General features: G+C 36.0%; 6 protein-coding genes across 10 annotated transcripts in view; 1 reads left to right on the forward strand and 5 right to left on the reverse strand.

The window, feature by feature from the left end:
* Window positions 1–25,023, reverse strand: part of LOC136028764 (islet cell autoantigen 1-like) — a 50,494-nt gene extending 25,471 nt beyond the window's left edge. Inside the window, exons 1-4 of one of the 4 annotated variants that reach the window (XM_065706665.1) lie at window positions 24,984–25,023; window positions 15,887–16,171; window positions 12,183–12,362; window positions 5,563–6,939 (exon numbers count right to left, since the gene is read on the reverse strand). In XM_065706665.1, coding sequence (XP_065562737.1) covers window positions 6,125–6,939; window positions 12,183–12,362; window positions 15,887–16,160 — 1,269 coding nt within the window. In that variant the 5' untranslated portion in view covers window positions 16,161–16,171; window positions 24,984–25,023 and the 3' untranslated portion in view covers window positions 5,563–6,124. Of the gene's footprint in view, window positions 1–5,562; window positions 6,940–12,182; window positions 12,363–15,886; window positions 16,179–24,889 lie in introns of those variants that run through there. The other 3 variants (XM_065706661.1, XM_065706662.1, XM_065706663.1) reach the window with 3 other exon arrangements.
* Window positions 25,024–46,111: 21,088 nt separating this feature from the next.
* On the reverse strand, window positions 46,112–69,327 carry LOC136028765 (fos-related antigen 2-like). The gene is made up of 4 exons (XM_065706666.1): window positions 68,893–69,327; window positions 64,341–64,531; window positions 61,238–61,345; window positions 46,112–50,720 (listed from the first exon to the last, which is right to left on the reverse strand). The coding sequence occupies exons 1-4, from the start codon at window positions 69,116–69,118 to the stop codon at window positions 50,322–50,324; spliced, it is 924 nt and encodes a 307-aa protein (XP_065562738.1). The 5' UTR covers window positions 69,119–69,327; the 3' UTR covers window positions 46,112–50,321.
* Window positions 69,328–77,614: 8,287 nt separating this feature from the next.
* Window positions 77,615–102,851, reverse strand: LOC136028766 (uncharacterized). Its single transcript, XM_065706667.1, has 4 exons — window positions 102,736–102,851; window positions 95,505–95,634; window positions 85,142–85,219; window positions 77,615–77,883 (listed from the first exon to the last, which is right to left on the reverse strand). The coding sequence occupies exons 2-4, from the start codon at window positions 95,632–95,634 to the stop codon at window positions 77,684–77,686; spliced, it is 408 nt and encodes a 135-aa protein (XP_065562739.1). The 5' UTR covers window positions 102,736–102,851; the 3' UTR covers window positions 77,615–77,683.
* A 5,901-nt stretch (window positions 102,852–108,752) lies between these two features.
* LOC136028666 (uncharacterized) lies at window positions 108,753–109,451 on the forward strand. Its single transcript, XM_065706493.1, has one exon. The coding sequence runs from the start codon at window positions 108,753–108,755 to the stop codon at window positions 109,449–109,451; it is 699 nt and encodes a 232-aa protein (XP_065562565.1).
* Window positions 109,452–125,738: 16,287 nt separating this feature from the next.
* Window positions 125,739–139,712, reverse strand: LOC136028594 (alanine and glycine-rich protein-like). Of its 2 annotated transcripts, XM_065706425.1 has the most exons (4): window positions 139,621–139,712; window positions 138,644–138,800; window positions 127,334–127,393; window positions 125,739–126,048 (listed from the first exon to the last, which is right to left on the reverse strand). In XM_065706425.1, the coding sequence occupies exons 2-4, from the start codon at window positions 138,798–138,800 to the stop codon at window positions 125,810–125,812; spliced, it is 456 nt and encodes a 151-aa protein (XP_065562497.1). In that variant the 5' UTR covers window positions 139,621–139,712; the 3' UTR covers window positions 125,739–125,809. The 2 variants fall into 2 exon arrangements, with proteins under 2 accessions (XP_065562497.1, XP_065562498.1); XM_065706426.1 differs by lacking the exon at window positions 127,334–127,393.
* Window positions 139,713–143,989: 4,277 nt separating this feature from the next.
* LOC136028595 (alanine and glycine-rich protein-like) overlaps window positions 143,990–144,179 on the reverse strand; it is a 20,020-nt gene continuing 19,830 nt past the window's right edge. Inside the window, exon 4 of the mRNA XM_065706427.1 lies at window positions 143,990–144,179. This exon is cut by the window's right edge and continues 186 nt beyond it. Within this exon, the coding sequence (XP_065562499.1) occupies window positions 144,106–144,179 (74 nt within the window). The 3' untranslated portion in view covers window positions 143,990–144,105.

Consider the following 144,179-nt stretch of genomic DNA (forward strand, 5'->3'; position numbering starts at 1 on the left):
CTCAGGGTTGAAAAAACAACAACTACAAAATAATATCGAAAGAAGGGACTAAATTGACTTTGCAGACAATTGAACTTAATCCTTTTCAATCGTAGATATCGTGACGGATGAAAACTTGGAACAATATCTTATATAACCTAGTTGGTATTATAAACTATCCGTAGCTTTTCAGGATTAAAATACCATAGATGACACTAATTATTACGAAACTACCTCATTGTTTTGCGTTATCGTTTGTACCGGTTGCGTAAACACTTAATTCTGTCAGATTTAAAGAGATCGAATACAATGTGCACCAATTTGCACAAATTTCTAGCCCGAAGTTAACAATTTCTTACTTACAAGTCCCTCTCCCGTAATAGACATCAAGTTCACCGGAAACAAATAAATGGGTACACCAACTAGAAAAAGTTGCAAACCCCTCATCGCTGTATGATTGTAACCCAACAGCCAATTATTACTTACAAGTCCCCTACATGTCTTACCTGGAACCAAATTGGTTTAACCATCAAATACACCAGAAACAAATAATAGGTACACCAACTAGCAAAAGTGGCAAACCCCTCATTGCCGAAGATGATTATGAGCTAACAGCCGTTTCTCGCCCAAAGTGAACCGATTCTTACTTGTAAGTCCCTCTCCCGTGATAGGCATCAAGTTCACCGGAAACAAATAAATGGGTATACCAACTAGCATAATTGCAAACCCCTCATCACTGAAGCTGACTGTAGCCTAACAGCAGATTATTACTTACAAGTCCCCTACGTGTCTTACCACTGGAATCAAATTGGCTTTACCATCAAATACACTGGAAACAAATAATAGAAACACCAACTAGCAAAAGTTACTAATCCCTCATTGCCGAAGGTGATTATTACCTATCAGCCGACTGTTGCTTACAAGTCCTCTATATGTCTCACAATTTGTATCGGCCTGGATTTATTTTCAGTGTGTACCCTACTACTGAAGCTGTCAACCCCTTGAAACTTTCAAACTGTTATACCTCATGAAGGAATTTTTGTACCAAAAAATGGATGTCATATACTTTGATCAGCTCATCCAGAGCTATCGACTGCCGTCAAAAAAAAATTCCATCTGTCTTAGTTCAAAAGTTGATTTTTTTTTTGCAGTAGGCCAACTTTCTAACGTCACCACTTAGAAAGGAGCAAAGGATAAGCTCCAATTTCTTTAGCAATGAGAGAACTTTTAAAGTTTATTAGGCACATCTGATACCATTTCTCTACCGCAATCCCAAGTCCGAAAAACCAAATGATAAACTCAGCTGAAATCACGAGAAGAAATCATGAAATCATGAAATCACGGGTAGAAACAATAGATGGCAGCACTTTCGGACCCGTGGGAATATGCCACATTTTTGCTTCTGTAAATTTTTGTATTTATCACTCAAAGAAGATACTGGCTGTGGGGCCGGGTAACTGCCGCATATATTTAACACTTTAGATTTTAGTCCATCTTCAATTTGAAGTGGTGCCTGCCTGCTAGAACGGAGCTTTCCACTCGAAAGCAGAAACATGGTTTGATGAAACGAAAGCTTCGCTGCACAACTTCAGATACTCCTCTTTGACATAGGCTATATAACTCCACTTCACTTCGCACAACATGGGCTCTGGCTCGTGGACAAGCAAAAACCATCCTTTTTGGCCCCAGGCAAGAGTTCTGCGGAGCTTTCAAAATGTAATGTCATATTCATTAATCCGGCCTGAGGTCCACACTTTCCGTAAAAAACGCGCAGGTTAGACCCTTACCAGTTTCCAGGAATAAGCTGAGATCTGCGGCATACGCAAAAAAAAGAAAACGGGACAAAACCGAAGTGTTGCTCTCGCAACACAATTAGACTGTTGTTCATTTTACTTAAAAGTTTTTCCGATTAAGCTAAAACTAAGTATCTTTGGATTTATTTGAACGAAATTCTACTGTTTAATATATCTTTAAACTGGTACATGTTTTCGAGGGCTTACGCAAAGACCTCCGGCCTCAAATAATATCTAAAAAAGCTGTTTTTTGCATTCCACACTTTAGACAAAACAAAACTCAACCATGCAAATTATTGAGTCACCATATCCTGAAAAGCACCTCGCCGTTCAAATACAATTAAGTACCGATTTCTGGTCTTTTAGAACGAATAATCTAAGGCGGTGGAACTCCCTCCTAAACGTGACTTGAAAATTTCCCTCTCTTGTGTTATTTTAATAAGATTCTAATCAAGAGATTTTTGAACTCAGTCTTAAAAGTGATTTTTCTTTTTCCTTTTCAGAACAGTTTACTTAATTTGGTCGAGGACACAGCTAGGAAATTCTGACGACGAGAGGGGATCTTAAAATGAGCATTGGTGAAGGTGACAAAATAAAGTACTCCAAACATAAGAGGCAAAAATATCTGCATTTGAAAATGAAAATTAAAAAATTAAATAGGGGAATGGTCCCACCAAAATTGGGTCAAAAAAATTTTTTTTTACGAACCTGCAGTTTACATGAGACCATGGAACACCACTGCACGAAAAATCAGAGAAAATTTTGGTTCGCCAAAAAAGTATTATTTACAAAATTAAAGCTTTAAACAAATTTTTCCAAGGCAGTGACCGTTTCTCAGTGTCTGGATCTGAAGTACTGTCTCGTTCCAAAGTGTCTAGGTCTGTTTTTGGGCAAGAAAATTATTAAGTGTCAATTTTCCGAAATGATTAATATTAAATGGCCTATGCAGAATCACATAATGATTAGGAGTCAATTGTGATTCAGTATATCTATATAAGCGAAGTTAGAGATAGGGACAGGGAGAAGGTACACAATTTTTCTCATTCTCGTAGCTCTGAATTTTGTTGTTCGAAAATTTTAAGTATTTGGAATCACCATAAAAAAAAAGCAATTCTTTCGACTTATTAATTGATTAACTGAGAAAAAAAATGATTAAACAGCTTTTGTACTTTAAAGCTTACTGTTCTCTAGCCCTAAAAATTCGTTTTGCTTCTGAAAAATAAGATCCCGGGGAGAGAACGGGAAGTAACTTCCCGTTTCTGATCAGCTCGTTTCTGAAACGGGGAGGTACCTAGCAATTTTAGGACAACTGAGCTGTTTTTGTGAAATGTTCATGGGGACGGTTCAGTTTTTTGAGGCAAAACTAGGTCTCCCTGACTGAATGGTATACATTTGAATCGTAGAAAACGTTTATTTTTATAATTTTGTGACAAAAAATTAGACATTAGAGAAAATCACACCATCAGATTTAAGCATGAAGGAGAAACCTAGTGTACAGGTTTCAAACTCCTCTCTACAAAAATGGGGAATTTTGCATTTTTTTAAAGATCAAGGATGCGTGTTTATTTGTTGTGGTTTTAGCCATTGATAACAGACTAAGTGTTGAATTTCAGATTTCTGCCCTAAAAATACACAAATCAAAAATTAGGGTTTCGTCTCTTCTTCAAGAAATATGAGCCAATTTCATGAGCCAAGTCAGCTAAGGCCTCAAAAGAACCGCAAGTGGGAAGCTCAAATCATAATTGTTCCATATTTCTAAATCGATTGACTAGCTTGGAATTTTCAATCGATTGGCCCTTCATGTCGCAAACTCGTACTTTGGGGCCACAAAATGGCAAAAAATATCACTTTCGCGTGTCCTCTCGAGGGTGAATGTAGGTGCGACCCCTCACCATAAATTAAGGACTCACGCAAAACTCTCTTCCCAAACCTAACCGATTTATAGGAAATACCGAAAGTGGATTTAGAAAATATAGCTCACTTCTACTGACCTGCAATTTCTACTGTCACGTTGGGGACTCTTGTCTTCGTGTAATTACTGTCCACTCCCTTAACTTCCAATAGTATGAAACCAACAGGAACGTAACTTACTATGGGGCGGGAGCAACTGCCTTCCCAGAACTCATTTTGCCCATCCAACCTAAATTTGGTTTCTCCAAGAATCTTGTCAAAACTAAGATAAGCCTACATAATTCAAGCGTCCGGAGAAACGGTCAGTTTTTTTAGTGTATCTTTACCTTTTTTGTTACTATATGTCTCATTTTTCTATTTTCACTTGATTTGGAAAAATTGACTCCAACTTCGCCAATTTTTTTTATATACAAACTTGTATTAAAGTGCCTTTTTTAGTGTTGATTGCTACTGGAACTATTTACTGACGTGAATAAGTCTCAGATGTAGGAGTGTAGCTCCAGCATTTTTATTGGGGGGAGGGGACGGGCACACGGGTCCATACCGGCATAGTCAAGGGGCATTGGCTATATGATAATTTTTCCCCCAAATTATTAGGAGAAACTACCCCTCCCAAACGACTCCCCTGCTCAAATGATACCCCTATTTTCCATGCAGAATGTCTTGCTCTCCAAAAAACTCTGGACTTTTTGTGCTGGCACTTGTACATTTATGGTCTAGGGCAATATCCAGCCCAAATAAGAGCAAGGGTACCAGGTCACACCTTAAATGAAAAAAAAAATATCACAGATATTCAAACATTCTAAACTAAGTAGTAAGAAAATACTGATATAAAGATTTAATGAAACAAAGATATAGTAGATACATCCACACAAGTCTGACTAATAATTTTATAATACAATAAAATAATATTCAGATCAGAAGTAGAATGACTAGCAAAATAAATCACAAATTAGAAAATCAGAAAATAAAAATAATAAAATTGGAATTCTATAATCGAATGTACTAGAACACCACAAAAAGGCTTGTTGACTTGGTCAACCAATTGGCAAAATTGAAAATTTGAGTGACAAAAAAACGGTGCTTTTATAATTAATAAAACTCAAACCAAACAATGTATTCTTATTTTTCTGACATGTGGCATCAATGCAAACAAGTGACTAGAAAACCGTTCCAAAGTAAACTAAAACAAGAGAATATATATATATATATATATATAACAGGAGAAAATGCAGATCAAATGTGGAATGACTAGCAAAATAAATCATACATTGAAAAAACAAAAGATAAACTATAAAAATGGAATTTTATAATAGTATGCAATAGAAGACCATAGATGGGCTTGTTGGCTTGGTCAACCAATAAACAAAATTGAGAATTCGAGCGACAAAGCATATGGTTTTAATTTTTACTATACTTCAAACTAAACATTTGTTGTTTTTTGTTTAATGTAGCACCATTACAAGCAAAACTGACTAGAAAGCCGAACAAAAACAAAACGAACACAGGAATATATATAAAAATAAATAAATAGTGGAATGATGAAATCACAATATGTTGGTGTACTAGAACAAATAAGAAAAGTCATTTTGTATTATATTAGTACTCTAAAGGCTATTTGCAATTTAATAATCCCTTCACCAGTATTAACTGACAAATCACTATCGCCTTGTCAATACATGCGAGGCAAAATGATAATTTCAGTAATAACATTCAAATCCAGATACGCAAACATAAAGGAATTTTAGTTTCCCCAAATCCGACATTAATCATTTTGTCCATCTATGAAAAATAAACAATTCTTCTTTGTCAATTTCATCGCATCAATGACTAAGGCAAAACACCAACACGACTGCAGTAGTTTAAAAGGTGGTAGCTGGCATTATTCAACAAAATGGTATATACCCCCACCCCCCGGGAAACAAAATATTTCGATCGATTGGTGTGATCCGCGTTTCTCTACCTACTTTGGAATTTGAGACTATAAGCAGTCTAAAAAATACGTTACATCTATTCTATCAAAAGATCTTATTTTTCCTTTTTTAAAACGCATAAATAATTGGAATTTTGAGTTTAAGATATCAAAATTGTATTTATTTCATCTTGAATGTTACATAGTCATCGTCCAAACAATTCCATCAACAACAACTGAAAAAATCAAAATGGATTATGCATTTCATTCTAATATAAAATTTAAGAGAAAGGACGGTTTTTCACATTGCTGCATTTTTATAAATAGTTACAATTTCTATTATTTGACAGCAAAATTCTATATCTCTTATCCTGAACACCTTGTTGCACAAACAATTATTCGTCAACAACAAATTAAAACCCCAAAATAAATTTTTCCGCTTTTTCATTTGCCTGTAAAAATTACAAAATGCAAGATTATGCTTTTTCAATCACCACAGTCAGAGGAGGCAATAGCACATAATACTCATTCAACAGTCACCAAGACCATTTGTACGCTTTGCAAGTGGATCTAACTCGGAAAACAGGTCAAACCATTTTACATGACTCTTGGTCTCTGTCTTCTGTGTTGGATTAATTTCTTGCTTTTTAACGCTTGAAGAGCCATAAACTTCAGGAGCACTTTTCAAATCTAACATTTGGGACAAATCATTTGCTAGGCCATCTATCACTAATGGAGAGTAGATGTCAGCGAAATCAAAATCAGCCTCTACGAGATTTTTGTTTACGCTTTGTCCAATTTGACTTAGACCTAAATCAAGTAAATCAGTTGTTTCCGGTTCAACAGCCTTAAAACCATCAAGAGCATCATTTAGTTCAGCTAAGAGCTGACTGGTATCAATAAGGTCACCATCACCTTCATCAATAGATCTGGTACTTTCATCACTAGGTTTTTGGTCGCTGTAATCGAAGTCAAAAAGCAATTTATCATTTGATGATCCTTCAACCCGTTCTTCATTGAGACTCTCAAGGGTGCCTAACTCTTTTAAAACCGAAAACCGGAACTTAACCGGTTCTTTAAGTCTTTCCGCTGCTGTTTCTAAGCATTGGCTAGAACTTGTCAAAAATTCTATGAACATTTTCTGATAGTTGGCAATACTGTGAGAAAAAAGGTTACTTCGAGCAGCAGCGAGAAGATCAATTTTCTGTATGGCAATAAGCTTCATTCCGTCATAGGTTTTTTTAGAATCTTTTACTTGTCCTTGAACTTTTCTAAACTTCATCATTTGACGGGTGGCATCAGGATCCAAAGTTTGGGAGACATTCGCCATCCACATTAAAGAGCCTAGAAGTAAAATTTGCTATGAGTTTCCAGCCATACCAAAAATAAATATATGAATACAAATTTTTCTTTGGCCCCTGATGGACAGAATCAGGATCCAAAGATTGAGAAACATTCGCCATCCACATTAAAGAGCCTAGAAGTAAAATTTGCTACGAGCTTCATCCATACCAAGAGTAAATATATGAATAAGAATATATTTTTCTGCCCCTTACGGGTGGCACCAGGATCCGAGTTTCGAAAGACGTTCGCCATTTGCATTAAAGCGGCTTTCTTCTGACAAAATATAGTATCTACAAAAAAGTCGAATTGCAGTTAAAAATGGATTCCGACCAATTAGACCACGAGGAATGAAAAGGTGCAAACGAAATAATTCTCCGATGCTTAATTTCGTTTATTTTACCTAGTATCTACACATGACCTCAGCTTTATTGTCGTGTCATTCCTAGTACGTACATACTAGAAATCGAAATTTTCACAAAAACCTAGTATTTGACAAATTACGCTTTACCAGCAAAAAACCATCAGCAGCTGCAGCGCTATAGCATCAGCATCATCACTTCATTGTTTATGCATAAATTGCAAAAATGCATACAACACTATCGATGGTATCTCATGGTAAAGCGAAAGCAAAAGAACAGCTTGAGTTGGAACATAAAAGGTGAGACTATTTTATCCGTTTCATTACCAGGTGTGACCATAAGTACGGTGCAGGCTGGGTAGGCCTATATTGGTATGTTTCTCTAGACATCAGCCATAGAATCTGTAGAGAAACAGATACAACTTGAATACACAATGTTATTCGACGTATTTGCCTTTTATTTATTTTTTTTTTTTTTTTATTAATTTCAGTACTTAAACCTTGTCTAAACATACTTTCCAGATAATCAAAAAGATACCAAGATTCGGATCTTCAAAATACTATCTGTCATCTTTTTTTGTTTGACAGCTTATGAGAAAAAATCAGTTTCAACTTCCCTCTTTGCTTTCAACACAAAAAAATGGATAAACCTATACATTAACTGAATATATACCCCACCTCCCTATTGTGTAAATCTATACCCAGAGCTGCATCCCGAAACCAAATACAACATTCATTTGTGTCGCAAATGAACTTTACCCTCACCCCCCTAATGTACAAATATATACCCTTGTTTGAATATATTTAGAGCTGGAGGTAAAGTTCGTAACGACACAAATGAACGTTATATTTGGTATCAGGATGCAATTCTGGATATATATTTGCACATTAGGGAGGCGGGGGTATAATCCGTGAATGTATAGATTTATCCATTTTTGTGTGTGTTGAAAGTAAAGAGCGAAGTTGAAACTTAAAACCAACCAAAAGTATAACCCCTCAACCCATTCCATATAACTATATGTAAAATTGACTAGTGTTATGCTAAAAGAATAAAAGGATTTTTGGCCATGATGATTTCAGAGGTATACTTTTTATTTCAATCTGACACACTTTTGAGGGGTTACAGACACTTTAAAAAATCCACTAAATTTGTTTTCGTCATAAAAATTTATATTTGAGGTTAACCTGAGAAACAATTACTATTCCTGAATTGTTATAGAAAAAGGACTTTTTAGCACTAATTACTATTTTTAGAATCTTTAATTTTTGATTGCTATGGGCCAAGGTTTGCTCTTTACTAGGCTGCAGCGATTGGTTATATTGCATAGCATAGAGTGTATCAGGTAACCTAATGTTTAACGAATCACAATTTCATTTTCTGTTGCAGACCGTTACCTTACGAACAAGTCCAATCTCCCTGTACATTATCATCTGCTATGCATTCCAATTTGGTCGATAACAAAAACGAAATTCCAGTGATACTGGGCACCGATAATGATGGCGACTATACTGAAAGTTTACATTTGATGCAACTTCATGTTTTGGATGAGGTAGATGTGGAGATATTTGATGAGATTGTTGCTCTACTAAACAGTGTGCAAGCGATTGCACCAGCTGCTCCTGACCTACCACACGAACTCCTTAATCTGTCCTTCACCGAATGTTCAAAACATGATAGGCAAGGAAACTGCACATGGACAATTTAGCATAAAGTCACATCCTGGACGAGAAAGAGCCAAAGGTGGAGAAGAAACGATAACACGAGACAAGTTGAAACACCCGTTAAACGATTTAACTTCTTGTGAACCATTATGTAAGAAGCAAAGCAAAGGACTTACAAAAGAAAATCGATTTGCAATCTGAAACAGCCTTTGGGAAGAACCTTGAGTCGAGGCTCAAGTGGCTTACAGTATGTGTAAAATCGACTCCCATCAAACACCGAACATGACAAAAACAACCGCGCTGCAAAGACTTCACAGAAACCTCACATTTAACAATGACTTCACCAAGTCATTGCCACCAAGACTTCACATTTAACAAAATGAATCGAGGCTTTATTTTCTTCCAAAGGCTGTGGCATACCTCTAAACAAAAATTCCAGTATACAAGAAAACATTTCAAAACACCCTTGGCTTAAGAGCTGATGCACTTATTACCGAATTGTGTAAGAAAATAAAAAACGGAATTGTCGGTCAGAATCTCTGTGAAAACGGTGGAAAAAAAAGCACCTTGGCACAAGATATCATTAGAAATCAAATAAAAGATTATTTCACATATCAACAGCTTCAAGCCATGTACCCCACACTACCGAAGAAAAAATTTACCAAATGTAAATGCTTACCTTCTTCGTTGAGTATCCAGTTCATGTTCGATGATTTCTTACAAAAACACACTGACGTTCATATCTCAGTTGAAGTATGCAGGTGAATTCTGAAAAACCATGAATATTTCTTTGAAAATACCAGTATCTGATACTTGTCCGACATGTGAGCGATATTAAAAAAAAACCAATGATATTGAGGTGGATGATGAAGAGTTACCTGATCAGGAACTCGACAGTTCTTGGAAATATGAATGGTAGCTGCACATATATATGGCTAGGAAAGCTACCCACAAGTATCAGGAAGAAACAAGCGAAAACTGGAGTCCCTATACAAGAGTTTAAGCAGTGGACCTCCAGAAGGTGATCTTGCTTCCAGAATTGCCCGAAAATAAAGAGTCCATTTTTATTAGTCGTTTGGTAGTTTTCAACGAGACATTTGTAAAGGTACATCCGAAACTCCAGGATCTTTTGGGTTAGGAAACTCTTTCTGTGTTCTGTGACATGGGGTACTAAGAGGCAGGGGGGCTGAGAACATTGTTGACTCTCTATTCAGTAATCACTGCAACAAGTGAAAGAGAAGTTAGAGAATTCATACTCTGGATGGATAATTGTTCAGGTCAGAATAAGAACTGGGTATTATACACAGCCCTTGTACAAATAGTCCACCAAGATTTCGAGCCAGAGTACATCATTCTCAGGTACCTTACAAAAAGACACACTCATCATCCCGCTGACGGAATTCACGGCAACATTGAGGTAAAGATGAAAAAATGGGAAAAATACATGATTTTGCTGCTTTTTGACACGTGTCAGTGGGTCATTGAAAGGAGTAACTGCTATCACAATGGACAGTTCCTTCCGAAATTGGACCTCTAAAAACCGAGCTAGCACAAAGAAGGTCAAGCTGCCTTACTTGAAAGACATTGTTGAAGCTGAGTTCCGTCAAGGATCCCGACATCCGTTTTATCGCACAAGCTTTGAGAACAATAAAGTTGAGATTTCTGGCTTTCTTCAAAAGCCATTCAACAACAGGAAAAATACCTGAGTCAGATTCAACACCAAGAGGCATTTTCGAAAAAAAGGACATCATCGTAGAGAAATTATGCCCAATGATACTTAGCAATTTTTGCCAATTTTGGAAAAACCTTCTGGTCACATCTGTTCCAATAGACGAAGACGAATAGACTAATAGACAATAGATGCAGATAGCCCATATGAAGAAAAATAGAAGTCCAAATATGCATATTCGTCTAAACTTGGTATGTTAGCAGGCGCTAGAGTACTGCTAACATTTTTTTTTTAATGAAAACAAGCTTAGATGTAGGTTTTATCAGTTAAATTTCATGTTGACCTTGCTAGGAAAACACTAACAAAACCTAGTATCTACATTTTCATATATTTAAAAAATACGACGGATTTTTTTTGGTATCAGAAGCAGCTTTGAAAACTTAAAAAAAGTTAAAAATTTAGTTAGAAATAAAACTTAAAGTTAAAAACTTAAAACTTGAAAATTTTAAAACTAAAAACTTAAAAACTTAAAAAAAGTTAAAAACTTTTGCGTTTTTCTCAGAAATTATTCAGATGTAAGTACAAGGTATAAAAGCCTATAAGAAACTTTTCTATTTGCTTACAGCTATATAAAAGATATAATATACTCTTATTGCTTAATTTAATACTTCGCGTGAGAGAAAACAAGAGTGAAAGATGAAAAAATAAAGGGGGGTGGAGACATAAAGACAGAAAGAACGAGAGAGAGAAACCAGTAACAAAAATTTTAAATAGAGAAGATCTAGTGTATCTAACGGAAAATTTATTTTGTCAACTAACTTAGGTAAATATAATAAGATATAAAGGGCGCCAATAACTTGCTCAATGTAAGTCTAAAGAAAAAAAAGAAGAGAAAAACGAAACAATGGGTCAAGAAAGGGACAAGGAAAGAAGGGGAGAAGCCAGGTATGAAAAAAATATTCATACTGAGGAAATATAGCACATCTTTTGAATTTTATAGGCTAATGTAGATAAATAAAAATTAGATACACAAGGCGCTATTGAAATACTCACTGTAGGTCAAACAAAGAAAAGAATGAATCATTATGCAAAGAGAAAGAGAGAGAAAAGGATAGAGAGAGGAAGAGAGGCCAGGTACGACAAATATAAAAATAGAAAAAAAATCAGCATTTTTATTAAATTCCTTCTTCCAGCTGACATAGGTAAATAAAACAAGATATAGATGCGGCTATCAAAACGCTCAACAATTTTTTGGGAATTCTTTGGGATTCAATAGTTCTTAAAAACCCAACGTTTAGATTTCTGATAACGAAAATAAAAGTGTTTTCATCATTTTAGGGAAGTGCATAATAGGTCGTTCCTGATTACGGTGCTCAAATTACTGTCATCTCATTAAAATTTTTCAAAATCCTTCAGATGTTATTATTCATGCATATTTCTTTAGAAACAGATTAGTAAAAATATGATTAAACAACAACTTACAAGCCTCCCCCCCCAAAAAAAAAGGAAACTTTGGAAAAATCCCATTAAAATATATCCAGACAATTACTTTACCTTTATAATCGTCTCTCTTTTTTTCACATATTGCAACTGTTTTTGCAGAATCAGCTATGGCTCGTTTCCTAAATGTGACTACTTCCTGATGAAGCCTCATAATGGGATGCCTCAAGGCAGCTCTTTGCTGGGCAACCTGTGCCATAGCTTTGGCAGCAGTGCCCATGACTTTCCCAGCACCTGAAAAGGGCGATAAACGTCAGGACTCACCAAGGCTGCCTTATTCAGACCTAGGCCCTATTACCGAAAGGTAAAAGCTACATTCGTTCGGCTACAAGCTAGTTTTTGAAACACCCGAGTCCCTTGGTAATAAACTATTAATATTGGTAATAAACTCCTCGGTACTTCCCTTGGTAATAAACAATGAATATCGGTAATAAACTCCTTAGTAATAAACTATTAATATTGGTAATAAACTCATAGGTAATTTCCTTGGTAATAAACTATTATACACAGTAAATTTAAGGGAATAAACTATTATTCCATGTGTCTGCACGTTAACAAATGTATTAAAGACGTTTAAAAGAAAAACTCTAGTAAGAACTGTTTTCCTTCTTATTTTTCAGCTACATATGCGAAAAATTCGTTACAGATATTTTTATTTACTTCAGCCAAAAAATAATGACTAAATTATATAAAAAAAAATTAATAACCACATAAAAGACATAGGTCCTTTGGGTGGCTGCACCCTCTAACCTTCTTTTTACCTAAAATTAACAAAAACCAAAAAATAATGTGCTATTTTTTAGAACAAAAAAATACAAATAATTAAAATGAAAATTTAGTCAAAAACAGGGAAAGTTTCCCCGTCACACCCTTACCATTAGCAGCGTTTGTCAAATATCTTTGAAATAGCGAGCCACAATGAAGGTGAATCCCTGATTTTATTCACCTTCAATTTTTGAAAAAGACTCCACAAATGCTATTCATGTTAGTTTATGTTCAATGATAAAGCAAGTAAAACCGTCAACAAATTTGTGGGCTCACTAATGGTGATTGGCCACAAAAAGTTACTCAGGTATTCTAAATATACATGCGGATGTGCCAAAGAAACACTCCCAGTTTTTTTAATTTAAAATTAAATCAAGGAAAAAATTTTTTCTAACATGACATTATTTTTTTTGGTTTGTATTTCTTAAGCCTTATAGTCATATAAAGAAGAGAAAGAAATAATGATTATATACGAACCTCATCATTCATTAGGAAGTACCATCGTTCTCTTTTCATATGGACCTTGAATGGTCCATATTGTAATATGAACCACCACAACCTCATCATTCATTAGAAAGTACCATCGTTCTCTTTTTATATGGACCTTTGATGAACTCCAATATTCTGGCATCCCTTGGCCCCTCCTGTGCAAAAATCATGTAATTTGTCATATAATATCTCGATAACTTGACTTTTCACATTAGCGTTTTACATGGAAGTAAACAGGCAGTAAGACAAGTTAAATGGTGGGGTAACATTTTCCTTTCTGGCCATCTCTGGAACCGCATGTAGATTATTTTTTTCAGACAGCAGAGACATCAATGTTTGTCAAGCGCACAGCCTCTCAGAATTTTTTTTTGAATGAAACTATTCTTGTCAAAGTGTGTTGAGAAACAACGTGGAGAGTCAAATCCTCTGAAATTGCACGTTGGGCAATCCCATGAGCTAAAGGAAGATATTGGCCACACATCTTGGAGCCATTTTTTAGGTAACACACCTTGTTGAATGGTCCAAGAAGCTATAAAAAACATATGAGGCTGTCTGTCAATTACCAAATTATAGCCGAATATTGAAAACCACTGGATCCACCATCATAACTAATAATACTACTAAGGTAAGTGAAGCTATCCACATAATCAATCTTCTTGATACCCAGCATAGACTCTTCACCTTCATTGAATCCTAGTCTAAGCAACATGTCCTTCCTAATAATAACTCTAAACCCTATTCTTGCACCCTAAACTCCCAGAAGTTACTCATTTTACTAACATTTTTTATCTAGGACCACCAAGTCATCTGCATAATTAAAGTGTAGGAGAATTTTACCTTTACATTGGATTCCATGACTTCCCACAGCATTTGCCGTGTTCCTTAGGACAAATTCATCAAAGTAACCCGTATAAATGAGGCTAGGATACAACCCTGCTAACTCCTGATTGAGCATAAAACCAGCTATTAACCTCACTTCCTACCTTATTTGCAGCAATAAGCAATAGCACAAATCTTCAAGAAAGACATAAAAACGGTATTAGTAAACTGATGAAGGATTATCAGCATGGCCCACACAACAAGATCTTCAAAAATGGGGATGATTTTCTGATAACAGAGTGAAAACACAATTATTCTGACATATTTGCCCCCCCCCCCCCGTCAATTGCAAATTAAAACAGCATAAGGCAATGTGCCACCTATCACTAACTAAAAAAGTGATCTTGAGGTTTGGATTGCTTGACAGACATACTACTAAAACTCAGAAAATATGTACCATTAAAGTATCTTATAAATTAGGAAGTTCCATATAAACAATATTGCCCTCTAATATTAATTTCCCCAGATTGTATGTCATTAGTGAGCGGGCCAACTTTTCAGTGGCACTACCTTATGAGTATGCTACAAAGGACTAAAAAATACTGCTGATAACTTGGCATTTCGCTAATAAATGCTAAGAAAATCATAGAGATCTGGTGGTAGGTAGCACACTCATAATGTAGTGCTACTGAAAAAATGACATGCTCATAACAGGTCCATGAACCACGAATCATAAACCAACCAAAACCATGGTTCCAGCAACACCAGTAAAGAGCCAGCCACAGCCCACAGTTACCAAAAACTTTAAAACATGTTTTAAAAAAACTGCCAAGTAAGACCATTTTTCATTTAAAAACAATTCAGGAATAACAAGCATTACATAGGTTCATCTTAATAATATAAGTTCATGGCAAAAACACTTTTTTTCAAATTTTGAATAAGAGCTTGAAACACCTCAAAATGTCAGTGGATCGAAATGATAAATTTACCATTGAAATGACCATGGTTGAAGAACCTTGAGCTGGAGGTTTTGGGCCCCCCAACTTGAAAGACTAGGAATGTCTTTTTTTGCATGGGTAGCAGTAACCTGTCCCCTTTTGTTTGTTTGTTTTTTTACCAACAGTAGCAGGCAATCGAAAGAGTGTAGAGTACTTGTATGATATAGCCCCTACTGCTCAAGTTGTTCATTCACTGATGCATTATAGAACCATGAGACAAGACAAAGAGAAGTGACAGAATAGATGGAAAATATAAAGCCAAAATTTGTTTCTAGAGTATTTTATTTTTATCTTACTTGGGTATATTCAATAAGGATTGAGCATCAGAGAAATAAATCAGAAGAGTTTAATCAGGATTGAGCATCAGAGAAATATATCAGGGACTATATCATACAAGAACTGAGTGTAGAAATTTTTATTCAATGGCTCATTTAAAAGTTACTGCTCTACGTGTCTTTTATAAACTCTTCTTGATAGCACTATAATAAGACACAATTTTTGATAAAACAGCCATTATTTAAACCAAATTTTTTTTCATTTGCGTTAAAAAAAATCAATGATACAATACACCTGGAAGGTAGTGTCACTGAAAGGTAGCATGCTGATAGAGGGTGCATTATCAACCCAAATTGAACCCAGAGCCACTTTTAAGGTACAGACATGGTTTCACAGAATGTGTAATCATACCTGTTTTGTCAGCTTTGCCAACATCCCTCAGAAAATTTGCAAGTGCTGCTTCTTCTGATGCTAAAAGGCAGAGTCTCTCTTTGTAAATCTTCATTATTATTTCAGTTTGTGTGGTTGTCTCATCAATTGAAGAAAACAATTCAAGTCTTGACTCTAGTTCTAGGTCACTTGGAGCCACTAAGGTTTCTTCAGATTTTTTAATCTTCCTTGTGACAATAGATTTAGTTGTCCAAAGAGTTTGCTCAAGCTTGTTGATGGCTTCCTCAACTTCCATCTTCTAGGGACCTACAAGCTTATATAAAGATTATCATAGTCTAAAGAAAGTTTTCAAAATTTTAAAAAATAAAAATATGAACAAAGAACAATTAGATTTACACCAGACTGAAAATACGCAAAATGGACTGTTCTGATCATGATAGCTATCTTGAAATCTTAATTTGACACCCTGTAGGGATGTAGAAGGCAATGGCAGAATTTGAGAGTGATCAAAAGAACCCTTCTCATCCAATTTGTATGACAAGACATTTGGAAAAATATAATGACAGAAAATATAGAATCGAATTTATTGATAAAATTCCAAGGGCCGTGGTCATTAAAACAGATACAAAAACAAAATTCTTCCATATCAAGATAAATTAGTACTTAACTAACAAGGAACTTCATCCCTGATACTTTAAGAACCTTTCTCTAATCTAGTATTCATTAGTAGTGTACTGTATACTACCTGTAAATGTCAAATGACATTGTTAGATTCATTGGCTGCAGTTTGTGCTTTAGTCTCACCAACTAATTCCCTGTATTTCTAGAAAACCCCCCTAGTCTTATCTGGGCAAAACAGGATGTCAGCATATAGCTGAAACAACTCTGGAAAGTTCTATTATCAACTCAAAGCTCAAAACAGTGAAAATCACTGGGGGATGTCTGTTAGTAATGTAGTTACTAACTTAGTAATGCTAGTTACTATGTTAAAAGGAGTTACTATGTTAGTAATGGTAGCACTAGTAGGAAGGCCCCTTGCTTTGGTCTGTGGTTCTAAATTCATACCATAATCACACTTGAGATGGTTCATGATGGAGATAATGACATCAACTATATCCAGGGTACTTAGTACAACAACACTAAATTTTCTCCTGTCAGAATTTTTTTTTTTTGATTATGCAAATAATATTGCTCTCAGCCAAAGTAATTGTGCTAGTTTCTGCTTGCACCTAATTCTTCCTTTATATTTAAATTAAAAAACAGGTTTTTTTCAACTGAGAGTAGGGAGGGGCAACTTTAAAACTTAAAATGAACGGAAATTATTATCTATATGAAAGAGGTAGCCCCCATCTTAATGCCTCACTCTTTACATTAAAGTTTGACTTTTTGTTCCAATTATTTGAGGACTCTTGAAACACAAGGACCACTTAATTAGAACAATACGCTTTTTTAAGTTCTACAAAAACTTTAGCATGAAGACCAAGGTATTGAGGAGGGGTCAACCTCCCTCATTTATGTAATAATTTCTATTCTTTTCAAGTTTCAATGTTGCTCCTTACTTTCAGCTGAAAAAACTTGCTTTTTAAAAATTTAATTTCTGATCGTTTTTTTTTAAATAATCTGACCATTTCATGAAAAATTCCTCATGAAAATATTCTCCCACCATCCCCCCCCCAAAAAAAAATAATTGTCTGTATACTTTTGCCAATAATCATTACTATATGTGAACAATAAGCAAGTTTCATAGCTTGCAGCCTTTCCCCTGGGAACTGTGGGTGGGGGAGGGGGGTAGTTCATTATCAAAGACATAGTTGCTAGATCCTTTAACTATGCTGAACAAAATAGCTATCTCAAAAATTTGGTCAGGAGACTTTTGGAGGAAAGGGGGCATGGGGAATAAGGCTAGCTGCCATCAAATAGTCACTTAAAAAGAGACTAGAACTTCTGATTTCTAATCAAATGAACCCTCTCCTGATCTTCTAGGATCACTGGTTTGACAAAATCACAGTAGCCTAAGGGAAAACAAACAAAAAGTAAAATAAAATAAACACACATCTACGTTCTTTCTTCTAGCAAAAAATACAAATTTTCACAATTTTGTACATATGAGCTTGAAACCTCTACAGTAGGGTTTTCTGATATGCCAAATCTGATGGTGCGATTTCCATTAAGATCACTTGATGTTTTGGGGTTGTTTCCCCCTTTTTCAAAAATCTGGCAAATTTTATCAGGCTTGCAACTTTTGATGGGTAACATTAAACTTGATAAATTTCATATACTCTGAATAAGCATCAAAATTTTATTCTTTGACATAGCCTATCTATTAAACTATCTATTGAACAAGACTATTTCTTACAGCTTTGGTTACTATTAAACTGCATGGCTCCTTACTTACAGTTTGTTACCACAAACTCTTTAATATTTGGCATGACACTATTAATCATACTATCAAGTTTTATCCCATTGTTATCCACTTGTAAAAACCATCTCAAATAATATTTTGGTAAATATTTCAAACAATTAAAAGCAAAGGCTGAGTTGAAATTTAAAAAACAAATTCCAACAAAGATCACATTACAGGTCCTGAGTTTTGTCTAAAGTTTTAATGTTGTAAAACAAAGTTTTCCAAAATTGTAGTTGGCCAATCCCAGAAAATCTATTCCTAACTATCAGTCATTCTGAACTATCTAAACCTATACACACTGTCTCCGAGATTAGGAAACATACATTCTAATAGGTGTAGGAAAGATACACTCAATACATTTGCCAAAGATTTGGGACCATCCTGGTACTTGGGGCTCTGTCCTATAATTCTTATTCATTGGAACTCTCTCCAAAAGTAAATATTCTAGAATTCTGAAAAAAGTTCTGAAATTCTAAAATGTTTACTTATTGTATCCCTAAAAGTGCATCAATTTACTTTACTGTCCCCCTCCTGATATGTAAATATACACCCAGATTATATACATTAAAGAAAATCCATAGACAAACCCTTTTCTTTCTGGTGCTTTCAAATGTTACTTACTATAATCAGGATACATATTTGCATATTAGGGGGTGGGGTCAAAATAAAGCAGAGTCAAGCGATTTTAGGAATGGTATAAATAAGTGTTTTTCTAAGTTGTTGTCAGGACTTTATAGTTTTCCCTTAAGGAGAGGGTGACTAAATAAGAACTTGTCCTAAATAAGAGCCCAGTACTCAGACAGTACCTAGTCTGGGCCAAATATCTTGATCATAATGTACCTTTCAAGACATGAACATCAATTTTTCAGGTTAGGATTGTCTAATTAGGACTAAGCTAGTTGGGTTCAGCTTACTACAATCTTGGAAAATTTTTACTTCCAACTTTGAAATTAAGACAGAAGTCACCCTTACAGCCTACCCTATTTAATCCTAGAAAGGTAAGATTCCTAAAAAGTTACTTAGATGGTAAGCTTTGGTAAAACTTACTACTTGAAGAAATGCTGACTTCTAAAATTCATCATTTTGGTATATTTTAAAAGTGAGAATTATCAAAATCAAATCTTTAAAGAATGTTCTAAACAGCAGAAAAAATTGGTGTCATTTTTTGGAGTCATATGGGGTGCATAACATCACATGGTGTTCACCATGAAAGTGTATTTTGTAGTGTTTACAGAAATTGGTAGTCATTTCAGAAAACATATACTGGGCAAAGACTACAGGTTGTTCTTATCCTTCCACAGATTAAATGTCATGAACTGTATTGTGTCAGTCACCTCTGTTGTTTGACTGATATTGAGTCAAATCAAGAACTGCTAAGTTGAGTTCTCTAATCAAGTTGCCATATATGGCTGAGCTGACTCTTTGAACAGAACATTCATGAAAGCCTTTTGTAAAATTGGTTTTCCACCACATTTAGAGATATTGAAGGAGTAGATGACATAAGTGTTGATCAGCCCATAAAACATACACATGGGCAAGCTGATGGCCTTCCCAGCAGCTGACAATGAACTACATAGTTGTTCAAATGTATCATCACTGCCTTTGGTGTTATTACAGTATCTATTGATCTCAAGACTTCTAGACTGGATTTGTGATACTTGTATCCTCATGGCAAGTTGACCATTTTTGATGGCTTATCAAGATAAGACACTAGAGTCAGCTCCTGATCAAAACAGAACATTGAGGTTCCTGTAATTCTTCCTTTGGTCACAAGCAAATCTTCCAGAATTTTCCTTGTTTTTTGTACTGTCTCAATTGTTGTTAGTTGATATGGTTTTTTAGCAGTTCTGTGTCAAATTGAATCAATGTAAACCTATAGTCAAGCATGGCATTTCCATCCCCAGAAAGGGGAACAAACAGGTTAAATCAGAAAATACCCAAATTTGGCATTTTTATATGCAATATCTTACAAAATTTATTATGAATATTGTAAACAATGTTTGAAAACTAATTTTGAAACATAGTACAAAGAAACTTAGCAATAACCAAGTTCAGATCAAAAAGTCTCTTTTCCTAAAACAGATGAAAAAGTTACATAGATGGTAACTATTGTAACTAGAGGGTCCTGAAATTTGCCTACATGAGAGGTCAATACCTATTGAAATTTTGACAAACAACATTTTACCTTAATTTTCAGTTATCAGTTTCTTATTCTTTGAATTTAGTTCTGGAAATGTAATTCCTATTATTTGAGTAGAATTGTAAACCGTATCAATGTTTTTCTTTTCAAAATTTAGGAAATTTTTTTTTTTATCTCTAAAACCTTGTAAATTGTGATTGAGCAAAGCGCTGAAGCTGAAAACTATTTTGTTGTGCTTCATTTCAGCAGAACATCTATTTTTGCAAGGTTTCACTTTAATAACACACAGATTTTTAAAGGTCATCAAAGGCAAGGACCCTTTAGAGGGAGAAGGAGTGGTGTAACATATGGACCAGCAACCCCCCTCCCCCTTACAGAACTCAAAACCAAATCCCTCATTTATTCACTGTAAAAAGTTTAAATAAGAATCTCTTATACATCTAAAGATTTTAAAGTGTAAATTCATCATCTCATAGGATTTGTGCTTTTTGGCACAAGTTTTATGGCAAGCAAAAAATGATACTTTTTACCTTTGGTACAAATCTTACAGCAAGCAAAAAATGATACTTTTTAGACTACCAAAATTGGATTCAAACTTTTGATTAAAGTCAATTAGAAACCAGATTTCTATTTCTGGTCTGGTCAACAAACTAGAGGTGAAAACCCTCGTTGTAATAAATCTTTTGCAAGGAGGTTAGGCCATATGTTGTATAATCAAAAGAAGAGTTGTATTGCAACATTTCTGAGGTCAGTCTACCCAGTGCTTAATTTAGAAATCCGGGTTGATTCTGGATATATAAGGTGAACCAAAAGTTAGGAGTGTATTTAGTCCTAATGCAATCTTTATTCTGTACTCAGTCTTTGATGCACATATACTGATATCTCTCATTGAAGTCATTTTACCTGACGTTGTATATGAAGTAAGAAAATAAAATTATTGTCAATAATTGTGTTTGTCTTTGAGTCAAGGTACCAGGTACAGTTCCTATTGTCTACTGGATCGTTCCCAAGGGAATCTGCTCATCTTGGTAGACCTAAACATCATGATAATGATTTCATCTCCATGGTTATAGAGACTTGTCAATAGAACCCTCCTAATCTATATCCCTTAACTATAAAGCTCCCATGCCACAATCCAACTTAACTTTATAAGAAACTCCCCCGTAAATAACTTTATAAGAAACCCCCCCCCATAACAAGTAGAGGTAAATGTTTAGTTTCATCACAAGCTGTCTAAAGTATGTATTCCTGCATATAGCAGGGTTCTGGTGATTTTATACTGTTTTTTTTTTTGTCATTACTAGAGAAGTACATCCATTTCTGGTTGACTCTCCTCCTCTATGGGACAAACTAAAAATGTGGAAAGGGGGCTAGCTTACAGGTAACATTACCTATAAAGCAAAGTGTATTAGTACATGAGCCCTGCAGACAGCAGGCCAAGGTCTTTATTTTATACTTAACCGACAAAGACTGATAAAACTAAAAAAAAGAGACAAAAAAAAAACTCAAACAAGGTTTATTAAATAAATAGCCTATAGAATACAGACCTTAACGTACTGCCTGCAGGGCTCATGGCCTCATATGCTTTGCTCTATAGGTAATGTTACCTGTAAGCAAGCCCACTTTAAGCATTTTTAGTTTGCCCCATAGAGGAGGAGGAGGGTCAACCAGAAATGGATGTACTCCAAGAATTAGCATTTGTAAGTACTATAGTATGGAAACTATGCTGCTTTGCAGCATAGTTTCTGTAGAGTTGTCCATTTAAAGTGATCATACATTGATTTTTCTTACTGATTTTTATATTTATTTTGTAGGTGCTTGGGTCATGATATAAGCTTACTTACTAACATGATTGATGTTTGCCTGCTTGCCGCTTACCTTCTTGATGCATAATAGAAAACTCCACATGGTGTCAGAAGTCTGAGGAATACAACATGGAATTTGGAGCTTGCCCATCAATAAATTGGGATGCAACAAACTTAAAAGTTGCCTGGTCACATTTCAAACAGCATGCAGAACTTATGTTTACAGGACCTCTAAGTGAAAAAACAAGTGCAATGAAATGCTCATACTTGCTGATGTGGGCTGGTGAAAAGGGCAGAGACATTTTCAATACATGGACATTAACTGCCAATGAAACAAACAATGTTGAAACATATCTAAGGAAGTTTAGTGAACATGTTGAACCACTTGCAAACTCTATATTTGCAAGATATCAGTTCCACAAATGTAACCAGAGAGACGGTGAATCCATAGAGCAGTACCTCACTGAGTTGCACATCACAGCAAAAGAATGCGCACTCAGAACAACCAGTGATGAAATGATCAGAGATTGACTAGTTTTTGGAGTTAAGCAAGACAAGATTCGGGAATGACTACTTAGTGAAGGAGCAGGACTAACTCTAGCTCATGCAATAGCTACATACAGAGCTGCAAAGGTGACCACATGTGCATAATGTTATGAAACACATCCCAATCAAAGACCAAATGGTGCAAAGCATTGCAGACAGTACCAAACATGACCCAAAAATGTAAGTTCTAGCCAACACCATCAAAAAAGGATGGCCAGAGCACAAAAAACAGTGCCCATCTGAAATTCAGGAGTACTGGAATCACAGAAACAAACTGGCAACATACCAAGGAATCCTCTTAAAGGGTGATCAAATCATAATACTGGGATGTATACACCAAGAAATCATGACCCATCTTCACACAGCCCACTTAGGCATTGTCAAAATGAAACAATGTGTGCACTCATGCGTTTTCTGGCAAAACATCACTGCTGACATCACCAAGTATATCTCCAGATGTGAAATATGTCAATGATCCAGCAATTACCAGCCAAAGGAACCTCTCATCAATTCTGAAATTTCTGAGTACCCATGGGAACATGTGGGTACCAATTTACTGTTCTGGGAAGGAAGAAATTACTTGGTAACCACTGACTACTATAGTAGATACATCAAACTTGACAAGCTAGACAGTACAAGCTTGGGAGCCATCATAACTAAGCTGAAAAGCCAATTTGCACAACACAGGATCCCACAAGTACTTACCTCTGACAATGGTCTGCAGTTCACAGCAGATGAATTCAAAAAATTTGCAGAACAGTGGAGAATCACACACCGCATGTCCAGCCCCAGATACCCTCAGAGCTGAGTGAGGACTCCTGTCCTCACTTTTCCATGTGTTCCCAATCTGTCTGTGTAACAGGTTTTGCGTTATTTTGATGGTGCAGTGCTATTTAGGCAGTGCCCAAAGAGGAATACAAGGCAGCAAGAAGCCAAGAAGGAGGCTTACAACAGAGGTACATGCATGATCAAACCTTTTACACCAGGCCAGCAAGTATGGCTCAATAAAACTGGGCAGGCAAATGAAAGATTGATTAAGGCCACAGTAACCAGTATATATGACAAATCAAGCAACCACTCAGTGATTGTAAAGACAGAAGAAGGAGCTGTATATAGATGCAACAGGAAGTTTATATGTGCCAGACCCACTATCAACAAGTGCATCTACCTGCAAAACAATGTGATGCCATTAATGAACATGGAGGTGCCCATGGAACCTGAACCATTGTGCAAATCCCCCTAAATCACAAGCCCATCAAGCAATATCAGTCAGAGGTTTAGCCTGCCTGAAGAATCCTTTCAGACACCAAGAGCAAACCAACAACCAAACCCTAAGGAACCACAAAGCACACCTCCTGGTTCCAAAGCTGCAACTACAGCACAACCAAATCTGAAGACAACAAGGTCAGGAAGGGTTATAAAGGAGCCAGCTAAATTAAACCTTCAGCCATGAAACCCTGTTGGATCACTTGAAGAAGAACAAATCCAAAAGAAGGAAGATGTAGAGTTCTCAATTTAAAGTGATCAGACATTGATTTTTCTTACTGATTTTTATATTTATTTTGTAGGTGCTTGGGTCATAATATAAGCTTACTCACTTATGTTTGCCTGCTTGCCACTTACCTGCTTGATGCATAATAGAAAACTCCACAGTTTCCAGTTTAGATAGTTTGTGGTGAAACTAAACATTTACTGGAGTGGAGTTAGGTACCTCAAAATACCTTCCATGGACATACTTTAGCCTGTAGACCCATCTTTGAAAGTTCCATTTTCCTAATCTGACCCCATTCCAAGGTAGCAAAAGGTAGAATTTTACCACAGACTATACTGTAGATACATTCAACCTGACCTGAGATATGTGCTATGAAATACAGTAATTCTGTTTGCTGTGCCTAAGGCTAAGATATTGGGGTGGGCTAACATTTGTTTAAGTTTAAATACTAAAGAAAAAATCCTAGATTGCAAGCAACTAATCATAACTAGCTTCATTCCAACTATCATCCAATCATATCTACCTTGTATCAAGATGAGAAGTCTAACCTTCTGTCTATAGCCTACTCATGAAAGATAAACCTAGGCTACACTTATACAAAGTATGCTATGCATTTTAATTGAATCCAATAACTTACTAAATAAATTCTATTATTTTATTTGAGAAGGTCTACGTTTGAGAATGTTGTTATTATACAGTTAAAATGTATTTTACAAAATCATTTTGCTCACTCTACTCAAGCATCAAATCAAAAAACTAATGCATTTGTAGTAGCGCCATCTATCATAAAATTAGAAACATTCTAGATGGCAATATTTCCTCACTTTGAGCCTATCTCCTGTCTTAAAATTAATGCAAATCTGCAAACACACATTTTCTTTAACCATCCCGTCTCTATTCCCCCTTTCCCTGCAATTTCATTTGAAAAATTATAACTCATTGAAATACTAAAGTATTTTGTATTTTTTTCTGCCAAATTTCTAGGCTAAAGACGGAACACCAGTCTCTATTTACTAAATACATGGCATTTTTCAGTTCTGCTGGAATTGCAAAAACGATGATTTATCTTCAAAATGCGTCTACGTTTAGCATTTCCCAGAAAAATGGCCAGAAATCTTGGAAACCTTGATTATGAAGCTGTATCAAAACAAGATGGCTATGTCAAACCCCATTCATGCGTCTATGGATTGGCTTAAATGCAAATAACAAGAAACTGAATTTAATCCGTTCTATTACAAGGAATTGCAAAAATGGAGACTTATCTTCGGAATGTGTCTACATTTAGCATTTTCTGGAAAAAATGGCCAGAAATCTTGGAAACCTTGCTTATGAAGCTGTATCAAAACAAGATAGTTATATCAAACCTCATGCATGCGTTTATGGATCGGTTTAAAATGTAAATAACAAGAAACTGAATTTTATCAACTTCTATTACAAGGAATTCGATCCCTTTTTGGTGTTCCATAAGAAATCTCGGTGATAACACAAGGAAAGAGGACAACGAATGAATAAGCCTGATAACCTGGTAAATGCATCTTCAAAGACATTAAGCAGAGCATTGTAAAAAAGAGAAAGAAACATAGGCCCTAACTAAAAAGTTAGCGTCTAGCAGTATTTAAATAGTTAAAGATATGGAACCCTCAACCTGACTTTTTTTTTAAGTGTAAATGATGGTTTTGTTGTAGATAAAAAAAATTAGTACTTGTAAGGCCAAAGAACAGTAGCATAAAAAAATAAATTTACAATTTGATAAGTAAAAAAACACAAGCCAACTTTAAATTTCGTATTGAAAAAGGGTGAGGGCAATTGATCTCCAGCTGTTAAAAAATAGTTTATACCAGGATCTTCTATTATGTTTGTCATTTGACAGGCCATTTGCTAAATTTAAACATAAAAGCACTATATGGACCTTTTCCCTCTGATTCAGCCTAAGGCTTCACTGATAAACTCATTTATTTGAATCAAAAGGTAAATGGCGATAAATAGCTTGGAAAAGAATGCCCTAAAAAATAACCTTAGAATATCAGGGTAAAAGGAGACTTACGAAAACATCTTAGGCAGAGCTGTGGAGTTGATAAATTAAAATGAAGTTCAAACTTTACCTCAGTACAAAACACTATAGATTCAAAAAAAATAAACTAAATAAAAAAAATTAAAAAATAACAAGCAAGGCTTTTAATTAAGGTGGTGAAAAATATATTTCATCAAATTCTCAAATGTTCTGGCTTTGCGCCCGAAAGCCTTTTTCAATGGTAAAATAATAAAAATAAACAGTTCAAACCATAAAAAATTCAAGATAGTAAGGTAAAGAAATGAAAACACGACATGCTGAAAAGGATAAAAAAAGGAAGAAAACGAAAAAACCAGCACTTAAAAAATAATAGGTATCTTTTTTTTATTTTTTTTAAAGCTTTAATAGGGTGACAAAACACAACACAGATCGATCAGATTAAACAGCGTGTAGATCTAAGATGTTGAATATTGTCTTTTGTTATGAAAGTCAATAATAAAGCTGAGCTCCTGCCTCTTATCCTTTCTGAATTTTTTTGCAGTTAAGTTTTCTAAGAGCTTTCCTGAAAGCATTTTAGAATTCATTAAACATAGTCTTCTGGTAATTGCAATTCTTATTTAGTGATTATCGTTTAAAAATTTGCACTATAGATCTTTTAGGAAATATAACCCCGGAATAATTAGAACTGAGGTGTATTTTCAGTAGAAATTTAGCTTAGAATCCATCATATATTTTAGTTTTTCATGAACAATTTATAGTGTTTTACTAGCAAAGACCAAATATAAATATAACCCCCGTTAATTATTGGTTTCTGCGGCCACCCTTGGTGGGTAAAATTTTGTTTCCAGTCCCCGTTCATTCCAAGTAATAAGTTTCGACTAGGCCTTTGTTGCTCACCAAATGCTTTTAGCGAATGAACATTTAAATGATCTTAGGAAAATAGGGGGTTAAACTTCCCTAAAAAGTGGTATGATATTTAACATAAATTATACGATATGATTAAAGATGTGGAAGTGCCCTAAAGCCAATGTTGTGGCGTTTTTATGGGGTGGTAAGATTGAAAACTAATTACGAATATTCTAATTTGCCTAGAGGAATCAGAGGTTTATGTGTTCTCGAATTTCAAAATAAAAGTCAAAATACGTTTCCCCAAATGACAATTAAATTTTCAAACAGATCACAGAAAAACTTTGAAATGGCCAGAAATTGGATGTTCCCCCTACTAAACGATCGTGTTCCACCAAATCTAGAGATAGATGGCCCAACTTCCTTGAAAGATTCGGTTCTGATACTGAAACAATTTCAAGAGAAGCTGCTTCTCACACAGATAGTGGAGAAACGAAAAAGCTGATAACCAGGATCACGGCTCACGACGAGGACGATGGTAGATATCACGTGGAAGAAGAAGAGCCTTTTGTAAATTTTGAAAGCACTTCAATAAACCCGCGTTTTACCGATAGAGGGAGAAGCTAGGGAGCAAATGTATGCTCCCTGTGTTCCAATAGAGTACCACGTTTCTTGAGAAATGAAGATAAAAAGGGTGTTCTGCCAGTTTGGAAGTTGTAGATTTGGACCATGAGTTCCTCAAGCGTAAAGAAACTAAAGGAAGCCGTTAGTTAGTTTTTAATTAAAGTGTAAGCTATGGTATGAAGGTTTAAAGTGACGAAGAAAAGAAGAAGCTGATAAATTTGATATAAACTTGGAGTTGGAATTCAAAAGGAAATTACTTATGTTATGGTATTCGGAACATGTGTCATTATGTGTGAAAAAGAAGAAAAAGAAAAAAAATGGTTTATTTAGGAGGTTTTAACAGTTTAGTTGAAAGGATGATTAAATTATTGAAAATGAGTGACAAGCGGAGAAATTTTTCTTCTGATTTTTAATTGTATTTGTAAATGCATGTGTGAAAAAGAAATTCAGAAAGAGAGTTGAAGAGAGATTTGGAATTTTGGTTTGGAAAAAGATAGGCTAGGATGAGTCTATGTGTGACTGAGACCAACTTAGCCAGTCAAGTAAAGATAAAATAATTTAAGGTGTCAAACCAGCTATAAGAGGTATTATGAAGATAACTGAATTAAATATTTAAATGGAAATGAAAACCCTCGCTTGATTATTAAGTGTATGTTTTTCTAAAATGATGTTGACAAGTCTTTTCATTTCGGTGAACTTAGATAACTTGGAAATAATTTGAAGGAATAGAAACTAGATCTACATTGCATGGGTAAAGTGAGGTGTTGCGGCAACCTTTGGTCGGCTTCGCCGAGTAAAGTTTTGCGAGAGCAACACTTTGGTTTTGTTTCCTCGCTTCGATTAAACGCGAAAGTTGTTAATCTGTAAGGATCTTAAAATAAATACTAGGTTCACCGAATCACAAAAGTTGCAAACCACTCATCGATGAAGACGATTGTGGTCTCACAATCGATTATTACTTACAAATCAATCAACATGTCTTACCATTGGAACCAAATTGGCCTTACCATCAAATACATCGGAACTAAATAATAGGTACACCAACTAGCAAACGTTCCAAACCTCTCATTGCTGAAGTTGATTTTGAGATAGCAGCCGACTGTTGCTTAAAACTCCCCTATATGTCTCACAATTGGTATCGGCCTATTTTTGGTTTCAGTCTGTACCTTACTATTGAAGTTGTCAACCCCTTCAAACTTTCAAACTGATATATCTTATGAAGGAGTTTTTTTTACCAAAATTGATGACATATTCTTTGATCAGCTCATCAAGAGCTATCGATTGCCGTCTAAAAAAAAAAACTATCTGTCTTAGTTCAAAAGTTGACTTTTTTGCCATAGGCCAAGTTTCTAACCTCATGAAGGAATTTTTGGACCAAAAAATGAATGTCATATGCTTTGATCAGCTCATCAAGAGCCATCGATTGCCGTCGAAAAAAATTCTATCTGTCTTAGTTGAAAAGTTGATTTTTTTTTTGCAGTAGGCCAACTTTCTAACGTCACCACTTAGAAAGGAGCAAAGGATAAACTCTAATTTCTTGGCAATGAGAACTTTTAAAATTTAAGAGGCGCATTTGATACCATTTCTCTACCGCAAAGTGCAAAAAGCCGAATGAAAAATTCAGCTGAAATCACGAACAGAAATGGGTAGAAACAATAATAGGCAGTTCTTTCGATCCCCACTTTTTTGTTTCTGTAAATTTTTTCTATTTATCACTCAAAGAAGATATATTGGCTGTGGGGCCGGGTAACTGCCGCATATATTTAACACTTATAGATTTTAGTCCATCTTCAGTTTGAAAGTGGTACCTGCTTGCTTGCCTGCTAGAACGGAGCTTTCCACTCGAAAGCAGAAACATGGTTTGATGAAACGAAAGCTTGATTGCATAACTTCAGATAGTTCTCTCTGACATAGGCTATAAAACTCCACTTCACTTCACACACTATAGGCCCTGGCTCAAAGACAAACAAAAACCATCCTTTTTGGGCCCAGGCAAGAGTTATACGAAGCTTTCCAAAATGCAAAGTCTTATTCGTCAATCCGGTCTAAGGACCAAAGTGTTGCTCCCGCAACACAATTAAGGTAAAAAAAGAGGTTTTGGAATTATCGGAAAGAATTTTTGTTGAGTTTATAGTGGTTTTGGTTCCACCGTGGAAAAGGTGCCTCATAGAGAACAAACACCCTGAATAACGGCTGGACAGATATTTGATATTGTAATTTGTTGCAAAATCCCCGAAAACTAACCTTTTTAGTTTTCAGCTGTCCAATTTTTAGATTCATTGATAAGGTAAATTTTTTGCTTTGATTATTTTGAAGTGTAAAGTAATACAAAAATATAGTTATTAGCTTCAAAATTTAACGATGTTATTACTAAAACAAGCCGTTAGGTACATCTTGTAAAAGCTTAAAGAAAAAGTCTCTATCACTTCGTTTTTTTTTAAACAAGGATGGTCACAAATGTGTATGTGTTGTCATTTTTTATGGAACTTGGTATTAAACGAGTGACACATAGCAATAGCAAATTCTGTCGGTCTGTCTGTCTGTCTGTCGTTCTGTCTGTCCCGGTTTTGGTACTTCAGGCACTTCCAGGCAAGCCAGGATGATGAAACATGGCAGGCGTATCAGGGACCGGACCAGATTAACTTAGAAAGAGTCGTTTTCCCGATTTGACCATCTTTGGGGGGGGGATTGGGGGTCGGTTAATTCGGAAAAACAGAAAAAATGAAGTATTTTTAACTTACGAACAGGTGACAGGATCGTAATGAAATTTGATGTTTGGAAGGATATCATGTCTTAGAGCTCTTATTTTAAATCCCGACCATATCCGGTGACAATGGGGAAGTTGGAGGGGGGGGACCTAAAATCTTGGAAAACACTTAGAGTGGAGGGATCGGGATGAAACTTGGTGGGAAAAATAAGCAAAAGTCCTAGATTCGTCATTGACACAATCAGAATGACCTACTCTCTTTGAAGGAGTTAGGGGGGGTTAATTCTGAAAAAATAGACAAAAATGAGGTATTTTTAACTTACGAAGGAGTGATCGGATATTAATGAAATTTGATGTTTGCAAGGATATCATGTCTTAGAGCTCTTATTTTAAATTCCGACCAGATCCGGTAAAATTGGGGGGAGTTGGAGCGGGGGAACATAAAATCTTGGAAAACGCTTAGAGTGGAGGGATCGGGATGAAACTTGGTGGGAAAAATAAGCAGAAGTCCTAGATGCGTCATTGAGATCGTCGTCATTGACTAGATAAGTCCTAGATACGTCATTGACATAACCGGAACGATCTGCTCTGTTTAGGGGAGTTAGGAGGGGGGGTAATTCTGAAAAATTAGAAAAAAATGGAAGGATATCGTGTCTTAGAGCTCTTATTTTAAATCCCGACTGGATCTGGTGAAATTGGGGGGAGTTGGAGGGGGAACCTAAAATCTTGGAAAACGCTTAGAGTGGAGGGATTCGGATGAAACTTGGTAAGAAAAATAAGCAGAAGTCCTAGATACGTCATTGACATAACTGGAACAATCTGCTCTGTTTGGGGGAGTCCGGGGGGGGGGTTAACTCTGAAAATTAGAAAAGAATGAGGTATTTTTAACTTACGAAGGAGTGATTGGATCTTAATGAAATTAGAAGTTTTGAAGGATATTGTGTCTCAGAGCTCTCATTTCAAATCCCGACTGGATCCTGTGACATTGAGGTAAATTGAGGGGGGGCCTAAAAATCCTGGAAAACACTTAGAGTGGAGGGATTAGGATGAAACTTTGGGGAAAACATAATCACAAGTCCCAGATACATGATTGACATAACCGGGATGGATCCGCTCTCTTTGGGGGAGTGGGGGGAGGGTTAAAACTTGGTGAGAAAAATAAGCAAAAGTCATAGATACGTGAAGGAAATAATTGGAATGGATCTCTTTGGGGGAGCTGGGGGGAGGGGGTTAATTCTGAACAAATTTGAAAAATGAGGTATTTTTAACTTACGAAAGAGTGATCGGATTTTAATAAAATTTGAAATTTGGAAGGATATCGTGTCTCAGAGCTCTTATTTTAAATTCTGACTGGATCCGGTGACATTGGGGGAATTGAGGGGGGAACCTAAAATCTTGGAAAACGCTTAGAGTGGAGGGATCGAGATGACACTTGATGGGTAAAATATGTACAAGTCCAAGATACATGATTGACAATACTGGGATGGATCCGCTCTCTTTTGGGGAGTGGGGGGGGAGGGTTAATTCTGAAGAATTAGAAAAATGAGGTATTTTTAACTTACGAAGAAGTGATCGGATCTTAACGAAATTTGATCTTTGGAAGAATATCATACTTCAGAGCTCTTATAATAAATTTCAACCTTATCCGGTGAAGGGAATGTTGGGGGGGGGGAACCTAAACTCTTGGAAAATGCTTAGAGTTGAGGGATCGGGATGAAACTTTTTGGGAAAAATAAGCACAAGTCCTAGATACGGGATTGACGTAACCGGGACGGATCCGCTCTCTTTGGGGGAGTTGGGGGGAGGGGGAGGTTATATCTAAAATATTTGAAAAAATGAGGTATTTTTAACTTGCGAAAGAGTGGTCGTATCTTAATGAAATTTCATATTTAGAAGGACCTCGAAACTCAGATCTCTTTTTTTATCCCGACAGGGTCTAATGTCATTAGGGGGGGGGGCGAACATATTGGAAAATGCTTAGAGCGGAGAGATCAGGATGAAACTTGGTGGAAAGAATAAGCACAAATCCAAGATAGGTGACTGACATCACCGGACTGGATCCGCTCTCTTTGGTTGAGTTTGGGGGGGGAGAAGTAATTCGGAAAAATTAGAAAAAATGAGGTATTTGTAACTTACGGACGGATGATCAGATCTTAATGAAATTTGATATCTAGAAGGATCTTGTGCTTTAAAACTCTCATTTTATATCCCGACCACATCCGGTGACATTAAAGGGAGTTGGAGGGGGATCCGGAATTCTTGGAAAATGTGAAATCGAGGTATCTAACGAATGGGGGATTGGATCGCAATGAAACTTGATACATAGAAGAATCTTAAGTCTCAGATGCTCCATTTTCAATTCGAATCGGATCCGGGGACATAGAGAGTTGGATGTGGGAAACAGAAATCTTGGAAACTGGAAATCTTGGGAAACGCTTAGAGTGGAGATATCGGGATGAAACTTGATGGGAAGAATAAGCACAAGTTATAGATACGAGATTGACATAACTGGTACGGATCCGTTCTCTTTGGGGGAGCTGGGGGTTGTTAATTTGGAAAACTTAGAAAAATTGAGGTATTTTTAACTTAAGAACGGGTGACCGGATCTTAATGGAATTAGATATTTAGAAGGAACTCATGTCTCAGAGCTCTTATTTCAAATCCCGACCACATCTGTTGGGGGGAGCTGGAGGGGGAACCCGAAATCTTGGAAAATGCTTATAAATGTCGTAGATACGTGACTGACGTAACAGGACTGGATCCACCCTCTATGGGGGAGTTAGGGGGTGGGGTTCAGTCCTTTGGCAAGTTTGGTGCTTCTGGACGTGCTGGGACGATGAAAATTGATAGGCGTGTCAGGGAGCTGTACAAATTGGCTTGATAAGGTCGTTTTCCCCAATTCGAACATCTGGGGGGGGGGCCAAAGGGAGAAGAAAAATTAGAAAAATTGAGGTATTTTTAACTCGCGAGTGGGTGATCGGATCTTAATGAATTTTGATATTTAGAAGGACCTCGTGACTCAGAGCTCTTATTTTAAATTCTGACCGGCATTAAGCCTCTGATTTTCCTTTTAAAGCAATCTATTGATTCTTAGAATTTTGCTAGAACTCCTACCATATCAGCTCTTAGCTCTTGGCTCTTCCGACCTCGTTACATGTGCCACGCGAGCTCTTAGCTCTTGTTTTCAGGGCTAATCGCATCGAGCCAATGTCGTAGATTATTGGCCGAATATATCCAAATTAATGCATTTTTGCCCAAGGAACATGTGTCTTGACCCGAACAGGGCCAAAATGTTATCCAGCAAAAATCCTGTGAACTACTTAAACGGTTTTTGTATAGCCTCTTAGTCAGCCGTAGCGGCAGGCAGTATAACATTCGTCCCCAAACATATATTCCATCAACAAAAATTAAGTTTTTATTATAGACTGTCTCCCCTACAGATGTAACGGCTATCACAGCTTAGATACCAATATATATTGGTATCTAAACTGTGACGGCTCTAGAGTGTCCCATGGTTACACACCATCAGTTAGGGCATTGGCCAATGTTTTTTTTTTACGGGGAGGGGTAAAAAGGCCAGAAAAGTGGTTGAAGGCTATATTTTCAAATTTTCTATGAAAGGTGCTTCAATGAATTAAATAAATATTCATATGATTACGGACTGAAATACAGGATGAAGCTTGCAATATGGGTACTAAGGGGGCTCCATTCCTTCTGCGGAGACATTGGTTTACTTAAAAAAAATATACGCTATTGCTTAAAGCAAATCATCTAAATAAAGTATTTTCCTTGAAGCATTGTTATCCAAAGACCATTTGACGTAAAGAGTGGGCTTGGATAACAATGGATATGGCTGTTAAAAAAAAGAACAGAATTTGGATGAAAAAAAACAATTTTTTTTTTCAAATGAAAGTAGAAAGTGTAAAATAAAGTGAATCGCTGTTAGGAGTGATAAAAGTAAGTAAATTATGACTTTTAAGATTACTTATATCATTCTTAAGACCACATCATTTTGATTCTCTCTCTATAATGCAAATATACCGCCTAAAATATTTACTCCCATGCATTTTTTCAAACGCCGCTCTTTTTTTCAACATAACGCCCATAAATTAAAGCAACTTAATCCCCGAGTAAATAGTGGTATAGGTGTAACAGAAAAGATCCACAAGTTAAAACAAATAGAAATTGTTCTGTATGTCATGGAGGCTACCCCACCATAAGCCCCCACTCTTTATGCTAGTTTCTAACTTTTTCCTCAAATGCTTTAAGAGCGACTGCTCAAAGACAAGAGCAAATGGAAACAGATAAAAAGTATGTTTCGCTGCCTCAACACTAGAAGGCGTAATTGATGTTGATTGGTTTAAAAAATAAAACTGCCAATTCAAATGTTTAAAGAAGTGGATTGGTAAATAAAAAATGGCCTATTACCCTTTAATGCACTCATAAATGCTTCCAGTAAAGCACAATGCGGTTTGAAGACGGAAAATCCCGTATATATAGAATAATTATTCTATAATTATATATAGAATAATACATATATAGAATAATTTCTATTTGTTTGAAGCTTTAATTACACTTTTCACTTCAATTTGAAAAATGTGTTTTTTTATTTAGTATTAGCAAAATTCACTTACTACGTTTGAGATAAAAAAAAAGAATTATTATTTTTCCTTAATGCTCTTAAATCTTAAAATATATCAAATAAATATAAACAACTGAATATGTTTGATAATTAGAAAACTGATAGCGGTTTTTTTTTATTACAATCACAAACAATAATTACTTAATGATTGCAAAATGTTGTAAAAGAAGATTAGTGTTTCAAGACAATCCCGCAATGTAAGTCCAACTGTCTTAACTCTTATCTACTCCACGTGTACTTCCTGAAGGTTGTTGCAACGAGAAATTCCCTGTGTCCTAGTGAACTCTGACTTATCTGTACTCATGAAACGAGACTATCAAATAGACTGTGAGAACAAACTTGTATTTTATAGATAGTGTGAAATACAACAAGAGCAAATACTTAAAATTTGATTTTCCCTCGAGGAGGAAGGGAGGTGTTCATAGGTGCTCATTGCCTTTAAGATGAGTACTTAAGAGGGGATATAGCAGCATTTACAATTGAGTCTTTAATCCACGTGTATGGTAGTGTGTGGGCAACATGAAAGGAGTGAATACCTTCTGTGAAATTTCTACGTGAGATGTTAAGGCCTAGTAGAAGTCCAAGCATTTTACTCCCTAGTCCATTCTTTTTCAGGGGCGGCAACTTGGTCAAAGACAAAGTTATCAGTTTTCTCCGTCGCTTCAACTAGATAAATATGAGAAGGCTGAACTTAAGGGGTTTATACCTCAAAATTATTAATAGGTGCAGGTTGTTTTTAACAATTTTTCTTGTAATTATTTATACAATATAATTTTTTTGATATATATTTATAAGCCGGCAGTTTTGTATGCACGCTACTTATTCTCCAGACTCTGTTTAAACCGGCTACAACTAACTAATACTTCACTGATTCGCTCAAGAACAATCCGAGTGGTTATTCCCTTGGTCTAATTTATGCATTCTCACGTGCTCCGACTACAGCTGCATCTAGTCTTTTGAGGAGAATTTTTGACTTCAAAACACAAATATGTAAAGTATTTGAAGGGAATGCAGCCAGCAAATATATATTATAGAAATAAGTTTCTGATTGTTGAATAGAATATTTTTTGCTCTATTTTTTTATACCCCACAGCAACAGTGTCAAATGCAGCAATCTAGTATGCAAACCCGAAACAGGTTTTATAATTATTTTGGAATCATAAAAAAAAATTATCGGCTTTAAGATTTGATTAGATCAAACCATTTGCCAGATTTTTTTTATATCTGTTAAAATAAAAACCACCGTAATCACTAAATCAGGAACGTCAGGCAAACTTCAAATGCTTAACATGGGAGGTATAGCAAGATTCCTGGAGAGCCCGTCCTGCATTAAAGATGGGCACATTCCTAGGTTCTTATATGCTCTACTATGAACACCTAGAAGGGGGATTTAGTAGTTTAAAAAACAAAAAAATTCTCCAGTGTCATTGTTGGTACATAAGGCGTCGAACCGACATTTAGCTGCTGGGTGCATTTTACAGGGACAAGCAATAAGTCTGTTGCAGCCAGTGAAACTCAACCCTCTAATTCTCACTTATGGCAGTTATTGAGCAACAACACAAGAGCAAATACTTTTTTTGGATGTCTCCTACAAAGAAATGGGCGGAAAATGCTCCTAACTTTTCATAGCCTTTGCTATAAAAAATTGAGCGGGGAAGTTACACCTATTTTCTTACCTTATACTTTTTCATTTCTTTGGAGAAAGACACGTCCCGCAATTTCTAAAGATCAGAACTCAGTTTGCACTTTACTAAAAACAATTTCTATTTCGAACAACAAGTACTTATTCCTCATAACATCAAGAAAAAAAGACTCACCATAAAAACCAAAATCAAACAGTTCGTGGAAACGAACTGTAGTAAGGAGCGACCTGGCTCAATAGTAACCGAAACTCTAAAACACGGAATTTTGATATCAATAGACGCAGCAAAAGAATAGGATTTTTATGCTGGTATCAGATATATAAGATTCATCAAGTTTGGTCTTACCCTTTAAAAATTACGAGCCTGAGAAAATTTGCCTTGTTTTCGAAAAAAGGGGGAAACACCCCTAAAAGTTATAGAATATTAGTGAAAATCACACCATTAGATTCAACGTATCAGAGAACTCTATTGTAGAGGTTTCAAGCTCCTATCTGCAAAACTGTGGAATTTTTTATTTTTTGCCAGAAGAAAGATCACGGATGCAGGTTTATTTTATTTTATTTGTTTATTTTTTTTTCCCAGGGATGACCGTATCGACCCAGTAGCCCTAGAATTTCGCGAGAGAGCTCATTTTAACGGAAATCAGGAGTTCTAGTGCCCTTTACGAGTTAACAAAAAGTGGGAAGGCAGCGAGACCCCCTCCCACGCTCCTTTTTTCCTAAGGTTGCCGGATCAAAATTTTGAGATAGCCATTTTGTTCAGCATAGTCGAAAAATCTAATAACTATGTCTTTAAGGACGACTTAATCCCTCAAAGTCCACGGGGGATGGGTTTTAAGTTATGAACTTTGCCCATTGTTTACACATAGTATTGGTTATTGGGAAGTATACAGACGTTTTCAGGGGGATTTTCCTGGTGATGATGGGGGAAGATTTTAGGGGAGGGGTATATGGAAGGATCTTTCCATGAAGGAATTTATCATGGGGGAAGAGAATTTCCATGAAGGGGGCGCTGAATTTTCCAGTATTAATTGGAAAAACAATGAGAAATTAAATCTAAAAAAAAACAGGTTATTTCAACGGAATTTAAGGAGCAACATTAAAACTTAAAACAAGCAGAAATTATTACGTATATGAGGGGCTCGTTCCCTCCTCTATACCTCGCTCTTTGCGCTAAAGTATTTTTTTTTTGTAATTTCAAAAGAACTATTTATTTTAATTAAACGGCTTTTGTGATTCAGGGATCATTCTTAAACAATTGGAACAAAATTCGACTTCAGTGTAAAGAACCAGGCATTGAAGAGACGGCGGACCCCCTCATATACGCAGTAAATATATACGAATACAGAAGTTCGTTACGTAAGTTAATTTGTAAGCTATGTATATTTGTTACTAGTAAAAACATTCATGAATAAAACTAAAAGTTATAGTAGCCTTTTTAAGTAAGCAAAAAATTGGAGGGCAACTAGGCCCCCTCCGCTGCCCCTTTTTCTCTCAAAATCGTCTGATCAAAACTTTGAGAAAGCTATTTAGCCAAAAAGTATAATTAATATGCAAATTTTGTTTCAATTATTCATGTACGGTGAGCCAAAATAAAAACCTGCATTAATTGAAAAACTTTCAGAAATCAAATAAAAACGACAAGATTTTTTTTAACTGAAAGCAAGGAGCCACACTAAAACTTAAAACGAACGGAAATTATTCCGTATATAAAAGGGGCTGTCCCCTCCTCAACGCTCCGCTCTTTACGTTAAAGTTTGCCTCATTCTCACAACTCAACTTTTTAAAACAATAAAAAACTTTAGCGTAAAGAGCGGGGAGTTGAGAAGGGGACAGTCCCTTTCACATACAGAATAATTTCTGTTCGTTTTAAGTTTTAATGTGGTTCCTTACTTTCAGTTAAAAAAAACTTGTTTTTTTTCATTTAATTACTGAAAAGAACAAATGAATTTTAATTGACAATTTATTATGTATTTGGTATTTATTCCTGAAAGTCGAAACAGTTTCGATTTACTAATGATGTAAATGTTTAAAATGTATTTTGTTTTCAGTTAAGTGCAAATTACATCCTGTTCTTTGGTGTGCACGGGGGGCATTAGGCCTACTCCTCCTTGTGGCAGATTTTTCCCATTTTAGGCTGATTTTGTTATTCACTGTGGTTTCTGATGCTGGTTTTGGATTTTATTTATTCATTAATTGTGACTTGTGGTCGCTTGAAATATCACTGAATGTATTATAATGTACGAATGTATTGAACGTACTACTTAATACTTTAATATGTCAGTACTGAACTAGTTTTCAAGGTTACAACATATAAACTAACCGGATTATCTTTTTATATTGTTCATGATCTGAGCTAGCTACTGCTTTGAATTAAATGTGCTGTTACGAAGTAACTTGCAATTACTGAAATAAGTTTTGCAAATTGGGACTGAAATTTTTTTGAGGATTATTTATTGTGGAATTGGCAAATTGTGGGCCCTCTTTAGGAAAGTGTACTGCCAAGTGATACGCAGGAAAGTCTTTTAGGCCGACTTTACACAGATTGGATTGGAATCACCTTGGATGCAATAGGGAGGCTCGGCACTCACTTAAAGATACATTTTTTTTGGGTAAATTTATAGCAAACAGTATTACTGGCTTTCGTATAAAGTGAATATACCACTCAATGCCTGTTTTTATGCTCTTTACAAATATAATAATCGCTTCTACCGGAAATTCAGATTTAAGCACTTTTTGACCTCTTAAAAATGACCTAAATATGGCGTATAAAAAAGGCTAAAAAAATTAGTCTTGAACCTTAAATACCTTATAACATTGATCTCAAACTTACTGTTTCATTATAAATCAATTATTTTTTAATGTTATATAATCCACAAGCACTGATTTTCCAATATTAATTTGGATAAATTAATTTTTCCAATGTTATGATGTTTTCTTCTTCAAAGAGCCAAAAACAAAACATGCATTGATTCAAAAACGTTCAGAAATTAAATAAAAAAAAAAAAGTTTTTTTAACGGGAAGTAAGGAGCGACAAAAACTTAAAACGAACAGAAATTACTTCGTATATGAGAGGGCTGCTTCCTCATCAACACCCGGCTCTTTACGCTAAAGTTTGACTTTTTCTCTTAATTCTACTTTTTAAAACAGTAAAAAACTTTAGAGTAAAGAGCGGGGCGTTGATGAGGAAGCGGCCCTTTCATATACGAAGTAATTTCTGTTCGTTTTAAGTTTTAATGTCGCTCCTTACTTCCCGTTAAAAAACTTGTTTTTTTATTTGATTTCTGAACGTTTTTGAATCAATGCATGTTTTGATTTTGGCTCTCCGCAGAGGAATAATTAAAACGAAATTTGCATATTTTTTTTTGGCTAAATGGCTTTCTCATAGTTTTGATCGAATGATTTTGAGAAAAAAAGAGCGGAGGAGGAAGCCTAGTTGCCCTCCGATTATTTGGTTACTTAAAAAGGCAACTAGAACTTCTAATTTTTTACGAATCTTTTTATTAGTAAAAGATATACTTAACTTATAAATTAGCTTACGTAAAGAACTTTTGTATTCTCATGTTTTTATTACATATATAAGGGGGTTCGCTCCCTCGTCAGTACCTCGCTCTTTACATTAAAGCTTAAATTTTGTCCCAATTCCCCTGAATCACAAAAGCCGTAGAATAAGTAGTTGAAATTACTAAAAATACTTTAGCGTAAAGAGTGAAGTATTAGGAGGAGGTGAGCCCCTCATATGGGTAATAATTTCTGTTTGTTTTAAGTTTTAATGCTGCTTCTTACTTCCCGCTGAAAAAAAACTTTTCATATTTATTTTTTCATTGTTTTTTTTAATAATGCTAGTAAATCCTGCGCTCCCTTCATGGAAATTTTCTTCCCCCATGACAAATTCCTCGATGGAAAGTTCCCTCAGCATATCACCCTCTTCTCAACCCCTCCCCCACCCTAAAAATCCTCCTGAAAACCCCTGTACACTTTCAATAACCATTACTGTATGTAAGCACTGGTCAAAGTTTGTAACTTGTTGTCCCTCCCACGGGGACTGTGGGGGAGTAAGTCGTCCCCAAAGACATAGTTATAAGGTTTTTCGACTACGCTGAATAAAATGGCTATCTCAGAATTTTGATCCGTTGACTTTGGGAAAATAAATTAGCGTGGGAGGGGGCCTAGGTGCCCTCCAATTTCTTAGGTCACTTAAAAAGGGCACTAGAACTTTTCATTTCCGTTAGAATGAGCCCTCTCGCAACATTCTAGGACAACTGGGTCGATACGATCACCCCTGGGAAAAAAACGCATCAGTGATCTGCCTTCTGGCAAAAAATATAAAATTCCACATTTTTGTAGATAGGAGATTGAAACTTCTACGGTAGGGTTCTCTGATACGCTGAATCTGATGGTGTGATTTTCGTTAAGATTCTTTGACTTTTAGGGGGTGTTTCCCCCTATTTTCTAAAGTAGCACAATTTTCTCAGGCTATTGGTATCAAAATTCTATTTTTTACAGTTTTGGTTACTATTGAGCCGGGTCGCTCCTTATTACAGTTCGTTACCACGAACTGTTTGAAACCAAGTTAGATTTAAACAGTTGAGAAACAGTGCTTATGTTCAATATTCGCAGTTAAACCCAGAGGAAGCCGATTTACTGAGTTTATGTGCCTGGAATTGCAACCTAACCACGTCTTATGAGGATGTGTTTCAATTCCTCTCTGAATCTCAAGGTAAAGTTAGTTTTATTGGTATGTGTGAAAGTTTTTTGAGACAGGAACACTCTGTCTCATTGTATTCTTTTCCAGATTATAATTTGGAGATTAAAAACCGGACATCACTTTATAGAGGGGGAATAGCGTGTTTGATTTCTAAGTCGTTGACTTACCAAGTAAGAAATGATACTGATGTTTGGATAGAGGGTAAATTTGAAAGTTTTAGTCTGGATTTAGATATGGGGAGTAGTAAATTTTTGATTAGTGTTTTGTATAGACCACCAAGCGCTAGCTGGGAAGAATCTGAACGTGGGTTTGATCAACTTGCGCGTGCGGTGTCTCGGACAGGTTCGGATTTTATTTGTATGGGTGATTCCAACTTTAATCTGCTTACATTGAATGGAGCGAATTTTGATTTTTTTTTTTAATTTGATGGTTGCTCAGGATCTTTTCCCCATAGTAAATATTCTAACACGTGTTACGAGTCATTCAGCCACTCTCATTGATAATATTCGTTTTGGTTCTAAGTATCTGGACCGTAGTTATACCGATGTGGTTCTATACCCTTGTTCAGACCAATTCCCAGTTGTTGGAGCGGTACCTTGTGGCCGAATAAAAAGAAATAAAATAAAAAAAAGTAAAGACTAGGTCGTTGAAAAAGGTGAATTTACAGAAGTTTGGCGAAGAGTTGAGTACCATTGATTTTAGTGAGATTATGGATATGAAAGATGACGCTTCTGGTGCATTTGATCGTATGATGGGGGTCGTACAGCCAAATTATGATAAGACTTGCCCAGTGAAATTCTTGAAACCACGTAAGCGTGAACCCAGGAAGCCCTGGATAACTATTGAAATTCTTAAAGTGTCAGATTTAAGAAATCAAGTGTATGTGGAATATTTAAATAGTAAATGTGCCAAGAAACTGGAAGAATTCAAAATAATACACAATAAAGTAAACTCGATGAGAAGAAAAGCTAAAAAAGAATCCTTTGCCAACCAATTGAGTTTAAATAAGGATAATACTAAAGGAATTTGGAAAGTTATTACTGACCTATTGGGAAAGAAGAAAGAAGCTCCACCTAATTCGCTACTGATTCAAGGAGAACTTGTTAATGATGAAATAAGTATCACGGCTAAATTCGATGAGTTTTTTTCAAGTGGTGGGCAAAATGTACAGGCGCAAGGGTTAGTGAATTTTAATAACGATTTAATGAAAGATGAATTTGTGGATGATAGAGGAATTGGAAATGAAATTTAATTTCAGCCTTGTACTGGAGATGAAATTCTGAAGGTTGTGAAAACAATCAAATCGAATTCAGCAGGGACAGATGGCATTAATCTGAAAACTTTAAAGTCAGTGATGTGGTATTTAATGCCATGTCTAGTCCATATAATCAATCTTTCCCTCCAAACCGTTATATTCCCTGATGCGCTTAAAAGGGCAAAAGTAATCCCCCTTCACAATAGTGGCTCTAAGCTAGACATTGAAAATTATAGACCCAAATCTATCCTACCCTTGTTTTCGAAAATATTTCAAAAAATTGTGCATAAAAGGCTTTATGATCACCTTATGAAAACGGGGATGTTAAATGAAAACCAGTTTGGCTTTAGAAAAGGTCATTCGACGTCGGACTCCGTGAATTCCCTTTGTGATACTGTAAATAAGCGCTTTGAACGTGGTGAAATCCCTTTGACTGTTTTTATCGATTTTAGAAAAGCATTCGATACAGTGGATTTTAATATTCTACTCAAAGGTCGACAATTCCTTGGAGTTCGTGGTAACTATTTAAAGTGGTTTCATAGTTTTCTAAGTGGTAGATCTATTCAAGTTTTCTTAAATGATGTGTTTTCTTCTCCTTTTCAGGTGAGGTGTGGTGTACCACACCTCATGTTTTAAGAAATTACGAGTGCTTAACATTGGTCAAATTCGAGATTATCAAGCTGCTGTTTTTGCGTATTGATGTTGCAATGATGTATGTCCTCCAGTTTTTACCAGTTTTTTTTCGAGTAAATGGTTCACTCCATGGGTATGAGACTAGAGAGGCAGATAATTTTATTGTTGAGTACCGAGACACCACACTTGCAGCTTTCGGAATTAGGTATTTAGCTCCAGCTATTTGGAATGATATCCCAGCGGGCATTAGGGAGGCGGAACATATTGAGTCGTTTAAAGTAGAATTAAAAAAAATTGTTGGGAGTGGGGAGTTAATTTTTTTTTTAGTATATATTATTATTGTTAGCCTTTTTTATGTATATTCTGGTATTAAGGGGTAATTGAGTGAGAGTGTTTATGTCCTTCTTTAATATTTGTTCTTTTAATTAATTAGGTTGAGAATTAGAGGATTGCAGCCGTCCAACATCAGGCTGTTTGAGCCTTCCCCCGACGGTTGTGTGTATATATACTTTTTGTAATTTAGTAGTTAATAAAGAGTTCATAAAAAAATATGACTCCAATACATTGCACCTGTGCCATTTTAACAGTCGGGATTCACTTAAACTCTTTTGAATTAGTTCTTTAATAGTAGTAGTATTAATAGCCCTGAAAATTTTAAATTAATACCCTCAGGCATTTCTGTCTTATCGGTGTTTCACCCTTTCAACATCTTGCAAGCACTTAGTGCTTTTACAGATCCCTTTACAACCAATTTTTAGTGTGCTTGACAAACCTTTAACTTAACCTGGCAGTTCCATCTTATTACCCTATTCACTGCCTGATATATTGAATTGATACCATATTGACAACTCGCGATGCACCTGAAATCTTTTACTTCACTAGTAATACTTCACTAGTAATACTTCACTTAATCTTACTTCAATAGTAATACTAGTCACAATAGTAAAAGTAGCCTTAGCAATAGCGCTAGTAGTACAAGTAGCCCTATCAGTTTTAGCTTAATACCTTAAGGCTTTACAGGGGTACTTCTAATTCGCCCTTTTTGATAAGCTGCGTGCACATATTTTGTTTTTATTTAGTTAAAAACCACCCCTCCGAAAAATCCCCAGTGATTTTCACCTTAATGCCCTTGGCCTTATTATTTCTAATGGTCGTAATAACAGTAGTAGTCGTAATATTAGTAGCAGTAGTAGTGGTAGTAGTAGTAGTAGCAGGAGCAGTGGTAGTAGTTGTAGTAGTAGTGGTAGCAGTAGCAGCGTAGTTTTAATATAAGCAGAAGTAGTAGTAGTAACAGTAGTAGTAGTAGTAGTAGTAGTAGTAGTAGTAGTAGTAGTAGTAGTAGTAGTAGTAGTAGTAGTAGTAGTAGTAGTAGTAGTAGTAGTAGTAGTAGTAGTAGTAGTATTAGAAGTAGTAGTAATAGTAGTATTATCAGCAGTAGTAGAAGTAGTATGAGTAGTAGTAGTAGTAGTAGTAGTAGTAGTAGTAGCAGGAGTAGTAGTAGTAGTAGCAGTAGTGGTAGTAGTGCTAGCAGTAGTAGTGGTAGTGTAGTAGTACTACAAGAAGTAGTTGTAATAGCAGTAGCATTAGCAGTGCACATATTTTGTTTTTATTTAGTTAAAAACCACCCCTCCAAAAAATCCCCAGTGATTTACACCTTAATGCCCTTGGCCTTATTATTTCTAATGGTCGTAATAATAGTAGTAGTCGTAATATTAGTAGCAGTAGTAGTGGTAGTAGTAGTAGTAGCAGGAGCAGTGGTAGTAGTTGTAGTAGTAGTGGTAGTAGTAGCAGCGTAGCTTTAATATAAGCAGAAGTAGTAGTAGTAACAGTAGTAGTAGTAGTAGTAGTAGTAGCAGTAGTAGTAGTAGTAGTAGTAGTAGTAGTAGTAGCAGGAGTAGTAGTAGTAGTAGTAGTAGTAGTAGTAGTAGTAGCAGGAGTAGTAGTAGTAGTAGCAATAGTGGTAGTAGTGCTAGCAGTAGTAGTGGTAGTGTAGTAGTACTACAAGAAGTAGTTGTAATAGCAGTAGCATTAGCAGTAGTAATAGTAGTGGTAGTAGCAGTAGGAGTAGCTGTAGTAACATTAGTAATTTACGGAAGAAACATATTTAAAAAAATAAAATTACGTTAAAAATTAGTTCTGATATCAAGTTTCGTAAAATTAATTTGGGTAGTTTTTGAGCTTCAAGTGGTGAAACCTTCGATTTGGTCACTCCAATTTGAATCACCGAAATCTGAAATTTGCATGAAGTTTTATTACTGAAAAACTGAAATTCAAGCGTGTCCTGCAATTTAAGGACCTGAGTTTGCAATCAAATCCAGGCAAAAAGACCAACTATTGGTTTGAAACCAAATTTGTATTCGTTAATATTCACAAATTTACGTAAGAAACAACATTCGTAATTTAAGTAAGAAACATACTTGCTAGATAAAAAACAAACTTTTACTTTGTCTAAAGCTAAGCATCCACAGAACACAAAAAGCTTTCCGCTGAGCGTCATTGTCCTATTTTCCTTGATAATAGTTTGCATTAAAAAACTCATTAGTTTCTCTGTCTTTGGCTACGATTGCATTGTAGGCCCTTTTTTGGCAGGGAGGAAGGGGCTTTTGATTTCCACTTTGAAGCCCCCCTCGCTACAAAGTGGGGAATCGAGCACTAAATAGACTTTTTATTTTTGTCTTGATGCCACCAAGTGTCAGTATTCTGTTGGTACTTAACTTAAAAACCCGTGTTTTAAAATGACGAGGGACTGAGCCTTTTCGAACTATGCAAATTAATCTGAAAAAAGACATATTCATTACAATAAACAATTTTATTTATATAAAAGAAGACTTTGTACAAAAATATCGTCCTTTTCGACGATTCATGTCGATAAATCAAATTTATAAACTACTATCGTAAATTTGCTCCAAACAAAAAATAAATCTAAAAACCTCATAATACACGCGTTTCAATAATATAAAAATGCCCAAACTTAAAAAAGGGGGAAATTCGCCTTTTAAAAGCGTAGAAAAAAGATCATTTTTCTAGAATTAAAAGAAAAATGGAATAAAAATAAAACAGGAAGAAATACTAGGAACAGGTACATGGTAGTAGAGCGCTGCATTGCTTGATCAATAAAGAAAAAACCACACAGTCAAGTTGGGCATAGAACATAATGTATTGGCGTAGCTAGTTGAGAATTAAAATGAGAGAAGGTCACAGCAGGACTGATCGCCCCAGTAAGTGAAAAAATCAAGTTCTTTCTGAGCTTACATGGGTTCCTTTGATTACTTTGATTTTGTGCTTTTTGTGCTTTTGTGCTATATGGCACCAACCATAACTAAGAAAAAAGCATACAAAAAGTCAATTTTGTTTTACATCCTATTTTATAATTTAAGGTGAGGGCGAGATGACATATTTTCCAGAAAGGGTAAGTTTAGAGTTTCTGGCAGCTTACTGATGTGTATTTATGGCTTTGTGTACTTAACTGTTGTGCAGCAAGAAGTGAGTAGTAAGCTGTTTGTGAAGCAAGTATTTGCATAATAGGCTTGTGCAGAAATGAGTTGTAAGTAGTAGTGTACGGGAAAAGAGCGAATATCTGTTTAGACGCTAAATATTTAGAAATTATTCTATTATTACAAATAATATTGTTTAGTAAAATAATAAATATTAAAATAATAATTAAAAATAATAACAAATCAAAATAAAATAATAATATTTAGAAGAATTATATTAATTATTTGGCGCTAAATAATAAAAATAATGTGGAAATATTTAGAGCTGTATTACTCCTAGTGAGAAGTGCCTTACCAAAACGAAACTATCCGACTGTGAATTATTACATCATTTCTAAGATTTTGTTTTATCGTGTGTCATAGGATTAATTGCATCTTATTTTAAGTCAATTTTCACTTCACAATATTTTTTTATCCACTGTATATTTATAAATTAGAAAACCTCTTCAACACGAAGGGAGTGTTTCAGAAGCGTTAGTTGTGCCAGCATAGAAACCAAAAGGAACATGTAACAATAGAATATGTTGTCCGGTTGTTTTTTAGCCATTTCTTATTACTTTCGTTTTTCAATAAAAGATAATTAAATTGTTGGAACACAAAAAAAACAAAACAATGAGAAACCGAACGGGACATATAATATTAAAATTTATTTAGATAATGTTTGATCATTTTTGTAGCCATATCTACTTACTTTAGTGCGATCAGTTTCCCAATAATAGATGGTTGTATTGTCAACACAAGAAAAACCAAAGAAACGAACTGGACATATAATATGAAAATATGCTCAACTAATGTTGTTCAATTGTTTTATAGCTATCTCTTCTTACCTTTAGACTGTTTGTTTTTCAATAAAAATAATTAAATTGTAGGGACAAAGAAACCAAAAGGAACATACAGTATTAAAATATATTCAACTAATATAGTTTGATTTATTTTTTTGTATCCATTTCAACTTACTTTAGAGCTGTCTGTTTCTTAGTAAAAATGACAGAATTGTCACAATACAGTCAAAACATGGAAATTGTCACAGTATGGATAACAAAACCAAAGAAAAAATACACGGGACATATAATATGGAAATATGTTCAACTAGCTTTGTTCAATTGCTTTTGAAGCTATTTCTACTTACTTTAGTACTGTTTGCTTTTCAATACAAGATGTTGGAATTATAAAAATACGAAAAATCAAAGAGAAACCAAACAAGATATATAATTTTAAAAACGTTCAACTAGCATTATCCAATTATATTGAGGCTAAGTCTACTTAATTTTACACTATTTGTATTTTTGATAAAATATTGTTGAATTGTTTCAACAAGGAAACCAAAAACTAAATAGAATATATAACGCTAAAATATATTCAACTAGTATTGTTCAATACGGCTTTATCCCTACGGTAGCACTGTTTGTTTCCCTAAAAGGGATGGTTGAATAGCAAAAAACTTAAAAAATGAAAATATTGGAACTTCAAAGGGGAATTATTGTAACTGTATTAAGAATCTACGTTGTTCTTATAAAAAGTGTAAAAAAAGGCGTCTTAAAGTAAGGTAAAGTACTGTTTTTAGGATGCGCAAAATTTTGATATTGGTAGTTGTTAATATTTTTCAAAATTTGATATTGGTAGTTTTTAAGAGATTTCAAACTCCAAACATACCAAAGACAACCTAATTAATCATTATGTTGTGCATATTTATGCTATTTGCATTACGATATTGGATGTTATTAAGATGCGAGTGTGAGTTTTATTTATTGTTTACCATTCCTTTATGTATTTTAATTTAAATTTAGCTTAATTAATTTTCTTCCGTCGATGACGCTTCCGGATGTGAATTCGGAATATTAAATGGATTTCTTTATTATTAAAAGCTTTGTTTTTTGTTGTTTTTTTTTAAATTTCGTACCCGTTCTCATTATACAATCATTTGTTAAATTCAGTAGATAGAAAGACAATGGTATTTAAAAAATTACTTAAGTAGAATTTAAATTCTTAGTTTCATGGAATACGTAGAAACTTGCAAGTAATTAGTTTTAAATCTCTGCACCCCAGGCTATTATTCTTAAATGCTGAAGGGCAACTTTAGCTGCAGCTTAGGGTGGCAAAGGGTTACTTATCTGATCAATAGTAATTTTTTTTTCACTCTTAATTTAGTGGAAACAAGATCTGCTGGCAACTACTTTTTTGGAGGGGAAGGGGTTGGAAACGCAACTTAAAATCTCTGTACCCCAGGCTATTATTCTTAAATGCTGAAGGGCAACTTTAGTTGTAGCTCAGGGGGGCAAAGGGCTGCTTATCTGAGCAATAGTAATTTTTTCACTCGTAACTACTTTTTTTGGAGGGAAAGGGGTTAGAAACACAGCTCTTTTTTGTAAGAAGAGTAACATTCTTTATTAGTACAGAAATGTCGCCAAATTTTTGCATTTTTGATTTTCTGGGGGGGGGGATCTTTAAAAATTACTTATATGCTTCGTTAAATGTAAAAGTTTTTAAGCTGGTCTTTTCAAAATATTTGTAGCTTAACTTATGTAGCAGCATGTATCCTATCAGGCAATAATTACCGAAGATTTGGTACTATCAATGAACTCACGGAAAGAGTTCCAATCCTTTTTTTTCATGAAGTTGCGAAACTTTTTTTGAAGAATGACCCACCCAATCCTAACCTGATCCAGCCCGAACTGAAACTTGAAACACATCATAGTTTCGAAGTCTTTAGAATACCCAGATCATTAGAATGAAAGCTTGATTAAGCTGGACTTTGATGTCTGTGTAAGGATAAAGGATAATAGCTCGAGTTTTCTGTGAATGATGTTTGGGTTGTATTATTTTTGGGATGCTAACCATGTGTGGGATGACTACTGATTTGATATTTGCGAACCCCTATTTAGTCATTTTTGCATTATACTTTTTCGACTTAAAAAAAGGAGAAACAAAGTCTTGAATGAAGCTAATAGAGACTGAAAAACAAGCCACTCTATACGAAGCCTCAAAGTTTGCTCTTGATCAAGAGTTAATATGAAACTTCTTAGAATGCAAGTGATCGTACAGTGATCGATTGATATTAGCAAAATTTACCTTTTTAACAAAAAATGAATCAAAAAGGACATTTTGCACATCTATTTTTTTTTTACAATAGAGCTTCCCAAAACTGAAACTTCTCTCCAGAAACAAGTTCCTCGGTGAAATCTTAGATAGAAGTATAATCCACACCGGAATTTGAAGTAAAATATATAAAGAGGGAAAGGAAAAAATCAGAGGAAAAAGGGGAGGGGCGAACATGGGAGATCTGTTTAATGGGGTCCCATAAGCAATAGTACAATATTTGGTGAATATAGAATGCGATGTTTTTTTTAAATAACGGTAGCAAATTCCTTTAAGAATCACACCAAGGCAAAACATTCCCGAAACACAAAACTATCGAAAAACAACCAGATAACTGTGTTCCAGATCAAACTGAAGCAAAGATAGTAATCACTGGGCTTGGCAAAATAAAAACAAAATATTTCTACAATTCATGACATTCCATCATTATAGAGATTAGACATTATTTGCTGAATGTTAAAATGGCTTGATTCAAACTGAATCGCAGGTTGATCTGGGGTTCGAATGGGGGTTGGTTGTTCAGGAACAAACTGATTTGAATTGTAAAATCCTCCAAAAGATTGCTGCGAGTAATCTTGATAAACTTCGGGGTTAAAACTACACCCAAAACTTTCAGCTGGGGTTGGCGGTTGAGTGGGTGTATAAACTGGTGTAGGTGGATAGGGACTGTAATAAAACCGTTTAGACTTTGACCAAGAACATGTGGAACTATGAGTGCGCAAAACGTCCTTGAGGCGGTGTTTTTCCTCTTCCCATTGTTGAATTTCTGCTTTCAAGGTCATGTTTTGACATTCAAGAACTTCAGCTTCCTAAAAAAGAAAAACAAGCCATAAGTAAAGTACAAGACCCCGGCCGGGCCAACCAGGAAGTTGGTAGACGTGATGTTTTGCCTGTATGTTAAAAGACCTGAAGCCACAAGGAAAACTTTATCTATGCCAAACAAAGCTTTTCTAGCATCTTGCAGGATGGCTCACAGAAACTTAACAACCCTTTTAATGTCATCGAAGGTCTTATTCTACTGGCAGCAGTAGATATATAGTGAAAATCATGAATACATGTGATTGGAAGCTGCTTTTAAATGTCTGCTTAAAAAACTATTAAGAGCGCTTATGGGAGGGAAATCAGATAGGAAGATGGGAAATGTACCATTTAATTCCCAATCCAATTCTCATTCCAAATATAATAATCGCTACTGACACAGTTGTGTCTTGTTTCTCCCCCTCCCCCTTACTTATAAACCATATATATATATATATATATATATATATATATATATATATATATATATATATATATATATATATATATATATATATATATATATATATATATATATATATATATATATATATATATATATATATGTATAAGTCAAGTGATTTTTTATTAACTCGGCTTGATCTGGCATTATTAGCTGACTGCTGATGAGAATAAGAACAACAAATAATACAAGCCTACAGAATCAGTTAGCATATGCATTTATCCAAAAGCTAAATCTACCTCCGTTAGGAGGTGAGGGCTGATATACCATTACGATGGCAGTGGTTATTACATCTGGAAAGGACATTGAATGGGACTCAAAAGCTATATTGTTTTTCCTAGCTGATCCTAGGTCCTAGGCTGTTTTTCCTAGGTCCTTTAAGGGACCTAAATCCTTTTTTAAAGCTGAATTGTAAAAGCAACCTCCAAGCACAATCACCAATAATAATAAGAATTTTGTTAAAACCCTGTAAGGCAACTTGTAAGATGTTAGTAAAGCTTTGTGTGACATGGATGGGGTCTCAGAAAATGCATTTTTGTTGTTGCTTCAATTCTTGTACCCTACTGGTGAAAATCACAGTGTTTACAAGCCATGCTATTGTTATTAGCCCTTAATAGTACTTGAGCTTTATTCGAAAGCACACGCTGTTGAAAAAACTTTTATACACAATACACGTTGTTTTTTTTCTTAGCCATTGATTTATGTGACACAAAACCGAACTCCACATACTTGTCATTGCTTACGATATTTTGTTTTTTCTCAACTTCCTCTACTTTCCTCTATTCAAGGCAAACTTTACTAACAAACGATATTATATTTTTAGTATATAATATAATTTTAATCATAAACATTATATTAATTTTAAAAAACTTCTTCAGCACGGTAAGTTTTTCAAATAAAAACTGAGCAAAAATAAAGTCAAATGACCTTCCAAAAGTAAAACTACTACCACAAAATACTATCAATAAATAAATGAAACTTAAAAAACAACACCCAGAAACTACGATAAATAGCCGAGTCAAACTCTGAAAAAAAAACAACAACATACAAATGAAAAAAAAAAACAAAAAACAAAAACAAACAAATGACCATGGATTGTCAGTTTCATTGACATATACTGACATTTCATACTTAAGTTTTTTATAATTTTTCATTCATGAAAGTTAAAAAGGTGAAAACATTTCAAATGTATTTTGTTTTCAGTAAAGCACAAATTTTGTTCTGGTCTTGAGAAGGCATAGGGGTTATCAGCCCTACTCATGTTAGTTTTGCTCGTTTTGAGTTTGACTTGGCTATTTATAGTAATTTCTGTTCGTTTTGAGTTGGGCCCACTGCAATGGGCAATGGGCCCATTGGTACCCATGAGGTGATATATGAAGCAACTGTAATCAGAAATGTCTCTCCTGAACGGAATGCTGCGACTTTCTGTATTTTCCCCCTGAACGGATACGTTTGTTTTGTGTTTTACTATCATTTTTTTCAGTTCTGTTCGTTTTGAGTTGGGCCCACTGCAATGGGCAATGGGCCCATTGGTACCCATGAGGTGATATATGAAGCAACTATAATCAGAAAAGTCTCTCCTGAACGGAATGCTGCGACTTTCTGTATTTTCCCCCTGAACGGATACGTTTGTTTTGTGTTTTACTATCATTTTTTTCAGGAGTGATTGTATTTATCTAGTTGTCACTTTGAAAAAGATTTACTTTTTTACAGTTATGAAGTATAAAGACATCAAATATATTAGTTTTTGGTATTCAAATCAAATCAAAAATATATACCTCTTCATAAAAATTATATTACTTTGAAAAAAATAAAATAAGTAACATCCTGTCTACGACCCAAATATCAGTCCAGTACAAACAAACAAAAAAAGGCCTTGGATTCCTTATCGTATCGGACATAAATTTTTAGTTGCCTCACTCCCGGAAATGCCCTATCTGGATTATCAACGAGCTTCATAATCCTTTTCAATTTCTTATCTTTCGGTTTTTATTATACAGTAAACACGTGGCACTTTCTGCCTTTTGAGCTCCCAATCTTCAAGACCCATACAAGAGGAATTCAAGATAAAAATTTACACGATTTTCAGGACCCAAATATGTTACAATTCAGTTAACAACTCCGCAATCCCTCGCTCTTTACGCTAAAGTTTGACTCTTTACCAAAATTCTACCTTTTAAAACAATTAAAAACTTCAGCGTAAAGAGCGAGGCGTTGAGGAGGGGACAACACATTTCATATGCGGAGTAATTTCTGTTCGTTTTAAGTTTTAATGTCGCTCCTTACTTTCAGTTAAAAAAACTAGTTTTTTTGTTTGTTTAATCCTAAAGAAAGGACAACGGCTAAGGCTATCACTTTATCCATTATGTTGGTATTTGGTTATATACATTAATAATCTAGTGAAATAATCTATTGGTAACGGTAAGGAAAAGAGGGACTATTTGCAATTCATCCGCGAGCAGCGCTGGACTGGAATCTATTCAAGAGGGAGACGGTAGAAAACATATTAATTCACGTGTAACGGAGGAGTATAGTAAGGGCTAACCGTCAAGGTGCAAAATCAGGTGGAACTGTTGGGACAGGTGGAAGAGCTGGAGGCCAGCTGAAGTTGCACACACTGACACGTATAACGAATATTGGACAGTTACATTCAAGCCAAAATAGACAGTTTTTGAAATATTTATTTTCTGAAAATTTGAATAGTAGTTCCACATTTACCTGACTGACTTGATAAGGACCTCTTTATTTTTAAACCATAACAGGTTGCTTATATACTAAACACAAAGAAATACAGGGGCTATTTGTAAAATATCTTGTGACCCTATTTTTTTTTGTTCTTTTTACTGATTTAAAGTTTCATACACGAGAACCAATCAAGTAGAACTTAAAAAAAACTCTCTTTCTTTTTACTGACAATATTTTACAGAGGAAAGTGGTGGACAAATCAGACTTTAAACAGGCCGAATTATTTTCATCACTTTCTAGCATATGCTGAATGCTAGTTACTGCAATGTTACTGGCTTACTATAATGAGTCACGGGAGTGAACCAATGGAATTAATTTCACCATGGAATTATAGGAAAATTAATTTCTCTTTTTCTCTTTGTACCAAACATACAAAGAAGGCGAGGCCTTGGAGACCCAAATAATGTAATCTTTTCCTAAGAAAACATTACACAGACCTCGTACAAAAGGAATACTTAGAAAAAAAGAAAATAATTCGTGAGTGTTATTCCAAGAGACGACCACCCGTCCAGATCAAAAGGACCATGTGTTACTAAACGGATATTCAAAAACAATAGACACTCTAAAACCTCATAAAAGGCAAAAACATATTTTGCTTAAAATCCAGGTATTATAGAATCGCATGCAAAACTAAAATTAATGGCGGAACAATAAAATTTAAGCAGCTATAAAAACTAGGAGGGATAGGTGGGAATTCAAAAAGGACAACCATGACATTGTCCTCCCACATGTACTGTATATAGCACCTTTTTGGAATTATTTGTCGTCCGCCCAATGTACAAAAGTAAGAGTTCTGTTTTTTCGATTCGCGAAGTTCCTTCTGAGACTTCCTCCGTGGACGAAGAACTCGTATATCATCCGTAATTACGGAGTGTCCGATCCAACAGTTTGCATTAACCGAGTCGTTCCTGGAAAAGGCTAAGGGAAGGACGAACCCGTGGCTAGCTATCATGTGTCAGTAGTTTTGTTAGTGTATATAGTGTGTGTTTACTTATGGTTGTGTTCGTAGTGTGATATTCTTTTCTTTTTCCATTCGTACTCCGATGTAATTCCAGTGAATTTTCGGGTAATAAAAGTACTTACTTACTTACATACTAAATTTCGATAATCAGATGATTTACTAAAGTCCAAATCTATCTAGTTGCTCATTCCTCAATTTAAACTGCAAAATTTCTTTATCATCACCATCGTTAAACGTCATGTCCTGCAGCAGGTTCAGCCGCCCAAACAAATCCTGATTTATAATGCAAAAAAGGACTGATTCAGTTCGGGGGAGCTTCTTTCTTTTCACTCAAATTTATGCATCCTGAAGTCTTGAAGCGTGGAGTCTTCTATATTTTAAAATGCAAAAAAGGACAAAGTCAGTTCGAGGGAGCTTCTTTCTTTTTCACGCAAATATATGCATCCTGAAGTCTTGAAGCTTGGGGTCTTCTATACCCGAGTCTTTTGCTGTGTGAGTGAACCTTCTACCTCAAAAGAGAATTTTCTTTATTAAAACGAATTCAATTTCCGTGTCATTATCCAAATCTGAATATGAAATCAAAGTGGATTTACTAGGTTATTTGTATAAATTAACAGTGAAAAACCACTTTATCAAATAGTTCGTAGTAACAAGCTACAATGAGCGACACTGAGCAATAGTAACCAATAAAACGAAATTTTGATATCAATAGATATACCAAAAGTTAATGCTTATTATGCTCATTCCAAATATATAAGATTCATCCAGCTTAATGTTATCCAGAAAAGGCAACGAGCCTGAAAAAATTACCTGATTTTCAAAAAAGGGGGAAACATTCCCTAAAAGTCAAAGAATAAAAATAACACCATCAGATTAAGCGTGTCAGAGAACCCTACTGTACAAGTTTCAAACCCCTACCTGCAAAAACGTGGAATTTTGTAATTTTTTACCAGAAGAAATATTACGGATGTGAGTTTCTTTGTTTATTTGTTTTTTCCCCTAAGTTTGACCGTTTGTCCCAATTTTTCGAAGAACGACTCTTAAAACAAAAGGGCCGTTTAATTAAAATAGGAAGCTTTTTTAAAATCGCTAAGAACTTTAGCGTGAAGAGCAAGGTATTGAGGAGGGAGGAAGCTCCTTCATATACGGGAGTAATTTCGTTTTGAATTTTAATGCTGCTCCTTACTTTGAGTTGGAAACTTTTTTTTTCACTTAATTCAGTCAAGGATTAATTTTATTTCCTAAAGCATGACGTTAGAAAAAAACATCTCCAATGAAGGGGAATTGCTGGAGCAGAATTTCCCTTAAATTTCAACACCTTCATTCAGTCTGGGATTAGCTCTATCAAACAGTTCGTGGTAACGAACTGTAGTAAGGAGCGACCCGGCTCAATAGTAACCGAAATTCAAAAAAATGGAATTTTGATACCAATAGTTACATCAAAGGAATCGAATTTTAATGCTGATTTTAAATAAATAAGTTTCATCAAGATCAGTTATACCTATCAAAAGTTACGAGCCTGAGAAAATTTGCCTCATTTTAGAAAATAGGAGGAAACACCCCCTAAAAGTCTTAAGATCTTAAAGTCTCCCTAAAAGTCTAATACAATCTCAACGAAAATCAAAACATCAGATTCAGCGTATCAGAGAACCTTATTGTAGAAGTTTCAAGCTCCCATCTACAAAAATGTGGAGTTTCGCATTTTTTGCTAGAACACAGATCACGGATCCGTGTTTATTTGTTTGTTTTTTGTCTGTTTTTTTGTTGTTTTTTTCCCCAGTGGTGATCGTATCGACTGAGTGGTCCTAGAATGTCGCGAGAGGGCTCATCCTAACGGAAATTAAAGGTTCTAGTGCCTTTTTTAAGTAACCAAAAAATTGGAGGGCACCTAGACCCCTCCTACGCTCATTTGTTCCCAAAAGTCACCGGATCAAAATTCTGAGATAGCCATTTTATTCACCATAGTCGAAAAACCTAATAACTATGTCTTTAGGGACGACTTACTCTCCCACAGTCCCCGTGGGAGGGGCTGCAAGTTACAAGCTTTGAGCTGTGTTTACATATAGTAATGGTTACTGGGAAGTGTACAGACGTTTTCAGGGGGATTTTTTTGGTTTAAGGGGATAGTTGAGGGGGGGGGGTTACGTTGTAGGATATTTCCATGGAGAAACTTCTCATGGGGGTAGATAATTTCAATGGAGGGGGTGCAGGATTTTCTAGCATTATTTGAAAAAACAATGGAAAAATCAATATGAAAAGTTTTTTCTACTGAAAGTAAGGAGCAGCATTAAAACTTAAAACGAACAAAAATTATTACGCATATGAGGGGTTTACCTCCTCGTTATACCTCACTCTTTACGCTAAAGTATTTTTAGTAATTTCAACTATTTATTCTACGGCCTTTAGGATTCAGAGGTCATTCTTAAGGAATTGAGACAAAATCTAATCTTTAGTGTAAAGAGCGAGGTATCGATGAGGGTTGAACCCCCTCATATACGAAATAAAAACATACGAATATAGAAGTTCGTTACGTAAGTTAATTCGTAAGTTACGTATATTTTTTTCCAATGGAAACGTTTGTAAAAAATTAAAAGTTCTAGTTTGTTTTTTAAGTAATCAAAAACTTGGAGGGCAACTAGGCCTCCTCCCTCGCTCCTTTTTCTCAGAATCTTCCGATTAATTGCATTTAATTAATATGCACATTTCGTTTTAATTATTTATGTGCGGAGAGCCAAGATCAAAACATGCATTAATTCAAAAACGTCCAGAAATTAAATATAAAAAAACATGTTTTTTTAAATGAAAGTTAGGAGCAACATTAAAACTTAAAACGAACAGAAATTACTCCGTATATGAAAGGGGCTTTTCCTCCTCAACGCCCCACTCTTTACGCTAAAGTTTCTTACTGGTTTAAAAAAAAAGAGTTAACGAGAAAGAGTCAAACTTTAGCGGAAAGAGCGGGGAGTTGAGGAGGAAAAGCCCCTTTCATATACGGAGTAATTTCTGTCCGTTTTGAGTTTTAATGTTGCTCCTTACTTTCATTTAAAAAAAACTTGTTTTTTTTATTTAATTACGGAAAGCCTAGCTTAACAAGAAAAAAACGTGTTCGTGTTTATTGATTCAGTGCATTATCGGGTTATTCAATTTATCGACTCGATTCCCCAGTGAAGCGGAATTGTCGAGGAGAGATTTTCAACGAAAGATTGTCCTCGGGGAAGGGGGTAATTTCTGTTGAGAGGGATTTTTTGGAGGGGAAGAATCGTCCGCAGGGAAGTTTTCAAAATACTCTCTGAAGATATCTTATTTATTAACACTCAGGGAGGAATTCTCCACAAGGGAGGGGGAATTTTCCACGCATGGAGAGCTTTCCACGTGAGGGAATTTTCTGGGGGGTTTTTGCTTTTATATATAAAACCAAATCCCCTACTAGCTTCAGGTTTCTTTGAAGCAAATCTATTGATTTCCACCGAAGTCTTTCCTGGTTACCATACACCGATAATTAAATGACAACATGCTTCTCTGCAGGTTTTCTTCTGTAGTTGCCAAAAAAATAAACTGTCCTACATATGCCGCCCACAGGAGCTTTATTAGCAATTTCAACTTTTCTTAAACAAGAACGCCTTTGTTCATTCTAAATTTTAGATTTCAAAATTCAATACATCCTTAACACTCCGTTCCTGACTTTATTTTCATACCATATTTAGCGTAGGCGGCAACTAAAATTTCGATAAGTCATATACACTTTTTCTCATCTGCTTGAGCACCATGTGAAGAAGGAAGTTTACTAGATTTCAACAAATAGTCGTTAATTTTTTTCGGACTTAATAATTTGAAGGTTTTTGCGTGGGTGGTTCAACTTTGTAAATAATACGCACGACTGAATTAGCTTGCTTTGACTACCTTTGAAGCTAAGGAGTGTTTAATAACCACTTTTGAAACGTTTTGTTTGTCAATTTCCTTGTTATGGATACATTGAGCTGGAACCATAAGATACAAATCATCCACGCCCCCCCCCAAACAAAAATGCAATTTCAATGTTATTAAAACAGTCAAGTTGCAAAAAACCCTAATTGTAACCCAAGGATTGCCTGAACTTCCCGCCGAGTGTACACCTCAGAGCACCGCTAGTTCTGCCAAGCATGGCATATTTCCGACACGCTATGCCTAGTTTTCTAGCATTAGAGATTTGAAGATATAAGGGTTCAAAGTAAAATGGCGCAACTTATCCACACTCCTTTCTCTTTTGGTAAAAAATGCGTATTTTCAATGTTAGTAAAACAGCGAATTTGACTGATTAAGGATAATCAGAACGGAAGGTTTGCTCTCTATTCTGCAGTTGATGAACGTCGGAGCAGCACCAGTTCCGCCACGCGTGGCACACATTAATCCGTTCCGTGTGTCTTTTTTACTGAAATGGATATATGAATTTGAGGGTATAAAGGAATAACTCGTCCACATCCTCTTATCCCAAAAGAATTGTTTGTTTAAAAGTTAGCAAAACTTTTAAAAAACATAAAAATATATTAGCAAAAAACATAGTTATAATTAGGGGGTGACCCACTAGTTACTTCTTTTGAAAATTTTAAAAGTAATCGTTATTTTTTACGGGGGGTCCCCAATGGCCACATCTCGTAGTGCCACTTTTCCACTATTTGTGGCACTCTTCTGCTATCCCAAGGGATGTATGAGGGGACCATTACCCCGAGATTCATGTTTCCGAGATTCTGGGCAACTGATATTAGAAATATCAAATGCAAATTGTTTTTTAATTATTGTCCTCCCCTCTCTCTCCCTAAAAAATCCTGCCCGTGTGCCTTGCCCTGTCGTCTCTCTTGTTTTATTGTTACGGAAAAATTTATTTGAAGGAGCAAAGTATAACTCGAAATTTATTTGAGGGAGTAAGAAATAATTCATCCACACCCCAATCCTCCCCCAAAAAACCTCCAATTTCAAGTTAGTAAAATGTCAAGGTTGTAAATTATTTTGCACGTTGTTTTCCACGGTGTCACGTCCTGGGTATTCATAATCAATGGCAAGACGTGTAAACTAAAGAGTCAACAAACAACAAACATAAAAGAGGAGATATAACTAAGCTATCTAAGGCTCAAGTACACGAGGTAAGCTTACAAGACGACTTTATCACAAGTAGCTCGTAAAGCAACCCACAAGTAGCTCGTAAAGCAAAGTAATGGATTCGATGCATTTGTTGCGTTTGCTGATTGCAATAACACTCTCGAAAAAGCTGAATTGCCTGTGACTTCAGACACCACTCGCTGGCTTTTGATTGAGCTAACTCATAAACTAGCCATATGTATTCACCTTAACTTGTGCAAACAAAGGTCTTGACGATGTTGGATGAGCTGGTTTCAGTGTGAGTTGTAGTTGCAGCTAAAGTGATTAAAACGAGTTAATTAGACGGCAAAACGCGAAATAGAACTTGCTTAATAGAAACATGTGGGTAAAACCGAGTATATAAATACTTGAATTATCATGAATAAATACCATGATTATGGCATATCAAATAGAAAAAGTTCACAAACTGAAAAAGTTGATGAACGAAAATCCTGTGGCCTATAAAAATATTTCAAATAATTAATGCTGAACAGTTTGACGAACTACTGGGAATGGTAGGCAAAATGTTGTTAAAACAGGACATTCTTTCACTTTACATTCTTTTTTTATTTTGATTTCAGCGAAAAAAACGTCAGAAAAACTGAATCTGTGGACTCTTAGATCTTTCTTTCAAAGATCACTTGGAAAAAAAGTCTGCCGACATGTCAAGTTCGAAAGTAGGATCTATTTGTATAAGCAAATATTGCAGTGAATTAAGGAACATTACCATTAACACCAGACGACAGCGTCTGTTTTCATCACGTAAGCCAGCTTGTTAGCTTGTAAATTCCGCTCCGTGTATTTTGGGCTTTAGCGAGCTAGCACTTTTTTATTTATTCTATCAATCAGCCCATATTCTCAAGTACCCCTGAGGAAATTCTCGTCCAAAAATACGCTCCGTCGGATTGTCAGCGCTGCTTCACAAGTAAATGCCGATACCCTCCCTGGGGATCAGATCTGACTCCACTCGTGACATGAACGGTTCACAAAAACTAAATATAACTTCATTGCCCATAATTCAGTTAATAAGGTTAAATTTTAACTTAAGGTTAGATATAACATAAAATATATATTATGTAATATGAGTTGGTTCATGACAGTCATGCTAATACCCAAGGCGAAATGTTCCTTCCAACTCGTAAAAACGTAATAAAAATGAATATAAAAAATTTTTGTGATGCATTTATAAATTTTATTATATTTTATCTATATTTTATATTATATAAAATACATTAAATTTTACTTACATCGATGAGTAATTTTGTCTTCTCCTTCTTCTTTTCACGGCATTTGGTTGCTGCAACCTTGTTCCTTTCTCGGCGCTTCAGTCGTCGAGCCTCATCTTCTGGAGTCAGCTGTAATTAGATACCATTCTTCATTTTCAAATCTACTTAATGAATCATTAATGCAAAACATAGTATGCCTAATGCTTTAATTAGTCAAAACATACCATATATGCCTATTGCATTTTCTCGTTCCGTTGTGTATTTGAAATTACTGAAAGAAAGATATAGAATATTCGTAACAGGCACCTGCACAGTAACTTGTTTCAGACAGTAACTTGAGAAATATATGGGGAATTAGAGTGTGAACTTTAAAGATAATCAAATGTTGGCCTGACGGCCCTTCGGCCGCCCTAAAAATGAGTAAAAGGAATGCTCTCTTTCAGGTGGAGTGGGGGCCAGATTCGATGAGATGTTAAAATAGGAAAGTATTTCAAAGAAAATAGAAATTTAAGGAAAATTGTAAAGATTTGACAGTTTTAGGTGGGGGGGTGGCGTAGAACTGAATCCCATTTCGAGTCCCTGCTGGAATTGGCAGGTCAGAACATGAACGGATAAGGGGAAGGAATCCACCATCTAACTTGGCCACTGTCAAATGTGGAGTACACCAGATGGCAAGCGCCATGCATGATGGAGGCTTGCCACGGCTGATACCAAGCGTGCCAACCATTAGGCGGAGAGGAAAAGCTTGGTAGGAGTATGCCACATGTGGTGGAACAAGTAACGCTACGGAAGGAAGCCCGTCGTTTTAAGCATAACCTTGTGAAGAAGTAGAACAAAGATTCGTTTATTTGGCCTAAAAATACAATTTTTTGAACAGTCGAAACTTTTTCATTGTTTTAATGATAAATTCATTGTTTAATGACTAAAAGCGTAGAGGCTAATTCCTTTTTTTTTTTACTTTAAATGTAAAGGATTTAAATTCCTTGATACGAAAGGAATGCTTAGGAGCGGTCAGAAAATATTTGAAAATGAAGTAAACAGGTGTAGTGGTTAGGATAACTGGAATCATTAATTACTCATAAACTGAAATTTAGTTTCCTTGAGATTTCTTTCAAGCTAATGTCATTTCACAAATATGGCGCGGTAGATATTTCGCAAACCAAGATAATTGATTGCACGGCATATCGGATTCTCCTTGAACGCGCTGCGTTTGACAATAATGCTCCATCCCTCAGAAATTAGAAGATCTGATATTGAGATACACATAATGCATTGTAAATCCTAGCAAAAACATGACATATGAAACAAGTATGTGAAACAATTAGCAAAATACGAAATAAGATGAAAATAAACGGACACGGAAGAAAATTACCCCGTTAGAAGCACTAAAACCTACGAGGATTAATAAAACACCAAACTTATGTCAAAAACATATTTCATATAGCTTAAGACACTAAGAGAAGATATATCCAATTGCTATAATGAAGGCAAATGACCAGTTTTTTTATGCTAAAGTTTTTTAGCGCTTTAAAAAAGCTTCTTATTGCAAATCAATGGCCTTTATGTTTCAGTAGTCGTTGTCAAAGAATTAGGACAAACGGTCACAGCTTAGCCTTAAGAGCGAGGGATTGAGGAGGCTAAGACCCCCCTTGTATACGGATAATTTCTTATCTTTAAAAATTTTAATGTCGCTTATTACTTTCAATTGAAAAAATATACACATAATGAAAAAAGAAATCAAAAATACAACAGCACAAACACAGAGATAAACATACACCATATATATATATATATATATATATATATATATATATATATATATATATATATATATATATATATATATATATATATATATACATATATATATATATATATATATATATATATATATATATATATATATATATATATATATATATATATATATATATAAATTTCATTCCTGATCATCTTTCAAATCTGGCCAGAAAATACTCCTCCCCATCCGTGGAAAATTACTCCAAGAAAATCCTCCTCTCCTTGCAGAAAATTCACTACCGTAAAATTTCTATTAATTTCTCATCAACTAATACGATATGTAAACAATGGCCTATCTTAAGATTATGATCTTATATCATCGTGGGAAAAATAGGCATGGGGGGCGCAGTTGTCCTCCAGTGTCTTTGGAGGACAAATCTCCTGATCTTCTACAACCATTGGTTCGATGTGACCATCGCAGGGGGAAAAGGCCAATGAACACGCATCCGTGATCTTTCTTCTGGCGAAAAAGAAACGAAATCGACATTTTTGTACATAGGGCTCAAAGATCTACAGCAGGGTTATCTAGTTTGGAGAATTTGATGTGATTTACATTAATATCGCCTGACTTTTTGGGAGCAGTCTCCCATTTTTTGGAATATTCAGGCAAGACTTACGAGCTCGTAGCTTTAAATGGGTAAAATCAAATTCAATGAATTTCACATATTTGAAACCCACATAAACGTCCAATTATTTTGATATATTAATTTTTTATTAAATTCCATTTTTCAGAATTTTAGTTACCAGGGCTGGATAAAGGACGATCGAAGTGATTTGACCGAATCAGGCCCCAGATTTGAAAGGGCCCTACGTTACCATCAAAATTAATAAAAATTTTCCTGGGAATTTAATGCAAATAGCTTTTGACAATAATGGAAAAATCATGAATTATTCCTATAATTAAAGATATAATTATTTTAAGTTTACAACGCTGGATGAGATTTGCTAATGTATTTATTGTTTGAAAACAAGGAAAAATTTTCACCCCAAAACAAGGATAAAGGAAATAGCAGAGTGAAGCTAAATTTTAACTGGTTTTCAAATTTTGATCAAATTTCATTAAGTTACTCTTTAATTAAATTTTCCTTGTGGCAATTTCGTTATATGCTAAATTTATCTAAAAAAACAATTTGGATAAAAGAAATAGAAGGGTGAAATTAAATTTTTGATCAACGAATATCCAATGCAAATAAACAATAATGAATATACAGAAAAAATATCAAAAAATAAATTTTACATTGAGTTCCAATTCTGCACTTATTCAGAATAGACGTTGTGTCTCTTTACTGTTTACAAACCAGCACTGCGCTGGGTTAAAATTTACCTTTTCTTCAACTTTAATTTTGATGTCACATACTTCTTCCCGTGGTTCAGTCTTCATTCTATTGATAATGGTCCTCTGAAGAGATGCCTTTGCAATCAGACTGGTTGCTTGCGCCAAAGAAGGAGGAGGACACGAAGGGGACTTCATCGGAGGGCAAACCGCAGTTTCTTTGGGTGACATTGGTCCGTCACCTAGAATTGTGTGGCTTATGATCTAAGAGCCATTAAAGTCGAGGAAATATGTCTCGGAAATTAATCTTTGTCAAACGCTTCGATGCAAAGTCACCCCCACCCTACAATTATACTTCACTGTATTCTGTGTCAAGTTGTAGCACATAAGTGATCGATTAAATCTAAAAAAAGAGAAAAAAAGATGCTCGATCTTGAATGCTCAGCTGGCTGTCATAGAAGTGACACTAACCAGATTTCTTCAGACATAAGACAATCTGAAATTGTATAATGTTTAGTCGCTGTCTAATAAACGGATTCATCCCCATTCGAAACCTCATTTCTTCTTTTAGATTCTCAGCTTTTTTAAGCTATTCGAAGTTTTCACTTATAGAAATGGTCAAGATACCCTTTTCAAGCTAACTCTTTTAAAAATCTTCAGAAATTCTATGATGAAGGTTGATTTGGAAGTAAGAGAAAAATCTATATTTCTAACAGACCTTTGCAGGTCCTTTCTCTAAAGATTTGATTCAACAGAATTGTCCTCAAATACTTGCGTAGCACAAAAAAAAAAACAAAAAATAAAATAAAACAAATAAAACACGTCTTGATTGGCATAAAGATGCCAAAAAGAAAAATAAATAAAAGAAACTAAAAAAGGACCCTTTCAAATTCCAAGTCTTTTAGTAAGTGTAAAACAGTCTTTAGCTTAGAGCACTCTTATTTTACCCTACATTTCCCACTATGAACTGGTAACAGCTCGCTAGTTCAAAGGTCTTCTGTCGTCGATAACGATACTACTACTACTTCTACCACTAACAACTCACTGCAGCACCAAGCCGACCGAGGCCAACACAGCTGCGCACCCTTCTTCTCCATCCTAACCTATTCAAAGCTTCCCTCTTTGCAACCTCCCAAGAAGTTCCAATTTCCTTTAAACGCTCTCTTATGACCTCTCCCCAGCCCATTTTGGGAGACGACCTGCTGTTCTTTTGGCTCTAGATGGATGGCCAAAAAGGACTATCTTTGGCAATTTGTCGTCCTTCATCCGCAAATCGTGTCCTAGCCATCCCGAACTTCCTAGGATCGATAAATTCAAAAGGAGCCGTGGTTTTACATGCACTCGTTAAAGCGTCGAATGTAGCTAATGCAATTTGTTTTTGTTTTTTCCCTTGTTGACGCTTATTCTCTATCCCTATTAATCTTTCCGGTTTTTAATTTACTTTGCTTTTGAGGCTTTGTCTTTTGTGGCTAATAAAATGAAGGTAATAAGAATCACTTGAGGCACATTTCAATTTTCTTGGACATAATATGTACCTACATAAAAATATTGTGCTTGTGTGTATTAGGGGATAATTCTTCCCTGGATGTGATCTGAAGCCGGCACTCCCTCTTGGAAACATGAAAAGTTGCGGCTTACAATAAATTTTCTCAATTTTTACCCCGTCCCCCCTAAGAAAAATCGTTACAGTTCTCCTCCAGGGACAGGTTTGAATGTGTTTACCGTCCTATATGGTAGGCTTCTCAAATTTCAGAATCCATAGTGTAGCCAAGACTCCCGTTCGGGGGCAAAGTGGACCCATTTCACATATAAAAGGGGGAAATGATCCACAAGGCGTTTAGCTCATAAATAGAAAAGTGTCTGACTCATTGAAGGCGTGGGGGGGGCAAGTATAAGCTTACTCATGGCTACCCAATGCTTTGGGTGTTAGAATGCTTACAGCCAGAGGCGCCATTTGGGCCAAATTTTGGGGTGGACATGGGAAATTTGACAGAACTTGAGACTTTTATTATGAATCTAACCTATTTTCAAAGTTTACAATGATTAATAGCAAATAGCGTAATTACCCCAAGGGTCGTCAGGTGGTTACGCTCCTTGGCTAATAGGCGTGCAGTTAGTTCAAATCATTTGAACATAATGGATTATGTTGGACATAATGGATAATTATAGCCGGAAAAGGGCCCTTTGTGGTGGAAGCTTAGGACCCCTGGAAAATCTGGGGTGGGCATTTGCCCACCCCCGACCCCCCCCCCAAATGGCGCCTCTGCTTACAGCTAAGTAATGAAGATGGGGGAGGATCTACAGAAAATCTTTGTTCATTTTTGAAATATAGGTGGCATGTGCCAAATATGAGGATCATGGGGATAAATAAATGATCACATCTGTCCTCCAGAATGGAAACACTCCCCATCCCCTTCCCCCTCGTAATATAAAAAATATCCACAAAGGTGAAGCGATTTTTTCACATTGGGAAAATTGTGACTCTTTCCTGGAATTTTTATCCAAGAAAGGAATTGAGCTTAAATTGAAAAATGTAACAATAAACCACGGAGGTACGGGGAGGGGAATTTCGGCCAGAAATTGGAATGAAAGACTCTTGTTACCGCAAAATAGTGGCTTTAAAATCACTGTTTCGAGTTTGGACCACTTCTCCAAGAAAATTCTGCTTATTAGGTCTATATCTTTGATATACACCAGCCCAGGATATTTGGGATATGTGTATTCATTTCTGTACTCAAGAATCTGGTTGGAAGGGGTTATAATCAAAAATTTTGATCCGATGGAGGATGAAGTTTTGTATCATTCGCTTTTATTAATTTTCAAAATAGAAGACGAAAAGAAGATATAACAGTCTCAATAATTTCAAAAGAGCAAACTTAGCAATATTAATAAATTTAACATTAGCCGGCATTTTAATTATAGCTTAGAATTAAAATGCATATATAACTTATAATTAAAACGAAGATTTTAATTAGCAAACTTATAACTTTTCAGCATATTTCTTGTTAAAAACTGAGAAGACTCGTAGCTAGAAAATTTGATATTCTGTAATATTTGGGACAACCTTTTAGTCCCAAAAAGACAATGAGGGAGGAGCTCTGAGAGTAGATTCAGGAGGTGGTTTTGAGGCACCCCCCCCCAGAAGGTGGAAATTTGCACTAATAATAAGCGTTGAAGATTAAAAATATCAATCGAGGACCCCAAGTTTTGTTGGTACCCCCCTAACTCTAATTCAGTATCCAGCCCTGGGTCTTCGTTCCTCTGTTCACCCCGTGTGCAGTTATGCCTATTGCTAACCTAATATAGTTCAAAACATCCAATGGGAAGGCAGCCATGCACCCTCTCCTTTAAGCTAAACTGTAAGATCCACTCTGGATCCAATGATCCAAACCAGGTATTTTTTTCAGAATAGAAAAACTTTTCCTCTATAGCTAAACATTAAATACAGGCTACACTCGTGAAGAGAGGAGACAAAAACAAATAAATAAAAATCAGCAATTCAATTGTTTTGAGGAGGTGGAAGTTATTATGGCATGTAATAAAAACACTCTTCGTCAATAAATGTGACGCATCTCTTGAACTTTGGACACCTAGGTAAGTTGACAAACTTGCACCCCCTCTCCTTGCCCCCTGGGCATACACATGGAATTTTCCAGGAAAATGAGCTTACAGAATTGGCGGGTACTAGTGAAGTTTACATTTTCTTCTGAACTAAACCTTACATTAAAATAGTTCTTGCTTATCTAAGTTCAGGAAATTTCTATTTCTCAAATTTTCAGAATCACTTCCAGTTAAGCTCCATGCTAGTCCCCCTCTAACTCCTGGATTTAGCTTACACCTGTACGCACAAGTTTTCTGACTATGTTAGCTTGTGTTGTTTCTTTACCTATCTCTCAACCACTTTTGGTTTCTATTTTTAAGTCCCCAATAAATGCCCAAAAAAAGAAAACCTAAAAAATCAACAAATTTTCGTATGTAGCTCAAGGCTATATAAAGGGCGTGAATTGGAGGGGGGTAGTTACAATAAAAACTCTTTTTTGGGTATTTTCATTAAAAATTACAAATATTAGTACCCTCCCTCTAGATTTCGCAAATTCATTTGGCCCCTCCCCAGTTTACATCTTCGTATGTTGACATCACTGGACTCCCGGCAAAGGGGGAATAGGGGCTGAAAATCTAATCAATAAAATTTTTTTAGGTGTAATAAAGAAATAATATTTTTACTGTAGTTTCTATTCTAAAAATATAGCACTCTTGCTAGATTTTGGGAAGGAGTGGGATAAGCTTTTAAACTTTTTTGTGAGAAAAGTCTTGAGTGTTCGATTGTTTTGAAATTTCTCATTTTTGGAATTTTAGGGGAGAGGGGGAGGCAAATATTTGTTTTACCCTTCCTCCACTTATAGCTATGTATATTTCTGTCCAAATCAGTTCTATTTAATAGTCAATACACCCTTTACCATAATACATACTAAATTTCTAAAAGTTTACTTCTGCTTTAAGGACTCCTGCACCATCCCCTATTTTCAAAAATACATGGGGTACTTCTGGTTAGCCCAGCCCACCCCACAAAAGTCCCATCCAAGAAACGATTAAGGGTTCCTACCTGCCGTTGATGCGACGCCTGCCGTTACTCCCTCTAATGAACATTTTAACTCTTGCACCGGGTCGTCAGATTTAAGGGTTGTGGTTTTCCCCAGATATTTTTCAAAAGCCGGACTAGAGAGCAAATTGAGAATATCCGGTGTTCTTGGGGTGTTACACATTGATTCATTGCCATCTTGAGGCAAAGTGTAATTCACATTAAGGAACATAATGGGTCCTCCTCTCATGACGCTTCAAGACTAACTAACGCGCGGGTCCATATTCATATTTCCAACTTGACTTTGTGTTAAAAATAAATATTACATCAGCAATCTCTCTGTTCATTGGTAGTTTATGACGCGTCCCAAAAGAGCTGATTTGTTTTTAATGACAGTTGTTTTGAATAGGATGCCAGAAAAATTTAGGAGTGGTTTTAAGCACGATCTTGTCCGACCAGGTTTCCATAGGAAACTGAACAGAATTTGATTGAGGCTGAACGCTTTTATTTTTCATTTTAATGAGTCATTCAATTTTAGAGGTTGAGCTACTTTTGCAAAAGTGGCGTCCCATTCACCGACTTTTATTGGCTGAGACAAAATCGTCGTACATCAACAAAACCAATGTTGAGTTAAACTGGAGCATTAAGTTATACTAAGGGTCAGCACGCACGTAGTCCTGGACCTACTTTGGGTGGGGAATTCTAAAATTCGCGAAAATGGCAGAGAATTATCGCAAATGCGTAGAATTTGCGATTGGGGTGCTGGCGTCAAATGGAGGAGGTGCAAAAACGTACCTAAATTTTTGCCGTCATTGTATATTTCGAAAAAATCTTTCTGAGAGTTTGGAAACACTTAGTAGAAGTTTTGAGATTTCTTTGGAACATGTGCGTCTGTTGTTAATTAAATCAAGATTAAATAAAGAAACACAGAATTTTAGACTGCCAGAATAAATCGTTTTTTAAGTGTCAGATATCCTGAGGTTTTAAGAAAACCAAAGAACCCAAAAGAACATATCCACCACGGTAAAAATGAATATATTTACCTGGACGCAAAAAAAAACGAAAATTAAATGTATCTATTTCTTTTTTATCTCTCTATTTTGTGCTATCGCCCACTCGCTGTTGCAATAAAATCTTATCTTATTCTTTCTATATTAGCAAAGTTTGTTATATACAAATGGCAGAATTTCTGTATTAATTACTTTCTCTCTTCAATGGCTCTTTTTCAATTAAAATTATTATATTTGACTTGTTAATAGCTATTGAGGAGCATAGGAAGGAGAAGGGGACGCTCAGGCAAGTGGTCCCCGGAACATTGATATTTCTTTAGTCTTTGTTATAATTAATTAAAAAAAACCTTTCCGAAAAAGAAGTTTTCTAAAGAAAAGGGAAGGCCATACTTAAGGCCTTCCCTAAACTTAAGATCAGAAGAAATAGAAACCTACAATAGCTCAAACTGAAAACGACCAGAAATCAAACAGTTCGTGGTAACGAACTTTTCGTTACCACGAACTATCAAAAAGAATTTTGATATCAATAGCTACATCAAAAGAATCGCATTTTAATGCTGATTTTAAATATATAAGTTTCATCAAGTTTAGTCTTAACCATCAAAAGTTACGAGCCTGAGAAAATTTGCATTATTTAAGAAAATAGGGGGAAACACCCCCTAAAAGTCATAGAATCTTAACGAAACTGACACCATCAAATTCAGCGTATCAGAGAACCCTACTGTAGAAGTTTTAAGCTCTTATCTACAAAAATGTGGAATTTTGTATTTTTTTGCCAGAAGACAAATCACGGGTGCGTGTTTATTTGTTTTTTTTTTTTCCAGGGGTCATCGTATCGACCAAGTGGTCCTAGAATGTCGCAAGAGGGCTCATTGTAACGGATATGAAAAGTTCTAGTGCCCTTTTTAAGTGACCAAAAAAATTGGAGGGCATCTAGGCCCCCCCCACGCTCAGTTTTTCCCAAAGTCAACGGATCAAAATTTTGAGATAGCCATTTTGTTCAGCATAGTCGAAAACCATAATAACTATGTCTTTGGGTATGACTTACTCCCCCACAATCCCTGGGGGAGGGGCTGCAAGTTACAAACTTTGACCAGTGTTTACATATAGTAAGGGTTATTGGGAAGTGTACAGACGTTTTCAGGGGGATTTTATTTTGTTTGGGGGTGGCGCTGAGGGGAGCAGGGCTACGTTGGAGGATCTTTCCTTGGAGGAATCTGTCATGGGGAAAGAAAAATTCAATGAAAAGGGCGCAGGATTTTCTAGCATTACTATAAGAAAACAATGAAAAATAAACATGAAAACGTTTTTTCAAATGAAAGGAAGGAGTAGCATTGAAACTTAAAACGAACAGAGATTATTACGCATATGAGGGGTTCTAAAAATACTTTAGCATAAAGAACGAGGTATTTAGGAGGAGATAAATACCTCGCTCTTTATGCTAAAGTATTTTTTAGTAATTTCAACTATTTATTCTACGGCCTTTCTGATTCAGGGGTCATTCTTAAAGAATTGGGACAAAACTTACGATTTAGTGTAAAGAGCGAGGTATTAACGAGGGTACAACCCCCCTCGTATACATAATAAAAATATAAGATTATGAAAGTTTGTTACGTAAGTTAATTCTTAAGTTACGTATATTTTTACTAATAAAAACGTTCGTTAAAAATTAAAAGTTCTAGTTGCCTTTTTAAGCAACCGAAAAATTGGAGGGCAACTAGACCTCCTTCTCCACCCCTTATTTCTCAAAATCGTCTGATCAAAACTAAGAAAAAGCCATTTAGCCAAAAAAAGGAATTAATATACAAATTTCATTTTAATAATTTATGTGCGGAGAGCCAAAACCAAACATGCATTAATTCAAAAACATTCATAAATTAAATAAAAAAAAACTATTTTTTTTAGCTGAAAGTAAGGAGCGACATTAAAACTTAAAACGAACAGAAATTACTCCGTATATGAGATGGGTTGTCCCCTCCTCGATCCCTCGCTCTTTACGCTAAAGTTTGACTCTTTGCCACAATTCTACTTTTTAAAACAATTAAAAACTTTAGCGCAAAGAGCGAGGGATTGAGGAGGGGACAACCCATTTCATATACGGAGTAATTTCTGTTCGTTTTAAGTTTTAATGTCGCTCCTTACTTTCAGCTAAAAAAATTAGTTTTTTATATTTAATTTCTATTAAAGAATAAATGAAACCCAAAACGAAAAATTGTTAAATAAACAATCAGAGCAAAAAAACATACAACAGGTACTAAGATACGTGAATAAATAAATCCTAAAACGAGCAAATCTTAAGTTGAATATGCAAATCAAGCTTAAAACAAACACAAATATTTTGCTGTTAAAGCAGAAAAGAAGCCCAAAACGAACAAAAATTAAATAAACAATAATAGAAAATAAACATGCAAATCAATCTTGAAACGAACAAAGATTTCTTTCAAAGAAAAGCTTGGGGTTTGCCTCCTTCTCTCACTGCAAAAGTCTAAAACCGACTGCGTCATTAGCTCTTTACTGAAAACTATATGTATCTTGAACAGTCAGGAGAAGTAAAAATAAAATCAAACTGAATATTTGGTAAATAATACTATTAATTGTTGAAAGATCAATGGTTCAAGATTTTTTTTTTTTTTTTTTTTTTCGTTTTCAATGCTGCAATAACTGAAAAAGAAAACATTTGTAAAATTTTCAGTGAAACACCTATGGTGTAGTCGGCTTTAGACTTTTATAGTTAGGAGGGGAGGGACATTATCCCAGTGTTTGTAGTGAAGCTATATTTGTCTTGGAAAGAACTAATAAAATTAAACTGAATATTTGATATATAATAATATTAATTGCTGATAGCTCATCATTTCAGAATTTAGTTCCACTGTAATTTTTATGTTTATTTTCAATGTTATAATAAGCATTAAAGAAAATATTTGTGACATAATTCATTTTCTGTAATACTCCAATGTTGTAGTAGGCTTTAAACTTTCACAGTGAGAGAAGGAGGCAAAGTCCAAACTCTTGTTCGTAGAGATATTTTTTTCGTTTCAAGCTTGATTTGCACATCCAATTTAAATTTCACTTGTTTTAAGATTTATTTATTCATCTACATTAGTATCTATTTTATGTTATTTTTCTATGATTGTTTATTTAATGTCTGTTCGTTTTGGTTACATTTATGGTTCAATAGCAAAACATTTTTGTTCGTTTTAAGCTTCATTAGCATATCCAACTGAAGCTTTACTCGTTTTAAGAATTATTTCTTTATCAAACAGTTCATAAGGAGCGACCCGGCTCAGTAATAAACGAAACTCTAAAAAACGGAATTTTGATGCTAAAATGTACATCAAAAGAACCAGATTTTTATGCTGATTTTAAATATATAAGTTTCATCAAATTTAGTCTTTGTCATCAAAAGTTACGAGCCTGAAAAAATTTACCTTATTTTAGAAAATAGGGGAAAACATCCCCTAAAAGTCACAGAATCTTAGTGAAAATCACACCATCGCATTCGGCGTATCAGAGAACCCTATAGCAAAATTTTCAAACTCCTATCTATAAAAATGAGGAATTTCGTATTTTTTGCCAGAAGACAAATCACGGGTGCGTGTTTATTTGTTTTTTTGTTTTGTTTTTTTCCCCAGGGGTCATCGTATCGACCAAGTGGTCCTAGAATGTCACAAGAGGAGTCATTTTAACGGAAATGAAAAGTTCTAGTGCCCTTTTTAAGTGACCAAAAAAAAGTGGAGGGCACCTAGGCCCCCTCCCACGCTCATTTTTCTCCAAAGTCAACGGATCAAAATTTTGAGATAGCCATTTTGTTCCACATAGTCAAAAACCATAATAACTATGTCTTTGGGAATGACTTACTCCCCCACAGTCCCTGGGGGAGGGGCTGCAAGTTACAAACTTCGACCAGTGTTTACATATAATAATGGTTATTGGGAAGTGTACAGTCGTTTTCAGGGGATTTTTTTGGTTTTGGGGGTGGGGTTGAAGGAGGGGGCTATGTGGGAGGATCTTTCCTTGGAGAAATATGTCATGGGGGAACAGAAATTCAATGAAAAGGGCGCAGGATTCTCTAAAATTACTATAAAAAAACAATGAAAAAATAAACATGGAAAAGTTTTTTCAATTGAAAGAAAAGAGTAGCATTGAAACTTATAACGAACAGAGATTATTGCGCATATGAGGGGTTCTAAAAATACTTTAGCATAAAGAGCGAGGTATTTAGGAGGAGATAAATACCTCGCTCTTTATGCTATAGTATTTTTAGTAATTTCTATTTATTCTACGGCCTTTCTGATTCAGGGGTCATTCTTAAAGAATCGGGACAAAACTTACGATTTAGTGTAAAGGACGAGGTATTAAAGAGGGTACAAACCCCCTCGTATACTACTACTACTACTACTAATAACTCATTGCAGCACCAAGCCGCTTGAGGCCAACAAAGTTACGCACACTCCTCCTCCAACCTAATCTATTTAAAACCTCCCTCTTTACACCCTCCCAGGAAGTTCCCATTTCCTTTAAATCTTTATTTATGACATCCTCCCAACCCAGACAAGGCCGACCTGCTTTCCGTGTAGCCCCAGACGGTTGGCCAAAAAGGACAATCTTCGGTAATCTGTCATCCTTCATCCGTAGAACGGGGCCTAGCCATCTCAACCTTTCTTTCATTATAGCCCCAGAAAGCGGGATTGAACCACACTTTTCGTACAACCTACTGTTTGAAATACGGTCAGTCAGCCGGGTACCCAGAACAAACCGTAGGCAATTTCTCTGGAAAACATCTAGTAAATCTTCATCTGCTTTTCGGAGTGCCCATGCTTCAGAGCCATATTTGACCACTGTCATCACTGTAGCTTCCAATATTATAATCTTGGTTTGTAGGCTTATCTTTCTGTTCTTCCAAACTTTTTTTAACTGTGAAAAAAAACACCCTGAGCTTTAGCTATTCTACTTTTAACATTTTCACTCAATTCGTTAAAAAATAAAATTTATAGTTGCCTTTTTATGTAACCGAAAAATTGCATGGCAACTAGGCCTCCTTTCCCATCCCTTATTTCTCAAAATCGTCTGATCAAAACTAAGAGAAAGCCATTTAGCCAAAAAAGGAATTAATATGCAAATTTCATTTTAATAATTTATGTGTGGAGAGCCAAAATCAAACATGCATTAATTCAAAAACGTTCAGAAATTACATAAAAAAAACTAGTTTTTTTTTTAACTGAAAGTAAGGAGCGACATTAAAACTTAAAACGAACAGAAATTATTCCGTATATGAAATGGGTTGTCCCCTCCGCAATCCCTCGCTCTTTACGCTAAAGTTTGACTCTTTGCCACAATTAAAAGCTTTAGCGTAAAGAGCGAGGGATTGCGGAGGGGACAACCCATTTCATATAGGGAGTAATTTCTGTTCGTTTTAAGTTTTAATGTCGCTCCTTACTTTCAGTTAAAAAAAAAATTAGTTTTTTTATGTAATGTATTTTAGGGCCTGATGTGCGTTTGTTTGTTATAATTGTTTGTTTAATTTCTGTTAGTTTTGGGTTTCATTCATTCTTTAATAGTAATTAAACAAAAAAAAACAAGTTTTTTAACTGAAAGTAAGGAGCAACATTAAAACTTTAAACGAACAGAAATTACTCCGTATATGAAAGGGGCTGTTCCCTCCTCAGAAGAAACTAAATCCTAAACAATGCCAATATCCATCAGAATTCTATTTTGCTTGGCTTTGAGATAGAATTTTATGGTAAAGAAGATGGTATTTTGGGGTTGGGACCCGAACAAGTGAATAGGAATTTAGCAGAGGTGGTGATGAGAGTAACAAGATAAAGACCGTTCAAAGCTAAGTTGTGTTTTCAGGCAACGGATTTGAAGCGTGTTTTGAGTGGGTTCGACAAAAACGGTTTTCAGGTTCTCTGTGTTTAATCCAGCCAAACCTTAAAATTGTTTTTATCTTACGAGTTCCAGGCGTGTTGGACAAAGGTTCTTCAAAATTGCGACGTACCAGAATAGCAAGGTTGAACACTGGTTCTAAAAAGATCCAAACACGTATTGAACCCGGCACTCAAAACGATATTTGCCCGACTTGTGTCAAACCCCGTGCTGGATGTGGGTGGCCTGCAAACATAGTTCTAGATGTTTTGCTGCCTACTCGGGTCTTTTTTGATGCCAAATTATATGGCAGGTTTTTATGGTACTTGGTATTGACCAAGTGAAATATAGCCATCGCAATTTCTGTCCGTCGGTCTGTCTGTCTGTCTGTCGGTCCCGGTTTTGCTAGTTCGGGCACTTCCAGATAAGCTAGGATGATGAATGTTGGCAGGCCTATCAGGGACCAGACAATATTAATTTCTTCAATTCGACCATCTGGGGGGGGGGAGGGATGGTGAATTCGGAAAAATTCGAAAAAATGAGGTATTTTTAACTTACGAACAGATGATCATGTCTTAATTAAATTTGATGTTTAGAAAGACCTTATGTCTCGTAGCTCTTATTGTAAGCCCCAACCGGACCCAATGAAACTGGAGGGAGTTGGAGGGGAAAATCGGAAATCTTGGAAAACGCTTAGAGTGGAGGGACCGGGATGAAACTTGGTGGGAAGAATAAGCAATAGACCTAGATATGTGATTGACTTAACTGGAACAGATCCACTCTCTTTGGGGAAGATGGGGGGTATTTCGAAAAAATTAGAAAAATTGAGTCATTTTTAATTTAAGAACGGGTGATCAGATATTTAAAAGAACTTGATATTTAGAAGAACCTCGTAACTCAGAGTCATTATTTTACATCCAGACCGGATCTGGCGACATCGGGGGGTAAATTCGGAGAAATTAAAAAAATGAGGTATTTTTATCTTACGAACCGGTGATCAGATCTCGTGTTATGTATGTATTTAGAAGGATCTCGTGTCTAAGAACTCTTTTTTTCTATTCCTGACTGTAACCGGTGAAATTCGGGGGAGTTGGAGGGGGAAAATGAAAATCTTCGACAACCTTTAGAGTGGAGAGATCGGGATGAAACTTAGTAGGATGAATAAGCACACGTCTTAGATACGTGATTTGCATAACCAGATCAGATTGGCTTTCTTTAGAGGTTTTTTTTTTTGGGGGGGGGGGGTAATTCCGAAACATTAAAAAAATGAAATCATGAAAATTGAGGTACGTTTATCTAACGAATGGGTGATCGGATTTTAATCAAACTTGATATGTATAAAGATCTCATGTCTCAGATGTCATATTTTAAATTTGGATTAGATCTGGAGACATAGGGGGCTGGAGGGGGGGAAACAGAAATCTTGGAAAACGTTTAGAGTGGAGAGATCGGAATGAACCGCAATGGGAAGAACACGCACATCACCTAGATACGATTGACATAGTCGGACCGGGTCTGCTCTCTTTGGGGGACTTGGATGATTTATAGTGCATTGGTGAGTTCGAGAACAAGCACAAGTTATAGATACGTGATTGACATAAGCAGACTGGATCCGATCTCTTCGGGGAAGTTGGAGGGATTTCTAGTGCTTGGCAAGTTCGCTGCTTCTTGACTTGCTAGGACGATGAAATCGACATCTCTAGTACCGAGTCTAATTTTAGGTTCCAACGTCGTATCGAGTTCCATATGAGCTCTTGTTTAATAATGTAGTGCGCGGGCAAACCAAAGAAGATTTCTAGCAATAGTTGATATCTTAACTAGCACATAGTCTAAACTGTACTGACAGCGTTGTCTTGACATGAACACAGCGCTTGAAAATAAATACGGTTTTAGTAGCTTAAGTTCAAATTATAAAATAACTAGCTCAATTTAAAGCAATTCTAGTAATGATCTCCACCAGCGGAGTGTTTGATAATGGCGACATTGGCTCCCGAGTTGGAGATAGCAGACGCTTCTTGCGCTAATTTCGCAGCTTGTTGAGCAGCTGTAGCCGCGTCCCATGCTTCCTGAGCTGCAGCTAGCGCTTTGTGGATTTCGGTCAAAACAACTTGCTTCGCAGCTTCAGCTGCATTAGCAGCACCTACAATGAGAAAGATACTAGATTAAATACTGAGCATGGGTTATGCTTTTAAATCTAAAGCTTCTTTGCCAATTTAGATACAATTACCACTGTTGCCTTAAAAATTTAGATCTTATTTTGATTCTTTTTATCTCCCATGCAACGGTAATTTTACTAAAAACATCTTCAACATTTTCCACAATTCTAATTAGCAATGACCTAGGAATCAAACAAACTGTCCGCGAGGCAATCGAAATCAAACGAAACTTAAATAATAATACATCCCTAAATAGAGACTTGGGTGAATACACACTCAACCCTATGTACACAAAATTAATTACAGAAAATAATCTAATTCAAAATAAAACAAAAATAGGAACGAATAAAAACAAGCCCAATCCCAAAAGAACTACAAGATTAGCTGCAGACAAGGCAAATATCGCAATAAGAAATTGTTCCAATTTTTAATAATTATAGTTAGTCCAATGAATGAACTTTTTTGGCTTGTAAAATGTTAGCTTTTATCACACAGTCTTGGCCGAACTTTTCGTTAAGAAGTAATGATGCCAAGGCTATCTTAAAAAAAAGAATGGATTTTTAACCGAAAACTTTTATTGTAAGTGTTTTATTGTTTATTATTTTCTTTGCTGAAGACGGCCCTTAGATATAGGGCCGAAATATTCAAATAGGTTTTGTTGGTTCACTGTCTTGGGAAAAAAGTCCTCATGTTTCTCTCTTCTGTAGTTGTAAAGACATAGTTATTGAGCCTTTCAACTATGATGAGCAGAATGGCTATCTCAAAATTTTGATCGGAAGATTGGGAGAGAGTGTCAGGTTGTTCTCCAATTTTTTAATCACTTAAAAAGGGCACTAGAACTTTCAATTTCCGTTTGAATGAGCACTCTCATGATATTCTAGGATCACTGGGTTGATTCGATCACCCCTGGAAAAAAAAAACAAAGAAATAAATACGCATCCGTGACCTTTTCCGGCGTTTTAGGTCACTAGGTCGATACGAACACCCCTGGGAAAAACCAAATAAATACGTATCCGTGATCTTTCTTCTAGCTATAATACAAAATTTCACATTTTTGCAGATAGGAGCGTGAAACCACTACACTAGAGTTTGTAGATACGCTGAATCTGATGGTGTGATTATCATTAAGATTTTAATACTTTTAGGGGTTGTTCCCCCTTTCTTCAAAATCAGGCACATTTTCTCAGGATCGTAGCTTTTAATCAGTAAAACTAAACTTAATGAAACTTGTACATTTAAAATCAACATAATAAACCAATTTCGCATCAAAATTTCGGTTTTTAGAATTTCAGTTACTATTGACCCGGGTCGCTCTTTACTTACATTTCGTTACAATGAACTGTTTTGATTTTTAAAAACTGATGTGAATTTTCACATCAGTGTGCTTATTTGATTTTTTCCAGGGATGTTCGTATCGAACCAGTGATCTAAAAGATCGGGAGAGGGCTCATTTGATCAGAAATCAAAAGTTCTAATGCCCTTTTTAAGTAGCTAAAAATGTTGAAGAGCAGCTAGCCCCTCTCCAGTCTCACTTTTCACAAATTCTTCCGATTAACTTTTTGAGACATCCGTTTTGTTCAGCATAGTCAAAAGATCTAGTAAATAAGTCTTTAACGATGACTTAACCCCTGAACTTTGCCCATTGTTTACACAAAGTATTGGTTACTGGAAAGTATACAGATATTTTTGAAAGAGGATTTTCTTTAGGGAATGGTTATTTTCTACGAGTAGAATTTTCCATTGGGGGGGGGGGGTTACGGGGGTGATTTCTCAGAGGAAATTTTACACAGGGGGATCTTTGCTAAATTCTTAGACAAGGCTGTTTTTGATTGCCTTACTTTTTGTCTTTGTTGACTCCATTTTATATGTGGAGATGTTCTGGGGGAATTTTCTTTGAGAAGTTTTCAGCGGGGTTCGAATTCTGTTTTTTTTTTTCTTGGGGGGATTATCCATAGGAGATATTCACCATGGGGGAATTATTAACAGGAGAAATGTTCCATGGGTCACCGGGAGAAATTATCCATGGGAAAATTTTGCGCGGGAGAAACTTTCCGCTAGGGGGGGTTCTTGGGAGAAATTTTTTGTATATAGGGGGGAACAATCTCGGTTGCCCAATCGCCTTCAAAGTCCTGTGGATATGGTCAGTTTTAAGTCTTGGAAAACCTTTAATTTGGGGTCTTCAATTGCCTTCAAATGGCTCAAAGACATCCATATTCTGTTTGAGCTAGTTCAACAGTATATATTCATTCAATGAATGAATCTATCCTAGGGAATCCTAGGGAATACTAGGGAATATACTATCCTAGGGAGTACCTTAGGTATTCCCTAGGATAGATGGATTAAAGTCTCTCTATCAGCAAGCGAGATGACATCATTTCTATACAATGAAAAGGCTTATGCCAGTTTTGCCTCTCACTCAGAGTAACTATCTTCGCTTTTTCTCCAATTAGACGTGGCTCTTAACTTTTCATTCACAGTCCACGGCAAAATTACAATAACATTACTACGGCGTTGCTTATCATTGGAAAGTATCTATTGCCAATCTCTTCCACAAAAAGAGGATAAAACTCAATGTAAAAACTGAGGGATATCTCTCATAAGCATTGCTGTCAAAACATTTGCAATTGTTATCCTCAACCACTTCAGGTAGTCATCAACACGAGCACATGCTCAAAACCAGGCGGGGTTTTGACCTAGGATGGGTTGCATTGGGCAGTTTTTTACCATCCAACCGAATTTGAATACTGCCTAAAACGTAATCAGACCACTGAGACTATTTTCATTGATTTTGTAACATCTTACTGTCCGATCATTTGAAATACTATATGGGTTGTGATATGGGAAGACTGTGTCCCAGAGAAGGTGATACGACTCATCTAGAGCTACTATTGTCACGTCTAGGTCTGTGCACCACTTTCTTACTTAATCTTCTTACCGGGGTGGTGTCGAGAGGGTCGTCAGCCTTTTCCATGTAGGAAGGTCTTCAACAAGGGCCTCTGCATCAGACAGCAAAATTCCAGCCTGATTCATGAATTTTGGTGGAACTATCATTCTACCAGAATTTTGGCCTTCCTCCTGGACGTTTCCAGCCTCTACTGGTTGCTTTAAGATCGTAAATAATCCAAGCCGGAGTGTCAGTAGATAGTCGCAAAAGATGTCCAAACCAGCAAAATGTCCACTCGGCAACCAGGTGCGATAAAAGTGACTAGGAAGTCGTTTTTGTAGGTAGTTATTGCTGGCGAAGTCTGTCCATTAGATTTGCTCGATTGCCTGAAGCTATTTAGATTGAAGAGTGTCGAAACGGCACTGGACAGCTGCAGTTGCGGGCCTGGTTTCAACTCCATGGAGCAGGATCGAATAGACTGACCCTTCAGGGATCTTCATTATGATGGCTCGTTTGATCATTGGCTTCTTCCAAGCATGGTTTTGTCTACTAAGGACAGCAGAGACCTTGGCCGCGCGGACAACAACTTCAAGGTCAATGCTGCCGTCTGATGATATGATAGAACCAAGATAAGTGAAATATTCAACCACTTCGATTTGGTTTCCGATGACCCCGGTCCTGGCAGCTTTTTCCAGAAGCGTGTTTAGAGCCATGAGCAGCTGTGACTTGGAGTTGGTGACTAGTACTATATCATTATCAAAGTCACAATCAGTGACGACTCTATCCCCGTGCTTGAGTCCAAAGCTCAACTACCGGGTCGTGCAAGTCATAACATGATCTATAACACAGTTAAATATCTCAGGAGCAACTGATCAGCCTTGCCTGCCTCTTGTTCTTAGTGAAAAGAATGTGCTACCTCTACCGTTCACTTGCACACAGCTCTCAGTTTCTCGATGCATGGCCCAGATTAGGTTGATATATTTTGACGGTAGGACAGTGTTGTAAAGGATATTTCTTAGAGAAACTTAATCAACTGAGCCGATTCCAGAAGCTTTGTGGTTTTTGAATTCCTTCACAGCAGCAGCGATAAGTGTTCACTCAACCTTGAAAGGTTGGACACTGCATCTCCAAGGAGAAACCCATCCACAAATAGTGCGTTTTATATTGATTGAGCATAATAGCCTGAGAAGTCACGCAAATGTTTGTACACTGCTCCAACGTCCTTCCTCGTGGCAGCTTCTTGTAGCCCATCGGCTTTGGTGTCAACAAATGACTTGAAATTTCTATATATCAGCTTATTCCTGACATCGTTGATATGTTGATAGATCTTCATATCACCCTGCAGTCTAGCCTGCCTTCGGAGTGTAGTGACGTCCACAGCCTTCAGTGACAGCCAAGGCTTTTTGACCTGAACTTGCAATCCTGGAGTTGTTCTAGCTGCGTTGGTGACTTCAATTTTAAACGAGTCCTACATGAGTTCAATATCCAAAGGCTGGGAAAGGCTTTCAAAACGATTTTCAATGTCAAATGCATACCACTCTTTGATTGCAGGAGTATCAAGACTGTGGAGATTTAACACTGTAGTACGCTTGTCGGCCTTCTGGAATTTCAGCTTAAGACGAATTTTTGCAAATAAAGGTTGGTGATCAGTATTACCCAGGTAGGTGCCACGAAACGAACAGTAATTAAAAACCAACAACCTCCATTGCCAAGTTATGATGATATAATCCATCATTTTCTTTGTGACGCCATCGCCACTATACCAAGTATACTGGTGAATTCACGGATTTTGAAAACTGTGTTGGAGATAACAAGCTAATGAGCACTCCATAGCTTAAGCAAACAATTTCTATTGTCGTTTGCTACGTCTGCGGTAACAGCCCCCACGAAGTCTTTCCAGATACCTGTGGAATCACTGAAGGTAGCATTAAAGTCCCTGAGAAGAAGCAGTGTATTGTGGGGAGAGGCAAAAGACTTCAGTTGGGCGAGTTCTGTGTAAGACTGGTCCATAACATTGAGGTCAGCCTCATTTGTTGGCGCATAGCATACGACAAGAAAGAATCTTCCACGACGGTGATTCAGGTGAGCTGTGAGGATATGGCGTTATGTGATATAAGTGAATTTCTTGCTCTCTCATGAAGAACTGGCTCTCCTTGTGTTGCCAGTACCCGACCAAATTAGACATTAGTTGTTGCTGATGAATTTTTCACATTTTCCTGGCAAATGCGTTTCTGCAACACCAGCAATAACAGTAGAATACTGCTTGAGTTCATTAGCGAGAAGTAGGTCAGCGTCTGAAAAAAATTCAGAATCAGAACATTCCAAGTGGCAGTTTTCATACTACTCTTTTCAAGGAGGTTCAATCTTCGGATGGTTCGACCACCGTCATTACGATATCCGGGGACATGCCGGGGTCGGCATCGTAAATGGGAAGAAAATCCAAGGCTTGATTGACGCTTGTCGTTGCAAGATGGTTTTCCTTGCCGAAGCTAGTCCAGGGAACAGGGTGCAAGCCTGTCGCCCAACCGCCTAACTTCACTCTATCCAGACTTGGGACGGGCAACTGTGACCAGATGGTACACAACAAGTTTGCAGAGGCCGTTGTCCATTAATATGGATCCCATGCCCTTCCACAGTTACCCTCCTATGGAGGATCCTTCCGCGATGGTGTTCTGCTTCACTATACAATTTTACTCATTGCTGGGAGAAGGTTTGTAACTCATGGGACGTGTCCACACGCTGATGGGCCCTACCGAGTGTACATCTGAGGGTCATTTTTCCTCCTTTGCCTGTATTTGCAGCCCCTGTGTGAGGGTTCCCAACTTTCTATTATGAACCCTCACGGACTAGGCCCCTCTTGGTCTGCGCCTCCTGGTGGAGGTACCCTAAACATCTGTCGGACGTTCCCCTATTCACCAGCTGGGGTACGCGCTGAGTGGCCTGGGGAAGGCCTATTCTGAGAATATGACTCACAAGGTACTGAGTTGGTGAAAGGAACTACCTCAGTAGGTACCTGCGTACTAGTTGATGAAAAATTATCTTCCCTCTTTGACAGCGGTTTTGGGGTGAGACATAGATGTGTCCTGTCCCCCATACTGTTCAATTTCATTATTGATTGAAGAATAAAGTGTGCATTGCATTCTGCTAGAGGCATCAAAGTCAATCCTTCTCCGTTAGCGACCTTCACCATGCAGACGCTTTTCCCCTAATGGAGATCAAGGTTGACGACACAAGTCACGCTGTATAATATAGCTGGCACTGTGGATTTGGTTGGGCTGAATATCAACAAGAACAAAAACAAAATTCTGATAAATTCTAGATATCTCTCCAGAACTATCTGGAGAGATATCTCTGAGATATATCTGGAGAGAGGCTGTACTCGATTTGAAATCGTCGACCAATTCAAATATTTGGGATCTTTAATCAAAAGATCAGGCTGTAGCAGCAAAAAAGATCGGGGTAGAATATCTTCCATAGTCTTTATACAACTGAGAAAAGAACTATTGGAGGCAAAAGATGTCCAATTAAAAATAAAACTTCAGAGTTATGAGGCAATCGTTCGCTATGCACTTTTATGCTGCTGCGAGACTTGGCCCCTAAAAGCAGTGAATATCCAAGCCTCAATAAGTTCGACTAATCCTACCTAAGATGAATCCTCAATTCCACTCCCATAGATCCAGTAATACCGAATTACGAATAGGTAGCCACGAAAAACATGAAATAGCCTTGTTTGACATTGTTTTTCGGAGGCCAGAAAGTGCCCTCATCAGGGGAGAAGATGGGACAAGCAATGCCTAGACATCACTGCACCATACACTGATACACCATACACTGACCGAGCAGCGCCATTCAGATCTTCGCTATCTTAACACGTTTCAGCACCCAAATGGGAAGATAAACTAGCGAGGATTGCATGACTAAAGATTTTGGTGGCACAAGAGGGTCTAAGGTCCAAGGTAAAGTTTGAGGGTGCGATAGCCTTCTCAAATATAAGGCAACCTTTGTGTGTGCTATACAAAACAGACAGAAAAAACACGATTTTTAAATGAAAGTAAAGAATGGCATTAAAACTTAAAATGAAAAGCAATTATTCTTTACATGAGGGGGCTCACCTTTTCAACTCCTTACTTTTTAAGCAAGAATTTGACCTTTTGTACCAGTTCTGTATGAACGACTGCTCTAACACAAGTGACGTTGAATTAGAAAAAGGAGCATTTACAAAGCACTATGGAAACTTGAGCGTAAATAGCAAGGAGTCGAGGAGTAGCTTCTCCCGTTTTGTTTGATTTGAATGTCACTCTTTACTTCCATTTAGAAAAGCTTTTTTTTTCATATGATTAAACCAAAAAAATACTTACCGCTCGCAGCTGTAGCAGAATACTTGGCAGAAGAAGCTGCGCTTGCTGCGTCTTTGGCTGCATAAACCGAAGCAGCACCTTAATAAAATATAAAATTCAAAGGACATTTATTTAATTACTACTTAATTTCATAGAAAAACAGAATATTGAACTTCAAAGGAACTTAGATGTAAAGCTTACTGAGCATGAAGAATAATCGCACAGCATAAAAAAATAAATGAAAGGTTAAATTAAGACAAAGTCAGGGTCAAAAGTTTTAAGATTAGAAATAGAAACGAGAAAAAGATTCAATTTAAAAATATTCAAACAAAATCACAAGGATTAAAAAAAAAGTTCGCAGGAAACTCTAAAACCAACACCACCCTCTTGATGTTACTTACATGTCTTTTAGGTTACTTATTTCTTTCTCCCTATTTCTGTCGGTCTCTCTCTCTCTCTCTCTCTCTCTCTCTCTCTCTCTCTCTCTCCCTTTAGTTTTCTTTTTCTCTCTCCCTCTCTCTGTTTCTCGCTCCCCCGCTCTCTCCTAGTCTTTCTTTCTATACTTTGTAAATATTTTTGATGTGGATAACATGTGTTTCTGGAAACAGTGCTCGCAACCATGAGGATGTTTAATACATACGCAAAATGAAGAACTTTGACTGTGTGCTTAATAAGGCATGTAATGACTGTTATAGCCATAACTGGATAGATGTGGAAAGATAAAAGAAATCCTCCTCCTAGAAATTTGGCCCTAAAGTACTTCAGGATTCATAGATAAAAACCATTAGGGCTTTTAAGATGAATTCAAGTTATTATCAAGTTTTCTTTCGAACGTCTAGCATTTACATAAGATGAACCACACCCAGTTTTAAGTTTTTTAAACAACCTCATCCTTACTTGATCAATGCAAAGAAAGAACTGGTTAAGTTTGTACAATTAAATCCTTTTTTTCTAGACTTGTTGAGGATCCAGATATTGCTTTTTTACATTTTTTTGGGGAGAGGAAATAGGCTGGGTAATTGGGTGATGGAAAATGATAGATCTAGCATTGCTCGAATCCTATTCAGCTCGATACATTTTGTCCATTTTATCTGATGCTAAATAAGTCAGTTCCGTCCATATCTTCCATGACACTTTTAAACGCAAAACCAGCTTAATAACAGTATTTTTCCACCCTGAAATTGACTATAATAACCGCTCCCTCGTTATTATTATATCTTCAATTACTGCAGATCCAAAATTTCAATTGCTATAGTTAATGAAAAATAATTTCATCTTCTAGGTTTTGACGTTCGAATGACCGTTGTTATTAACATTTTCTGGTTTTCATAGGTTCTTGTTTCTGGTTTATCATAGGACACAATTTGGAAGCAACAGTTTTATATTTTTCTCTGTTTTTAGAGATTACTCAAAATATGATAAGCCTTTCTTTGGCCTTATTAACAAAATCTAAAAATGGCGTGATGAAAATAATAATCCTCAAACCACATTAAATCTTACTCATATTTCTCAGTTTCAGAATTAAAACATGCTTTTTTCTTAGTGAAGGTGCTTTTAAGTAGCGGAAACATCAAGAACATGATTCGTTGTGTATCTTTTGTGAACTCCCTTGCCATGCTGCGTTACCCTAAGTTTTCTTTTGGGCGTGAACTATAATATTTGTCTTTTTCAAAAACAACAACCATAATTAACGAAATGTCAGTTTTTGTCTTTTTTGCAAGTAGCGTCTGGCATTTTTTCCAATCCTTTTGTGAATGACCGAATTTCATTTTCCACTCATAGACGTGACTAGGGGAGTAATATATAAAGATAAATATAAAAAAATAAAGCAAACACACAAAACAACGAATTGACATTAATATCGCAAACATCCCATAATTCATTTCAGACTAAACTCCTACTGAGCCTCCCTAATCTTTCCTGCACATCGGTGTACTGGTAGGTATGTTACAAAAGGTACTAATGACTCTGTCATATTTCCATGGAGATAGGGGCAAGAGAAACTTTCAAAAGCAGAAAAAAACAAGAACAAATTGTACTTAATTGTATCTATATTTATCTTTTTTGTAAATATAGTATCTGATAAAAGAGTCCAAAATCGAGAAAGCAGTAGTACATGTGGTTTAACCTTCCCAGAAAACAACTGCGCTCGAATATTCCAACTGATAAACCATTCAAAGAAACAAACATACCATAAACTTTCTCAACTTTGCCAGCAAGGTCATCCACTAACAAAGTATAACGTCACAGCCAATATTTAGAAAAAGATACACACAATACTAGATGAAGGTATTACTGTCTTGTCAGCCAATTTTATATCTGGGCCAAGATCAGTTTCTACATTATTGAAAACAAGAAACCCATTTTAAATTTCATTGAAATGAAGGACAGTTTTCTCATATTAACCTTTCAGTACACAAGGTTACTCTTAAAAACGAGAAAAAGAAAGACATAAATTCAAAATGTCATCATCATAATTTCATGAAGACAAATCTAGACCATGATACAGAAAATTAATTTTAACTGCCTGCTGAATTTCTAGCACACTGCTAGTCTTAATCTTTGCTTTAAGTTTTTGGTACAAATTACGGAAAAAGAGTCATCAATTTATTAAGATCAACCAGCAGCTTGTTGGTCCATGCACTCAACAGCAGCTGGCTGCTGGAGCAACAGGTAGCAGCGGACCGAATTCGAATGCTCGACCTTCAACTAAATCCGCAACAACAACAAACTTGCCAGTCTGTTTTTACTTTATTCACAGTATCACACAAGCTGAAGATGGAGATAATAAAACCAAGGCTTTCTGTAGGCTCAGATAGTCTCTTGTTGAGCTCATTTCCAAGGGCGTGTTCATGCTGAGGACTTAGTGCACAAAACTCAGAAGAGTTGTAGTCTGTCCACTCTTTCTTTGAAGGGCCTGTTTGGTGAACATTGGACAGCTTGTCACTTCTATTGTTTTTTATAAATTTTCAAATCCGGGAGGGATTGATTTTAACATGAGCACTGTTTACCTTTACAGTGCGAGCCCGACACTGAGCTAAACATTTTGCAAATTTTGTGAAAAAGCCTTACCAAGCTTTAGTTTTCATTTCACTTTTCGTATTTTGGTTCTAATCTGCACTTTTCTTGTAAGTACAGCTGCCACTTTTGCTACTCTCAATGCATTTACAATTTCGTAAAAGTAGAAATTTAACGAGAAATGCTTGTTAGTATAGGCTAAGCCCAGTCTAGCTTGCAATAAGTGGTAAGACATTTTATTCTTAGACAATATGTCGTCAGAAACTGAATGGTGAGCAAGAAGACAATTGTTTTCTACACCTTTTTCAACGCTTTTTATTGAGTGAGCTAAGATTGCTTGAACCAGTACGGAACGTATTCAACGTAGGTGAGGGGTCAGAAACACTATTTGCATTATTGCAATTCAATCTGTTGAAACCAAAATGTCAATTAGATGTCGATGCACTTTCATGTATGTAGGTAAATGCAAGGTCGTTATTCATGACAGTGAGTTGAGGACATGAACTAAGAAGGATTTCTTTTCTAAAATTTTAATATAATTAAAATCACAATTCATATTACCTGCAACAATAATAGTGAAGACTTGTTTCTGTGATGCTGCCAAAGCAGTTGCAAGCTTACCAAAACCCATGCTAAATTTTTGCTCCGAATTTTGAACACAGTTATCAGTTGGCATGTAAGCAGGGAAAACAGCAGTCTATGAGTTGAACATGCCTAAAGAAATCAGAAGACAAATCTTGTCTAGACTTAAGTTCGCCAATAGCAGGCATAGCTACACCACGATAAAATCTTCCTAGCTCACTAAACAGTGCAGGGACACCAATGGCTTCAACCTCATCATCAAGCTGCTGCAGAGATAAACCTTCTTTCGACAGGAAATGTTTCTGTTGTTATATCACATCACAATTAGCCGTGAGCAGACACAAAAGAGGTCTTTTAATTACTACTAAACAAATTATTTCCAGGTAGAAGTTCTTTAGAACTCATATGTAGTAATACTACTGATTCTCAGGCACTTATACGCCTATTACTGGTAGTTTTTTTTTTGTCACATAAAGCACACTTCAGGACTTGTTTACAAAGACTATCCTTAGAGATTTTAAATAGACCACAGCATTAGGAGCATCTCTATAAATTAACACAGTTAGTAGCAATGTGGCCAAATGCTTGGCATCTATTGCACCAATGGGTGAAAAATTCATATGACACCAATTAGCTGCTGATAGCCAATCTTAATTTGACTACCTATTACTTTTCTTAGGTGCTTCTTGGTTTGAAACTTAATACAGAAAAATCTGGTTGACAAAATTTAAGACACATCAGTGCAGTTCTGTAAACAGCTTTAAATGTCAGCAGTTGATGGTCCAATGAAAATACACCGAATAACGCAAAAATGTGAGCAACATTTCACTTTTTTATCTCCGCCTTGGTTAGAGTTTGGTATACCTTCTGTAAATACAATTGCGTCACCTTTATCAGACATGATAACTTGCGATTATTTCTTTCAAAGCCTTAAAGTGGCAATGATTGAACAAGAACTGTCAGCTACAGACTCAGGAAAGTCTTCATGGTTGTTTGGGTTATCAAGATTTTTTGAATATTTTTTTTTCGTTCAACAGCATAAAAATACTCTGTAGGCACAATCGTATATACATAATTCTTAGGGATATATTAAATTTTATTAATTTCCCATTAATTTCTATATGATATTTGTTTAGCCTACCAGGAAGTGTCATGGTAGTTTCCCCCGGAACCACAGGAAATTGATCTGGTTCAAATATGACGAATCTAGAGTGAGACACTTTTTTCTCATTACAGATACCAAACGCTAGTAAAATATCTTGGACCTTGTTGTTAATCTTCTATCGATCATTTGGTCGCGCTGACAAAATGGGAGCCCATGAAACTATCTTAGCTTCTACAGTTTCCTCCACATTGGGAAAAATGCAAGCAATTTTTACGGTCAAGTCTATTGAACAATCCACTTTTCTTTCTCAAAGAAGAAAGTTCAATGCATGATTCAATCGGGGTTGCCACCCAGTGAAAAAAATCGCTAGATTCTTGACTATAAATCACTAGAATTATAATATTCTTTATCATTGTAATTAATAATTGTATTTCTTTACAGGCACCTTTAGGAGGGGGGGGGGTGGAATTATCCCCTTAGATATAGACAAAATGTATTTAGATTGATGTTTTGTTTATTCTCAAGCGGAAATTACCCTGAAATTTTGACAAATACCTTTTTGCATCTTTATGCAGAGAATAGAACAAAATCCTTGCTTCCTCTCTGTATTTTCCCAAATTGGTACCCTTAGCTTATATTAGTAGCCTTAGCTTATAAAAAAACGGAAAAATATCCCAAAAAGCCATAGAATCTTAATGAAAATCACAACATCAGATTCAGCGTATCAGAGAGCTCTACTGCAGAGGTTTCAAGCTCCTACCTGCAAAATTTGAAATTTTGTGTTTTTTGCCCGAAGAAAGATCACTGATACGTGTTTATTTTGTTTATTTTTTCCAGAGGTGATTGTATTGACCCAGTAGCCCTAAAATATCGCAACAGGGCTCATTTGAACGGAAATTAAAAGTTCTAGTGCCCTTTTTAAGTGATGAAAAAGTTGGAGGGCAAATTGGCCCCCTCCTATTACCATTCTTTTCCAAAGTCATCCGATCACAATTTTGAAATGTCCATTTCTTTCAGCATGATTGAAAAATCTAATAACATATGTCTTTGAGTATGACCCTAATCACCCACAGTCCCCGGGGAAAGGCTTGCAAGCTATGAACTTTGCCCATTGTTTATATACAGTTTTGGTTATTGGTAAGCATACAGACGTTTTCAGGGGGGGATTTTCTCTGGTGGGGGAGGTCGAGGGCTGCGTGGAAGGATCTTTACATGAAGGAAGGGACATTACTATGAAGGGGGTGCCATATTTCCCAGCATCATTTAGAAAACAATCTTTGTTTTTTTGGAACAAGCTTTTTCAACTGAAAGTAATGATCAACATTAAAACATAAAACAAACAGAAATTTTTACTTATACTAGGGGATTTACCCCCCCCCCCCTCTGGTCAGTACATCGCTCTTTACGCTAATTTTTTTTTTAGTACTTTCAAAAGAGCTATTTATTCTAATTAAACAGTCTTTGTGATTCAAGGGCCACTGTTAAAGAATTGGAACAAAATTTAAACTTTAGCGTAAAAAGCGAGGTATTGACTAGGGGGCAAACGCCCTAATATACGTAATAATTTCTGTTCATTTTAAATTTAATGTTGGTTCTTCCTTTCAGTTGAAAAGGCTTTTTTTTATTTAATCAAACAGTTCGTGGTAACGAACTGTAGTAAGGAGCGACCCGGCTCAATAGTAACCAAAACTCAAAAAAATGGACTTTTGATACCAATAGCTACATCAAAAGAACTGCATTTTAATGCTGATTTTAAATATATAAGTTTCATTAAGTTTAGTCTTACCCATCAAAAGTTACGGGCCCGAGAAAATAGGGGAAAGCACCCCCTAAAAGTCATAGAATCTTAACGAAAATCGTACCATCAGATTCAGCGTATCAGAGAACCCCACTGTAGAAGTTTCAAGCTCATATCTACAAAAATGTGGAATTTTGTATTTTTTGCCAGAAGGCAGATCACGGATGCGTGTTTATTTGTTTGTTTGTTTTATTTTTGTTTTGTTTTCCCACGGGTGATCGTATCGACCCAGTTATCCTAGAATGTTGTGAGAGGGCTCATTCTAATGGAGATGAAACGTTCTAGTGCCCTTTTTAAGTGACCAAAAAGATTGGAGGGCACCTAGGCCCCCTCCCTCGCTAATTATTTTCCCAATGTCAACGGATCAAAATTCTGAGATAGCCATTTTATTCAGGGTAGTCGAGAAACCTCATAACTACGTCTTTGGGGATGACTGACTCCCCCAAAGTCCCCGTGGAAGGGGCTACAAGTTACAAACTTTGACCAGTGCTTACATATAGTAATAGTTATTGGAAAGTGTACAGGCGTTTTCAGGAGGATTTTTTGATTGGGGAAGGGGTTGAGAAGAGGGGGATATGCTGGGGTTACTTTCCATCGAGGAATATGTCATGGGGGAAGAAAATTTCCATGGAGGGAGTGCAGGATTTACTAGCAATATTTAAAAAAACAATGAAAAAATAAATATGAAAAAGTTTTTTTCAGCTGGAAGTAAGGAGCAGCATTAAAACTTAAAAGAAGAGAAATTATTACCCATACGAGGGGCTCACCTCCTCCTAATACCTTGCTCTTTACGCTAAAGTATTTTTAGTAATTTCAACTATTTATTCTACGGCTTTTTTTATTCAAGGGTCATTCTTAATGAATTGGGACAAAATTTAAGCTTTAGTGTAAAGAACGAGGTACTGACGAGGGGGCAAAACCCCTCATATATGTAATAAAAATATGAGAATACAAAAGTTTTTTACATAAGCTAATTTATAAGTTACGTATATTTTTTACTAATAAAAAGATTCGTAAAAAATTAAAAGTTCTAGTTGCCTTTTTAATTAACCAAAAAATCGGAGGGCAACTAGGCTTCCTCCCCCGTTCTTTTTTCTCAAAATCATTCCATCAAAATTATGAGAAAGCCATTTAGCCAAAAAAAAAATATGCAAATTTTGTTTTAATTATTCATCTGCGGAGAGCCAAAATCAAAACATGCATTGATTCAAAAACGTTCAGAAATTAAATAAAAAAACAAGTTTTTTTAACTGAAAGAAAGGAGCGATATTAAAACTTAAGACGAACAGAAATTACTTCGTATATGAACGGGGCTGCTTCCTCATCAACGCCCCGCTCTTTACGCTAAAGTTTTTTAATGTTTTAAAAAGAAGAGTTGAGAGAAAGAGTCAAACTTTAGCGTAAAGAGTGGGGCGTTGATGAAGAAGCAGCCCCTTTCATATACGAAGTAATTTCTGTTTGTTTTAAATTTTAATGTCGCTCCTTACTTTCAGTTTAAAAAAACTATTTAATTTTAGATAAGCATCGGTCTTATTGCTTCTCTAATAAAAAAAAGCTACTTGTTAATTATACGAAACACAACCTAGAAGTAAAGTTATGTTGATTCTAACAGAATATGCTAAAATATAATGACAATACAATACTTTAGTCTATATAATAATATAATTTGGGCTATATATTTGCACATTAGGGGGTAAAGTATCCTAACCTTACCCCCCCCCTCTAATATGCAAATATATAGCCCAAGTTATACAAGCCCAATGTATTCTGTCACCCGTTATTTGTCTATGTGGCTATGGAACTGGTTTCCGTAGATCTTACATTATCCTTATTATCCTTGGCATATTATCTTTACCATGCTTTCATCCCCAGACCTATCCTCAGGGGCTAAGTGGCCATGTTAAATCTAAAAGTATAGTTTGGGAACCTTTCAACTAAGCTAAACAAAATGGCTAATTCTGCGGGGGAAAAGGGACACGGGAGGGGGGCTAGCGGCCATCCGATCTTTTTGGTCAAATAAAAGGACACCAGGACCGTTGGTTGAATACGATCACCCCCGGAAAAAAAAAAAAAAAAATAACACATATCCGTGATTTTTCTTCTGGCAAATAATGCAGAATTCAATACTTTTGAAGATAGAGGCTTGAAACCTCTACAATAGGGTTCTCTGATACGCCGAATCTAATAATTTGGTTTTAATAAAAATTCTTTAACTTTTAGTGGGTGTGGCCTCCCTCTTTCAAAAATCAGGAAGATTTTCACAGTTTCTTAGCCTTTTCTGTGTAAAACCAAGCTTAATGAATCTTATAAATTTGGAAGCATAATAAGCCGGTAATATATCGATCGATATCGAAATTCCGTTTCTAGAGTTTCGGTTACTATTGAGCCTTGTATCTCCGTTCCCATAGTTCGTTGCCACAAACTGCTTGATATGTTTGCACATAAATTCAAAAACTTAAACAACAGGACGTTATCTGCGCTTATTAGGTATTTCAATTAGAAATAAGAGAATCTGGAGAATTGTTGGAGTTTTGACTAGATATTGCAATTGAAGATTAAAACTATTAGACTATTCCCAGAGCACACACCACCCCCCCTTACTCCCAACCGACTTCAATGATCAAAATACGATCGTTTTAATCTATCTAGTTATATTACAAATCCTATAAAGTCCCATTTACTTTTTCAAGGATTTCTATTTTCATTTAGAAAATTACATTCAGTGTATACCTACCTTCTTTTTTTCAAGGACTCCATTTCTGTTCTATTTGCAGATATAGAGGATAAATCCATAGTTACCCTTCACTCCACTTTCAAATGTTTTAGCAGAAGAAAATCTACTTTCGAACTGAATTACAGAGAAGCAAAACCATAAATATGAAGACAAAAATTTAACCTGAGCAAATGTTGTGAAACAGGAAGTATAGAACATTTTTGCAATTTTGCGATAGATTCGCTTATTATCTTGATGATAAAGCTCTGGGGTCTATATCTGATATGGACATATGGTGGGATATCGGAAGTTTCAAAGGCGGTATATTCAAAGGTATATTTCAAAGAACTGTAGTGAATCATTATTTGGTGTTTTTTCTTATTAATAAGCTTCTTGTATAATCTACTCAATTGGATCATGAATCTACACACTACATCGTGAAACATCACTAGATTTATGAAAAATCACTAGTTTTAGAACAAAGAGCACTAAAAATCACCAGCAAGAAGAAAATCACTAGGCAACATAAAAAATCACTAGAAATAGTGATAAATCACTAGGTGCGGCAACACTAGATTTAACACATGTTTCTTGTTTACCGTTTCTGATTTTATTATAGAATAATTCCTAAGAGATCAAAGTTGGTGTGTGTGGCCAATTTTAAATCATCAGCAAGGATATATTCAATGGCAATGAAGATTAATAAACTTGATGTTTATAGGGCAGGTTTAGACTACAAAGGAAGTCTAATTAGCAACGAAAGTGGCAGTCCCCGTTCACCTGATTCCCACAGTTTATGGGAAACCTCTCCTGACAGGTGCAATGACGTTTATGACAGATAACTGCCCCGCTTTTACTTGCCCAATCAGAACTAGTGATGCGCCCTCGGAACAGTACCTTAGATGGTGTTGAAAATCTAATTTTAAAATAGCATGGATGGCAAGTAATTGATTTGCAATAATAGATAGCGTTGGCAAGAAAATCCAAAAGAAAAGCTTCAACAATACTTAGTGAGTTAGTGGGAACACAAAAAAGCGTATAGCCAAAGCAAACACGCTGAAATAGAAACCACATGCTTTATTTAGTGTTTCAATCTTAAAAGTTATTTAATATTTTCGATTCTCGGTAAAGAAAATCTTTTCTTTTTTTAAAGTTTACTTATTCTTACTTGCTGTGTTTCCTCCTCCTCCTCCACCAACTAAATGAATCACACTTGGGCCACTGCTTGCTCCTTCTCCTTTTAAGAAGGTGCCTTCAGAAGTGATGAAAAGGAGGGACAAGAAAAGCAGTCTGTACATCTAAAAAATAAAAAGGATGCTGAAAAAGTGAAAATTATCTTAAAAGATACATAAGAACTTTATCGAACGATGACTGTAAAGCTGTTATTTTTATGGAGGGGCCGGTGAAATTTCAGTGTTATAACAGTTTACCCAAAGCAATTATTATCTATGGCTTGCATGTTCAGTTAAAAAAAAAGCTTGTTTAGCAAAGGTGCATTTTGGGTTGTCATGACCCTTGAACTAGTAAAGGTTTAATTCATTTGTAACGTGATTAACCCCACAATATCCTCTTAAACCATTTATACGAAAAAAAAATCCCCCTTCATACAGTCCATTGCTTAACAATCCTTTTTTGAGAGCATAATAAGAAAACTTGCGTAATAATAAATAGCCACCCTATAGAAAGTGGATAGCACCCTAACCCTATCTTGTAATCATGAAGCCAGTCCCAAGCCTAGAAAAAGGAGGAGAGTTCGGTGGCAGACTTGCTGCCTGCCCCTTGAAAGAAGATTTGCCATAGAACCGTCTAGTTTTGAGAGCCAGTATGATACCGAATATGCAACCTGCTGACAACTACGGACCACCCCCTAGAAACCATGATGACAAATTCGGACCGCCCCAGACACGATTTTTGAAAGTGGATTGTCTAACAAAAACTGGCTTTTGGACCTTGAGGACCATGGCCCAACTTTCAAAGACAGAACAACTTCTTGATGAGATGGACAGATACGGCCTCGACATCCATGCTCTGTCGGAAGGCCGTTAGACAGGTGGAGGCTGTCAAACCCTAGTAAAGGGATTCACGATCCTGAACAGTGGCATCAAAAAAGAGAGAGGCAGTTTTTGCCATAATGTTATCTAAATCTACGTCTAGAGCTCTAACTAAATGAACAGCCACAAATGAGAGGATCATCAAGGCACGGCTGAAAGGTCTAAAAGCCAAACTAACAGTAATCGCATGTTACGTACCAAATAACGATGCATATGATAGAACAAAAGACAGTTTCTACAGCACCCTACAAGCTGTTATCAAAGATATCTCCAGTCATAATCTCTTTTGCTTTGTTGGCAACTTGAATGCCAAAGTGGGGAGCGACAGGTCCTACTGTCTGGAAGTTTTTAGCAGTCGAGGCCTCGGCGAATTCAACGAAATTGGATCACTGCTAGTTGACTTTGCTTTACCAGACCTTGTATATGTCCGGCGCATTTTGATTGAGGAATGCAGCAGATGGAGGCAAAAGATGTACCTTGTGTTTGTGGATTTTCGAAAAAGTCTCTCAATACACCGAGAGCCGCTGCGGAAAATCCTCCAACTCTACGGTGTTCCAGATAATCTGTTATCCCTGATCATTGCACTGTACAAAAACAAGGAGTGATGCGTTCAGACCATAAAGGAAATACAAGATATTCCAGTATCATTTCTGGGGTCAAGCAGAGATGTGTCCTCTCCCCCTTGCATTTTGTCCTTGTTATTGATTATTCTGTCCGAGATTGCACAGGGTTTGGGGTCCAAAAATGTGATAAAAACGACTAGCAGATCTTGATTTCGGCAACGACATCACCCTGATCGGGGCAAACAAGGAAAGGATCCAGGAACTTCTCGATGTCATACGAGAGAAAGCAAGTCTTTTGCGACTGAAGATTAGTTCGAACAAGACAAAAAGCATGGCAGCGAACGACTCACCACTTGGCATAAAGTGTGGGGATAATTCTGTAGAGAAGGTAGTGGAATTCAGATACCTCGGAAGTACATTCGAACGAACTGGATCCAGCGAAAAGGAGGTAGAGCCTAAGATTGGACATGACAGTGGAGCTTTTAATCGAACGAAGCAAGTTTGGCGATCGATGAAGTACTCCCTGAAACTAAAATTGAGGCTGCTCAACAGTAATGTTCTCTCTGCCCTCCTCTATAGCTGTGCTTGCTGGGCACTGAATCAACAGCAAGAAAAGGGGACTCTTGCTTTAAAGAAAAACAGTCTTCACAGGATATTGAATATTAGCTGGAGGGACCACATAACTAACCAGACAGTTCGCTCTATCACGCATCAGCCCCTGATAATAGATGTCTTACGCCAACAAAGATCGCGCTACTTCGGACACGTTATCCATATTGCAGGAGATTGACTCCTCAGAACGGAACTCAAGTGGCAACCAGAGGCAACTCGAACAAGAGGAAAGCCAAATTATTCACTTCGTCGCACATACCAGCAAGACCTGAAGTTTATCAATTCAACAGTCCAACCCGAATGGGATGATTGGTGGTTCTTTCTGGATGCCCTGGGTGCCTCTGGTGGCACAGAAGAAAATAAGGTCCAAGGTCTAAGGTACCCTATAGAAGGAGACATGTAGTTCCATTTAAATAAACAATATATATATATATATATATATATATTTATATATATATATATATATATATATATATATATATATATATATATATATATATATATATATATATATATATATATATATATATATATATATGTATATATTGTTTATTTAAATATATATATATATATATGAAAGATATGTCGCCGAACCTTTTTTTTCTTTTAATTCTTCAGGCGGTGGGACAAAAACTTATTTTTATTCCAACAAATTATCTAGTCCGTGTTTTTGATTTTCAATGGTATCGTAGGCATTGATGACCTTACCAGAGGCAATGCTATAGTGTTGCCTATGGTAAAGGCCATACGACTCCAATGTTTTATTGTTTATATATTTTTTTTCACGAGGCACTTCATACGGAAAAAGTCTTCATATAGACTTAGAATAGGGCTCTTTTGATTGGAAATTTAGAGTTTTAGTACACTTTTTAACAGTCGAAAGTGATCGGAGTGCAACCAGCCCCCTCCTCTAACGCCTTGAGGTAGCCATTTTGTTCAAAGGTCATATAAAAAAAACTCCTGGGTTGACACAACCCCCCAGGAGGAGGAAGTTGTAATGGGGGAGCCCAAGGAGGAAGTTGTAAGTTATGCCCTGGTGGCAAATGTCGGTGACCTGAGTCGAAAGATCTAGCTCCTTTTTTAAAAATCAATTATAATCGGACGGTAAGCAATTCCCCCATGCCATTTTTTTCTAAATGATTCCGATCAAAAATTTGAGTTAGCTATTTTGTTCAAAATTGTCCAAATGTCAAACAGCTATGCTTCTGAGTTGGAATCACCCCAGCCCGGGGGAAAGGAATGTAAGTTATACTAGCAGCCTATCGTTAACATATAATACTTCTATGGAAATCATGGTCGTATAAACTTTGGAGCAAGTTTATTTGACCAGAAATCAAAATTTATTATGGCCCTTTTAAGAATCAAAAGAGATCATAACTTGGGGCTTGAGAAATCCTCCATAGCCGCTGGTGCAAGGATTGTAACTTTTTTAAGTTGCATATTAATAGAATATAAGGTTTTTGTGGAAGGGTTGGCCATATTAACTTTGGAGAGGGCTCATTTGATCGGCAATGGGAACTTCTAGTTTCAAACAGTTCGTGGTAACGAACTGTAGTAAGGAGCGACCCGGCTCAATAGTAACCAAAACTCTAAAAAATGGAATTTTGATACCAATACCTACATCAAAAGAATCGCATTTTAATGCTGATTTTAAATATATAAGTTTCATCAAGTTTAGTATTACCCATCGAAAGTTACGAGCCTGAGCAAATTTGCGTTATTTTAGAAAATAGGAGGAAACGCCCCCTAGAAGTCATAGAATCTTAACGAAAATCACACCATCAGATTCAGCGTATCAGAGAACCCTACTGTAGAAGTTTCAAGCTCCTATCTACAAAAATGTGGAATTTTGTATTTTTTGCCAGAAGGCAGATCACGGATGCGTGTTTATTTGTTTTTTTGTTTCTTTTTCTTTTTCCCAGGGGTGATCGTATCGACCCAGTTGTCCTAGAATATTGCAAGAGGGCTCATTCTAACGGAAATGAAAATTTCTAGTGCCCTTTTTAAGTGACCAAAAAAATTGGAGGGCACCTAGGCCCCCTCCCACGCTAATTGTTTTACCAAAGTCAACGGATCAAAATTCTGAGATAGCCATTTTATTCAACGTAGTCAAAAAATCTTTTAACTATGTCTTTAGGGACGACTTACTCTCCTACAGTCCCCATGGGAGGGGCAACAAGTTACAAACTTTGACCAATGCTTACATATAGTAATGGTTATTGGGAAGTGTACAGGCGTTTTCAGGAGGATTTTTTTGGTTGGGGGAGGGGTTGAGAAGAGGGGGATATGCTGGGGGAACTTTCCATCGATAATTTGTCATGGGGGATGAAAATCTCCATGAAGGGAGCGCAGGATTTACCAGCATTATTTAAAAACACAATGAAAAAATAAATATGAAAAAGTACTTTCAGCTGGAAGTAAGGAACAGCATTAAAACTTAAAACAAACCGAAATTATTACCCATTTCAGGGGCTCACCTCCTCCTAATACCTCGCTCTTTAGTTAAAGTATTTTTAGTAATTTCAACTATTTATTCTACGGCTTTTGTGATTCTGGGGTCATTCTTAATGAATTGGGACAAAATTTAAGCTTTAGTGTAAAGAGCGAGGATCTGACAAGGGGGCGAACCCCCTCATATATGTAATAATAATATGAGAATACAAAAGTTCTTTACGTAAGCTAATTTATAAGTTACGTAAATCTCTTACTAGTAAAAATATTCGTAAAAAATTAAAAGTTCTAGTTGCCTTTTTAATTAACCAAAAAATCGGAGGGCAACTAGGCTTCCTCCCCCGCTCTTTTTTTCTCAAAATCATTCGATCAAAATTATGAGAAGGCCATTTAGCCAAAAAAAAAAAAAAATGCAAATTTCGTTTTAATTATTCCTCTGCGGAGAGCCAAAATCAAAACATGCATTGATTCAAAAACGTTCAGAAATTAAATTAAAAAAAACAAGTTTTTTTAACTGAAAGTAAGGAGCGACATTAAAACTTAAAACGAACAGAAATTACTTCGTATATGAAAGAGGCTGCTTCCTCATCAACGCCCCGCTCTTTACGCTAAAGTTTTTACCGTTTTAAAAAGAAGAATTGATAGACAGAGTCGAACTTTAGCGTAAAGAGCGGGGCGTTGATGAGGAAGCAGCCTCTTTCATATACGAAGTAATTTCTGTTCGTTTTAAGTTTTAATGTCGCTCCTTACTTTCAGTTAAAAAAACTTTTTTTTTTTATTTAATTTTACAAAGAGTCAAAAGGGATCAGTGGGCAACTAGCCCACGCCCCACTTTTTCAAAGGTCATGCGGTAAAAAGTTTCAGATTGAAAATATGTTCAAAAAAGTTCAAAGACCAAATAACTATGCTTCCGGGGTTGAATCCTCCGCCCCCTACCTGGGGGAAATGGCTCTGAGCTATGGAACTTGTTTATTGGTACTTTCACACTTTGTTTATTTCAATACTTGGATTTAGTTATTTACGTGGCAACTTTGATTAACGGTGCAAGGGCTGTAAGTTATGCGAGTTGCTTAATGTTACTTTGATGCCTTGTTTACTTTTATGCTTTCTTTACTTTGTTATTTTTTTTACTTTAATATTGTTACTTTGATACCAGTTTGGATACTTTGATGAACATCTAATGTTGAAAAAAAAAGAAACGGACCGGCAGGAGATACCACTTTGCTATGTTACCATCTTTCGATATGTAAAAAGCACACTGAAATTTTAATATTCTTTCAAATGAGCCCTCTCTTATATAATATAATTATTGGTTCGGTACTATAAACAAAGGGGGTAAAATAATAAGCTAAGTTTTTTAAGCTATAAGTTCACAAACAAATAGATAAATTAAACAACACTTTCGCGCTGGAGAAAATCTATGAAGGTTTGCGGTTGTGCGAAAGTCCACGTAACTACTTACCTATTAACTCGACTATTTACTTAAACCTGAACTCTTTAATTAAAACTATTGTAAATAAACCAAATATAGGCAAACCATAACCTATACATACATGAAAAAATAGATAAAAAATGAATAACAAAGTCAAGAATATTAATGCATAAATAGAAATATAAAAGAAAAATAATAATAACAAATCCAGTCTCCATCACTCTTCAATACTGGCATTCCCCCTCCCCTCCTAACCCCACCTTAGACCCTGCCCACCCTTATCTTCCCAGCCTGCCCTTGCCTCTCCAGCTCCTCTTCCTCCCCTACTCAGCCTACCAGCCATAATAAAAAATTTTAAATTCTGTTGAAACTAAGGTACGTGTTCCGCCGCCCTAATACTCAATGATAGCTCGTTCCATACAGATGGACACAGGTGTTTCATTGAAAATTAAGACCTGGTACCATGGCGCAAATCAACACTTATGTTATCACTTTGCCTGGTTCCATAATTATGCAGGTCACAATTGATTTAGTAAAGACTTTTAAAAAACATCAGGGGTTAAACCATTCTTACACTGAAACACAAATACTTTGGCTTGGTAAATATTTTATCTGACTGACATTAAGGATCTTCAGGGACCAAAAACAAGCACAGGTGTCATCTACATCCTAGACATACCTACCGATTGTTCTAACAGCTTTATTTTGTAGAACTTGCACTCTTCTATAGTTTCATAAGAAGTTTATTATTAATAATAAATAAAAACACGTCCTTGAACAGCTTAAAAAAATATATATCATATTTTTGCAGATACGTAATTGAAAGCTTAGTATTGTGGTTCTCTTGCATGCTGAATTTGAAACAAATTTTAGGCTATAGATCAATTTCTGTCTAGAGGGTGTTTTCCTCCTTCTTCCAAAATTCAGGTAACATTCTCAGGTTCATACATATTGATGATTAATTCTAATCTAAATTTTTATTCAGAATTTGGTTTTTCGCGAGTCACCATACAAAGCTGCTTCCCTTGTTCTACGTAACCTTATTGAAATTCTTTATTTTAGAGTTTCAGTTATCGGAAATAGTAAAAGTTACTAACCAAAAGAATGAAAAGTGTTTGTGTCATAGCATATTTTAGAAGAAAACTCTGTGGTTTGACTCTAAGCCTATGATTCCCATGAATATGATAGTATTAGCATATACACTGATAAGCAATGTCTAATAAAGTATTTATATCATTGCTTAAAAAAACTGAAATAATCCAACTGTGCAAATCAAATGGATTTAATTACCTAAATGACACTGGAGAAGCAATAAATCCAATGAAATTTTATAAAGTTTAGTTAAAGTCTTTTTCAAACTGATTATAACTATAATAAAATAGGTAGCTATATAAAATTAGTTAAATACTCGGCATAATATTGACCATGAAAGCCATTTTTGTTGCTTTTGGAATGAGATTGAAATCTGTCATGCCCCAAGATTTTGTATAATGAGTAAAATGGCAACTCTAGAACAAAAGAAATACTGATTAATTATTGACGCTTGAAACATTCGTGCTACTCGAATCGACGATTTTTTAATAAACAATGTTTTGTGCGAAAAAATCATCATCCTTTTAATTTTAACCAAAATTAACTGAAGGTTTCAAAACTAACTAAAATTGACTGAATTAAACTAAATTAAAAAGTAAACTAAAAATAATCAAAACTATGCTAAAAATTTAAACTGAAGAAATTCAAACTGAAAAATAAACTAAAATTGAAGTAAAATGAATTAGGTAACAAAAATTATAATTAGACCAAAAAATTAAACTATATTTTTGAAGGTTAAGGTTCAAATACACTTAAAATGTAAAATCAGAGTTCTCAAGAACCATATACTTTATTTTTGTTAGTATGGGCTTTAGTTAATTTTATTTCGTACAAGTGCGGAGTTGCTCTCTCATCAATCCCTCGCTGTTCAAGCAGAAGCTTGTTAGCACTTTTAAAAAATTTGTTATCATAAGCAGCGCAATAGGGCTGCCTAAGTAAAGAGCAATGTGGGCACAATGTATTATTTATTAATTTTCATTTTTTTTAGACCAGGGCGCTTCGTATCGAAGGAGTTATCTGTAGAAACTTCGAAAGATGCTTATTCGATTGGAAATTGAAAGGGTTAGTGCCCTTTTTAATAGTCGAAAGTGATTGGAGGGCAACTAACCCTCCTCCCACGCCTACCATTTCCCCATACATATTCAATCAAAATTTTGAGATAACCATTTTGATCAGCGTAGTTGAAAGATCTGGAAACTATGTCTTGAGGATAACACACACCCCCCACCCCATCCAGAGTCCTGAGGGCAAAGGTTGTAAGTTATACCCTGGGGGCATTTAAGGTTTATATAGAAAGGGTGATCGTATAAACTTCTGAGGGGGTTCATTAGATTGCTAATCAGAAATTCAAGTGCCTTTTGTGAGATTCAGAGTAATCGGAGGTTGGACCCCCCCCCCACACAAACACACATTTCGTATTTTCCCTAGATACGTCTGGTAGAAATTTTGAGATGGCGATTTATTGACGTAGAAACTTCGAAAAGAGCTCATTTGATTGAAAATTGAAAGGGCTAGTGCCCTTTTCAATAGTCAAATTTGATTGGAGGGCAACTAACCCCTCTCCCACGCCCATCATTTCCCCAAATACATCCAATCAACAATTTTAGAGAGCTTTTTGTTTACAGTAATTGAAAGATCTGGAAATTATGCCTTTCAGGATGAACCCCCCCCCCCCCCCACAGCCCTCATGGTAAGGGTTATAAGGTATGCCCTGGAGAATGTAAGGTGTGTATAGAAAGGGTGATCGTAAAAACTCTGGAATGGGCCCGTTTGACAGGAAATCAGATGTTCTAGTGCCCTTTTTAAGATTCGGAGTGATCAGAGGGTGGATGAACCCCCACACCTCGTATATTTCCGAAATGCATGGGATAGAAATTTTGAGATGGCCATTTATTGCCAAAGAAACTTCGAAAAGAGCAAATTCGATTGGAAACTGTAGAGGCTAGTGCTCTTTTTAATATTCGATAATGATTGGAGGGCAACTAGCCCCCCTCCCACACTCACCATTTCCTCAAACACATCCAATCCATATTTTGAGATAGCCATCTTGTTCAACGTAGTTGAAAATTCCGGAAATAATGTCTTTGAGGATGACAACCCCCTATATAACTCAGAGCATGGGTTGTAAGTTATGCCCTGGGGTCATATAAGGTATATACATAGAAATGATGATCGTATGGACTTTGGAGGGGGATCATTGGATTCCTAATCAAAAGTTCTAGTGCCCCATTGAGATTCAGAGCGATCGAAGGGTGGATACCCCCCACACCTTGTATTTTCCCGAAATGCATCTAATATAAATTTTGAGATGGCCATCTGTTGTCTTAGAAACTTTGAAAAAACCTCATTCGACTGAAAATTGAAAGGGCTAGTGCCCTTTTAGCAGCCGGAAAAGATTGGAGGGCGACTAACCCCCCTCCCAAAACCGACCATTTCCCCACACCCATTCAATCCAAAGTTTTAGATAGCCATTTTGTTCAACGTGATCTAAAGGTCCGGAAATTATGTCTTTGAGGATGACATAATCCCAGAGCCCCTCCCCCCAGAGCCCTCAGGGCAAGGGTTCTAAGCTATGCCCTGGGGGTATTATAAGGTATATATGGAAAGGGTGATCATTAAAACTTTGGAGGGGCTTATTGGATTGACAATATGAGGTTCTAGTGCCTTTGTTAATATTCAAAGGGATCAGAGTAGATATCCCCCCAAACACCTTGTATTTTCCCAAATGTATCTGCTAGAAATTTTGAGATGGTCATTTGTTGTCAAAGACAATTCAAAAACAGCTCGTTCGATTATAAATTGAAAGAGCCAGTGCCCTTTTTAATAGTCAAAAGTGACTGGAGGGCAAATAACCCCCCTCCCACGCCCACTATTTCCCCAAACACATCAAATAAAATTTTGAGATAGCCATTATGTTCAAAGTGATTGAAAGAACCAAAAATTATGTCTTAGAGTATGACAACCTTCCCCCTACAGCCCTCAGGGGAAGGTAAGTCATGCCCAGGGGGTATATAAGATATATGTAGAAAGAGTGATCGTATAACACCTGAGTGGGCTCGTTGGATTGGTAAACTTAAGTTCTGGTGCCCTTTTTAAGATTCAGAGTGATCGGAGGGAGAATAAACCCCACCCCTCTAATTTGTTTTTACTAGATATATAAATGGGGAAATCCTCCTCCTTGCACTCCAGTCACAGTGCTAGTGTCTGGTTTACAAGAGATTGGATAGCAAGCAGCCCTTCTCTCAGTATTTCAGTATTTCACTATTTCAGTATTTTAGTAGCATTCATTCAGTGAACATCTCTGCGTACTTGGAGAGTTATCTATGTGAAAAACCAGTTTCTGGCTATATTTAATTAACGTATTTGAACTGGATTGCTGTTTAATACAATGTTATAACACATTGTTATTAATTAAGTTGAAATAACACATTGACTATGTTATTTATTGACTATTTTGTGGTTTACTGGATAGCAGCTTTGGATATAAGAGTACGGCAAAAATTTCTAGCAGGTCTGAAATTTGATACTTGACTTCTTATTTTTCGTAAGTTAAGTTAGCCAGTTCCGAAGTTTAAAAAGAGCAAGTTCAAGAAAGGGGACTTGGCGTTGGCAAAATTAAGAAATTACCCACTTTGGCCTGTAAGAATTGTAGACGTTAATACCCAATTAGAAAAAGTACCAGAATTTCTAGTTTTTTGTTATGGATCCCACGATCTTCAGACAGTTTTAAAAGTAAATTTAGTTCTCTATGCGGAAAAGTCTAAAGAAGCATCACAGAAAACAGAACGGAGTGTTATTAAGGCTTTTCAAGAACTGGAGATTTTCCCGGAAATCTACTTACAGTATTCAAAAAAAGCTCCCTCCGCTATAACTGGCTTAAATTACAAAAAATCATCGGTAGCTATTCTTGTTGAAAAGTTAGTTTCTACGGAACAAGAGTTAGCACAGACAAAGCAAAATATGCTCAAATACATCAGGAAATTGGTCACAGCAAAGGTAGCACAAAAAAATAGTATCAACCCAGGTACCGCTGAACAGATAATATCCCAAGTTTATGATGGATTGTCAGTAGAATACAATGGAAAATTCGATAAGATTGGCAAAGTACTTAAGGGGTTAAGAGCTCAAATAGAGTCGCTTGAATACCGTACTAAAAAACGGAAGATTGACTTGATGAATATCAACAAGAAGCTCAGCTTGATTCCTTTGTATTTGTAGGGGTCAAACAGGCCCCTGGTCTTGACCTTAAAGTAACAGTGCATAATATTATAAAGGATAAGATGGGCTTGAGTGCTCTTATGAGTGATTAAATTTTTTCTATACAACGTTTTCGTTTACCCAGCCCTACAGCTCAGATTAGAGATGAAAGTCAAGTTGCCCCTGTGATTTTCAAATTTTCTAACAAAGATGTTGCGCATATTAACTTTAAAGCGAAGTCTAAGCTAGCAAAATCTGGTGTTTTTGTAAATGAATATCTCACGAAGGAGCCCAAGATTATCCTGGACAATGCTAGAGATAAGTTCGGAGCAAAGAACGTTTGGTCAGACCTAGGCCGTATTTTTGCTTGCCTACCAGGTGAAGCTACTTCTAGGAGGCTTTGGGAGGTTGAAGACACCTCCTAGATCAGTATTTTTTTTTATTTCTCGATTGTAGTCTTCGTTCTTTTGTCTTCGTTGTTTGATCTTTTTTTGTGAATTATCTTGCTTATTTTCTTTTACCGTTGTATTTTTTCTGATTTGTCTCGTTGGCTACCCCCCCCCCATGAAGAAATTTTTTTTTCTTTTTTTTTTGCGTTGATAGTGATTCGCAAACTGATTATTTCCGTATATTATTATTGTGATTATGAAAGAATGGTCTATATTTCCAGTGCTGATTAATAGTTTATTTCTTAGTTTTTCCTTGTTTCTTTTTTCTTCTCTTACCCTGCTTTTTCTTATTTATCCTTACCTTGAATATATAATTCTTATTTATCCTTACCTTGATTATATAATTCTTATTTATCCTTACCTTGATTATATTATTTTTTACTTTTTTTCCTTATATTTTTTCCTTATACCTGTAGTCTGGTGGGTTTAGTCGTGGAGGGGAACTGTCATCCACCATGAGTAAATTGGCGATTTTTATTAGTGGCCAGGGTGGTACTAACTCTTTGGGGGAACGTTTACTTGAATTACAGAATAATCCTTTAGGTATTGAAAATATAATTAATAATTCAACTGGAAGTAGAAATCAGAAGAATAATGATTCTAATTCGGCTTATAAAAGTAAGTATGTTTCGCAATTAAATGGTTCTGCCTCCTTTAAACGAGATAATATTTTCTCTGGGTTTCATATTAACATTCAGGGACTTTGCTCGTCTTTTGATGAGCTGAAACGGATCAAAGTGGTGGAGCTCCTGATGTTATAGGATTATGTGAAACTTTCCTGGATTCGAAAAAGGATATCCTTTTAGATACTCCAAGATATAGGATGGAGAGGCTGAATCGGAAATAGATGGCGAGAGGTGGCCCTGTCCTTTATATTGCTGATTGTCTTGCATATTAAGCAGAAGTGAGGAAGGAATCATTGAATCCCTTTTTATTGAGATTAAATCAATGCGAAAGTATTTAGTTGTGGGTTTAGTTTATAGGTCCCCCAGTGGGTTTATTTCTTATAGGAATAGACCCAGTGGGTTTCAAGTTTATGAAAATTCTTGGAGAAGTTTTGGACTCAGTCCAAAAACATCCCTATGAACTTATCCTTATGGGTGATTTTAACCTCGACCTGCTGGATCAAAGTTCTGCTTCAACTATTGATTTTTTTTTATCAATGATGCTCTCTTCGGGTACTCTACCTTCAGTTTGTATATCAACCCGAGTTACTGACACGCATGCGTGTCTTATTGATAATATTTTTTCGTCACTACATTTCTTAGTTTATTTGGTGCTGGTTAGTGGTATTTCTGATCATTTTCCCGCTATTTCCCGATATAAGAGTGCTGATCAAGTGCAGCGTACAGCATCACCATCTAATCTCCCATTTTTCTGTTATGGTGATACTGAGCTAAGTCTACTTAATTCTCGTCTGGCTGATCTACCATGGGATAGTTTGGTTTCTGATTAAAATTTTGACCGCTCTTTTGATTCCTTTTATGATTCAGTAAAAGAAGGAATCCTGGAAATTTGCAGGGTCCAGCACCCAATACTTCGAAAAGGATAGCACCATTGAATCCATGGATGACTTCAGATCTCCATAAAAGCTGGAAAAGGAAAAATTATTTGTGGAAGCTTTACAAGGCTTCATCATCTGAAGCTCATCTCGAACGATTCAAGGCCTATAGGAGTATGTTTAATTCTCTGTGTTGGAAGGCAAAGTCTCAGTATTATTATAGGAAATTTTATGAATGTGGGAAAGATGTTAGGAAGACATGGCATTTAATTATTTCAGTTCTTAGACCTACTCCTCCTCTGCCTTCAGTTCCATCAACGGTGATACTCGATGGTAGAACCGTCCAAGGAGATGCAGATGTTCAACTAGAGCTTACCTCTTATTTTGTTAATATAGGGAAGGCAACTGCTTCCTCTGCGAGCTCTGCATCTTCTCGTTGCGATTTTAGAGCCTATCTTAGACCCTCATGTTTAAAGGCGATGGTCTTAAATTCTGTTTCTGAATTTGAGGTAGATCGTATCGTGAATGCTCTTAAGGGATCATCCTCTTCAGGACCAGACAAAATTCCTATAAGGGTTATCCGTGCCATTCTGCCTGCTATTCTGTCACCATTGACAAAGCTTGTTAATCTGTCTTTCGAGAAGGGAATTTTCCCTGAATCTATCAAGCGAGCTAAGGTTATAGTGGTATGTAAAGGTGGTTCTCGGAGTGCTCCTGCTAATTATAGGCCAATTTCTCTCCTATCTGTCTTCAGCAAAATTTTTTGAGAAGGCTATGCTATCCAGGCTTCTTAGTATTCTGGATGCATAAGATTTTTTACATGATTTCTAGCTTGGATTCCAAGCGAGTTACTCTACGGAGCAGGCTTGCGCAGCTTTCTCGAACTTCATTCATTCGGTAATAGATTCTGGTCATATCCCGGCAGCTTTATTTTTGGATGTTCGTAAAGCTTTTGATTCCTCGACTCATAGGATTCTTCTTTGTAAATTATCGCATGTTGGTATAAGATCAAACACTTTTTCTTGGTTTGATTCATATCTTTCTGGTAGGCTTATTTCAATCTATCCGCTTTCCCGGAGCCCTCCTGAAGTATGTTATGGCGTCCCTCAGGGATCTGTTCTTGGTCCCATTTTATTTCTGATTTATGTTAATGATCTGATTTCGGTGGTAAAAAACACCATGCCTCTGGCATGCTGCAAGCTGTGTCGTATTCCAATACTACTTCTAACGAAGATTTTCTTGTTGCTTTTGCTGATGATACTACTCTTGGGACCATTGGGAGGACGAAATGTGATATCAAGTCTAATCTTGTGGCATTATTCGAGAAAGTTATTTCATGGTTTATTGCAAATTACTTGGTCTTGAATGTTGGTAAGTCTCATTTTCTAATTTTTCTCGAATTGGTATAGCTTTTCCTCAGCTTACACACCTTCAGGTGTCACAAGGCTCCTTGTGTAGACCAGAGAATTGGGTAGTCCGGTTTCTTGGTATCCTACTTGATGAGAATCTTTCCTTCAGAAACCATATAGCCATGACTAGGATTAAGATCTTATGGAGTTTGGGTATCATTCGAAAACTTAGACACACATTTCCTGGATCTATTCTGAAACTTCTTTTTTTCTGTCTTGTCCAGTCATATGTTTCTTATTGCCCCATTGTATGGATGTCTACTTTTCCGTCTACGCTGCGGTCACTTTCTGTCATGTATAATAAAGCAAGGCGTCTGATTACGGACACCAACCGTTCCTCACCAACGCCGCTCTTAAGTCTACGGTCTGTTTACATTATTTCTTTTGCTTCTTTTGTCTTTCATCAGCTTCATGGCAATCTTCCAAAATCTCTTCGGAAAACTCCTATGTTTATTTCTCATTTAGCTCCATATAGCTTTCGTTCTTCAAATTATATCTACATTCCACCTACCCCTACTATTCGATCAGATTTCAATCCCCTCATTGGTTATCAACAGGTCTGGAATTCACTACCTTCTTCAGTACAAGGATGCCACTCGTTTGGGACTTTTAAAAGGCTTTATAAGGATCATTTAATAAAGAATGAAATAGAATAACATTTTTTTTCTAGTTGTTGCTTATATTGAATGCACCTTATATATATATAAATATTACTTTTATTGTAGTTGTTGCTTGTATTTTTTTTATCCCCCTTGTATCCCTGGCCATGGAGCCTTTCGAGGGGAATTAAGTGTATTGTAATAAGTGTATTGTATTTAAATTTTGAATTGTATTTTGTATTGTCTTGCATTTAATAATAAACTACTCTCTCTCTCTCTCTCCTCTCCTCTCTCTCTCTCTCTCTCTCTTCTCTCTCTCTCTCTCTCTCTCTTCTCTCTCTCTCTCTCTCTCTCTCTCTCTCTCTCTCTCTCTCTCTCTCTCTCTCTCTCTCTCTCTCTCTCTCTCTCTCTCTCTCTCTCTCTCTTTCTCTCTCAAGCCCATTTATTTTCTAAGCACATCCAGTCAAAATTTTGAGACAGCCATTTTTTTTCGGCATAGTAGAACGGTTCAGCGACTATGTCTTCAGGGATATTAGGTATGTCAAGCCCCCCATAATGATGCAATTGGCTAATTAAGCTTTAAAACTACATGTTGCTTTAAAAATAAATCAAAAGACATTGTGTTAAATGGTTGCCAAGAAGATACATCAGCAATATATCGAGAATGACTGTCTTTAAACGAGTGTCTTACCTGTCTTGACGCACCTCATCAACCTTTCTCTGGGTCTTGGAGTCTTCTCGGGAGCACTAAAGATTGCAAGAGTGGCTCCTCTTCATAAAGGAGGGAAAAAAGATGACCCACTGAATCGAAGACCTATATCATTCTCCTATTTTTCTCTAAGTTATATGAGAAAGTGGTACATGCCCAGTTAAGCTATGATATTTAAAAGAATAAAATTCTAATAGAAAACCAATTTGGCTCCAGAAAAGGGCTATCTACGGATATGGCAGTTGTGAAACTGGTTGATTGGATTAATTATGCATTTGAATCTGGTCTCATGCCCGAAGCTGTGTTCTGGGATATAAGAAAAGCATTCGATACGGTGGATCACTCAGAGCTAATTCAAGTTCTTGAATCGATTGGGATGAAGGGTTCAAGCCTATTGTGTAGATTTTTCACCATATCTACACAATCGGTTTCAGATAGTACAGAATGGATCATTTTTATATTCAAAAAAGAAAATAGAGTCTTGGGTCCCACAAGGGTGAATCCTGGGACCCCTCCTTTTCATCATTTTCAATGATCAAGTGAAGCATTCCCTGTTGGAGGCTGGTGTCATCCTGTTTGCAGATGACACTTAGCTCTTTCTAGCATGGCATTCGCTTTATGTTTTATATAATAAAATTCATAATGCGGTCTCCGAATTTCTAGCTTTTTCTCAAGAAAATCTGTTAACCCTAAACTTTCCTAAAACTATTTTCATGATATTTTCTAGACTTTCATCAAGTTCTGAAAATTATCAAATCACGGCTCGAGGAAATATGATAAAAAGAGTAGCAACAACGAAGTATCTGGGGTTTTCGATTGATGAAAACCTGACGCGGAAAAATCCATTCAAGTGCGATAGCTGAAAAACTAAGCAGAGGTCTTGGGGTGATGCGAAGAAATAAAAATCTAGTCCTAAAAAGATTCTAAAAATGATTTTTTTTTTTCTATATTTTGTCCATATATTATCTACGGATGCTCTATATGGGCAAGTAATTTTTTAACATGTTTCAAAAGAGTACAAAAACTTCAGAATAGAGCTGTAAAATTATTATCGGAATTTCATGATTTTGATGAGGTTCCTGTTCATGAGCATTTTAAAAAGAATAAGTTAATGGATGTATCCCAAATTCGAGATAACCATGTCGTGATTTTCTCGTATAAATATTTGAATCACCCCTGCTTTTTAAAATCTTTTTACTTTTAATAGAGACCGTCATGATCATATTACAAGAAAATCTGATAACTTTACTCATGGGTTCAGGAGTACCACTTGGTCATCTTTTGTGATTCGCCATTATGGTCCCCATGTTTGGAATATATTGCTCGAGTGTATGAAAAGTGCGCCTAGTCTTCCGGCCTTCAAGTCACGGGCAAAGAAATTTCTCATATCTCGTGAGTGATTTTGATGTAAAGCCTGCTCCAGGTTGTAATTCTATTCAGGGCATTTCCCTGATTTTTTTTGCTGTTAACTTTTTTGTTCTCTGTCTTCTTCTTGTCTTTTCCTTTTTCTCAATTTTCCTTTCTTCCTTCACCAGCTGAGTTTCTTGAATGCTGACTAGCGCGATATAAATGTGATTTTAATTAGCTGAGGGTGATAACCTCGCTTGCCCTTCTAAGCTTATTGCCTTTCTTGGCAGGTGAATGGCCAATAATGTTTGTTTTATTTTTTAATAAATGTATATCTCATTTCTCACTGGGGGAATAAGTTGAAACTTATGTGGATACTCCTATTACTACTTCTGCTCTTACAATTTAAATTAATAAAAAGAGTGCAAGTGTATTGAGTTTTTCAAAGAGCATAGATAGAACCTTTTGGAAATGATATTCAAGATTTATTTTTCACGTCAACTTCAGAAGCTATAAAAAGTAAAAAATACTGTTTATTTCAGGATTAAAAATTGTTGAAGAAGTTTCTCCAACATACAAATAGCGGCCCATACTATGGGTTCTCATAAAAGAAAACTGATGCAATATTTTTTTCCATGAAAAAGACTATGTCAATAAAAAACGAAAATAAGTTAATTTTAAAAACTTTTTCCACCAGACAAGTTTATCAAAAAAAAGTATTGTGCTCCATTAAGCCAAGAATGAACAAAAATCAAGTCAAATAATCTTCTAATCGTATACAAAGAGCATAGCCTCTATGTCTTCTTATGACCAGAACACAATTTGCGCTTTACTGAAAACAATATACGTTCGAAATGTTTCACCTTTCTTACTTTCATAAATGGAAAATTATCAAAACCATAACGAAGAAATCTCAGTATATGTCAATTTAACTGACAATCCACGGTCATTGTATGTTTTTTTTTTTTTTCAGTAAACTACAATTTGTGTTCTGGTCTTGAGAAGTCATAGGGGTAATCAACCCTACTCATGTTAATTTTTTCTCGTTTTGAGTGTGACTCGACCTATTTATTGTAATTTCTGTTATTTTTGAGTTTTATTTATTTATTGATGGTGATTTGTGGTAGTTTTATGCTTTGAAGTTAATTTGACTTTGTTTTTGCTCAATATTAGCTCAATGGAGCTCTTTACTTTTCTTTGAAAAACTTATTTGTGGAAAAAGTTTTCAAAATTAATTCTAATTAAATGGTCTGTGTCTTTCAGAAGTCGTTCGTTATTGATTGGGACAAAAGTCAAACTTTGGTGTAAGGAAAGAGGCATTGAGGAGGGGAAAACCCTCCTGATATACGAAATACTTTCTGATCGTCTTAAGTCTTAATGCTCCTCCTTACTTTTAGTTGGAAAAACTTGCTTTTTAAATTTAGTTTCTGATCATTTTTCAAATGATGCTGGGAAATCCGGCTCCCCCTCCGTGGAAAATTTCAACCCACCACATCCAATTCGTCAAATGAAATTTTCTCTAATGTAAACTAAACTCCCACCCCTGGAATCCTCTCGAATAGTTCCATCCTTGCTGAAAAATCCCTCAGAAAATTTCTTGCGGCCGAATCTGCCTGAAAAAATATCTTTGGCATGCTTTCATTTGGAAAAAGTTTGATTTCTGATCGTTATTTAAATTTTGCAAGAAATCCCTCCTTCTCAGATATTTTACCTGGAAATTCCTCTCCTCAGTGGAGAGTTGCTTCCGCTGAGAACTCCCCCATAGAAAAGTTCTTTCACAGAAAATTTGTCTTGGAAAATGTATCCTAAATATACCTCCTCACACAAAAGGATACTCCAGACAGCTCTGACTCGGCTAAAATGTCCCCTGATAATTCCCCTGGAACATCTCCACATTTACAGCCAAGTCGGCAAAAAGAAAATAATACCAATGTTTCGTATAGAAATTCTGAAAATTTCTCCGTGGTAGAAATTCCTCTAGAAAGTTCAACCCTGGAAAATTAACTCCCCATTGAACATTATTTCCTTGAAAAATCACCTTAGTAGAAAATATCCCCCTTCCCCGGAATAATGACTGTATATTTCTCCATAAGAAATACTATACTTAAACAATGGTGATTTTCGGAACTTATGGCCATTTCCCCAGCGATTGTGGGGGATCATTTTATCCTCAAAGGCAAAGTTATGGGATCTTTCAATGATCCTGAATAAAATGTCTACCTAAAAATTTTGGTCAGAAGACTTTGGAGAAAAAGGGGCGTGAAGGAGAGATAGTTGCCCTCAAATATTTTAGGTCACTTAAAAAGGACACTAGAACCTCCAGTTTGCGTGTGAATTTGCTCTCTCCTCATAATATAGAACTATTAGTTCGATACGACCATCTTAAGGTAAAACAAAAACAAACCGACAGAAAAAAAAAATGAATAAAGACGCATTTGTGATCGTTCTTCTGGCAAATATAAAAAAACTCCAGATTTTTGCAGATGCATTTGAAACCAATACAGTAGTAATCGTTCATACGCTACGTGGTGATGATATGATTTTTATTAAGGTTAATTGACTTTTTGGGGATATTTCTAACATGCCTCCTATTTCAAAAATCAGGTAAATTTTCTCAGGATTATAGCTTTTGATCAGCAGTACTAAACTTAATTAATCGTATATTTTTGGAATAAGCATTATTTTGCTGGTTATTTGACTTTATTTTTGCTCATTCTTGGCTTAATGGAGCTCTTTACTTTTCTTTAAAAAACTTGTCTTGTGGAAAAAGCTTCTAAAATTAATTCTAATTAAATGGTCCGCGTGTTTCAGAAGTCGTTCTTTTGAGGATTGAGACAGAGGCCAAACTTTAGCGGACGAAGAGAGGCTGAGGAGGGGGAAACACCCCTCGTACACGGAATAATTTCTGTTTGTTTTAAGCTTTAATGCTGCTCCTTACTTTCAGTTGGAAAAATATTTTTTTTTAGTTTAATTCTTGATCACTTTTCAAATGATGCTGGGAAATCTGGCTCCCCATCTGTGGGAAATTTCCACCAAAAGTTCACCCCCGGAAAATTCCCTTCCTACTGATAATTCTCTCCTTGCAAAATCGTCTTAGCAGAAAATATCCCCCTTCCCGGAAAAACGCCTGTATACTTCTCCATAACAAATACTATGCATAAACAATGGGCAAATTTCATAACTTGCGGCTCTTTCCCAAGGGATTGTGGGGGATCATGTTATCCCCAAAGGCATAGTTATTGGATCCTTCAACTATGCTGAATAAAATGTATACCTTAATATTTTGATCCGAAAACTTTAGGGAAAAAGGGGCGTGAGGGGGGGGCTAGTTGCCCTCCAATTTTTATGTCACACATTATCTAACAATTATTACACATTATCTTAACAATTTTCAGGCCTAACATGTACAAGTTGGAAATGGTAAAAACCTTCAATTTTTCACAGCCAAGCATCGTTGTAATTAAATAGTTAGAGCCACACACTATGCTTGAAGTCAGTGTTGCCAGATCAATGTTGATGATCTTTGCATCCTTTGGAGATGGCTGCGCATTGAGTTTTCGAAACGAACATATTTTTGAAAATGATTTTTCTTTTGAGAATTTCACTTTGGGGCATGGTCGCTTTTACAGCTCAGCTTTTTTATACCAGGCATTTGGTGATTACAGTAGACTCGTACAGTAGACTACAGTAGAGTGGAGTAGCTTGGAGTGAAGTACAATATACAAGACATACCCGCTATTTACGCTAAAAAATTTTGAAATTTTATAACAGCTGATTATTCTAATTAAACGACCATTGTGATTCAGGAGTCATTCTTAAATCACTGAAACGAAAAATCGAACTTAAGCATAAAGAGCGAGGTACTAAGAAGAGAATTACCCCTTATATACATCATAATTTCTGTTCTTTTTAAGTCTTAATATTGCTCCTTGTTTTCAGATGAAAAATTTGCTATTTTTATTTAATAAAATAAAAGTTTGAAATTCCATTCACTATCAAATTTTTATTCAGTTAACCTTCCACTGTTATTTGGAAAGGGTCTTCTCTTTTAGTTTTACTATTTGTTTTAAGATTTTCTTTTGTTTTTGTTTATTTATATTTCCCTGTGGATTTTTATCTGTATTTTTCTTATTCTGCACTGAAGACAGTCGATTGGAATGTCTCAACTGAAACATTTGCATAGTCCTCTTCTATGTTTAGCTGGCTGTTACTATCCTTGTTTTCTCTTCTTTACGGTTTTTTTCGTTTTGTCTTGCTTGTTCAGTATGTGGTCCCAGATATTATATGCAGAATAGAATGCAGAACGGTTTTTTTCGTTTTGTCTTGCTTATCCAGTGTGGTCCCAAATATCAAACAGTTTGTGGTAACGAACTGTAGTAAGGAGCGACCCGGCTCAATAGTAACCAATACTCTAAAAAATAGAATTTTGATACCAATACCTACATCAAAAGAGTCGCATTTTAATGCTGATTTTAAATATATAAGTTTCATCAAGTTTAGTCATACCCATCAAAAGTTACGAGCCTGAGAAAATTTGCGTTATTTTAGAAAATAGGAGAAAACACCCCCTAGAAGTCATAGAATCTTAAAGAAAATCACACCATCAGATTCAGTGTATAACAGAACCCTACTGTAGAAGTTTCAAGCTCCTATCTACAAAAAAGTGGAATTTTGTATTTTTTGCCAGATGGCAGATCACGGATGCGTGTTTTTTTGGTTTTTTTTTTGTTTTTTTTTCCCAGGGGTGATCGTATCGACCCAGTTGTCCTAGAATGTTGCAAGAGGGCTCATTCTAACGGAAATAAAAAGTTATATTGCCCTTTTAAAGTGACCAAAAAATTGGAGGGCACCTAGGCCCCCTCCCACGCTAATTATTTTACCAAAGTCAACGGATCAAAATCTGAGACAGCCATTTTATTCAGCGGAGTCAAAAAACCTTACAACTATGTCTTTGGGGACGACTTACTCCCCCAGAGTCCCCATGGGAGGGGCAACAAGTTACAAACTTTGACCAATGTTTACATATAGTAATGGTTATTGGGAAGTGTACAGGCGTTTTCAGGAGGATTTTTTTGGTTGGGGGGAGGGTTTGAGAAGAGGGGGATACGCTGGGGGAACTTTCCATCGATAATTTTTCATGGGGGAAAAAAATCTCCATGAAGGGAGCGCAGGATTTACTAGCATTATTTAAAAAAAAAAACAATGAAAAAATAAATATGAAAAAGTTCTTTCAGCTGGAAGTAAGGAACAGCATTAAAACTTAAAAAAAACCCAGAAATTATTACCCATTTGAGGGGCTCACCTCCTCCTAATACCTCGCTCTTTACGCTAAAGTATTTTTAGTTCAACTATTTATTCTACGGCTTTTGTGATTCTGGGATCATTCTTAATGAATTGGGACAAAATTTTAGCTTTAGTGTAAAGAGCGAGGATCTGACAAGGGGACGAACCCCCTCATATATGTAATAAAAATATGAGAATACAAAAGTTCATTACGTAAGCTAATTTATAAGTTACGTAAATCTTTTACTAATAAAAATATTCGTAAAAAATTAAGTTCTAGTTGCCTTTTTAATTAACCAAAAAGTCGGAGGGCAACTAGGCTTCCTCCCCCCCTCTATTTTTTTCTCAAAATCATTCGATCAAAATTATGAAAAAGCCATTTAGCAAAAAAAAAAAAAAAAAATGCAAATTTCGTTTTAGTTATTCCTCTGCGGAGAGCCAAAATCAAAACATGCATTGATTCAAAAACGTTCAGAAATTAAATTTAAAAAAAACAAGTTTTTTTAACTGAAAGTAAGGAGCGACATTAATACTTAAAACGAACAGAAATTACTTCGTATATGAAAGAGGCTGCTTCCTCATCAACGCCCCGCTCTTTACGCTAAAGTTTTTTACTGTTTTAAAAAGAAGAAAGCAGCCTCTTTCATATACGAAGTAATTTCTGTTCATTTTAAGTTTTAATGTCGCTCCTTACTTTCAGTTAAAAAAACTTGTTTTTTTTATTTAATTATATGCAGGATAGAATAAAAACTGCGCGTTCCTCTTCTATTTTTCACTGGCTGTTTTTAACCTTGTTTTCTCTTCTTTACGATTTTTTCCACATTTTCACTTTATTTAAAACAAAATGTGTCTTAAACAGTTGTTTTTTCCATTATGGCACTGTAAAATTGGCAATTGCTCGAACTTCCAGGGATTCTTTTTTTTACATACATGAATTTTAGAATAACCGATCTAGTTTCGTGAGCTGGTATGAGCTGGATTTTTTTTTCTTATTTATTAGGGTACATTGTCTAAGGACTTGTGTAAATTAGTCTCAAGATAATACAAATAATAGTCTTTGGCCCATTTCCGTAAAGCCCGTGGTCTTTAACTTTTTTTTTATTAAATTAGGGTCTCCTTGACCCAAAGACTTGGGTCTCACTGAACAAGAAAGGGATTTTTCCGCTTTTTCTGTGAGGTATAAATCCCCCCTAAGAAAATAGTGTTTGAAAGTTGCTAAAAATTTATGACAATAGTATAGCCAAGACCTCAAAGTTTTCTTACCATTCGATACAACCCTTTCAACAATAAACCTAAGAAAAGCATGCTGAAATGATCAATAGCTTTTTTGTGTCTTTTAACTTTAAGGTGTTGAAGTTGTCTGATAGTTCCTGTGGCGTCAATAGGGAGCTGGGTCCCCCCACCCACGTCAATTTTCTGCGGACGCAGAAATTTTTTAAGAATTCCTTTTTTAGGAGATTTTATTGAAAAATGCCCCTTTTTGGCACTTCCATTGAAAAAGCTGGAAAAACAACGAATTGATCCCCTCTAAAAATTAAAATACGTTTCCCCCTAAGTTTTTGTGAATTGACACCACTAGTCTAGCATAGAACATTCCAAGCTTTGCTGCTAGAACTAGGCTTATTAGGTTAATCAGCACAAGGCTTATGAAAAGTATTAAGGGAACTGAGATTGTAAACCTCAGGCTTAGGATTTTCGACAATGGAGGTTACAATTTTACCCTTTTCATACTTCTTAGCCCTTAGAAATTCGGAAAAAGTACCATAAGCGTATCTATCGGCGTATCTATATGTGTTTGGGTGCAATTTTAATTGATAATTTTAATATAGTCAATTTCAAATCTTAGAGACATAGGGTCTTTGCCCTCCTCCTCAGATTTAAAAGTTTCCCATATTTTTATTTCAAACTCAGCTATAAGGATTGCATATATAGTCTATTCATCCTTAGGGACAAGAAATTATATACTTTTAGCAGTTGAAATATATTTCATTCTGTTCTGGTGTATATGAAATAAAAAAAGAATAAGTTTTTTTCCAACTGAAAGTAAGGAACAGCATTAAACCCTCGTTGTTTACGCTATTAAATAAAAAAAAGTTTGTTTTTTTTTAAATGAGAAGTAAGGAGCAACATTAAAACTTAAAACGAACAGAAATTACTCCGTATATGAAAGGGGCTTTTCCTCCTCAACGCCCCGCTCTTTCAAACAGTTCGTGGTAACGAACTGTAGTACGGATCGACCCGGCTCAATAGTAACCGAAACTTTAAAAAATGAAATTTTGATACCAATAGTTACATTAAAAGAATTGCATTTTATTGCTGATTTTAAATATATAAGTTTCATCAAGATTAGTCTTACCCATCAAAAGTTAGTAGCCTGGGAAAATTTGCCTCATTGTTTTTAAAATCAAGTTTAAAAACATGTTACGAAAAAAATAATGTTTAGTGAGAAGTTATTGCCGTCTGAATCTTATTCAGAAACACTAAACGTTCTGTTGACTAATCTTAACAGTAAAAGTTTATAACGAAAAGTAATTTATAGGAATTTCAAAAAATTGCCTGAAACTCTTCAAAAACACTTTTACCTTCAGCGCTGGCAATTGCTTCCTCTTCTTTACCTCTGGTTCGACACATCGCTGGTAAGATTTTGCATTGATTCGGTATTGTATAGATAAGAAAGCTTCATATCTTCATTGGACTCACTTTCCAGCTCCTGAATTAATGACTTAAGTTTTAGCTCTGTAATTATCAGGTCTTGATTTATTTTGCTCAGTTCCATTTTTCTTTTTTGTACCTTTTTTTGTCGAATGATTTTTTTTATATCTTCTAAAATATATTAGCCCAAGAAGTAAAAAGAAGAAAGTTATACTTTCGTCTGACAAGTATTTTGCAATTTTACAGCAGAAAAATTGCAATCACTTTTGCAATATTTGTCAAATTTCACGAATTTTGTAGATTATATTAATTACATATCTACAATTTATTTAATGTCCTTTTGTTTTCTAAAATCTCGGTATGTTTTATATAAGCCTACAGTTCACAAGAAACGGTATTTATATCTTCAAATTCTTCAAAATGCCGAGGATAATATCGCTACATTGGAATGAAACTATCCTACCTCCAAATGTGCTACGAATCAAACTATCCTATGTCCAAAAATGGAAAAAATCGATTTTCAGTCTATCTAGTGCTAAATTGTGTGCTGAATCCAAATTTGCAGTCAGAATTGGCCCTACGCCACTAGAAAGGCTTTTTCTTTCTTATCTTATGTTGCAAATTTGCTTTTCTCACACCTTGAAACTATTCTATGTCCTTATTTGGACTTGGGCTAGTTTCAAGCAGTAAATTTTGATGAGTTGCAGGACATAGGATGGTTTGTTTGGACTTAGGATATTGCCATTCTAAAGTATCGATACGTCTTTTTGGACATGGGATAGTTTGATGGCAACGTTTGCCTTCACCATCATCAATATTTATAGTAAAAATTCGCAATTATGAAGGAAGGGTGAAGTTGCAAAATGAATAGAGGAAGAATGCTAATGGAACTAGCTAGAGAGAAGGCCAGGAAAGGTAAGAGAAAATTGCCTGATTCTTATTCTTGTCCCTTTTTTTGCCTTTTCAATGTTACTATAACATTAGGCAGTAGATCATTTAGGTATTGTGCTTTCCTTAGATATTGTGGATTTCTTCAGGTCCCCTCTGGCGACTCTGGCCAGTCACGTCAGCTCATTCCTAGGTAGATCAGTCAACCACAAACCCTGATTTTTGGATACCCTATGCAAAACGTTGGATACCTGTTGGCACTCTAAACCTCACCTATCTCACTATGGGTGAAATCTGATCGGTTCATTTTTGAGCTTCAGTCACATCATCAATACTTTATTGGCAACAGATATCCACTGTTTGGCATAGGGTATCCAGCGTTAGGAATAGGCCAGCGTTTGGCATATGGTATCTATGCCAAATGCTGGGTATATCCAACGTTTTGCGAAGAGTATCCAAAAATCTGGGATTTGTGGCAGACTGGGGTAGAGTACCTAAATATATGGTTGCTGCCATCCCTGAGCTATACCCACCACTGGCACTGTGCCCACTAGAACTGAGGGATTCGATTTTACAACATCTGATCTACTATTACAGTATTATCTGACCTTTCCACTAATACTGATAAAGTCTTACTGGTTAGACACAATCTCTTAGGTCAAACTTAACATCATCCCTTCTGCCTGTTCACTAGCTCTACAGTGGGGAATATGAAATGGTCGATGTGACTACTAAAATGTGCCGGACCACCTGTATTACTGGTGGACAGTGGCGTTAATAGGTTCAAATGAGCCATGATTGATCGGATGTTGTAAAAGAGAGTGAGATTGTTGCTTGTAGCTGTAAAAACTTCAGTCTAAATATTTTTTAGAGTAGGAATTATAGGTTTAGAAGTCCATTAGCAGTTTACAAGTTTTCTAGACTTCCTGGATATAAGTCTTCTATACTTCCTGGATACTGCCCGTTTATTTTATAGAGTTTGGTAGCATTAAGTGAACTGAACTGAATAGGCTGAATATTTGCAGCATATAAATAGTAAACATAAAGCCATACAGTATTGTCAACATCTGTGATACAGTGACATCAGATTTTCTCTAAACATCTAACGTGGCAACCTTTAAATCTGGCAACAATTTAAACAACATAAAAAGCTTATTTTATTTAACTCACTGTTGCTGCAGTTATTGGGGCTTCAACAAAAGATTTGACTGCCCTAAAAAACAGTACTTATGTATGACATTGACGTAACAATTTCTTTTTTTCCAGGTTCGGCACTGACAACAACTACTGGCAACAAATCTGACTGCAACTCTAACGCAAATTATTTGAGTCCCCCAGAAACCTCAGTAATTTACTCAGGGGAGTTGGGAAGAATGTGCTATGGGCCATGACCACAGAAGCTGGTAGCTCGTTTGAAACGAATGAAACCCGTGCAGATTCACATTTGACGGTAAAGACTAGTCTTGACCTGGAAATGATGCAGTGCATTCCTGACGCTCCTCATGTGTCAGACACTCCTATTCTGAATCTTGACGTGTTCTTTCAAATTAATGAGCAAGGCTCTAGTGCAGGTCTTTCTGTGCATAACGATTCTGCCTTAGGTGCAAGCGAAACTACCATTCAGGATGAATCCGAGAACTTTTGTGAGCTAGGCATTACTTGTGCTGCATCTGCTTTTGAACTTAGTGGAATAAAAGAGAATGGGAATGCCTCTGCTAATAAACTTAGTGGAGTAGAGGAAAATGACAGTGCGTCTGCTGGTGAACTTAGTGTAACAGCTGAAAGTCCTACTGCCCAGGGAAAGAAGAGGAAGAGAAGACCTTCCAGCTGGAAACGATACATAGCAAAGAAGATGTTGAATGGTGGCATTAAACACATTAGTAGCAAAGGAAAGACTGTGCCAGAAAGGACTATGAAAGGGCCTTGTAAGTGCAGGATGAAGTGTTATGAAAGAATTCCGGAAGAGACTCGAATAAGCATTTTCAGGTCTTACTGGGAATTGGGTGATATTAATAGACAAAGAGACTACATACTTCAGCAAGTAAGTCAAGCCAAAAACAACGTTCTAGGATACATAAAAGCGATAATGATAATCATGAAGAAGGAACAGAGGGACAGAACAATGACACTGAGAAAGCAGAGAGGAGGGTGTTTTCAGTAGCGTATTCCTTGTGCATTAATGAGGAGCCTGAGAAAGTCTGTCGACTGTTTTTCGTAAATACGCTAGGAATTTCTGAACAGATGGTGAAAACTTCGTTGAAGAAAAAAGTGCCTGGTACGGGAGCTTCGAAAAGGGATGAAAGAGGTCGAAAAGAGGAATCCCGCAGATTCACCGATATAAGAGAACTTTAATCATGCAGGGAGCATATAAAACTTTTGAAAAAAGCCCCAAGCCATTACTGCAGAGCTAGATCTAAATCTCAGTATTTGGAAGATGGGATCAAGAGTCATGCTCACCTTTATAGACTTTATCGAGAGTGGTGCCTGGAAAACAATAGACAAGCTGCAAGATCCGACAAATACAAAGAGATTTTTCAGCATGAGTTCAATCTCAGCTTTTTCCGTCCCAAAAAAGACCAATGTGACAAGTGTGTTGCGATGGAAGATGCAACCCCTCAGATGAAAGAACAGTTGACTATACAGCACAGTGAGCACATCAGAAACAAGGAAGAAAGTAGAAAGTGTGTGGCAGAGGAACAAGAGAGAGGAAAGATGGACCCTGAAAGGATTATCATAGCGTGCTTTGACTTACAAAAGGTCCTACAGTGTCCGCGTGGAGAAGTTTCTTCTTATTACTATAAGTCGAAACTTGACTGTTACAATCTCAGTATCTATAACTGCAATACTCGCGAAGGAAACTGCTATATGTGGCATGCAGGCACTGCTAAAAGAGGCTCGTCAAAAATCGGGAGTTGTGTTTACAGCTTTATTGTGAGTAAGGTAGAAAAAGGAGCAAAAGAATTCGTTTTCATAAGTGACAATTGCGGAGGACAAAACAAGGACAAGAACCTTGTTTCCCTTTATTTATACTGTGCCAGTAAATTTAAGATAGTAATTACTCACATGTATCTTGAAACCGGGCACACGCAAAATCAAAACGATTCGGTCCATGCTGTCATCGAGAGATTTGCTAAGAACCCAACAGTGTATGTGCCTTCTCAGTGGTTTCAGATTGCAAAAAGTGCATGTTTGAAGAGTCCTTACAAAGTAAAGGAAATGGGAATGTCTGATTTCTATGATCTTGATAAGCTATGTAGAGAGACCAGTGATAATTTTAACGTCGATATTAATGGGGTTAAAGTGAACTTCACAGAAATCCGAATGTTGAAAGTTGATTACACATTGCCTGACATGATTATTGTTCGGACCAGCTGGGCAGCTAAAGACATCAAGATGATTGAAACAATCAGGAGGTCAAGAAGGGGGAAAGCTTCAGTGAAGAAGTCAGCTGGGTCGTGCAATTTGCAAAAGCTGTATTCTGGTCCAGTTCCAATTCGCGAAAGAGTGTACCGCGATATTCAAGATCTTTGTAAAAAAAATTTGATTCCTGAAGCTTATCACCAGTTTTTCAGAGACCTTCTGTTCGATTGTTTAAAAGAACGTTCTCCGGAGTCGGATGATTCTGATTAACTTCGTTTTATTTTTCTCTTTTGATACTTCGAATAGCAATTTTTCATTTTGTCATACTTTGAATATGAATTAAAATAATATATGGTGAAATATTTGATATAATACGGACATAGGATGGACTGTGCCTTCCTTCAGCAGGGCTTCTCAGATTTGTAACTATCCTATGTCCAAAAATTGGACTTAGGATTGTCTCGTTCCGATGTAGATAATATAACAACCATCCTATATCCAGTTTTTTCGACGTTCTGACCTAAGTAGGTCAAAAATATCTTCACTAATACATAGCCAATACGAAAGAAGCTCTACAGTCCGGTTGTTCCCCTAAAACCTCTTTTTGAAGTACTGGAAAAATAATCTTAAAAACTTCAAATAGCTCTCCTGAAAAGTAGCGGTTTTGGACGTAGGATAGTTTGAATCGACGCCCATTTGGAGGTAGGATAGTTTCATTTTAGTGTAGCGATATACCCCTTAGACTTTTTGTTTGATGGTTCTCCACGGTTAGTTAGACTGAGAACAAATTGCAAGTGGACATACTCGTAATTAAAACTAAACTTTAATATAAATAAAAAAATTAACAACTGAACATAATTAACAATGGAATAATCGGCTTAGTAGACTTTGCCGCCACTACCACCAAAACCTGTGTCACCACCTGCACCAAAGCCTGTATTTGCAGCAACTATTTTAATTCCACCATTGCTTCCTGAATTTTGAGCGGCATTTGTGGCTGCCTTTGCAGCAAGCTCCGCTACATTGGCAGCTGCCCATGCCTTTTGAGCTGCTCCAATGGCCTGGTTGATTTGAGAAAGAATCGTAGCTTTTGCAGTTTCTGCCACTGCCGCAGCTTCTGAAAAGGAAATTTTGATAAGGGAGTCTCAACTATATATATATATATATATATATATATATATATATATATATATATATATATATATATATATATATATATATATATATATATATATATATATATATATATATATATATATATATATATATATATATATGTATATATATATTGTTGAATTTTTACTATAATACTATATTATACTACATGCATGCATCAATTATTTTCTTTATTGAATGGTATATAGTGTTAGTATCTTAATTTAAAACAATACCGTTGTTACTGTCCAAAGTTAAATGTTAATTGTGTGCTTTCATACAAAAACGAACTAAAAATCGGTTTCTAAGGTACTTAATAAGGGAAAAGCAGTCCCTCTTTGTTGCTCGTATCGCTGCACCAAATATTATAATAGCTAAAACTCACTGGTAGGCTGGATGCCTTTCTGTGTAGGTTATTGGTAGTCCCTGATTACAACGTTAATGGAACTATAGAGAATTCGAAAGAATATTTTACCGATCTACTAAAATCTTGACCTCCCAGTAAATTATATTAATTAATAAAAAGGCAATGGTTATCATTATTGTTACCAACATTAAAGGAATTAAAAAGAGTTTGTTGATTTTTGAATTAAAATCTAGTCGCCATCAAGCCAAGGCTAATTGGAGATAAAGCCAAGAAAGATAGTCTGAGTGAGAGGCAAAGCCAGCATAAGCATTTTTCAGGATTGTAAAAAATTGACTTCATTTTCACTCGTTGATAGATAGTCTATCATCCATCCATCCATCCTAGGGCAGAACTAAGATAGATAGTCAATAGAACTAAGAGATGATCGAGTTTTGGGCTGACTTATGACGGACAATGTCCACTGGGCTAACTCCATTGCTTGGCTGCTTATCAGAGCAGTTTTTCCAAAATGAATCAGCATCTTGAAGCTTGTAGAAATGACTCAAATCATCGGTCTCAGTCATTAGGAGTCCGAAGACAATATTTTCTGGGGCGATGAATTTGAAAGAGTTCGAGAAGAATTTGAGTGTCTGAAATGAAAAAAAAAAGTTTTTTTTTGTTGAATTTTTCAGTTTTTACTTTTCGTATTCTTCTTCTTCTAGGGAGGAGGGTGGTACCAAGACTCCTTAGTTTTTTCCTATATAGAAAATGGATATTTTTTCAAAAGTTAATGACATTAGATTGGTACTCTTGTTTTTATATTATTGTGATTGTATATTTTTGGGTTTTCTCTTGTTCACATATTAGTTTGTAGAGAAAAAAGAGTAAAACTGTCACTTACGTTGAGCGTGATTAGCAGCATATTGCGCGGTACTTGCGGCTTCTCCGGCGGCCGAAGCAGCTGAAAAATAATCTTTATTTTCAAATTGTCGGGAAAACCTAAAGATCAGTGCATAGAATTTTTATGAGTATAAAGATTTTTGGCGGTTATTTAGTTTGGTATTTTACTATAATTTTTGGTTAAACAGTAGGAACAAATGTCAAGGGTTGGAGGGGGAGTGTGAGTTTTATCTTCATTTTGTGGAAGAGATAATGAAGTTCAGTGTTGCACTTTCCAAAGACTTATAGACTGTCAACTCTCTTTTCTTCTTTAAGCCTATTTTATATTTATATTTTTCTTCTTTATGTCGAAGCTTCTGGAATAATAAGAAAGGGATATGAAAATCTAATATGTGGAAAATTTAGCGAAGGATATTTCACGCAGAACGAGGGTTTGCTTCTTTGTAGAACTTCGTTATCTTTCTATGTTCTTAGTGCACATCAGATACCCATTATCTTTTTCCTACCATTCTAGGAATTAAATATAAATATGAAAATTTACACAGACATGCTCAAAATCATAGAATTGAAACCTTTATATAGTTTTATTCTGTCAAGAAGTCATTTTTATATGCTAAAAAGAAATTTACTTTTACAAGCACTAAACGGTTATTCGGCTCATTAAGGACGGCTTGTGTCGCTTGTAAGAAAACTTCAACGCTGATTATTTTTATTTATTCTAAAAACGAGTAAACTCTCCCGTCCTAAGGAGGTGTGTGAGGAGAAGACTCCTGGGGAGTCGAAGCCTGTTGGAATCGGTGAGCCAAAGTTAAATCGGTTCCACCGAAAATTTGTTTTAATCATTTGTTTTAAGTAAATACTGTAGTATAGTCCAGCAAATCTCTTGTTATTCCTCATCTTTATCATATTGAAGAAGAAAAAACCCTTGTTTGAATGACAAAAGAGATATGACTAAGGAGATTTAACTAAATTATTGCACGAGAATTTAGACCTGTGCAATAGCTCAAGTAATAGCAGGCGTTGTAAGTTAATCCCTTAGGGCACATATGGTTCTTATGGAAAGAAGGCTCGTATAAACTTTAGAGAGGGCTCAATTGAATGAAAATTGAAAATTCTAGTTCAGTTTTGAAGAGTCGAAAGAGATCGGAGGGCTACTAGCCCTCTACACGCCCTTTTTCCCCAAATCAATCCGATACAAATTTTGAGAAAGCCATTTTTTTAAAGAGTTTAAAGGTCAAATAACAAAAACTCCAGTGTCAACACAACCACCAAGGGCCCTGGGGCAGGCGTTGTAAGTTATGCCCTGGGGGCGTATATAGTTCTTATGGACGGGATACTCGTATAAGCATCAGAGAGAGCTCATTTGATTGGAAACTAAAAGTTCTAGTTATTTTTTTAGATCCAAAGAGATCTGAGGGTAACCAGCCAAAAACCTTTTTCCCCAACCCATCCGATAAAAGTTTTTAAATAGCTATTTTATTTAAAAAAAAAGGTAAAAGATTATATAACGAAAATTCAGTGTGGACACAACCCCAAGGGCCCAGGGGCAGGCGTTGTAAGTTATGCCCCGGGGGCATGTGTAGTTCATATGGAAGAGGTGCTCGTATAAACTTTAAAAAGGGCTCATTTGATTGGAAATTGAAAGCTCTAGTTCACTTTTTAAGAGTCAAAAGAGATCCAAGGGCAACTATCCCCCCATGTCATTTTTCCCCAAACCCATCCGATACAAATTTTGAGATAGCAATTAAAAAATCCAGACATAACATAACAACAATTTTGGGGTCAACAAAACCCCCCAGAGCTCGGGGGCAAGTGTTTTAAGTTGTGCCCGGAGGCGTATAAGTTTTTATGTAAGGGTGGTCGTAAAAACCCCCTGTCTTACACACCCTGTTTTCCCCAAATGAAACGACGAACATTTTGAGATGACCAGTTTGTTTGAAATATTCCAATTCTTTGTCGATTCCCCCCCCCCTCCCCAGAGTCTTTTGGGAAGGATTGTAACTTATGCTGCGAGGCATATAAGATTTTTATGGAAGAGTTTTATGGGAGGTTTTAAATTATTATAAATTGAAAGTTCTAATTCACCTTTTAAGAGACGAAAGTGATCCGATGGTGACTAACCCCCCTTCCAAGGTCCTTTTTTCCCAAATAAATTTTGAGATAACTGTTTTGTTCAAAACAGTTTAAGGATCAAATAACAAAACCTCCGGGGTTGACACGACCCCCATACCCCGGGGGAAAAATTTTGTGCGCTGTGCCCCGGGGCATGTAAGTTTTTATGTAAGGGATGTTCGTATAAATTGCATTGATGACTGATTTGATTGGATATTAAAAGTTCTAGTTACCTTTTTAAGAGTAATCGAAAGTGATCGGAGGGTATCTATCCCCCCTGCCTTTCCCCCAAATATATCCTATAAAATTTTGAGATAGCCTTTTTGTTTAAAATTGGCTAAAATTCAAATTACTATAACTTAGGGGTTGGCAAATCCTTTATAACAATCGGGACAAGAATTGTAACTTCGGTAAGTTGTAAATTTTTAAGAATAGAAAATGATGAAAAAACAACAAGCCCCCCTTTGTGCTTTTTTCCCATAATGCATAATTATCAATATTGTGTTCGAAATAGTCCAAAATCCAAATTATTGTAACTTGGGGTTTGAGAAATATTCCCCAGCCCATGGGGCGAGGATTGTAGCTTATGTAAGTTGCCTATTATTAGAATATAAGGTTTACGTGGAAGGGGTGGTCGTATTAACATTGGAGGGTACTCAATCGATAGGAAATTCAAATTTCTATCTCATTTTTATGAGTCGAAAGTGATCAATTGGCAAGTAACCCAAGCCCCACCTTCCCAAAGGGCATCCGATCAAAATTTGAGATAGCCATTTTGTTCAAAATAATTCAAAGGTCAAATAATTATGCTTCCTGGGTTGCCCCACCCCCTGAAGCCCCGGGGAAATGGCTCTGAGCTACTGACCTTAATTATTGTTACTTTGATACTTTGTTTACTTTGATACTTGGATTTAGTGATTTCCGAAGTAACTTCGATTTACGGTGCAAGGGTTGTAAGTTTTGCAAGTTGGCTAGTGTTACTTTGATGCTTGGTTTGCTTTGATACCTTGTTTGCCTTGATGCTTTCTTTACTTCGATACTTTTTTACTATAATATTGTTACTTTGGTACTAGTTTTGACACTTTGATGAAAGTTTGAAATTGAAAAAAAAATCTTTTTTCGAAATAATGAGTTTTTTAAAAACTTGAAGCTTTTTGCAATCAAAAAATGAACCAAAATTAATTCAAAAAACTCTCCGAAAGTTTTTTCAAGTTTTTCCTATAAGAATTGGGGTTATATACTTCTAATGAATGGTGCTTTCAACAAACTGCCCAAAGTTGGGAAACTGCCCATTTCCCATACGATAAAAGTATCATTCTCTTGCTTAAATAAGCAATTCTTTTACTTAGAATTATCATTCTCTTACTTAAGTGTCTACAACGTTCTGCAAAATTAGTTTACCCTTTTTTATTGTAAAATCTATGAGAACAGAATGCAGTACTGAACTAGCTTTCAAAGTGAGAACATCTCAAATAATCGGATTATATTGCTTCAGAGTTCAAAGTAAAAGGCGATTTGTTTTTGGTGTATTTCTTTTGGCCTTGCTTATTTAACCCCAGACCTAAGGAGTGAGAAATGTCAATATTTATTTGTCCTGGTTGTGGTCGATCTTGTGGCAAGGGGATCACCCTGCAATGCACAAAATGTCTCGAGTTGTTTCACCCACAGCGTGTAGGCATTTCTCCAACTGAGCGTAAAGAAAAACCGAATTGGATTTGCTTAATCTGTTGAAATAATGATGAAGTCCGTGAATTTTGCATCTCTAATAATAATTGATGAAGTTCATGAATTTTGAACCTCTAATAATAATCCCTGTATTGCCCCAATAATCAGCAGTCAAAAATTCATTCCTGCTCATACAAATTTTTTAGCTGAAAATTAATGCAGCCGTAGCGTGGACCTGTCAGTTCAGTCTATTTCAAGACCAAATAATCATTCCACTGAAGTAATTCTAATTGACAATATATCTGACGTGACAAGCCAGCCACTCAATGCATGCGATTTTGATAAGACTTTTGTGTCAGAGACAGGAATTTTGTATGTCGTAGTTAATTCGATATTATTCTTCGCTCTTGATTCGTTGAAAGCCAGAATAAGTGTTGATGAAATATCTAACGCGATGGCAGGATTTTATCGTTTAGAAGAGTTGAATCTAGCAAAAACGCTGCTCGTATGTCTGTCTCGTAAAGCTGGTAGATTGCAAGAAAGGAGAGGAAAAACAGCTGAAAAAACTACTGCCTCGGACATGTTATGTGTTATCGTAGAAGTTGATTCGAAACAGTTCATATGGCCTGTAATCGTCCCTCGGAGCTTCGATGAATGTCCAGTATTAAAGCCTGACATCAGCGTCCGGCTTGATAAACTTGTTTATGACTTTTCCCGAAAGCTTGAAAAAACACTGTCTTCTATTGAGCGTATCGAATCTAATTTAGAGAAAAAAATAACGCCTGGCAATGATCTTCATCTCAATCCCCCCACTGTACCCCCCATGAAGGGCCACCTCTCCCACTAAAGACTGTTCCATTAGAGACCATAGTGACAAAAAAACCCACCCGCTCTCCTACTGAAGGATCCTGTCTGTCACAAGAAAGAATTTGATAAGATAGGATGTGCAAATATTCGTTATGTTAAAGCGACTAAGGATAGTGTTATGGTATAGGTACCATGTCAAGATGCATCGAAGGTCAGTTGTGATCTAAAGTTTAATTGACCTGAAAGTATAGTAACTTCCAAGCCTCGGCGATTTTTTGGAATTATAAGGAGTGTTGACATTGATTTTGATGTTAGTGCCTACGCATCGGACTTTCCGGGTATAATCGAGTTTAATCGGCTAGGAAAATTGCAAACTTTAAGAGTTATTTTTCTAACAGAAGAATACCTGCATTTTTATATCACACGTGGCATCAAATTCGGATATGAGCTTTTCCGAGTGGAACGCGATCGTATTCAGCCTAGGCGTTGTATTAAATGTCAAAGTTTTAACCATGGTCAAAATCAATGTAAATCTGAATGTTTCAAATGTGCTCGATGTAGCGATAATCACATTTCGACTAAAGACTCCCCACGTCAAGCGCCAGTTAAATGTGCCAATTGTGGCTCGAATGATCGTCCAGTTTACAGCTTTAGGTGTCCGATTTTAAAGAAATTTTGTAAATGAATGTATTACTTCGTGTTACGTCCTTTAATTCAAATGGTGTGTTAGAGAAATTATCTGTACTTCATAGTTTTTTGAATGAAAAATCATCGTTATTATGTCTTCAAGAACACCACCTCCTTGATCATTCGTTGAATCTGTTGTCTAGTTTGTCTACTCAGCATGATATTTTTGCTGTTCCCGCTATGCCGACTGGTAGGCGTCCCTCCGGTGGTTTAGCTACTATTTTCCCAAGTCTCTTATTGCAGCTATTCTAGCAATTAATACAATTTTTTTAGCTTGCAGTTTTTCAAACGTAGTTTTAATTAATTGTTATTTTCCGACTGACTACCATAATGATATTTCTATTGATGCATTTACTCAATGCTGTTTTAATCTTAGTCGTTTTGTCTCTAGTTTACAGTCGAATTTGCGTACTTATATTTTAGGTGATTTTGACTGTGATTCAAACATAGCGAATGAAAGGGGTACAATTTTATCATCTTGTCTTCCTAATTTTTCTAAATTAGTAGAGTCCCAGGATTTTACTTATATTCATTGAAGCGGTAGTACAACTAATATTGATCATGTTTTTTCTTCTAACCCAAGTGATCCTTTGCCCGTGATTATTGTAATCGAAGATTTCCCCGTTAGTGACCACATGCCGCTTCAGTTCCTTTTACCCCCTTGCCCTCTCGTCCTTCCCCAGTTCGTTTTTCAGGTAATAAGCTTCCTAAATTTTTTGATCGGGTTGATTGGAATCCAAATTTTAAACCGCTTTACCATGAACGAGTTGGGACTTTAATTGATAAAGTTTTTATTCCTGATAGCTTGGATTCAATGGATAGTAATCCATCTTTGACTATTAATTGTCTTTATTTTGAATTAATACATTACTTAAAGTATGGTGCTGCGGCAGTTTTTCCTACTAATAGGATAAGATTGGGCGCGCAGAAACCTTTTTGGAGCCACAGTCCTTTTTTGGTAAATTCTAATAAGGCGGCCAAACAAGCGTATTGGGAATGGCGGGCACTTGGTAAGCCTAGAGATTCGCATCCAGCTTTTTTGCTAATGAAAAAAAGAAAGGCCGAATTCCAGGCGGAGCTCCGCCGTCATAATAACCTGATCATGGAAGAAGCTTCTTCAAATATTGATAACGACAAGGACAAGAATCTCCTTTGGAAAGTTCTCCGAGGCAATAGGCGGACTAACATGCCTAATACTAATTCCTCACCATCGCTAAAAGAGTGGGAAAATTATTTTTCTAAGTCGTCGACTTCGCACGATTCTAACAGTGTCGTGTTGCAATTAGATGAAAGGTTGAAGAATTTTTCAACTGATTACAGGATATCTGAGGATATGTTATGTAAAGTAGTTAAAACATTAAAGGTGCAGTCGGCTAGAGATCATGATGGCGTATTTGCTAATCACCTCAAAGTTGCTCCTTCTTCCTTTCTTATTACTCTACTGACATTTTCAACCTTTTACTTATTGCTGGTTTAGTACCATCGTCATTCTATATTGGCATAGTTACGCCTATTCCTAAGAGCGGGAAGAAAGACTTGTCATCTTGTAGTTCCTGGAGGCTAATTACTAGGGGCTCTATGATTGGGAAAGTGTTTGAGTTGTGTTTGAAGGGTCTTCTTGAAATTCTTGACGTTGGTTCTAATCAAGTTGGTTTCAAGAGAGGTTTGGGATGTAACCACGCCCATGCATCTTTCAGCAAAGTTATTGAAGATGCGAGAATCTCCGGTAAACCGCTATACGCCCTCTTGGTTTATATCAAAGTGACCTTTGATAACATTTCTCATGCATCTGCACTGCTCGCTTTAATTCATGCTGGATTGCCCCTAGCTGTCATTCGAGTCCTTCGCTCTTGGTATTCTGGATTGAAGATCCGTATTTATCCGGGTTCGTCTTCATCTCAGTCCAAATTAATTCAAGTGGGTAGAGGAATTAGACAAGGATGAATTATTTCTCCTTATATATTAAATTCATGTTTAGCAACTTCACTATCTCGAAATCTGTCTTACATTGCATATGCTGATGACATTATCCTTCTAAGCCGGTCCAAGTCTAGTCTTGTTTCTAATTTTAATAATTTAATTAATTGTTTAAAAGGTTTGGGCCTTTCCATCAGTTTTGAAAAATGTCAATTTTTTGTTGTAAATTGTTTAGAGGATAATGTCAGGGCGACTCTCGATTGCGGCAATGGTGTTATTTTCCAGTCGTCGCCAATAGTCACTTATTTGGGATTACCTTATGCTGCTTCGAAAAGAGATTTTAAACCAGTCCTTGTTCAGCATGTTCAGATGAAACTATGCAAGGCATTTGGTTTTTTAATTCATTTTCGGGGTCTTTACCGTCAGGACGTCCTTGGTCGTATATATAGCGCTGTTGCTCTGCCTCACGTATTGTACCCATCCCTCCTCTTCCGTAATTTCAGACCTTCAGATCTTTTGCCCATTAAAGTTTCTTATTTTAAGTTTTGCGAATTTTTACTTGGTTTCCCCCTTTCTTTTAGTAACACTGAGACGGTTTTAAAGCTTAAAGTGAAGGATCCTGTAGTCTGTATAAATAAAAAATATAAAACATTTGAAGACAAAGCGAAAATTATCCTTTTAGGCCACAATTTATTTCCGTTTTTTAGTAACAGTTCTGGTTCTTAATGATTTATAGGCTAAGTTATTTAGCAGGTGTTTTTGTATTTTTTTTTCTATTTTAAGTGTTTGATCAATATTTGATATTTTTTGATTGTAAGCGTTATCGTTTGTATTTTCTTTATATTATATTGTAGCCTACTCCTCATTTTTTGAGGGAAATAAAGAAAATAAATAAATAAATAATTTTTAAAGACAAGTGAGAGTTGGATTAAGGATTGGTTGTTAGACTGCGGTCGTTTTTCAGGGAGTAGGGGTTATATACTTCTTCTGAACGATGTCTTCACTACAAACAAGAGTATGGTTACTGCCCGTTTCTTTAACGGTAAAAGTATGAGGCCTACGGTGTATTTGGAGCTTAACTAAAAGGAATTATTTGTACTTACTTTTGTTTTTATTACAACATTAAAAATAAAATGAAAATTGCAGTGAAACCAGACCAGAATTTACCAATAGGCCCACTAGGCCATACATTCCCGAAGTTTTGGGATTTCCCCAAAAATCGTGGCAAAAATGCATGGGTCTAGAAACGTCAAAGTCTTAAATCCGGTTCTGGGTGAAACAAAATCTTGAGCTGGTGAGCTTTCAGCAATTGATATCATTATATATCAAATATTCAGTTGAATTTATTACCTCTTGCCAAAACTGTTAAATCTTTTTGAAATAAAAAAAAAAACATTATGAAATAGGGAATTTTGAAAAACTTGAAACTTTTGCAATGAAAAACGAACAGAAACTAACTTTAATAAAAAAATCAAAAAAAGATGCTTTCTAAAGAAAGGTAAAAGCAATATTAAATTTGAGATAAGAAGAAATAGAAACCTACAATAGCTCAAACTCAAAACAACCAGAAATAATTATTAAAGAATCAATGAAACCAAAACGAACAGAAATTAAATAAACAATCATAGCAATAAAACGTACAGCAGGTACTAATATAAACAAATAAATAAACCTTAAAACGACTAAAGTTTGAGTTTAATAGGCAAATCAAGCTTAAAACGAACAAAACTATTTGCTATTGAAGCGTAGATGAAACCAAAACCAACAGAATTCAAATAAACAATCATAGCAAACAAACATACATTAGGTACTAAAATAGACTAGTAAATAAATCTTAAAATGAGTGAAACTTATATTGAATATGCAAATCAAGCTAGAAACGAACAAAAATCTCTACAAAAAAGAGTTCCGGTTATGCCTCCTTCTCTCACTATAAAAGTCTAAAACCTACTACGGCATTTGCACTTTACTGAAAACGAATTATATTACAAATATTGTCTTTTTTACTTATTACAACATTGAAAATAGACATAAAAATTACATTAAATTAAATTTTGAATTGATGAGATTTCAGAAATTATTATCATTATATATCAAAAATTCAGTATAATTTTATTAATTATTTCCAAGACTGTTCAAGACAAGTATAGCCTCACTACAAACAAGAGCTTGGAGACTGCTCCCTTCCTTAACTGTAAAAATCTAAAACCTACTACGTCATTGATGCCTCACTGAAAACGAGTTATATAGCAAATATTTTGTCTTCCAGTTATTGCAGCGCTGAAAATGAAAATAAAATTACAGTGAAATACCTTCTTGAACCGATAATCTTTCAACACTTAATAGCATTATATATCAAACGTTCAGTTTGATTCTATTATCACTTTTCAATACTGTTCAAGACACATATAGTTTTCAGGAAAGCGCCAATGACGCAGTAGGTTTTAGACATTTGCAGTGAGAGAAGGAGGCGAAAGAGATTTTTGTTCGTTTCAAGCTTGATTTGCATTCAGTTTCACTCGTTTTAAGATTTATTTACTCATTTATATAAGTACCTATTGTTTGTTTGTTTTCTATCATTGTTTATTTAATTCCTGTTCGTTTTGGACTTCATTTATTCTTTAATAGGAATTTCTGGTTGTGTTGAGTTTGAGATATTGTAGGTTTCTTAATATGGCTTTTACTTTTCTTTAGAAAAATTCTTTTTTGGAAAGTTTTTTTTTTAATTAATTAGCTTGAAACATCAATGCCTATGTTTTAGAACTGAGGGGACCCGAAATTGAAAATTGAATGGGAAACTTGGATCTCAAAAAGTGGGGCAAGAAGAAGAGTAATTTTTATTTGGGACAAGGGTTTCCCGATAATGGGCCCTGAAAACTGTCCAAAACTTTTCCCCACTACTTGAAACTCTCAAAGATCATCACCTAAGCTAAAGGAGCTTTTGGTACACTTTTTTGGGAGGGACAACAGTGTTAAAGGGTCAAGAAATGAGCCAAGAAACTTGCTGTCCTTAATCAGCTTGGATTTTACAGCCGTTAATTCCTGAGCTAAGGGGAGCCCAATGTAAAGAAGAATGCGGTTAGTGATGACAACTTTAGCACGGAACTACTGAGTTTAGTAGGACTTATTAGCACATATCCACAGATAGGGTTCTACTATCGCTAATACCAGTCAATTTCATGCCATTGGTTGTTCTACCAGTGTCTAGCAAAGAGGCGGGGCATTCTAAAGAACACGCTACCAAGAATGAGTAGACTGAAGGTATATGGTGATAAAAAAGGTGGCAGAGGGGCTCATGATTCTAGTTGGAGGTTGAGAGGAATGATATAGCGAACAAAACCCAGTTGTGTCTCGGGTCACCAAAAAGTACAAGGGCCAAATCTTGTTGCAGTGAAATAAGAGTCTGTCCTGTGGTTTTGCGCCAATGTCTGATGCCAACAGTAATCATTTACTTGCAGCCATGAGGTAAGAATGAAGTAGCAAGGAGGAGCTTCCACCGAGGCTCTGCAGCAAGAAACTGTTTATAGAAACAGACAAAGGCTACTTGTGCCTATCCCCAGAAGGATAAAGGTGCCGATCGCGGACTCTGATGTACTTTTTAACAGCGATACATTGGATTCAACTTTGCATAACACATAACCTCAAAGTCTTAGCCCCTTGCGAATGGACTATAGAAACCCAAGAACAGCCAGAAATAGCTACCATGGTCTTAGCAGGAGGAATCCCCCTGGTATGGTGATATATGAAGGATCAACTATGGCCCAAAAATTATCTCTTGAGGAGTAATCCAAGGTGGGAGAAAGAAGTCCTTCAGCTAGCAACTGTTAAGTGGTTTGAGTACAATTTACCGCTGGTAGATGAAGAATGCTGGGTGACTCTCTCCTCTCTTTGAAAGATGATTGTTGTCTAACCTAGCTGTTCAGACGAGGTGACTGGGACTATCCAGGAAGAGATAAAACAATAGAATTAAGGTATTCATTTCAAAATGTTTTCTAATAAGTTTAATCAACCCAGTTCATTTTAAAATAGCCTTGTAATTCTGATTTAGTGACATGTTCGTGTAAATTTGATTTTTGTCTTTTCAATAAGACTGGTCGTGTTTATGCTAAGTAAAATAGCTTACCTGAGGCTGCTACTTGACTGCTGCCCCTTCCTCCGCTGTCACCTACAGAAACAAGATGAATAACATTTCCATTACCACCTCCACCTCCTCCTTTAAGACTTCCAGCTGCAATCATCACTGGCAGTGAAGTCAGAAGACAAATTTGAAGGCAGAGCATCTGAAAAAAAAAACTCAAATAAAATTCAATGTTTGAAAAAAAACTTAAATAAAACTCAGCGCAAGGAGGTAACAAATGCAAAATAATTGGAAGAAAAATACATGCATTCTGGGAAGAGAAAAGGAAATACATAAGGGGGAGGGAAATGTGGCGAAGTTCAAAGGGATAATGCAACGGTCTGTATTAAATTTGAGCCAGTAAATACATTTCAAGTGTTTCTCAGATATACATTTGTCTATGGTTTTGTTTGACCCTGTCTGTTTAAGTCAAAGATCAAATCTTGTAACCATTATTTTAGTACTGTTCTGTGTTTCCTGTGTCCTTTATATTCACATCGAAGGATTCAGTAATATAAAGTTCCTTGAACAATTTTACAATATACTACGACCAACCTGCGATTTCATTATTATTCTTTATAAAAAATTCAAATTAATGGGGAAACAATCAGTTTTAGTTTTCAATACACTTAAAGATATGTGTTTTTCAGTTTATTTTTTATGTATTTATTGAAGCAGGAAGTGTTTTTTTATCCTTTTTTAACTGAACCATATATGGACATTCGTACAGACCCAGTAGCTTATTGAAGTTCTGATTAATTTATTTGTTTAGTTTTTGTTTTTAATGTATTATTATTTCTTCTTTTCCTGTTTTTTTTTTATTATTGCTGCGTCTTTTTATCGTTTGCGCCACGGGTTTTCCAATTGATAATTTGCTTTATTCTAGCTAGACCAGATAATCTGGCCTGAAAAGCCAGTAAAGACTTGTACAAGAGTCAGTACATTCTACTGTACGCAATGAAAGCATACGGAAACAAACTAACCTCTATCTAAAAAATAAAGATAAGTATTTTTACTGAAAGAGATGCTTAGAAATAATACTGAAAATTCATTTTCCATCGATTATATACCCAAGATAAAGGTAAGAGTAGCGAATCTTCTTTTTGTCTGGTTATATAAGACAAAGAGATCCAATTTCATTGTCGTTGTTTTCCATGGTCAATTGCTTACACTTCGCGGGAAAAATAAGAGGACAAAATAATAAGTCTATAAAAGACTCATTGATCCAAAAATGTCTGAATAGATTGTTTGCGATTAATGCGACTTTGACTTTGGATGAAGATACGTCAACAAAATTACCTTAAGCAGAGAACAGCATAATTTTTGGTCGTTTCAAGCTTTAATATTGCTCATTATTTTTATTTTTAAAAATCTATTCAGACATTTAAGATCACTTCTTGAGTTAATAGTCACAAATCGAGCAAGGCTGAAACTACCTATGCCTGTAAAGCTGGGATGCAAGAAAGTACTAGAGCCCTAGGAACCATCCCTGGACATTCAACTTCACTCATAACATAACAGAGTACTTCTTAATAGAATTAAATAAACAAAATGGAATAAGTTTATCATATGAAAATAAGGATAATTATCAAAACTTAAAACATGCAGAATTATCCTGTATATGAGGAGGGTTATCCCCCCCCTCAACCCCTCTCTTTATGCTAAAGTTTTGAAGTGCTTACATCAATTAAAACAAATATAGCTAGAGCGTTATTACAAGTGTTCTTCTGGTACTATCTAAGCACTGGCCCATCGTAGAGAGTATTTTAAGGACTCAATTGAAAGCTGGTACTCATACTTTTGCGCTTTTTACGAATTTTCGCTGATAGCACTAAAGTAAAATGTGATTTTGTCACAGAACAAATACCCTTTTTGCCACCGTTTCCGTATTAATCATAGCCAGCGCAATAGCACTGCCTAAGTAAAGACTGATGTGGGCAAAATGTATAATTTAATCTAAAGACTTTTTTTTGTTTTTGTTTTTTAGATTAGGGCACTTCGTATAGAAGTAGTTGTTGTCAAAACTTCAAAAATGGCTCATTCGATTGGAAATTGAAAGGGCTAATGCGATTTTTAACATTCAAAATTGATTGGGGGCAACCATCCCCTCCCATGCCCGCCATTTCCTCAGACGCATCCAATCAGAATTTTCTACAACGTACCTAATAGATCTGGAAATTACGTTTTTGAGGATGACACACCGCTTCCCACAGCCCTCAGGGCAAGGGCTGTAAGTTATGCCCTGGAGGCTTGTGATGTCTTTTTTAGAAATGATGGTCGTATAAACTACGGAAGGTTCTCATTGGATTGGTAATCAGTAGTTCTAGTGCCCTTTTTAACGCTCAAAGTGAACGCCCCCCAAACGTCGTATTTTCAGGGAATATATCCGATAAAAGATTTGAGATATCCATTACATAAAAAGGCCTTTGGGGTTGACAGCCACCCCCCAAAGTCTGGGGGTAAGGGTTGTTAGTTATACCCAGTGGCATATAAAATTTTCATGGAAGGAGTGGTCGTATGAACCTTAGAGAAGGCTAATTTGACTGGAAATGTGTATTTCTAGTTCTGTTTAAACAGTCGAGGGTGACGGAGGCAATTGGTATTAAAATTCTGTTTTTTTAAGTTTCGGTTTCTATTGAGTCGGATCGCTCCTTACTACGGTTCGTTACCACGAACTGTTTGAAAAGTTCGAAAAGACATATATATTTTTTTTTCTCATGAAAAGGACTATGTCTATAAAAAAGAGAAATTAATTTAAAAAAATTTCTCCACAAAACAAGTGATTCAAAGCGAAACCCAAAACGAATAGAAGTTATAATAAATAACGATCTCAAGACCAGAACATAATTTGTAACTTACTGAAAAAACGAAAAAACAAATGGCCGTAGATTTTCAGTTTAATATACCTACACTGATTGTTATTCTTTAAAAGTTGGATAATTTTTTTATTTATTGAAATGAGAAAAGTGAAAACATCTAAAATGTTTTTTTTTCAGTAAAGTACAAATTTTATCCTACTCTTGAGAAGGCATGGAGGTTGGCAGCTTTACTTATGCTAATTTTGCTCGTTTTGAGTTTGACTCGGTTATTTATTGTAGTTTTTGTTCCTTTTGGGTTTCATTTGTTTATGGTGATTTTTGGTAGTTTTACGCCTGGAAGATTAGTTGAATTTATTTCTGCTCATTTTTGGCTTAATGGGAGCTCTTTAGTTTTCTTTAGAAAACTTCTTTAGTAGAAAAGTTTTTTAAAATTAAGCACAATAAATAATCGAGTCAAACTTAAAATGAGCAAAAATAAACATGAGTTGTGGTGGAAACCCCCATGCCTTCTTAAGGGAAGGGCATGATTATCACTTTACTGAAAACAAACTACATTTGAAAATGCTTTGGATTTTTTACTTTAATAAACCAAAAATCGTCAAAACTGTAAGGAATAAATATCGGTATATGTATATTAAACTGACAATCCACGGTGTTTTTTTCTTTTTTTTTAAAGAAGTGCAAATTATGTTCTGGTCTTGAGAAGGCATGGGGGTTGTCAGCCCTACTTATGTTAATTTTGTTCGCTTTGAATTTGACTTGGTTACTTACTGTAATTTCTGTTTGTTTTGGGTTCCATTTATTTATTGATGGTGATTTGTCGTAGTTTTACGTTAGGAAGATTATTTGAATTTATTTCTGCTTATCATCTGGCTAAATGGAACTTACTTTTCTTTGAAAAACATCCTTTGCATTAAAATTTTTTTAACTAGTCCTTGTAAATGGAGGTGCGTTGAAATGAAAAACACACCACAGGAATCATCTATGGCCAGGAAGACGGGGGTTTTCAGCAGCCTCTTTTTGGGCTAAAGGTAGTAGTCTTGAAGTTCTTAAAAATACTTATATTCAAATTCAAATTCATTATGACTAAGCAGTCTTTAATAAAAGATTGTGAGAAAACCTTAAATTCTAGCGTAAAAAGCGAGATTTGAGAAAGGGGTATCCCCCCTCATATACAGAACAGTTTCTGTTCGTTTTAAGTTTTAATGCTGCTTCTTACTTTCACTTGAAAACAACTTGTGTTTCTTCGTTAATTTTTTAACTATTTTACAAACAATTCCAGGAAATCCCCTTGCTTCCCGCCATGTAGAACTTCCCCTCAAAAATGATCCCTGAAAACATTCCACTTCACTGACAATTCTCCCCCTGGACTATCCCCCCCGTAGAAAATTCCCCAAAAATGTTCCTATATACTCCCCATAACAAATAATATGTGTGAACGATAGGGGAACTACGTAGTGTCAGAGGCGGTGTTAGGGGATGCACTTGCCTCGGGCACAAAAGCCTTAGGGCCTTTAAATAAATAATCAACATTTATAATCATTTTGTAACTTTTGAAATTTAATTTTTATTACAATAAAGTAGAGGGCGCAGTTGGCAGTAAGTATAAGCAAATTTAATCCAAAATTTTCATTTATCCCATATAAAGTAAGAAAAGTCAGATTTAAATACTGAAGTACTAATAAATAAAAATCTTGCTAGTAAGAGAAACTTTTATTAAAAGTTGACCTGAATATTTTGGGAGACAGAGGGACGCTAATCAAGATTTTACCTGTATTACTCTGAAAGACTTCCCTTAAAGTTTTCATCAGAGGCTGTATCCTGTAGTGTCGAGGCAGAAAAATCTGTTACATTTGGTATAATATATTTCTAGGCAAGGGTTGGTGAAGAATAAAATAGCCTAGCAAAGGAACTACCGCGACCATAGCAAGACATTGCAGTACGTTCCTTCTAATAGTCTAATTCATGCCACATTTATCATGGACTCGGAGTGAAAATATACCATTAAATGTCGGAGCAGACAAATATGAGTCTATCACTCATCTTGAATGGGTTGAAAAGGATGTGTAAAAACTTCTTTGGAAAAAAAATGTTTTCCAAACACATTACTTAAAAGAGAGGCTTGGGGAAAATAATATTATATCACTGATGTATCCCTGAAGTTATATTTATTAGAACTTCTGACTATTAGATATTTTCTAATATTTTATTAGATTCAACTTATTAGATATTCTGACTATTCTGACTATAAGTTGTTATCTCAGAATTTGATCACTTGTAAGGGGGAACAGCTAAAAGAGGTGAATAGAGAGGCTTGATGCCCCCCAACCAGTTTTGATTGTTAAAAGGCACTAGAACTGTTAACTTTCAGCCTTTATTTGAATACCACTGTTGTGCTACCTATCAAAAAGCACGTTAAAAATTATCTTTCATTTCACTGCCCATGCATTAGACTATCTCAGCTCACAACCTTTTATATGTTAATAACCAATACACTAATAACCTTTCTCCTTGTGTCGAGCCAATAAATTGCTTTTTCTTTACAAAAGCTTTTAATTATAAAAGAATAAAAAATATCTTCACTATAAAGTTTAATATAAATAAAAAAAGATAACAACACAAAAGTATTAGCACGAAAGGAAAAAGAGATTAGTATCCTTTTCCGCTACTGCCAGTACCACCGAATCCTGCACCGCCACCATATCCTGAGCCACCGCTAACAC

This window comes from Artemia franciscana, chromosome 7 (assembly GCF_032884065.1).
Source record: "Artemia franciscana chromosome 7, ASM3288406v1, whole genome shotgun sequence".
In the NCBI taxonomy this organism is placed as follows: domain Eukaryota; kingdom Metazoa; phylum Arthropoda; class Branchiopoda; order Anostraca; family Artemiidae; genus Artemia; species Artemia franciscana.

Coding starts and splice junctions, on each gene's coding strand:
- LOC136028594 (XM_065706425.1), bottom strand. CDS start 138,800: ATGCTCTGCCTTCAAATTTGTCTTCTGACTTCACTGCCAGTGATGATT. Junction 127,394..138,643: donor CAGTCAAGTAGCAGCCTCAG/GTAAGCTATTTT, acceptor ATTATTTTTCAG/CTGCTTCGGCCGCCGGAGAA. Junction 126,049..127,333: donor TGCTGCTAATCACGCTCAAC/GTAAGTGACAGT, acceptor TTTCCTTTTCAG/AAGCTGCGGCAGTGGCAGAA.
- LOC136028666 (XM_065706493.1), top strand. CDS start 108,753: ATGACTTCAGATCTCCATAAAAGCTGGAAAAGGAAAAATTATTTGTGG.
- LOC136028766 (XM_065706667.1), bottom strand. CDS start 95,634: ATGTACAGACTGCTTTTCTTGTCCCTCCTTTTCATCACTTCTGAAGGC. Junction 85,220..95,504: donor AGGAGGAGGAAACACAGCAA/GTAAGAATAAGT, acceptor TATTTTATTAAG/GTGCTGCTTCGGTTTATGCA. Junction 77,884..85,141: donor TTCTGCTACAGCTGCGAGCG/GTAAGTATTTTT, acceptor TTCTCATTGTAG/GTGCTGCTAATGCAGCTGAA.
- LOC136028765 (XM_065706666.1), bottom strand. CDS start 69,118: ATGAGAGGAGGACCCATTATGTTCCTTAATGTGAATTACACTTTGCCT. Junction 61,346..64,340: donor AAATTAAAGTTGAAGAAAAG/GTAAATTTTAAC, acceptor ATCTAATTACAG/CTGACTCCAGAAGATGAGGC. Junction 50,721..61,237: donor AGACAAAATTACTCATCGAT/GTAAGTAAAATT, acceptor TTTCTTTTTTAG/GAAGCTGAAGTTCTTGAATG.